The following is a 144,179-nucleotide window of genomic DNA, read 5'->3' as shown; positions in this document are numbered from 1 at the left end:
GGTTCTCCACCAGGAAACATCAAGACTGATTTGATGAGAATGACCAGGAAATTCAGGGATGACAATCACAAGGCTTTACTGAACAGGGAGCACAAACAAAACCCAGAGGAAAGAAAGCAGGCAAATAGAGTCAGAGTCACAGAGATGTACAGCACGGAAACAGACCCTTCAGTCCAACTCGTCCATGCCGACCAGATATCCTCACCTAATCTAGTTCCATTTGTCAGCACCCGGCCCATATCGCTCTAAACCTTTTCTATTCATGTACACATCCAGATGCCTTTTAAATGCTGTAAGTGTACCAACCTCCTCCACTTCCTCTGGCAGCTCATTCCATACATGCACCAACCTCTGAGTGAAAAATATGCCCCTTAGGTCTCTCACCCTAAACCTGTGCCGTCTAGTCTAGTTCTGGACTCCCCCACCCCAGGGAAAAGACCTTGTCTATTTACCCTTTCTATGCCCCTCATGATTTTATAAACCTCTATAAGGTCACCCCTCAGCCTCCGACGCTCCAGGGAAAACAGCCCCAGCTTGTTCAGCCTCTCCCTGTAGCTCAAATCCTCCAACCTTGGCAACATTCTTGTAAATCTTTTCTGAACCCTTTCAAGTTTCACAACATCTTTCCAATAGGAAGGAGACCAGAATTACACGCAAAATTCCAACAGTGGCCTGACCAATGTCCTGTATAGCCGCAACATGACCTCCCAACTCCTGTACTCAATACTCTGACCAATAAAGGAAAGCATACCAAACGCCTTTTTCACTATCCTATCTACCTGCGACTCCACTTTCAAGAAGCCTTGAACAAGGTCTCTTTGTTCAGCAACACTCCCTAGGACCTTACCATTAAGTGTATAAATTCTGCTAAGATTTGCTTTCCCAAAATGCAGCACCTCCCGTTTATCTGAATTAAATTTCATCTGCCACTTCTCAGCCCATTGGCCCATCTAATTAAGATCTCATTGTAATCTGAGGTAACCCTCTTTGCTGTCCACTACACCTCCAATTTTGGTGTCATCTGCAAACTTACTAACTCTATCTCCTATGCTCACATCCAAATCATTTATATAAATGATTTTTTTAGACTCCCTACAGTGTGTAAACAGGCCCTTCGGTCCAACCAGTCCACACCGACCCACCGAAGAGTAACTCACCTGGACCCATTTCCCACAGACTAATGCACATTTTGGACAATGTAGCACGGCCAATTCACCTGACCTGCACATCTTTAGACTGTGGGAGGGAAGTGGACTACCCGGAGGAAACCCACGCAGACATGGGGAGAATGTGTGACACAGACAGTCACCTGAGGCTGGAATTGAACCTGGGACCCTGGTTACCCACTGAGCCACCATGCCACCCCAAAAATAATGGACCCAGCACCTATCCTTGTGGCACTCTGCTGGTCACAGGCCTCCAGTCTGAAAATCAACCCTCCACCACCACCCCCTGTTTTCTACCTTTGAGCTAGTTCTGTATCCAAATGGCTAGTTCTCCCTGTATTCCATGAGATCTAACCTTGCTAACCAGTCTCTCTGGGGAACTTTGTCGAATGCCTTACTGAAGCCCATATAGATCACATCCATGTCCCTGCCCTCATGAATCTTCTTTGTTACTTTTTCAAGAAACTCAATCAAGTTTGTGAGACATGATTTCCCATGCACAAAGCCATGTTGACTATTCCTAATCAGTCCTTGCCTTTCCAAAACATGTACATCCTGTCCCTCAGGATTCCCTCCAACAACTTGCCCACCATTGACGTCAGCCTCACTGGTCTATAGTTCCCTGGCTTATCACTGGATGTAGGTGTGCTCACTGAGCTGCAAGGTTCATTCCCAGAACATTTCGTCACTGTACTAGGTAACATCTTCAGTGGGCCACAGGGCAAGCACTGCAGATAAGTCCTGCTTTCTATTTATATGTTTGAGTTTCTTTGGGTTGGCGATGTCATTTCCTGTGGTGATGTCATTTTCTGTGGTGAAGTCACTTCCTGTTCTTTCTCTCAGGGATGGTTGCTGGGGTCTAACTCAATATGTTTGTTGATAGAGTTCCGGTTGGAAGCCATGCCTCTAGGAATTCTCATGTGCGTCTTAGTTTGGCTTATCTGAGGATGGATGTGTTGTCCTAGTCAAAGTGGTGTCTTTCCGCATCTGAATGTGAGGAGACTAGTGAGAGAGGGTCATGTCTTTTTGTGGCTAGTTGGTGTTTATGTATCCTAGTGGCTAGTTTTCTGCCTGTTTGTCCAATGTAGTGTTTGTTACAGTCCTTGCACAGTATTTTCTAAATGACATTAGTTTTGCTTGTTGTCTGTATAGGATCTTTCAACTTCATTAGGTGCTGTTTAGTGTGTTGGTGGGTTTGTAACCAAGACAGACAAGCAAAACTAATGTCACTTACAAAATACCATGCAAGAATTGTAACAAACACTACATTGGACAAACAGGCAGAAAACGAGTCACCAGGATACATGAGCATTAACTAGTCACAAAAAGACATGACCCTCTCTCACTAGTATCCTCACATGCAGATGAGGAAGGACACGACTTCGACTGGGACAACACATCCATCCTAGGACAAGCCAAACAAAGACACGCACAAGATTCATAGAAGCATGGCATTCCAAACGGAACTCTATCAACAAACATATTGAGTTAGACCCCAATGATCATCCCTGAGAGAAAGAACAGGAAGTGACTTCACCACAGAAAATGACATCACCACAGGAAATGACATCACCAACCCAAAGAAACCTAAATATATAAATAGAAAGCAGGACTTATGTGCAGTGCTTTGCCCGAGGCCCACTGAAGATGTTACCTAGTAGAGTGATGAAACGTCTGGAAATTAACCTTCCAGATCAGCGAGCAAACCTGCATACAGAAGCTCAACCTGAGCTACAAATCTTCTCAAAACTCGTTATGTCCTTACCACCCTTCTAAAAAAATGGCACCACATTAGCCAACCTCCAGTTTTCCGGTACCTCACCTGTGACTATCGATGATACAAATATCTCAGCAATAGGTCCAGCAATCACTTCCCTAGCTTCCCACAGAGTTGTAGGTACACCTGATCAAGTAATGGGGATTTATCCACTTTTATGCATTTCAAGACAGCCAGTACCTCCTCCTCTGTAATATGGACTTTTTTCAAGATGTCACTCTCTATTTCCCTATATTCAGTATTTCCATGTCCTTTCCCACAGTAAATACTGATGCAAAATACTCATTTAGTATCTACCCCACCTCCTGCGGCTCCACACAAAGGCCGTCTTGCTGATCTTTGAGAGGCCCTATTCTCTCCTTAGTTGCCCTTTTGTCCTTAATGAATTTGTGAAAACCCTTTGGATTCTCCTTAATTCTATTTGCCAAAGGTATCTCCGGATTTCCCTCTTAAGTATACTCTTACTGCCTTTATACTCTTCTAAGGATTCGTTCGATCTATCCTGTCTATACCTGACATATGTTTCCTTCTTTTTATTAACCAAACTCTCAATTTCTTTAGTCATCCAGCATGGTTAGCACTGCTGCCTCACAGCGCCTGAAGACCCGGGTTCAATTCCCGACTCAGGCGACTGACTGTGTGGAGTTTGCACGTTCTCCCCGTGTCTGCGTGGGTTTCCTCCGGGTGCTCCGGTTTCCTCCCACAGTCCAAAGATGTGCGGGTCAGGTGAATTGGCCATGCTAAATTGCCCGTAGTGTTAGGTAAGGGGTAATGTAGGGGTATGGGTGGGTTTCGCTTCGGCGGGTCGGTGTGGACTTGTTGGGCCGAAGGGCCTGTTTCCACACTGTAAGTCTAATCTAATCTAAAAAAAATTCCCTATACCTACCAGCCTTCCCTTTCACCCTGATTGCCTCGGCCGACCCATTGTCTCAGCCTGCTCCTGCCCCACTGAACTCATCTCTGCATACCTCGACACTGTCCTGTCCCCCTTAGTCCAAGAACTCCTCACCTACGTTCGGGACACTACCCACACCCTCCATCTCCTCCATGATTTTTGTTTCCCCGGTCTCCAATGCCTTATCTTCACGATGGACATCCAGTCCCTATACACTTCCATCCCCCATCACGAAGGTCTCCAAGCCCTCCGGTTCTTCATCTCCCACCGACCCAAACAGTACCCTTCCACTGACACCCTCCTGGTCAGTCAGTGGACCTCAGGAGGGTGGTCCTCACTCCTAACAACTTCTCCTTCCAATCCTCCCACTTCCTCCAAACTAAAGGAGTAGCCATGGGCACCCGCAAGGGCCCCAGCTATGCCTGCCTCTTCGTCGGATATGTGGAACAGTCCATCTTCCGCAGCTACACTGGCACCACCCCCCACCTTTTCTTCCGCTACATTGATGACTGTATCGGCGCTGCCTCGTGCTCCCATGAGGAGGTTGAACAGTTCATCTACTTTACTAACACCTTCCACCCCGACCTCAAATTTACCTGGACCGTCTCAGACTCCTCCCTCCCCTTCCTAGACCTCTCCATTTCTATCTCAGGCGACTGAATCAACACAGACATTTATTATAAACCGATCGACTCCCGCAGCTACCTGGACTACACCTCCTCCCACCCTGCCCCCTGTAAAAACACCATCCCATATTCCCAATTCCTTCGTCTCCGCCGCATCTGCTCCCAGGAGGACCAGTTCCAAAACCGAACAACCCAGATGGCCTCCTTCTTCAAAGACCGCAAGATCCCCCCAGACATGATCGACGATGCCCTCCACCGCATCTCCTCCACTTCCCGCTCCTCCACCCTTGAGCCCCGCCCCTCCAATCGCCATCAGGACAGAACCCCACTGGTCCTCACCTACCACCCCACCAACCTCCGTATACAGTGTATCATCCGTCGTCATTTCCACCACCTCCAACCGGATCCCACCACCAGAGATATATTTCCCTTCCCTCCCCTATCAGCGTTCCGAAAAGACCACTCCCTCAGTGACTCCCTCATCAGGTCCACACCCCCACCAACCCAACCTCCACTCCCGGCACCTTCCCCTGCAACCGTGAGAAATACAAAACTTGTGCCCACACCTCCCCTCTCACTTCCCTCCAAGGCACCAAGGGATCCTTCCATATCCACCACAAATTCACCTGCACCTCCACACACATCATTTACTGCATCTGCTGCACCCGATGTGGCCTCCTCTGTACTGGGGAGACAGGCCGCCTACTTGCGGAACGTTTCAGAGAACACCTCTAGGACACCCGGACCAACCAACCCAACCGCCCCGTGGCTCAACATTTCAACTCCCCCTCCCACTCCACCAAGGACATGCAGGTCATTGAACTCCTCCATCGCCAGACCATAGCAACACGACGGCTGGAGGAAGAGTGACTCATCTTCCACCTAGGAACCCTCCAACCACAAGGGATGAACTCAGATTTCTCCAGTTTCCTCATTTCCCCTCCCCCCACCTTGTCTCAGTCCCAACCCTCAAACTCAGCACCACCCTCCTAACCTGCAATCTTCTTCCTGACCTCTCCACACCCACCCCACTCCAGCCTATCACCCTCACCTTGACCTCCTTCCATCTATCGTGTTTCCAACACCCTTCCCCCAAGTCCCTCCTCCCTACTTTTTATCTTAGCCTGCTGGACACACTTTCCTCATTCCTGAAGAAGGGCTCATGCCCGAAACGTCGATTCTCCTGTTCCTTGGATGCTGCCTGACCTGCTGCGCTTTTCCAGCAACACATTTTCAGCTCTGATCTCCAGCATCTGTAGTCCTCACTTTTTCCCTTTCACCCTATCAGGAATATACTTTCACTGGATTCTCGTTATCTCATTTCTGAAGGCTTCCCATTTTCCAGCCGTCCTTTTACCTGCGAACAATTGCCCCCGATCAGCTTTTGAAAGTTCTTGCCTAATACCGTTAAACTTGGCTTTCCTCCAATTTAAAACTTCAACTTTTAGCTCTGGTCTATCCTATTCCATTATTATTTTAAATCTAATAGAATTATGGTCGCTGGCCCCAAAGTGCTCCCCCACTGACACCTCAGTCACCTGCCCTGCCTTATTTCCCAAGAATAGGTCAAGTTTTGCACCTTCTCTAGTAGGTACATCCACGTACTGAATCAGAAAATGGTCTTGTACACAGTTAACAAATTGGTTTGGAAAATTAAAATCCTATACCATAACCACCCCATTATTATTACAGATAACTGTAATCTCCTTACAAATTTGTTTCTCAATTTCCCTCTGACTATTGGGGGCGGTCTATAATACAATCCCAAAAAGGTGATCATCCCTTTCTTATTTCTCAGTTCCACACAAAGAACCTTCCTGGATGTATTCCCAGGAATATCCTCCCTCAGTACAACTGTAATGCTATCCCTTATCAAAAATGCCACTCCCCCTCCTCTCTTGCCTCCCTTTCTATCCTTCCTGTAGCATTTCTATCCTGGAACATTAAGCTGCCAGTCCTGCCCATCCCTGAGCCATGTTTCTGTAATTGCTATGATATCCCAGTCCCATGTTCCTAACCATGCCCTGAGTTCATCTGCCTTCCCTGTTAGGCCTCTTGCATTGCAATAAATGCAGTTTAATTTATCAGTCCTACTTTGTTCTCTGCTTTGTCCTGCCTGCCCTGACTGTTTGACTCGCTTCTTTTCCCAGCTGTACCCGTCTCAGATTGATCTCTTTCCTCACTATCTCCCTGGGTCCCCCCTCCCTCCACCAATGATCCAAAAATGTGAATCCTTCTCCCATACCCCAGCTCCTCAGCCATTCATTCATCTGCTCTATCCTCCTATTCCTACCATCACTCGCTCATAGCACTGGGAGTAATCCAGATATTACAACTTTCAAGAATCTCCTTTTTAAATTCCTACCTAACTCTGTAATCTCCCTTCAGAACCTCACCCTTTTCCCTTCCTATGTCGTTGGTTCCAATGTGGACAATCACCTCCTGCTAGTCCCTCTCCCCCGTGAGAACATTCTGCACCCTCTCTGAGACATCCTTGATCCTGGCACCAGGGAAACAACACACCATTCTGCTTTTTCGCTGCTGGCCACAGAAACATCTGTCTGTACCTCGGACTAAAGAGTCCCCTAGCACAATTGATCTCTTGGAACCTGACATACCCCTTATTGAATTAGATCCGGTCTCAATACCAGAAACTTGGCTGTTCGTGGTACATTCCCCTGAGAGTCTATCATGTCCTGCAATTTCCAAGAGAGCATAATTGTTTGAAATGGGCATAGCCACAGAAGACTCCGGCACTACCTGCCTACCTCTCTCACCTTCCTTGGAGTTAACCCATTTATGTGACTGTATCTGTGACTTTTCCCTCTTCCTATAACTGCTATCCATCACATCCCCTTGCTCCTGTAAATTCTTCATTGCCTTTAACTGTCTCTCCAACCGATCCATTCGATCTGATAGGATTTGCAACCAATGGCATTTATTGCAAATATAATCTTCAGTAACACGTAAACTCTCCCTAAACTCCTACATCTGACAAGAGGAGCATATCGCTCTACTAAAGGCCATTTTTGCTTCTTTTAATCTACAGACCCAGAAAATAACATTGTCTTCTTCCTCTACAAAACACTGCTCCAGGCTAACTTAATACCTATGGGTTATATTTTTAAGTGTAATGAAGAGACATATCTTAATAAAACATATAATCAAGAAAGACTCTACTCTACTCACGACTGCAGACTTGGGAAATTTTGGAAAAGCAAATCTTAGCAGGACTTATACACTTAATGGTAAGGTCCTAGGGAGTGTTGCTGAACAAAGAGACCTTGGAGTGCAGGTTCATAGCTCCTTGAAAGTGGAGTCGCAGGTAGATAGGATACTGAAGAGGGCGTTTGGTATGCTTTCCTTTATTGGTCAAAGTATTGAGTACAGGAGTTGGGAGGTCATATATTGGCTGCACAGGACATTGGTTAAACCACTTTTGGAAGATTGTGTGCAATTCTGGTCTCCTTCCTATCGGAAAGATGTTGTGGAACTTGAAAGGGTTCAGAAAAGATTTACAAGGATGTTGCCAGGGTTGGAGGATTTGAGCTATAGGGAGAGGCTGAACAGGCTGGGGCTGTTTTCTCTGGAGCGTCGGAGGCTGAGGGGCGACCTTATAGAGGTTTACAAAATTATGAGGGGCATGGATAGGATAAATAGACAAAGTCTTTTCCCTGGGGTCGGGGAGTCCAGAATTAGAGAGCATAGGTTTAGGGTGAGAGGGGAAAGATATAAAAGAGACCTAAGGGGCAACTTTTTCACACAGAGGGTGGTACGTGTATGGAATGAGCTACCAGAGGAAGTGGAGGAGGCTGGTACAATTGCAACATTTAAAAGGCATCTGGATGGGTATATGAATAGGAAGGGTTTGGAGGGATATGGGCCGAGTGCTGGCAAATGGGACTAGATTAATTTAGGATATCTGGTCAGCATGGAGGAGTTGGGCTGAAGGGTCTGTTTCCTTGCTGTACATCTCTGTGACTCTATGACTTTAAGTGTAAAACTGCTCAACCTGTGACATCTCCAGTGCAGACCCAAGACCACCCTGACCTGTGCCAGCAAGCTGCAGTATGTAGGCAAGGCTGGCTTGTGTGCATACTCAGAGGCTGAACTCCAATCTATGTATGAGAGAATGGGCCTAAGGCTACACATCCAGGAGCTAACGATTCTCTCTGATCCTCCTCCCCCTGCCTAATACTATCCTCCAACATTCACACCCCACTAGACAACATCCATCAATTCCCAGAACTTGGGAGCTTCCCTTGTGTGAGTAAGGATCTCATTAATGACCTTCAACCTCGGCTCCAGTGCAGCTTCAGACTGTCTGAGGAACAGAGTGTTTGATGACAAAAACCTCCAACCTGATGCCAAGCTCATGGTCTACAGGACAGCAGGGAGAGCTGGCCTTCTGTATCACATGGACAATGGACAACAGGCTCCCTGAGAAATCCTTTCCAGATAATCCCTTGAGAAATATCACCAACAATGCCTCCATAAAATCCTGTCCATCCAATGGCAAGATAAGCCCTCCATCAGCAGTGTCCTCCTTCAGGCCAATTCTCGCAGCATTGAGACACTAGTTCCAGTCAATCAGCTATGTTGGGATGGCCACCACATCCATCAGCCGGACACATGACCAGCTCCCTACTCCCAATATCATCGTGGCAAGTGGTTAGCAGGAGAGCAGGGCAAATGCATTCTCAAAGCCTCCCTGAAAATGCACAATATTCTCTCCAAGACCTGAAGTTGAAGCATCCACGCAGCGTCCAAAGTCTCTGACAGGCCCAGGGGGAGGCAGCCAAGCTCAAACCATGGGAATAGTGTGCAGAAAGATCCCACCCACCCACGTCAACAATTACCAGCTGCCCCACCCACAGCAGGCTGTGTGGATCCAGTGTGCGACTACAAAGATACTTCATGACCCACAACTCCAGAGTATGAGAAAGTAATTTCCAATCCCAGGGATTGCCAGAGGGGAGAAAGGATATATGTGTGAATGCTGCTGTTTTGTCATGTCAGTGTCAGTGAGTGTATGTGTGTGTGTGTGTGTGTGTGTGTGATTACACGCATGTATATAACAGTGTCTGAGTGTGTGTCATTGTGTGTCATTATGAGTGAGTGTGTATGAGCATGAGTGTGTGTGTGCCAAAGTGTGTGTGTGTTTGTGAGCAAGTGTGTGTGTCTGTGTGAGTGAATGTGTGTGCGTGAGTGTCAGTGTGTGTGAGCATGAGTGTTTGTGTGCACATGAATGTGTATGCGTGTATGTCTTTGAGTGTGTGTGTGAGTGCAGTTGTGTGTATGACTGTGTGAGTGAATGTGTGTGTCATTGTGAGTGTGTGAGTATGAGTGTATGAGTGTGTGTATGTATGTGTATTTGAGTGTGTGTGTGAGTGCAATTGTGTGTATGACAGTGTGAGTGAATGTGTGTGTCATTGTGAGTGTGGGAGTGTGTGTGGTAGAATTGCATTGAGCGAAAACACTGTATGAGATCACCAGCCGTTAGGGATGAATGTTGCTACAGATGTTGAAAAGTCATGGTTTTCCGAAATTCCTTTCCTTTGCTGCCTATGCTGTTTTCACATTTTCACTGAAGCAATATGTTGGTCTGAGATGTCAAATTACTGCCAACAAAATAAAACAGCCAAACCAGGGAGAGGGAGAACTCACAGGCTCCTGCCAATCCTCTCTGCTGGCTGGGTCTCAGTACTGATCTCAAAAACACATGGTAGCTGCAGCAGACAGGCAGCTCGGGGAACATGTAGTATCAAGCAATGTTTTAATCTTTTGTGGAGATCAGAACGTGCCTGGATTCACTCCAGACTAGGCTATTCAATAAGACTGAATTCCTTCAACCAGTTCACGGCTGTGATGAAAACACTTAATGGTTGCCCACAAAAATACAAAAATTAAACAGAAGTTTGCTAGTCAGAAAAAGAACTCAACACTGTGGTGAGCCTAGAGGGGTATATATAGTACAGGGATCAAGTTAAAAAGAAACAAGGAAATCAAAGAGGGCAGGAAAAAGTATTAGCAAGCAAGACAAAGGAAAACCCAAAGATGGTTTACCATTCTCGTTAAAATGGGACCTATCAGAGATGAAGAAGGGAATTTGTGTGAAGATGCAAAGGATGTGAGGAGAATTTTAAATGGATTTTTTTGTCTCCATATTCACAAACAAAAGGAATGGTATAGATACAGTAATTCAAGAGGAGCAGAGTGAAATATTGAACAAAATAATCAAAATGGAGATAAAGTGCTACAGGATGTAGAATCCCTGAAAGTGGATACGTCGCCGGGATAGGCTGGCTTGTTCTCTGTGATGTTGAAGATGGTCAGGGAGGAACTGACAGATGCTCTGAGGATCATTTGCCAACCTTCACTAGGTACAGGTGAGGTGCAGGAGGACCGGAGGAATGCAAATGTTTTCCGATGATTAAAAAGGTTACAAAGGGAAGGCCAAACAACTATTGGCCAGTTAGTCAGTGAGCAAATGATTATATCCAAGAGATCAGATAAAACTGTCATTTAGAAAGACAAGGACTAGTCAGGGATGGTTAACGTGGCTTTGTTAAAGGAAACTCATGGCTTACAAATTTGATTGAATTCTTTGAGGAAGTGTCAGGGAGGTCAGTGAGGGTGGTGCAGTGGATGATGTCTACATTGATTTTAGTAAGGCATTGGACGAGGACCCACAAGGCAGACTGGCCAGAAAGGGTAAAAGCCTGTGGGGTACAGGGTAGTGTGTTGAATTGAATCCAAAGCTGGTTTAATAACAGAAACAAGGGGTAATGGTTGATGATTGCCCTTGTGAATAGAAGCTGTTTCAAGTGGCAATCTGCAGGGCTTGATTAGATTAGATTACTTACAGTGTGGAAACAGGCCCTTCGGCCCAACAAGACCACACTGACCCGCCGAAGCGCAACCCACCCATACACCTACCTTTACCTCTTCACCAAACACTACGGGCAATTTAGCATGGCCAATTCACCTGACCCACACATTTTTGGATTGTGGGAGGAAACCGGAGCACCCGGAGGAAACCCACGCAGACACGGGGAGAATGTGCAAACTCCACACAGTCAGTCACCTGTGTTGGGACCCCTGCTGATTGTTTTATACATTACTGATATGGACTTGAACATGGGAGGCACAATTGGGAAATCTGCAGACGACACAAACATTGGCTGTTCATGGATTGTGAAGGGGATAGCTGTAAGATCCACAATGATAGAAATGGGTTGGTGAAGTGGGCAGGAAAGTGGCAGATGCAGTTCAACTCTGATAAGTGTGAGGTAATGCATATAGGGTGGTCAGACAGTAAAAGGGGATCAACAATAATGGGAATACACTGAGGGGGTTGGATGTAGGGAGAGATCTTGCTGTGCAAGTCCCTGAAGGTAGCAGTACAGGTGTCGACTCTAATCTCCAACATCTGCAGTCCTCACTTTCGCCAAGGTAGTGAAGAAGGCAGATGGAACGCTCTCATTCATTGACAAAGGGATAGAATGCAAAAGTTCGAATCTAACGATGAAACTGTGTAAGACAGTGGTGAGGCCACCCCTGGAGTACTCTGTGCAGTTCTGGTCACCACATTCCAGGGAGGAGGTAATTGCTCCAGGGAGAGGGGAGAGAAATTTTACAAGGAGCTTGCCAGGGTTGGAGAAGGAGAGATTGGAAAGGTCAGGAATGTTTTCCTTGGAATAGAGAAGGCTGAAGATGTGACAAGATTGAGGCATACAGAATTGTGAGGGGTAGAGACAGAGTGGACAGGAGGAGCCTGTTTCCTTTGGCAGAGAGTTCCAAAACCAGGGATTATAGATTCACGCTAAGGCGCAGGAGGATTAAAGGGAATGTGAGGAAAATTTTTTTTACGCAGAGGGAAATGGGTGTCTGGAATTCATTGCCAAGTTGTGGTGGAGGCAGAGACCCCCTAACTCTTTCAAAAAGTACCAGGGTCTGTACCTTCAGTGTTGTGAAGCTGTAGGTTTATGGGGCACATGTAGGAAAATGGGATTGGAATTAGACTCCCTACAGTGTGGAAACACACCCTTCAGCCCAACAAGTCCACACCGACCCTCCGAAGAGTATCCCACTCAAACCCATTCCCCTACATTTACCCATAACTCATGCACCTAACCCCTGAACACTACAGGCAATTTAGCATGGCCAATTCACCCAACCTGCACATCTTTGGACTGTGTGAGAAATCTGGAGTACCCAGAGGGATCCCATGCAGGAGAACGTGCAAACTCCACACAGACAGTCTCCCAAGACGGGAACTGAACCCAGGTCTGTGACGATGGGAGGCAGCAGTGCTAACCACTGAGCCACTGTGCCATTGAAAGGGAATCTGGGCATGTTTGGGTCAGTATGGACAAGATGGACTGAATGGCTCCTTTCTGTGTTGCATCATTTCTATGGTTCTATGGAATAAAGCTGATGAGGTAAGGGCACAGATTGACGTGTGGCAACATAATATCATTGATATAATGGAAACCTGCCTTAAAGAGAGACAAGAATAACAGCTTAATATCCGTGAAGATAGAGTTTTCAGGCAGGATAGAAAAAGGGTTTATAAAAAAGGCCGGTGTATATCATTATTGGTTAGAAAATCAATCACTGGGAGTAGGAGCACTACACTAAATCAGGCCACATGTGGGTTGAGCTCAGAAACAAACAAGGGGCAGCCACAATGCAGACTATCAACCTCCAAGTAATGGCAGAGAGTGAGAGAAGCGAATGAGGAAGCAAATTTCTGAGTGCGAAACAATAGGACAATTAGTCCTGCCCGAAACGTTGATTCTCTGCTCCTCGGATGCTGCCTGACCTGCTGTGTGTTTTCCAGTGTCATGCTTTATCAACACTGACTCTCCAGCATCTGCAGTCCTCACTTTCCCCGAATTAGCTGGGGACTTAAATTACACAATTGAGGGGTGGGAAGGTGACTCAGTGGTTAGCATTGCTGCCCCACAGTGCCAGGGTCTGATTCTAGCCTCGGGCGACTGTCTGTGTGGAGTTTGCTCACACTTCCCTGGTCTGTGTGGGTTTCCTCCTGGTGTTCTGATTTCTTTCCACAGTCCAAAGATATGCGGGGTAGGTGGATTGGCCACGCTAAACTGCTCCCTAGTGTCCAGAGATGTGCAGGTGAGATGTGTTAGCTGTGGGAAATGCAGGGTTACAGGGATAGGCTAGAATGGGGGGTTGGTCTGGGTGGGATGCTCTTCAGAGGGTCAGTGTGGACTTGATGTGCTGAATGGCCTGTTTCCACACTATAGGGATGCTATTCTATTTGATTCTAACTAATCCCTGGGCTACAAACAGTGTAAATGGCAGCTAGTAGCAATACCGTGAACTGTGTTCGAGAGAGCTCTGAAATCTCCTGGTCATCCACAAGCACACAGGTTAAGAAATCGCAGTAGAATAGAGCTTAGGACAATCTCAGAAAATTAAAACTTTGGGAAGCTTAGAGGAGTTTAGCTAATACAGGGATCATTTGAATAATAAATTAGGAAAGGGATGATTTGAAAACTATTGGCAGTAAAATCAAAGGATAAATCCAAAGATGTTTTATCAGCTCAAGAGGGTGACTAAAGAAAGGGTTGGAATATTATCAGAGGATTACATGGTTAATGATGCCATGATCTGTGTCACAGTCAGTCATGTGATGCTGAGAATGATCTCCTCTCTAGGGTTCAAGTGTCTGCAGTCCTCACTTGCTCCTTCAGGAGTTGCAGGTCTCCTTGATCCTGCTAGCTCTGCTCTGCTCCCTTCTCATCCTTAAAGAGCCTGTCTCACTCTGCGTTGCTGATGTCGCTGCCGCAGTTGGAGAGTTGCCGGTGTGTAGGGTTGCAGTGGAAGGTGGATGCGAGGCTGGTACCACTGGTTGGCAGGCCTAGAGGGCCTTTGTAATTGATAACTGATCACTCGGCCACAGACAAATCAGCTGGTTGTTGCTAATCAAAGCTCCATCTGGACACAACCCTTCAGCCTCAACTTGTCTGCAAACTATAATTCAATTCCTGCTTGGAAAAGAGCTGAGTGACTTGCTTTTAAAAAATGCAGTAATCCGATAGAAATCCTTTGTTTTAAAACAGTTCTTTTCTCATTTCAGTCCACAATTAAAAGCTACAGAAAAATTAAGACATTGCAAGAGGCAGACAGAGTAAATTATCACTTGACTGCATGATTGTGCAAAAACGGATACCATTATGCAAGGTGTCAGTTTGATTACACGTTGAAGTTTTCTCACTCGCTGATGTTGGTAAAAACAAGGACTGCAGCTGCTGGAAGCCAGAGTCTTGATCAAACTGGTGCTGGAAAAGCACAGCAGTTCAGGCAGCATCCGAGGAGCAGGAAAATCACCGATTCGGGCAAAAGCCCTTCATCAGGAATACAGGCAGAGAGTCTGAAGGGTGGAGAGATAAATGGGAGGAGTAAGGCATGATTTAGAGAAGTGTGCTCTTACCCAGGGAAAATGCCTATTTGTTAATGATTGCGTTTTCTGTATTCCTACATGTCCTTTTGGAAGAATCTCACCTGCTTCTTGTGATAATAACAAGGTCAGCCGGGTGGACCACACAGAATATGACTTCCCTGATTGGGACTGCCCAGTCATGGAGCCCTAGCTGACAGATATAAACAGGTGTATCAGAGGTTCTGTTCACTTGAAGAGCTGGCTCTGAGGAGGCTGAACCAGTGTCGAGTCCAACGCATTTAAATAAATGGTGACTTGGTAAAGTGATACCGGCCTCTGTGGGATTATTTCACATAGAGTCATAGAGTCATAGAGATGTACAGCATGAAACCAGATCCTTTGGTCCAACTCGTCCATGCTGACCAGAGATCCTAACCTAATCTAGTCCCACTCGCCAGCACTTGGACCATATCTCTCCAAGCCCTTCCTATTCATATACCCATCCAAATGCCTTTTAAATGTTGCAATTGTACCAGCCTCCACCACTTCGTCTGGCAGCTCATTCCATACACGTACCACCCTCTGCATGAAAAATGTTGCCCCTTAAGTCTCTTTTATATTTTTTCCCTCTCACCCTAAACCTATGCCCAGTTCTGGACTCCCCCAGCCCAGGGAAAAGACCTTGTCTATTTATCCTATCCATGCCCCTCATGATTTTATAAACCTCTATAAGGTCACCCCTCAAGCTCTGACGCTCCAGGGAAAACAGCCCCAGCCTATTCAACCTCTCCCTACAAATCCTCCAACCCTGGCAAAATCCTTGTAAATCCTTTCTGAACCTTTTCAAGTTTCACAACATCTTTCTGATAGGAAAGAGACCAAAATTGCAAGCAATATTCCAACAGTGGCCTAACCAATGTCCTGTACAGCCGCAACATGACCTCCCAACTCCTGTACTCAATACTCTGACCAATAAAGGAAAGCATACCAAACGCCTTCTTCACTATCCTATCTACCTGCGACTCCACTTTCAAGGAGCTATGAACCTGCACTCCAAGGTCTCTTTGTTCAGCAACACTCCCTAGGACCTTACCATTAAGTGTATAAATCCTGCTAAGATTTGCTTTCCCAAAATGCAGCACCTCACGTTTACCTAAATTAAACTCCATCTGCCAGTCCTTCTCGCGTCATCTCCTCAGGATATCTGGGCAGGACTGCTATCTGATGAGCAACTGAAGTTCAGTGAGGATATCTCCACTTCCTGATCAGGATTCCAATCTTAACATAACAACAATCTGCAACTGCCTCAGCTCCAGCTTCAGTGAGAGCTGCCTGTTTTAACACGTTTATCTCTGGATCTGCTTTCTTAGCCTCATTTAAAGAAGATATACCAGACACTGCTTTTGAATTGTCTTCATTCTCAAACTGCGTTTCAGCTACCTTCCTATTCGACCGTTGTATTACTGTGATTTCTGATGATGGATTTTGCTGGCCCTTTTCTCTGCTTGCTACACATGATGGAAAAATACCTGGAAGCTGTTTTTTAACCAATGTTGCATAGCGCTCTTCTCCTTCTCTGTGGAGCTCTGAGATCCATGCACTGTAGCAACTTGTGGAATTGGAAGTCAATGCTGTGACAGTGAGAACATGCTAATGACCATGTCAGTCTTGCAGTTTAGGGGACAATCTACCTGCATCGCTTTAACCTCAGTCAGAACTTCCTGTGAATCACAGGTGAAGCCAAAACTTTCACTCAAGCCAAAATGTGGAAGTACTGGTGTTGGACTGAGGTGGACAAAGTCAGAAGTCACATTACACCAGGTCACAGTCCAATAGATTTATTTAAAATCATAAGCTTTCAGAGCGCTGCTCCTTTGTCAGACCTGAGGAGCAGTGCTCTGAAAGCTTGTGATTTTAAATAAATCTATTGGACTATAACTTGGTGTCATGTGACTTCTGACTCAAGCCAAAGGAAGTGAACTCCATCCATGGTGGTAATTTCTGAACAACTCTTATCTTTTACCAGGGGTGGGGAAGTCCAGAAATGGAGGGGAATAGTTTTAATGAGAGAGGGGGAAGATTTAAAAGGAATCAAAGGGGTAACCACTTCAGTCAGAGGGTGGTGTGTGTATGCAATGAGCTGCCAGAGGGACGGATGGTGGCGATCATAACATTTAAAAGGCATTTGGATGGGTATTTGAATAGGAAGGGGTTAGAGGGATATAGGCCAAGTGCTAGCAAATGGGACTAGATTAATATCGGATATCTGGCCAGCATGGATAAGTTGGACCAAAGGGTCTGTTTCTGTGCTGTACATCTCTGTGATTCTATGACACTGGTCCAAAGATCAAGTCACACTCTCGCTGCACTTTGTACAATGCAATGGGCAATGTCATCTCCTTTTATCCCATGGATGAAAACGTTGACTTTTGATTTGTTCACTGGAGGAAGAGGTAAATCCTTCTCAAAAGAAAGAGCTTACATAGCTCCTATGTCCTTTCATATAATGACGGGGTTAGGTGTATTTTTTCAAGGAAAAGGGGTTATGTTTTCATTTAGCACAGTCAACTGAATGGCTGCTTTGCGATACAGAGTGATGTCAACAAATTGGTTTCAATTCCTACACAGGCTGAAGGACTCTCCTCCTCAACCCTCCCCCCTCACCTACTGTCGCCCTCAAGATAAACCACCACCTCTTCTAATGAGAGAGCAGCCCTATGGTTTGGTATAACTATGGAAACTGTTTTTTTCTTACTTTATCTAATCCATAGAATGTCCTGTCTGTGCTGCATGAATTTCAAGTGCTCTACCTGGCAACTTGCTCTGAATGTGCAATGTCCTATTTTCCTTCAGCCATTTTGTTTGTTTTGACACATTTTCAAATAGCAGAGAGAATAACCCCACATTTGTTTCTTTATATTTTAGTAGGACCATACAGATTTAAACATTTCTTTACTGGGCTTTCGATTATGACTCGGGCTTTTCCTCATCCATGCTGAGTTTCCTTCCTCAGTTTATGCTGGATGGGAGCAGCTCCAACAACACTGAAGCAGTTTAACACCACCCAGGACAAAACAGCCCCCTTGATTTTCTTCACATCCACAAACACCGCCTCCCTCCACCACCAACACTCAGTAACAGTGTTGGGTACCGTCTAAAGGTGCACTGCAGAAATACACTGCAGAAGTCTCCTTAGACAGCATCTTCCAAATCTACGAACACTTCCATTTATAAGGAGAAGGACATGGGGAATATGGGAACATCTGAAAGGTTCCCTCCAAGCTGTTCGCCATCTTGACTTGGAAATATATCACCATTCCTTCACTGTCCCTGGGTCAAAATCCTGGAACTCATTCCGTAATGACACTGTGGATCAACCTACAGCATATGGACTGCAGCAATTCAAGAAGGCAGCTTCTACAGGGCAATAGGAATTACTAACAAGTATCATTATTTAGAGATGCTGGTGTTGGACTGGGCTGTACAAAGTTAAAAATTACACAACACCAGGTTATAGTCCAACAGGTTTAACTGGAAGCATACTAGCTTTTGGAGCGACGATCACCTGATGAAGGAACGTCGCTCCGAAAGCTAGTATGCTTCCAATTAAACCTGTTGGACTATAACCTGGTGTTGTGTGATTTTTAACTTTGTAACAAGTATCAGTCAGTGATGCTCGCATCTAGTGGATGAATAAAAATGCAATGAACATTTGAACTGCAATCTATGAACTTGCAACATATCTTAAAAAATTGAACTTCATCTTTATCCATGTCAATCTATAAAGGATGGAGTTAAATTCAGTCCTGTAAAACATGATTACCAGCAATGGTCCTTATCTGCATTTAATCCCCATAGGAATTTAGTTAGTAAGTTAATTAGTAAGTTAGCAACTTTGCAAATATCTTAAAGCAGCATTTTGTAATAAACAAACCTTTATTGTGTTGAAGATTAACTCTTTGCTGCTGTTTATTTTGAGTTACAAATCAGAAGGGGACTACGCACACAGAGGCATTCACATGCATACATGCTTACAACATACATACACACACACATACACACACACATGCACACAGAGGCATACATGCTTACAACATACATATACACACACACATACATGCTTACACACACGCACAGAGACATACATGCTTACAACATACATACGCACACACGCACAGAGGCATACATGCTTACAACATACATACGCACACACGCACAGAGGCATACATGCTTACACATACACACACACACACAGAGGCATACATGCTTACAACATACATACACACACACAGGCATACATGCTTACAACATACATACATACACACACACACACACGCACAGAGGCATACATGCTTACACATACACACACACACACACACACAGAGGCATACATGCTTACAACATACATACACACACACGCATACATGCTTACACATACACACACACACACACAGAGGCATACATGCTTACAACATACATACACACACACAGAGGCCTACATGCTTACATATACACACACACACACACACACACACACAGAGGCCTACATGCTTACACATACACACACACATATACACACACAGAGGCATACATGCTTACAACATACACACACACGCACACAGAGGCCTACATGCTTACACATACACACACACACACACACACGGTGGCATGCATACATATGAGCACACATACACATCCATACACACCTAAATGCACACATTGACATGCACAGAGTGAAAAATCACACAACACCAAGTTATAGTCCAACAGGTTTAATTGGAAGCACTAGCTTTCGGAGCGCTGCTCCTTCATCAGGTGATTGTGGAGGGCTCAATTGTAAGACACAGAATTTACAGCAAAAGTTTACAGTGTGATGTAACTGAAATTATACATTAAATTAAATTAATTAAATTAAATTAAAATATAAATTAAAAAGTACAATGTAACTCTGCAGGTACAAATTCACCCCACAAACGTATATGTGTATATGTGTATATGTGCATGTGGGTTTTTATTTGTGTCTGTAGGGGTAAGTGCGTGTGTGCGTGTGTGTCTGAGGTGGGGAGTTGTGAGTGTCTGTGAGAGAGAGTGCATATGTGTGTGTGTCAGTGTAAAGGGATCTACGTCTGTGAGAGAGTGCCTGTGTGAGTGCGAGAGTGTGTGTGTCTGTAGGAGTGTGTGTATGTGTTCTGGGGTGAGGGGTTGTGAACGTCTGTGAGAGAGAGTGTATATGTGTGTGTGAGTGTAAAGTCTGTGAGATGGTACATGTGTGAGTTTGGGAGTGTGTGTGTCTGCAGGAGTGTGTATGAGTGTCTGTGTGTGTATAGGAGTGTGTGTGTGTGTGCATAGGAGTATCTGTGTGTGTGAATAGTGCAATGGTGGTCACCTGTAGCGTGACATGAACCCAAGGTCCCAGTTGAGGCCCTCTCTATGGGTATGGAACTTAGCTATCAGCCTCTGCTCAGCCACATGCACATATACACATATACGTTTGTGTGGTGAATTTGTACCTGCAGAGTTACATTGTACTTTGCTCAAAAACTATATGTAAGACTTATGTTTTAGATTAGATTCAGTCTAAATGTTATGAGACAGACAACAGGACACAGAGGGCTAACACCTTCAATATCTTATCTGGCCCGACACCAGTTAGAGTCATAGAGATGTACAGCATGGAAACAGACCCTTTGTTACAGTTAACCTGAGAATGTAACTGTTTAAAAAAGTTTTGTGATTTCCATCGAAAGAAGTGAAACTGTCACGGTCATTCTAACAGATGGAAAACTAAACAGACAATCAAGGTATTTGTCAATGTATAATTTCAGTTACATCACACTGCAAACTTTTGCTATAAATTCTGTGTTTTACAACTGAGCCCTCCACAATCACCTGATGAAGGAGCAGCGCTCCAAAAGCTTGTGCTTCCAATTAAACCTATTGGGGGAGAAACTGTTTTGAAACCGGCTGGTGCGTGTGTCCTGTACCTTCTCCCCGATGGTAGAGGTTGTAGAAAAACATTGCCAGGGTGGGATGGATCTTTGAGAATGCTGGTGGCCTTTCCTTGACAGCGGGCCTGGTAGATGGACTCTATAGATGGGAGGTTGGCCTTTGTGATTGTCCGCGCCGAGTTCCCCACTCTCTGTAACCGTCTCTGATCTGCCTCTGACCCGTCAGAGGTAGGTTCTTTACACAGAGAGTGGTGCATGGGATTCACTACCAGCAGTGGTGGTAGAGTCAGATACATTATGGACATTTAGGTGACTCTTGGATAGGCACCTGGAAGATAGTACAATGAAGGGTATGTAGGTTAGTCTGATCTTAGAGTAGGATAAAAGGCCGGCACAACATCGAGGGCTGAAGGGCCTGTACTGTGCTGTACTGTTTTATGTTCTATACAAATGAACACTCATACTCACGCACACACATACATATGAGCACGCATACAGACATGTATAGACATGCACACCTATGCAAGCACATGCAGGGATACACAAGATCAATTTTTAACTCATCATCGAAATGCGATCCTTCAAGAGCTAGAATGATTCCACAAAAGAAACGTGGATCTAAAATGGTTGATCACTTAAAACAAATCCAGGTAACTATCTGGAGGAAACCAAATCATCTGAACCAACCATTTTATCCAAAGGAGTTGAACCAGGTCAAATGAGTCTGACATCAAGAAACTTTCATTTCCTGATGTAATGGACCTTTGAATTGAAAGTTGCAGATATTGGACATGAAAGGAAAACCAAGATTTACCAGGATGTTGCCAGGACGAGAGGAGAGACTGAATACCTGGGACTTTTTCCACTGGAGTAAGGTGGGAGAGAGGTGACCTTATTGAGATTTATTAAATCCTGAGGAACATAGATAACGTGAACGGCAGGTATCCTTTCTCTAGGGTGGGGGATTTCAAGACTGGGGGCATGTTTTTAAGGTGAGAGGAGAAAGACTTAAACGAGACACGGGAGGCAACTTTTTTAACACAGAGAATGTGGAATGAACTTCTAGAGGAAGTGGTAGATTAGGGTGCAGTTATAACGTTTAAAGAAATACATGAATAAGAAATGTGTGGAGGGATATGGACCAATTACAGGCTGGTGGGACTAGTTTAGTCTGGGATTATGGTCAGCATGGACTGGTTGGGCCGAAGGGTCTGTTTTCATGCTATATGTGTCTGACTCAGGATTACACAGACAAACCGTATTTTAGTAGCTGCTTGTGACTCATGCTGTTTCAATTGGAGTGTGGGTGTGGCTGAGTGATTAAAAAATCTTTACCCCTTGAAACAGGGGCAACACAGTGGCTCAGTGGTGAGCCTTACAGTGTCAGGGACCTGGGTTCGATTCCAGCCTTGGGTGACTGTGTGGAGTTTGCACATTCTCCCCACACCTGTGTGGGTTTCCTCCAGGTGATCCGGTTTCCATCCACAGTCCAAAGATGTGCAGGTCAGGTGAATTGGCCATGCTAAATTGCCCGTACTGTTCCGGGATGCATGGGTTAGGTCCATTAGTCAGGGGTAAATAAAGGGTAGGGGGAGTGAATGGGTCTGGGTGGGTTACTCCTCAGAGGGGTTGGTGTGGACTAGTTGGGCTGAAGGGCCTGTTTCCACACAGTAGGAATTCTACGATTCTTCTATGAGTTGGCCACATCAAAAACAGGAGAGTTGATTTACCCTCCTTCCCTGGTCTTAACAGTTCAGCTGAGGGGTTACCACAGGTGAGAGGCAGAATTAGAATGGAGGCCAATCAATTATTCCTTTGAAAGTGTGTTTTTAAATATAAAAAAACTCCAAAAAAGATCTTCGTGGATCTATAATCACCTAGCTACCTGACGAAGGAGCAGCGCTCTGAAAGCTAGTACTTAAACCTGGTGTTGTGTGATTTTCAACTTCCCCTCTCACTCTGCTGAGCACATGCAGGTCCTGGACCTCCTCCACTGCCGCTCCTTCACCACCAGACGCCTGGAGGAAGAATGCCTCATTCTCCGCCTCAGAACACTTCAACGCCAGGACATTCAATATGGACTTCACCAGTTTCCCCATCTCCCCTCTCCCCACCTTACCTCAGTTCAAACCTTCCAGCTCAGCACTGTGCTCATGACCTGTCCTACCTGTCTATCTCCCTTCCCAATGATCCACCCCACCCTCCCCCACTGACCTATCACCTCCATCCCCACCCCCCATTCACCTATTGTACTCTTTGCTACCTTCTCCCCAGGCCCAGCCCCCTCCCACTAATGTCTACACCCTGGAGGCTTCCTGCCTTTATTCCTGATGAAGGGCTTTTGCCCGAAACATCGATTTTCCTGCTCCTCGGATGCTGCCTGACCTGCTGTGCTTTTCCAGCACCACTCTGATCTAGACTCTGGTTTCCAGCATCTGCTGTCCTCACTTTTGCCTATAGTTGATTTTTGATGAAGGGCTTATGCTCGAAACATCGAATTCTCTATTCCTGAGATGCTGCCTAACCTGCTGTGCTTTAACCAGCAACACATTTTCAGCTGTGATCTCCAGCATCTGCAGACCTCATTTTTTACTCTTTCAACTTTGTCCACCCTAGTCTAACACTGACATCTCCACATCATGGAACGGTAATATGAAAGTGTTAAAAGATCATAAACAAAGACAGAAATTGCTGGAAAAGCTCAGCAGGTCTGGCAGCATCTGTGGAGAGAAAACAGAGTTAACATTCCAGGTTGAGTGGCCTTTTCTCTAACTTCCTGCCTTACAGCACCTGCTGTTCCTTCGGTTTTCATTAAAAGTGTTTCAGGTGAATGCTTTTCTAGAGTGGGAAAAATATAACTGTATAAAAAATTAGAGCCATTGTTCTTGGGATGTTTTAAAAGGAGTGCTCACCATTGGAGCTTTACCTAAAAGCCAGAATAAAAAGAACAGCTGGTGAAATAGCTATCAGTGGGAGCTGAGGAGAATGTCTGCAAACTGAAACAGCTCAGATCAGAACAGGAGGAAAGAGAATTCCAGGAATGGAAGGAGAAGAGTAGGGATAAAAATGGAAAGAAGATAAAGAAAAAATAGGAAAAGGGAAAATGAACGAGAAAAGGAGTTTAAATTTTGACAACTTGAGTTGGATGGGAGAACAGCGCTGGTGAGCAAACCTCCTGATGAAGGGTTTATCCCCGAAATACCGACTCTTCTGCTCCTCAGATGCTGCCTGACCTACAGTGCTTTTCCAGCACCACACTCTCGACTCCACCACATAACTCAGACTTAATGGCTGAAATATTCGATTTGCCCTTTTCATCCCTAAATTTGATAAGGAAGAGTTGGATGCTTTCAATTCCTTTGAAAGGTAAACTCAGCGTTTACAGTGACCAGGAGAAAGTGAGGACTGCAGATGCTGGAGGTCAGAGCTGAAAATGTGTTGCTGGAAAAGCGCAGCAGGTCAGGCAGCATCCAAGGAGCAGGAGAATCAACGTTTCGGGCATGAGCCCTTCTTCAGGAATTAAGGAAGTGTGCCAAGCAGGCTAAGATAAAAGGTAGGGAGGAGGGACGTGGGGGAGGGGCGTTGGATGCGATAGGTGGAAGGAGGTCAAGGTGAGGGTGATAGGCCGGAGTGGGGGTGGGGCCGGAGAGGTCAGGAAGAAGATTGCAGGTTAGGAGGGTGGTGCTGAGTTCGAGGGAATTGACTGAGACAAGGTGGGGGGAGGGGAAATGAGGAAACTGGAGAAATCTAGGTTCATCCCTTGTTGGAAGGTTCCTAGGCAGAAGATGAGGCGCTCTTCCTCCAGCCGTCGTGTTGCTATGGTCTGGCGATGGAGGAGTCCAAGGACCTGCATGTCCTTGGTGGAGTGAGAGGGGGAGTTGAAGTGTTAGCCACGTGGCGGTTGGGTTGGTTGGTCCGGGCGTCCCAGAGGTGTTCTCTGAAACCTTCCGCAAGTAGGCGGCCTGTCTCCCCAATATAGAGGAGGCCACATCGGGTGCAGCGGATGCAGTAAATGATGTGTGTGGAGGTGTAGGTGAATTTGTGGCAGATACAGTGACCAGTCTAACAATGGACAATTCTGTTGCAAAGCTGATGAGTAAGGTTTACTCCCTCTGATCTGAGGAAAGTGAGCCTAACGACACAATAGTAAAAGATACCGTTTTCAGTTCATACAGTTGGTGCCTGAGGCAAAACTTTCCATTCCCTCAAGAAACCTCGCATGGTGGCTCAGTGGTTAGCGCTGCTGCCTCACAGCGCCAGGAACCCAGGTTCAATTCCAGCCTCAGGCAACTGTCTGTGTGGAGTTTGCACATTCTCCCTGTGTCTGTGTGGGTTTCTGTGGGTGCTCCGGTTTCCTCCCACAGTCCAAAGATGTGCAGGCCAGGTGAATTGGCCATGCTAAATTGCCCATAGTGTTAGGTGCATCAGTCAGAGGGAAATGGGTCTGGGTGGGTTACCCTTCGGAGGGTCAGTGTGGACAGGTTGGGCCGAAAGGCCTGTTTCCGCACTGTAGGGAATCTAATCTAATCAAATCTATGTGTAATACGAGTGTCTCAAACAGCTCCTTTTTGATCACACCCTTAACATTGAGGCCATCTTGTAAAACCTTTGAGAGATATTTTTACTGCAGGAGGTGAAAATCTCAGTCCCCTTTTAAATCTAGATGAGGAAGAGGGTATCAAACTGCCTGGTGAGTAGGTGTTAACACACAGAGCTTCAGGGAAGCTGTAATCTGGGAACAATCATAGATCAGAGAAAGAGAGAGGGGGGGAGAGAGATGAGAAGGTAAATTCACTGAGACAAGCCAAGTGGAGCATGTTGAACTGTCTTTGGCTGTTAAAAGGGTCCAGTTGGAAGCTATCCTATGTGCTTTCAAAATGGGAAACAGGACAAGAGAGGGAAAATTGTCAATTCCAACATCTGAGAGAGAATCAGGCTGCAAAAGGGAAAGATTAATAACTAGAGAAAACATTTAAACAGAGAAAGATTAGTATTCTCCAACTCATCGAGCGCTCACAGACCTTGCTGGAGGGGAATAATTTTTCACCCAAAATTATATTTCATCATGCTGATAAAAGGGCTCATGCCACTGTTTCTAATTTATCAGCAAGTAATTTTGTTCTAGGACATCTAAGTGAATGTGGTCCTCACTTTCTCCTAGCCACTGTAACCAACTCTGATCGCCACTGCTTTTTGTCATTTACATAAATGATTGGAAGTGAACATAAGAGGTACAGTTAGTAAGTTTGCAGATGACACCAAAATTGGAGGTGTACTGGACAATGAAGAAGGTTACCTCAGATTACAACAGGATCTGGACCAGATGGACCAATGGGCTGAGGAGTGGCAGATGGAGTTTAATTTAGATAAATGTGAGGTGCTGCATTTTGGGAAAGCAAATCTTAGCAGGGCTTATACACTTAATGGTAAGGTCCTAAGGAGTGTTGCAGAACAAAGAGACCTTGGAGTGCATGTTCATAGCTCCGTGAAAGTGGAGTCGTAGGTAGATAGGATAGTGAAGAAGGCGTTTGGTATGCTTTCCTTTATTGGTCACAGCATTGAGTACAGGAATTGGGAGGTCATGTTGCAGTTGTACAGGACATTGGTTAGGCCACTGTTGGAATATTGCGTGCAATTCTGGTCTCCTTCCTATCGAAAAGATGTTGTGAAACTTGAAAGGGTTAAGAAAAGATTTACAAGGATGTTGCCAGGGTTGGAGGATTTGAGCTACAGGGAGAGGCTGAACAGGCTGGGGCTGTTTTCCCTGGAGTGTCGGAGGCTGAGGGGTGACCTTATAGAGGTTTACAAAATCATGAGGGGCATGGATAGGATAAATAGACAAAGTCTTTTCCTTGGGGTCGGGGAGTCCAGAACTAGAGGGCATAGTCTCTAGGTGAGATGTGAGAGATTTAAAAGAGACCTATAGGGCAACTTTTTCACACAGAAGTTGGCGCGTTATGGAATGAGCTGCCTGAGGAAGTGGTGGAGGCTGGTACAATTACAGCATTTAAAAGGCATCTGGATGGGTATATGAATAGGAAGGATTTAGAGGGATATGGGCCAAGTGCTGTCAAGTGGGCCGAGACTAGGTTGGGATATCTGGACAAGTTGGACTGAAGGGTCTGTTTCTGTGCTGTTGATCTCTATGACTCTCTCTGCTGTTTCTCCCAATCTTCCTCCCATTGACATTTTATTGGGGAACAACTTGGCTGGTAGCAAGGTATCTCTGTCAAACTGGAAAGGACCCCAGATTGGGACAGCATGGTGGCTCAGTGGTTAGCACTGCTGCCTCACAGCACTGGGGACCATGTCGGGTGACTGTCTATATGGTGTTTGCACATTCTCCCCATGTCTGCGTGGGTTTCCTCCGGGTGCTCTGGTTTCCTCCCCCAGTTCACAGATGTGCAGGTGAGGGTAGATTGGCCACACTAAATTGCCCATAATGTCCAGGGATGTGTAGACTAGCTGGAGCAGCCATGAGGGATGGAGTAGGGGGTGAGTTGGGCAGCATGGTGTCTCAGTGGTTAGCACTGCTGCCTCACAGCGCCAGGGACCCAGGTTCAATTCCAGCTTCGGGCAACTGTCTGTGTGGAGTTTGCACATTCTCCCCGTGTCTGTGTGGGTTTCCTCCCACAATCCAAAGATGTGCAGGTTAGGGTGGATTGACCATGCTAAATTGCCCAAAGTGTCCAGGGATGTATAGGTTAGGTGCATTAATCAGAGGTAAGTGTAGGATAATAGGGCAGGGGAATGGACCTGGGTGGGTTACTCTTCGGAGGGTTGGTGTAGACTTGTTGGGCCAAAGGGCCTGTTTCCACACTGTAGGGGTTCTATGGAAGGATGGTCTTTGAAGGGTCAGTGTGGACTCAATGGGCTGACTGGCCTTCTTCCACACTACAGGGATCCTATGACTGGGAAGGCCAGCAGAGAGACTAAGAACCTAAAGAGGACTGGACATCCCACACAGGGAAGTAAAAGATGGGGGGGTGGGGGGTGTGTGTAGTGAGTCAGGGTGACTTGAACTAAACAGGGCAGAAGGCACACCAGTGGTACCAGAAAGGGTCAAGTCAACCCACAGCAATAATCCCTGGAAACAAGATGACGGAACAGAGGAAGGTATCCTCGGAGTTCTCAGAGAAAGAGAAGGTGAGGCCTCACTTGGAGTTGTATAATAGCAGATGAATATTCCCCCAAGAGCAGTAGTGTTCCAGGGAAGGTTGAACAGGTTCGGGGAAGACCCATTCACAACGCAAAAGGAGGAACATACCCACAGCAAACCCCACTAGTGGAGCCTACCAGGAGCAAGCGAATGAGGTGAAGACAGAGTTACCCACTGCCAGTTCAAGGAACAAAACCAAGTCCCATCCAGTTGATGACTCAGAGATTGAGATAAGTCCTGAAGACCAATATTGAATAATTAAAAGCATCTGAACTGGATTTACCATTTTATCAAGAAAGGTTAAAAGCTAGGAGGAAGTGAGGACTGCAGATGCTGGAGATCAGAGTCGAGAGTGTGGTGCTGGAAAAGCACAGCGGTCAGGCAGCATCCGAGGAGCAGGAAAACCGACATTTCAGGCACAAGTCAGAGCTGTGAACTGAATCAGGTATTAAGAAACTCTGATCTCCAGTTTTAATATTTATTTACAGGGAAAGTTGCACACATTGGACGCAAAAGGGCTCCCAATAACTATCCAGCTTGGACAGATAATGGTGACAGTTAGGAAACACAGATGAGCCATGTTTCAGAAACTGCTTGGCAAGGTAGCAGAGAAAAGAAAATGGTTTCAAAGTAACAAGAACCGGAAGACTGCTTTCTTTACAAAAAACACACTTTACTGTAAGTAAGCTGGCAAGAGGTCAATAGTCTACAGTCCAGAGCATAAATCACAATGTCTCTGGATGGACTAATGGGAGATCTCTGATTTTTAGCAAGAAGGCTGCATGTTTTATTGCCCTTATGTACGTAATAATCTTGCACATTCCCTTTCCCATACCGTATAATTTTTCTAATTAGGTTCTCATATTTAGAAATCTGTTGATTAATACATTTTAGTCTTATTCTCATAGATCAAAAATATCTATAGACTTAAACAGGTGCTTAGGAAGTGTGCGACAGGTTTAGACAGTGGACTTGGATCGGCTCAGACTGGGAGGGCCGAAGGGCCTGTCCCTGGGCTGTAAATTTACTTTGTTCTTTATTCGTTGTTTCTCCAGCTGGTACCTTTCCCTTGGATCATAGAAGATAACGTTAAACCATTATCTATCTGTATTTTATTCATCGTATGTTCTGTGAGAAACAACAGCTGCAAGGTAAGACAGCTTTCTATTGGACGCCATGGTTTCACATTCCATTAGACCAACTCAAGTACTCGAGAACTGGATAACCTATATATTCTTTATTTTCCTATTGTACCAGAACCACCTCTTCAGAACTTTATTTGTGTCTTTGCGTATGTGTTTGAAGCTGTGCATTATTATTTAATAAAATTCCTCTTGCATTCAATTAAACCTTACAATTGGCTTAATTTTGACTGGTTCATTTTAATTAAAGTCTGATTCAGCTCTGTGCTAAAAGGAATTAAAATGTTTTGTTGCAGATGATGGAGGAGGTTACAAAGAACATCAATAGTCCCTTCTCACCTGGTTTTCACAAACCTTTTAATTATTTTTAACGAGCTTTTGGATATCTTTGAATACGCTGCAGGTGTACTTGAGCACAAATCTCCTTCCCAGAGGTAGGGACACCACCACAGGACTATGTGAACTCTCTCTCACAACCTTCACATACAGCCATGACAGTTTGTAAATTAGGACGCGGGCAGTTGACCTTTGGATGACCTGAAACTTTATTAGGGAAGAAATCCCCAATTGTTGGAAACATTCGGATTGTTAAAGTAAATCAGTTGCCTTAATCCCAATGTTCAGTGCTCAAAAGTTCACTTCTTTGATCATCCTTCCAGGGAATATTTGTCTTTAATCTCGTCACACATCACCCCTGAGTGCTGAAAGATTGGATGGATTTATAAACAAACCATTTGTTCAGAATCAATTCAACTAACTCTTCAGAAAGATCCAAAGATATACAATGAATTTACATTGAGCTGGGATGCAGTGCAGTCACAGACCTGCTTTGTAAGAGACCCTACAAGAATTCCTTTATAATTCTGTGCGACCACCTGTTGATAGCTACATTTAACGTTTATTTGTGTTTAATTAAAAGACAGTTAAGTGCCTGGTGGTGAGTTGCGTAGAGTTGAAAGTACAGTAGCTATCCTGAGCTCTGTCAACTTGAAAATGCTACAAAGTGTGGGAACACCTGCGGCTTTGAGAAACTGTTAGGAGCATTTTATGGAAATGCGGAGATATTTCTTCAGCCAGAGAGCGGTGGGCCTGTGGAATTCATTGCCACGGAGCGCAGTGGAGGCCGGGACGTTAAATATCTTTAAGGCAGAGATTGATCAATTCTTAATCTCGCAAGGAATTAAGAGCTACGGGGAGAGTGTGGGTAAGTGGTGTTGAAATGCCCATCAGTCAAGATTGAATAGCAGAGTGGACTTGATGGGCCGAATGGCCTTACTTCCACTTCGATGTTTTATGGTCTTAAAATGTTGAGGGGATGGGGAGAAATTCTTTCTACTGATGTAAGAATCTAGTCAGAGGGATTTTAAAATCTTAATTTTTGATTGGAGCGAGGCGAGTTAGGAATGAAATTGGAGAGCACTCATTCACACAATGGTTTGTAGAGGATTCAAACTGGGAAATTCTCTCTCGAAACACGATGTCAATTGAAAGTTTCAAGATGCATCACTATATGCTTGTTGCATGAAGGTTACTGGGAATCTGATGGTGGTACAGATCAGCTATGGTTGAACAATGCTGCAGTCATAGAATTGTTCCAGTGTGGAATCGGGCCATTCAGCCCATCAAAGTCCATACTGACCCTCCAAAGGGCATCCCAACCAGATCCATCCCCTACCCCCATGGGCAACCCAGGAAACCTATACATTCCTGGACATCATGGGCAATTTAGCATGGTCACATCACCTAATCACATCTTGTGGGGGCAGGGGGGGGGGGAAGAGAGGAACCAGGGCACCTGGAGGAAACCCACGTAGACACAGGGAGAACATACAGCACAGTCCACACAGTCACCAGAGGGTGGAGTCAAACTTGGGCCCCAGGCGCTGTGAGGCAGCAGTCTCGAGGACCCTGCTACTACTTTCAGCCACCCTTGCGGCATAGTGGTAGCATCCCTACCTCTGAACCAGGAGGCATTTCAGGTCCCATCTCCTGCACCCAAGTGTGTGCAAATAACATCTACTGAACAGGTCGATTAGAAAACATCCAGCCACCTCAGTGACTGAGGATAGGTACAGCACCACCCATGTGATTTAGAGGGCTTACAACTGTAAGACCAGTAAATGTCCAGAGTCAAATAACTTATAGCTTTAAGATTTCTTCAGCAGTGAGTCATTTTATTTGCTCATCAGTCAACATCGCCAGTGCAAACACAGATCAAGTCGTAATTCCCCAAGGTAACTGATTCAGATGTGCAAAGAAATCAAAGGCACACATTCCCTTTTAATTCAGTTCCTGTGCTATTTTTAATGCAAATAGTGTTTTGCTTTTGTGTTGTGATGCCAGCACTAGAACGTGTGACTCTATAAAATTGTACAAATCGCTAGAAATCATGATTCATGGGCTGGGGGGAGGAGGAGGGGGAAGGAGAGGAGAGAGGAATTAATGGGCATTTCCAAATGGGAAAGCGGTTTCTGATGTTTGTTTTCGGTGAGAGTTGGTCACAAACATTGCTGCTTTTTTGCTACTCCAATCAAACGACACGGTCCACTGAAACGGAATGGAAGCAAAACCAAAACCCAAGGTACATTACAATCAACACTCTGCTGATGGAACAGTCACAATAACCGCAGGGAACAATGTTTAAACTCAGACCCTCTCACCCATTTAAGGAGGCAAAATTCAGCAAACAAAAGGCTAACATTTTTAGACGTACTTGTGCAGTACAGCTCCTGATGTGAAGACTTTGTAAAGCAAGATTTTGGGAAGTTTTTGCAGGTGCCGTTACAACACTCTCGCTCCAGGCTGAAGGAGGCTTTCCTCTTGCTGATGTGAGTGATGTGCACGTTTTAAAGTGATTTCCTTAACAGGGAATGGGTACACAGCTCAGTTCCCATTTTGTGGGAACTGGCAGAGCTGCCTACATACAGCAGAAGAGAATGATTTGGAACCGGCCTGGCTGCTGAGAACTGAACACCCTGACAGTCGAGAGAGTTGTGTTTTTGGCTGGAATTGTTAAGGGACGTAGAACTAGAGAGCTGGCCTACAGCAGCCGCCAGTCCGAATCCACTGGTGTCAGCCCTTTCCTAATGGACATTGCAGAGTACAAGACTCGGCGTGCGACAGTGTTATAAATCATCAAAAAAAGGGCCTTGATCACCCAAATATAAAAATGGTGGATTGAAGACTGTAGAACTGTTTCACTTCTGCCCAATCAAGGGAAGGTCAGAAATGGTGGGGGCAAGAAAAAAATGGATGAAGTGGAAACAAGGGTGTTTTTTCCAATCCAATCAAACAGCTCAGTCCAAATAACTAGAATGGAAACAAGGATCGACCAGGATTAGAAACCAGCCTGATTTCGAAATGCTGAGGAGTTAATGTGGAAGAGACCCCGCCTACTCCAACCTTCAGGAGTACAGCCGTTGCCCTCGTTACAACAGGAACAGAAAAGATCCCAGATCTGCTGATCCATGCAGGAACTACTGAATGACATCACCCACTGAATGAAGGACAAAGCAAGCGATTAGGGTCAGGTTAATAGCACAATGGACAGACAGGAAGAAAGCCCCATAATCAAGACCAATTTCAGAAGGTGCAGGCTTCACCGCAAGACTGGGTTTTTTCTTTTTTTAAAAAAAAATGGGACAGATTGAAACCTGAACCTTCACAGAGCTACCCCTGTCTCACACACCAGGGAAGAGTTTACATAAAGAGAGCCGTGCTTATTCTAACATAGAGAGAGTCTACATAGAGATAGCTGTGCTTATTCTAACAATAGGGAAACACTGCGTGACTGAAGGAAAAGGAGGAACTTTTGCAATAAAAATTCTACAATTACAAAATAAAAACCTTTGGCTGGCATTCAATCGTTAATAATTGGGTGGAATGAGTTGACACTTGCTCAAATGGACAGGATAACGTGGAATGTTCAATCGCAAGCAGTCAGTTGGCAATGGTTGCTGGGAGTTATGTTCCTTAGAGTTCTCTTTATAAATTGTGGAGTTCTTGTAGAGTTTGATCGAGGACCTGGTGCATTCCCATGTTCTCTTCTTTTGCACGAGTAACTTGTTCTGCAAAGCGGGAGAAATACGTCAGTTTCAGGTGAGAACGATGTGAAATTTGCTCATCAATAACCATTGTAATGTTGGGGGGGAAGCAAATGGGAACAGAACACCAGTACATCCACGACCTCCGACCCTCACATCTTACAAACTTATGCCCTTGGCAATCTTACCTCCAGCTGGAAAGGTGATGGGCAAAGATGACCAGCAACTAACCCAAATTAGGATAGACGCTAATCAAAACAATTGAAATCTTAATTTAGAAGCCAGAATGTTTGGCTTATTCAAATCATCCCGGATTTACATAAATATCCTTCATTTGTGACATGGTTTCATCAGACCATAGTCATTAACATAAAGATACACTCAATAGTAAATGTGGCACTAACGGGAAATCCATCTTCAGTGTTATTGTTTAATTGGGTGAAGCTGATGAAGGGATTTAGAGTTCCAACATTATTTGCACATTGTCAGGGAATGCTTGCACTGCATTGCAACAGTTGGGTATCAAACTGATCATTTCTTTTCCAAACAGACAAGATCAAATTCAGAACTGCTCACCACTTACTGCCATCAGCCCAAATGCACACATTCCAAAATAATTTGGAAACTGAATCTCTGCACCGAGTTTTGGAGTAGGGAGGTCATGTTGCGGCTGTACAGGACGTTGGTTAGGCCACCGTTGGAATATTGCCTGCAGTTCAGGTCTCCTCCCTATAGGAAGGATGTTGTGAAACTTGAAAGGGTTCAGAAAGGATATACAAGGATGGTGCCAGGGTTGGAGGATTTGAGCTGTAGGGAGAGGCTGAACAGGCTGGAGCTGTTTTCCCTGAAGCGTCGGAGGCTGAGGGGTGACCTTATAGAGGTTTATAAAATCATAAAGGGTATGGATAGGGTAAACAGGCAAGGTTTTTTTCCCCCGAGGGTGGGGGAGTCCAGGACTAGAGGGCATAGGTTTAGGGTGAGAGGGGAAAGATATAAAACAGACCTAAGGGATAACTTTTTCACGCAGAGGGTGGTACGTGTATGGAATGAGCTGCCAGAGGAAGTGGTGGAGGCTGGTACAATTACAACATTTAAAGGGCATCTGGATATATCAAATATCAAATAAACCTCTTGGACTATAACCTGGTGTCATTTGAATTTTGACCCTGTCCATCTCAGTCCAACACTGACACCTCCACATCAGTGAAGGTCACTAGGGAGTAGAGATCAGGCACCCAATGCCAACTCCCACTCATTCCCAAGACAGGCTATTTCACATGTAAATCCATACCCAGTCCCATCCTTTTAGCACCAGCCATGTGATACCAACCACTACTCAATACCCATCTAAATAAAGCACAAGTCACCAGTGGACAGAATGATACTGCCAAATACAGTCTATTTAAGATAGTTAATGACTATTGGCCAACAGTGCAAGCACTATCAGACTGAAATTAGGTTCACCTACTCTCCACCAACACGGGGAGGGTTTGGCTTGGATTTCAGCTCAGCTCACAACAGATTGATCCCTACCTAACACACCCTCCTGTACAGTCTCCGAAATACACGGTATGATAAGTGACACAATTGAGTTACAAGCTGTAGTTTGTGACCACTGAGAACAAAGTGGAATCAATACCTGTATCATAAAGAGCAACGGCAGCTCACCCTAACCTGTCTCCAGGAGAAACAGGTTGCTTCTGAAAGACTGACCACTTACCAAAAACCAACCTTACGGAGGCTTGATCCAGAAAGAGCTGACCGAGCTCACTCACACCAGCACAGTTGGTTGACCAGGAAGAGAGAGACAGAGGAAGGTTGAAAAGAGAGAGAGGAAGGCGGAGAGTTGAAGGACAGGAGGAGTTCGAGAATGATGGTGCAGCAAGCTTCAGCAGTTCTAGAAAGTGCAGGACGTTACGTATTTATCATCTGATCTGAAAATGCATTCTTTATGAATATCTTCACACAAAGTTTATCTGGGAGCAAAAGGAGAAGGAATGAGAAAACAGACTTCACAGATAACACCGTCTCAGTTCTCCGTGTCAAACTAAAGTCTACAAACTGATTAAAATCTCCTCACATATTCCCCCCCCCCCACCAAGCCTCAAGGTGGATATTCTGCTAATCTGATCTGGGTCAGTACACAGGTCAGTGACATGCTCGGTTAGTAACAAGACATTGGAAGAATGGGTTTCCAACAGATAGCAGCAGCCAAGAATTCTCACCACCTCATTAATGTTAGTGGTTTCACCTATTCCGGAGTCAGTAGGCTGTGTGCTCAAGTTTCAGTCTAGAGAGAGACCTGAGCACACAATACAGACTGTTGCTTCAGTGCAGCTCTGGAAGGGTGCTGCCTGACTGCAGGGTGGGGATTTCAGACGAGATGTTAAATAGAGACTGTGTCCTCAGTTGGGGAAGTGAAACATCCCTTATCACTATTTTCAGGATGATCAGTCCCCTCAATATTTACCCCAAAACCAATATCACTGAAACAGATTTCCCCAGCTAGTACCACATTGCCGTTTGCGGGATCTCCCTGCGTATATATTAGCCAAAATGCTTCCTGAATGGGAGCGGCCACTGATTGGCTGTGAAAGTTTTTGGGGAGGCCCCAAAGTCTTGGAAGGTGTTGAGTTTTCTTAAACCACTGACCATGTGCTGCTGGGTCTCTGGCAGAGTCCAGTCCCAGACAAACCCACTGCTGACAGAAAGGTAGAAACCATTATTCATTGGTCACAACTGGGAGCCCAGCACTCCCAGACCACAGGGATCCCTGTACGGTGACCCACACACACTCAGCCTTAAAGGTCAGTCTCCTGCGCAGGTTACTATCTCAAAATGGATGGATGGCACTGTTGGCTCACGGTTGGTACTGCTGCCTCACAGTGCCAGGGACCCAGGTTTGATTCCAGCCTTGGGTGACTGTTTGTGTAGAGTTTGCACATTCTCCCGGTCTCTGTTTGGGTTTCCCCTGGGTGCTCTGGTTTCCTCCCACAGTCCAAAGGTGTGCAGGTTAGGTGAATTGGCCATGCTGAATTATCACAAAGATGTGTGATTAGGTGCATTAGTTAGAGGAAATGTAGATTAGATTAATTAGATTCCCTACAGTGTGGAAACAGGCTCTTTGGCCCAATAAATCCACACCGACCCTCTGAAGAGTAACTCACCCAGGCCCATTCCCTCACATTTCCCTCTGACTAATGCATCTAACACTATGGGCAATTTAGCATGGCCAATTCACCTGACCTGCACATCTTTGGACTGTGGGAGGAAACTGGAGCACCCGGAGGAAACCCACGCAGACACTGGGAAAATGTGCAAACTCCACACGACAGTTGCCTGAGGTGGGAATTGAACCCGGGTCCCTGGCGCAGTGAGGCAGCAGTGCTAACCACTAAGCCACTGTGCTGCCCATGTAGGGTAATATGTCTGGGTGGGTTACTCTTCGGAGGGTCAGTATGGACTTGTTGGGCCAAATGGCCTGTTTCCACACTGTAGGGATTCTATTCTAGTAAATGAATTTTCCTATGGTAATGACAAAGCATTTTAGCAAGGTTTGGCTACTTTTTTACTGATTAACAGCAGAGTCATGGGATGGGCCTGTCTGGAGGGTTCCTTCAGCAGTTTGCGCTCACAATTCCCCCCATTTGTCAACGAAAGATCAATCACTACCCACTGGTTTCTTTCTCTGGCTCAGCTGAACTCAGGGAGCGTGTAGTACTCCCTGTTTGGTGATGTTTTTAAATGAACAGACTCAGATCCCCCAGGCTGGACTGGCCTCCTTGCTGGATAACGCCAACATCATTCACACTTCTCACTGGGCAGGTCGTCTAAGACCATAACACATGGGAGCAGAAATTAGGCCATTCAGCCCATTGAATGGCAAAGCAGACTCAATCATGGCTAACAAGTTTCTCAACCCCATTCTCCCACCTTCTCCCTATAACCCTCAGGAACCTATCTATCTCAGTCTTAAATATACTCGGTGACCTGGCCTCCACAGCCTTCTGTGGCAATGTATTCCACAGATTCTCTGGGTGAAGACGTTTTCCTTACCTCGGTTCTAAAAGGTGTTCCTTTTACTCTGAATGTCACTGGAATATTATTCTAGAACTCCAGGCTACACTCCAGGCTCAAATGCCATCACAGTATAAAGGGAAAACACTACTATCATAGGGCAAGCCAGACAGAGAACAGCCAGGGAATTCCTAGAGGCATGGCACTCATCCACAAACTCCATCAACAAACACATCGACCTGGATCCAATATACCAACCACTACAGCGGACAGCTGAAACTGACACCCGGAAGCGGCAAGGACAGACCACTATAAATACCGGAAGAAACATCAAAGAAGCGCTTCGCAGGAGGCTCCAGAGCACTGATGATGTCTCCTAGCCAGGGGACGAAACGTTTGCAACAAAAACTTCCAGCTCGGCGAACAGAACCACAACAACGAGCACCCGAGCTACAAATCTTCGCACAAACCTTGAAAGCGAGATTTGAGCTTAATAAAAATCTGCAATGAAAATCTAAAGGCAACCATTGTGTATCATCATTAAAAAAAATCCATCTGATTCACTAAGGTGCTTTTGGGACGGAAATCTGTTATCCGTACCTGGTCAAGGATATTATTAAATTGCAGAGGACGCAGAAAAAAATTTATCAGGATCTTACCGGGACTGGAGAGTTTGAGTTGTAAGGAGAAGTTGGATAAAGCAGGATATCTTTCACTGGAGCATCGGAGGCTGAGGGGTGACCTTGTAGAGGTTCATAAAATCATGAGGGACATAGATAAGCTGAAAAGCAAGGGTCTTTTCCCTCGGGTGGAGGAGTTCAAAACTTAAGGTGAGAGGAGAAAGAGATAAAAAGGGACCTGAGGGTCATCGTTTTCACACAAGGGTGGTTTGTATGTAGAATGAACTACTGGAAGAAGTTGCAGATGCAGGTACTGTTACAACATCTCAAAGACATTTGGACAGGTTCTCGAATAGGAAAGGTTCAGAAGGAGATGGGCAGGCATGGACGAGTTGGGCCGAAAGGTCTGATTCAGTGTCATATGACTACAACTCTCAACTGTCCTCTGGGCAATAAACATTGGCCTAGCCAGTGATGACCTCATCCCGCAAACAAATTAGGAAAGTAACTTTCAGGGGTTAATGGTCTAGAGATGCCACAAGTGGATGCAACTAGCAACACCGAGACAGATACAAAATTAGTTTCTATTAGGTGTCGGCTCAGTGTTATATTCCTGAAACAGTCTTGCTCTCTACTAGGAGAGTATGCCCCGAGGGAGTCTGAGACACAACACAGACTTCCTCCAGGAACCAGGCGGAGCCTCAGACTCACTATTCTCCCCTCAGGGCATCAGATACAGGGACAGGTGGCGAACAGTCAGACTGCAGGCTGCCCTCTCTCAAACACCAACAACGTTTCACAGGAAGACAGTGAGCTATCCCTTTCATGTGACGCTACATTTGTTTTGTAATGAGAGAGATAAATATTATTGCTCTGAAGGTGGGAGCTGCACCCTTCCAGGTACGAGCTTGTGTAAATACTAAAGCACATTCCCCCACGATACATTTCAGTGTAAACAGGAGTGCTGGATAAAAGCTGCAGAACAAAATGACTATGCCTTTAATCTCTTCACCACAGGATAGGGCGCTCTCGGACTTAAAGCCCCATCTTAAAGATGGTGAAACACTCAGCTGAACTGCTTTCTGTAACTTCATCCGCCTCAGAATCTAAACCTCACACAGCCTTGACTTCAAGGCTTCACAATTCCCAAATGTTGTCTGACTGACCCCTCTCGGCTTTGTTCTCAAATGTGTGCCTTTGCCAAAGAAATCCTCATGAGGTGAAGTCAAGGAACTGACAGCCGAGGGAGGGTTACTGAAGGCCACAGGGTCAGGGAGGGAGGTTTTAAATGCTAGAGCGATCTGGAGTGGAGCTGAAGGTAGGGTGTGGGGAGAAGGCAGAATGAGGTCCCAGGTACAGCTCTCAATGGCTGGGAGATGTTGGAAATCAGAGTCGGGGAACAGGAGAGAGACACAGGGGTCTGATAAAAGGGTGATTGATAATTTCAGATATAGTGAGGTTCCGCATTGAGGCCAAACAACAACTACAGATAGCGAGGTATTCAAAACAGACAGCAATTGCAAAAATATAAAGGGAGGAAGTTTCTCTTCAGCCTGTTATTTCATCAAATTGAAGAAACAACAGTTTTGCTAATGCCAGCTGATGCCAGGTGTTGACCCTCACTTTGCCCAAACCACTTGAGGGTGGGGATGGGTAGCAGCTATGGATTAACAGCAAACTTCCCAAAATGATCATTTTCCTCCCCCCCCACCCCAGAACCTGATAAGGGTGATCAAGCGGGTTCAGGGTTTGCACTGTGTTACTTGTTCAGGAATATTCGGGTTAGATTGCAGCTGATCTGTGCCTCAACTCCAGCCCTGAAACCTCCAACTGACTGCTATAGCCCTTTGGGGGAAATGTTCCAGACTGCTCCTGGTCTGTGTGTAAAGCACTTCCTCCTTTCATCCTGAAGGGAGCAGGCTCTAACGGAGTTTCCGATCCCCATTGCGGACTCTCCAGCAGACAAGTCCCCACCTTAAAAAAAATGACAGAAAGGGGCCTCAAAACTAGCTTAACAGGCATGAGTGTTACACCCTGAGAAAATGTTGGAATTGTTGATACCTAAACTAGATCAGTCAGCCCCTTGGATCTAATCCAGCCATCGTGGCCAGGCTGTTTCTTAACAAACAGGCAGAAAACTAACCACCAGGACACAGGGACACCAACTAGCCACAAAAAGACATGACCCACTCTCACTAGTATCCTTACATTCGGACTTCGGACTGGGAAAACCCATCCATCCCAGGTCAAGCCAAATAGAGACATGCACGAGAATTCCTAGAAGCATGGCATTCTAACTGGAACTCTATCAACAAACAAATTGACTTGGATCCCATTTGTTGCCCCCTGAGAAAAAGTACAGGAAACAACATCACCATATGAAATGATGTCACCACAGGAAATGACATCACCAACCCTAGGAAACTCAAACATATAAATAGAAAACAGGCTACACCACCAGTGCTTCATTCGGAGGCTCACTGATGACGTTACCCAGTATGGCAATGAAACGCCTGAAAAATGAACCTTCTAGCTTAGTGAGCAAACCTGCATCCTGTATCCAAACATCATTGCACCACCTCTGCTCAATATTCCTCAGAGACTATTACTTCACAAAAAAAAATCCATCAATCATAAGCTTGTTTTCAACTGAACATCAGCATCTGGAGGAAGTCAGCACTGTAACTGAATCCTGTGGAAGAAGCCTGGGGTGAGGGAAGTCTAAGCGATTCTTCTAATGGTCCTGAGCTTGTACAGAGAGCCATGCCATGGCTGGCTCCCAGCTTTCTGTCCAGACTCAGGTACAGTGAATCCCACATAGGACCAAGAGGGACTCAGTCTCCCCTTCACAGGGGAGGGCAGGATCGTGTTCCCGTCAACTGCTATGGGAAGGTGCTGGGTTGGAGTTCAGGCACAGAGGGTATTCCACCAGGTGAAGTAGGAGCAGAAATAGGCCTTTCAGCCCATCTTGTCTTCCCCACCATTCAATGAGATCATGACTAATCTGATGATCTTCAACTCCACCTTCCTGCCTTTTCTCCATAACTCTTACTGATTCAAAATCTCAGCCTTGAATATACTTAATGACCCAGCCTCAACAGCCCTCTGTGGTAGATAATTCTACAGATTCACTCCCCTCAATGGGAAGAAATTCATCCTCATCTCTGTCTTAACTGGGTGACCCCTAACACTTGAGATTTTGCCCTCTTATCCTAGACTGACAAGGAGAAAGAACCTTTCAACATCTACCCTGTAAAAGACCCTAACAATAGTGTACATTTCAATAAGGTCACCTCTCATTTTCTAAACTCCAGTAACTATAGGCCCAACTGGAGGCTTCAACTCCTCCTCGTAAGACAGCCCCTTTATACCCATTAGCAGCCGAGTGACCCTTCTGTGGACTGCCTTCAATACATTATTCCTTTGATAAGGTGACCAAAACCATTCACGGTATCCCAGCGGTGGACTGACTACTGTCTTGAAAGGTTTTAACGAAAAAAAAACTTTCCTAGCCTTGTATTCCATTCCCTTTAAAATGAAGGAGAAAGTGAGGACTGCAGATGCTGGAGATCAGAGCTGAATATGTGTTGCTAGAAAAGCGCAGCAGGTCAGGCAGCATCCAAGGAGCAGGAGACTCGACGGAAGAATCAGGGAATAAGGGCTCATGCCCGAAACGTCGACTCTCCTGCTCCTTGAATGCTGCCTGACCTGCTGCGCTTTTCCAGCAACACATTTTCAGCTCCTTTAAAATGAAGGTCAGCATTTCATTTGACCTCCTATTTCGCACCAAACTTGGAGGTTTGTGGTTCATGGATGAGGATTCCCAAATTCCTCTATTCTCTAACTTCCTTTCTCCATTTAACTGATATTCAGCTCCTCTATTCTTCTTGTCAAAGTGTACAGCCTCACATCATATTCCACGTTTTGCACACTCACTCAATTCATGTCCCTCTGCAAACTCTTTAGAGTCACCCTCACTACCTGTCCACTTATTTTTGTCTCATCTACAAAATTGGCGATAGTACATTCACTTTCCCCATCCAAATCATGAATATATATTGTAAATTATTGTGACCTCAGCACCGATCCCTGTGGTACACCACTAGTTACAGGCTGACCTCCTGAAAAAGCCTCCTTTATTGAAACAATGCCCTCTTTTTTTCCACCTTTTCTTTGTTTATTTTAAAACCATGTGCAAGATAATTTTAATCAACATTTCCACCACCAGGAAAAATGCCCATGTGGCTCGTGAAGATTACTTCAAGCGCATCCACTATTTCTGTAGATACTTCTTTCAATATCCCAGGATTCAGCCCATCAGATCCAGGAGACTTGCTGGTCTTTAGCCCTTGCGGTCATTATTGTATTTATTTCCTCTCTAAAAATACTCAAAGAACAAAAGGTAGAGAGCTCCATGTGATTGAATAGTTTACCGACATCCATCAGACGCTGGAGGGGAATGAGTGGATGTGAAGATGGTTTTATATAAAACAACAACGAATCATTTCCAGAACTGAATCTCCATGACACCAGCCAATAGACAAGCTGGAACCTTTAATGGCCAACACACACCTCCCTCAAAATGGAGGAGCAAGCTATGCCCAGTACAGGAAAGGAGAGGAAGAGTGGCCTGGAATGGACTGAGTGGTACCAGTAAGAACTGGGTAAGAGGGACGGGTCAGATTGAATCTGGAGTAAAAAGTGAGGTCTGCAGATGCTGGAGATCAGAGCTGAAAACGTGTTGCTGGTTCAAGCACAGCAGGTCAGGCAGCATCCAAGGAACAGGAAATTCGACGTTTCGGGCCATTCCTGATGAAGGGCTCTGGCCCGAAACGTCGAATTTCCTGTTCCTTGGATGCTGCCTGGCCTGCTGTGCTTGAACCAGCAACACATTTTCAGATTGAATCTGGAACCTGGATAGAAATGGAGGATGTCCTATTAACATTTCCAGCCCACTCTCTGTCCCAGAACATACAGAGAAGCTATCAGTGTGAAGGACTCCCAGGCCCCTGGTCTGCTGGGTAAGCACAGGGTGGGAGAATCAACATTTTGTTGGGAGGGAACAGTATTTTTTTTTTTAAAATGAAGGGTGGTGTAGGTTGTTTTGATTGTAACGAGGTTAGCCAACTGGATCTCATAATGTCAGCTCCCAGAATGGGGCTGTTCATCTGATCCATTGTAAAAGGGTGAAAGTTAGGCGGTAGTGTGTGGGGTTTAAAAAAATAGGGGCGCAAGTGATAGGAATATTGACCCTCTGGTACCTGACTCCGAATGAGGCAGTACTGAAGTTCAGGATCGTTCATATGTAAACGAAGGGTGACTTGGTGACAGGATGTGCAGTTATTTCGTGGATCCAACAACTTCATTGCAATTGGCAAAGAGGATGGGGCATAATTATTTATTCACTTGGTTTCTACAAGGATCACTAACCTGGGGATCAGTGATACTGACAGAAAACACCTGTTGAATGAGGATAAGATCAGACTAAGTGCGATGGATCACTGGGTGAGTTATCCTGTTTACATTAGAGAGGAAGCAGACCTTGTGACTGATATTATAATCATTCCTCACCACGGTCAGTAGTCGAGTGAGGACAGACCCAGTGAACCTACTCTCCCTCATCATCCCCGAGATGCAAGGTCCAACCAATTAAACCAAGCCCCAGTAGCCGGCTGGGTTGGTCAGTTATTATCCAGCTCAGCTTTTTCTTCTGACCTGGAGACAGCTCAACCACAAAGGAGGGCGTTCATAAAAAAAGCGGGGTGGGGTTTATGCGTGATGAAATTCCTGGGAAGAGGGTGATCTGGTTTGGTTTGGGTTGGGCCCAGATTTTGCAATCACTCCCAAGCTCTCTCATCACACTTTAGCCCCTGGAGTAGTCTTCCAATCCCTTTGGACTTACCACACACACACACACACACACACACAGTCAGTGAACAGAACCCTTCCACCCCAGGGGAAAATGCCACACTAAGGTTGTAAATAATCAAACTGTATGCTGGGGAGAGGGATAGAGTTAGTGGTGAGGTAGCAGTGATTGTGACAGGGACTGAAACCATCAACCTTGGTCTCCTCAATGTTTACTTAAATAGTTTGAAATGAGAGAGTGTCTGAGAGTGCAGTAACAGTGGGGTTGAGAGAAATGGTGCTGAGGCTGGACTCATTGTTGTCAGCGTACACATGCAGCTTGACGTCTCTCAGGTGTTGTTGCGGAGATGTACCATACCCTGGCCCAAAACTATTTACCGACTGATAAACTACAGGTTATTAGAGGAAAGCTATCTACGATGTATTAAAGGCAAACAGTGTTAAAAGGAAAAGGAATAACTGACACTTGACGGGGCAAATAGAAAATCTGGCATTAAAGATGGCCATTTAGCCTACAGCATCAATGCTAGGTGCAAAAGTCCATTAATCTCACTGGGCCAGCACCTAGCTCTTAGCTCTGCAACATACAGTACCTTCAATTAGATTTTTCTTAATGTGATGAGGCCATTAGCCTAATCCATCCATTCAGGCAGTAAGTTCCAAACACTGACCACTGTCTGGGTGAAAAAATTCTCAACCTCCCTCTCCCTCCCCCAGTCCTTTCCCCAATGACTTTCACTTTATGGTTCCTGGCTCTTGACCTCTCTGTTAAGGGAATTGGATCTTTCCTCCCCATTCACCCCCTCACTTTTACTCAGTGATAGATGCTGTGTATGTGGACTTCATAAAAACATTTGTCAAAAGTTCCACATGTTAAATTTGACCAAACATATACAAGCATGTGCCAATCACTTAATGTTTAACGCGTGGTAAATCCTGCAGAGGGCCTAAGTGGAGCCTTAACAGAGGGAACTGAACAACTTAATTGAAAAACCTGTCAGAGGGTCAGTCAAACACTTCAGGTACCAGAGGCTGTTTATTAAAACAGAAGAGCTTCCAATTTCCTGGGGGAAGTGCAGCTGAATACCAGTGTAATAGATTTAGAGGGGCTAGCACCCAGGGACAGTTCAAAGGTTACAGCTGATCCCAGTGTAAGCTGCAAATGGCAGAGACGATCTGAAACTGGCTTTAAGAAATAGAATCATAGAATCCCTATGGTGTGGAAAGAGGCCATTTGGCCCATTGAGTCTGTACAGACCCTCTCAAGAGCATTCCATTCAGACCCAGCCCCCTCCCCTTTCCAATCCACCCAACCTGCATATCTCTGGGCATAATTCAAATCAAAGCATCTTCTGGGTCACGGTAGGCACTGATCTGGGCTCAATGAGCAGTACCACTGCCTGAGTCAGGAGGTTACTGGTTCAAATCCCACTCCTGAGCTCTGAGCACACATGGGAGGTAGACACTCTCCATTCCATTGGAGTTGAGTGCTGCACTGTCAGAGATGCCCTGTCTTGGGTAAGAGGTTAAAATCAGGCTGTCCGCTCAGGGAGATGGACAGGATTTAATTTGCAGATTCATGAAGTGCAGCAGAACTCACCTGGTGTTTGGTCAATGTTTCTATCTGTCCCTCAATCAACACTGTAAGAAGCCTGGTCAGAGTCTATCTGCCTTTGGTATTGAGCACTGCACCTTAGGGAAGGTATACTGGGTGTGGACAGACTGTAGTGCAGATTCACTCGAACGATGAGCAGATCAAACCAGGAGGATGGTTCTATAAAGCTGGCTGGGGTACTTTAAAAGATGATCTTCCCCAATAAGATCATGACTGGTCTGTTTCAGTTTCAAATTGCACACTCTCATCTACCTCCAATAACCTTTGACCCCATACCTAACAAGGGTCTGCTTAGCTCTGCCTTAACAATATTCCATTACCCACCTCCAGAGGTGTAGAGTTCCAAAGGCATACAGCTCTTGGAGTAGAAAATATTTCCCCTCATCTCGGACTTACCTAAAAGGGAGACCCCAAATCTTAAAACAGTGGCCCATTTTTGGGCTCACCCAGAAGAGAAAATTACAGAGGGATCCTGATCAGATTGGGCAGCGGACTGAGGGTTGGCAAATACAATTCAACACAGATAAGTGTGAGCTGTTGCACTTTGGAAAGTCAAACCAAGGTCGGACTTATACAGTAATTGGTAAGATCCTAAGGAGTGTTGTGGAACAGATGACCGAGAAGCACAAGTAGAGAGGATATTGAAAGCAGCATCACAGGTAGACAGGATGGTGAAGGAGGCATTTAGCATGCTGGCCTTCATTGGTCGAGGTACCGAGTATAGGAGTTGAGCCGTTAGGTCACAGTTGTATAAGTCGTTGGTGAGGCCGCACTTGGAGTATTGTGTATAGTTCTGGTCACTCTGCAGTAGGAAAGGCATAGTTAAATTGGAAACAGTGCAAAGCAGAGGATGTTGCCAGGACACGTGGGCCTGAGTTATAGGGAGAGGTCGGCCAGGGTGGGACTTTATTGCTTGGATTGAAGGGTGACCTTAGTTAGGTGTATAAAATCATGAGGGGCATAGATTGGATGAATACATACATACATACAGTCTTTTTCCCAGGGATGGGGAATTGAAAACTAGAGGGCATAGGTTTAAGGTAAGAGGGGAAAGATTTAAGAAGGACCTGAGGGGCAACTTCACACAGAGAGAGGTGTGTATATGGGATGGGCTGCCAGAGAAAGAGGTTGAGGCAGGTACAATAGCAACATTTAAAAAATAAAATTCGGTAGGTACATGGATGGGAAGGGTTTCGAGGGATATGGACCAAATGTGGGCAATTGGAATGAGCTGAGTGGGCACCATAGTCAACATGGACCGTGTGGGCTGAAAGGCCTGTTTCCATGCTGTATTACTGTATGACTCTATCATTTCCACATTAACCTCATCGAGGTCATTTAGGATCCTGTACCTTTCAATCAAGTCATTGCTAAAGCTCCTAAACACCAGTGGGGAATGAGTCCAGGCCATCCAGCTTATCCCCTTGGAAAACAACCCAGGAGTTCCAGGTATCAACCGAACAAACTGCCTCAAAACATATTCACATCCTTCCTGAAATCAGGAGACAAAAACTGTGCACAGTATTCGAGATGCAGTCTCACCAATACATTGGAAGGTAAACAGTAAAGTTGCCATAATCCTAGAGGTCCATGGGGCCCATTAGAGAGAGAGGTGGTTTAACGTGAAGGGCCTGATAACCTGGGGCAAGTGTGGGAATGGAATCCATGCTACTGGCATCACTCTGCATGACAAACTGCTGTCCAGCCAACTTACCCCTCAATCTGCTATATAACTGAACACTCTATCCAAACTCTTCTGTACAATTCCAGTCATAAGAAAGGATAGCATTCCTATGTTTTGTGAATCGTGTGCCAGAAAACCAAGATCCTTCTGGACTCCAGAATTCTGTGGAAATAATCCTCTGCTTTTTCATTCCTCCTGCCAAAGTGAAAAACTTCACATTTCTTCCCTCACACTACCTTCACTCGACCTATCAAAGTCTGTCGACAATTTCCTGGCCTTCTTCACAGCGTATTTTCTCTTAGTATCAAAAGCAAACTTAGATACCATACGCCTCAGCTAAATCACTGATGTCAAATCCTGAGATCTCAGCACAGATTCCTGCAGAACCCCACTTGTCACATCCTTACCAATTCAATAAAGACCCATTTATGCAGAATCTGTTTTCTGATAGGCAGTCTATCTTCAATCCACGGTAACAGATTACCTTCTACCCATCAACCCCTGCCTTGTGCTGTGGGACTCGGTGTCAAGTTCATTCTGGATATCCAAGTACAGTACATCTAAGGGCTCTCCTTTATCCACAACACAAGCTCCTCCTTCCAACACCTCTATTAAATTGGTTAACCATGATTTCTCCTTGACAACAAAACAGCTGGAATCCTGTCCCTAAAATCCTGGAGATGCTGTGGTTGAACTGTAGCTTTCAGACAGAGATAGATAGAACTTTGGTAGGTTAAAGGTTGTTAGAGAAGGTTATCGAGGGATGCGAGTAAGATGACAAAAAGTGAGGTAGAAGCCGTCACGAACTAGCAGCAGGCTGAAGAAAGTGTTCCTAACGTTTCCCAACACACAGATCGATTTAAAACAGAATGGTGTAACTGTATGAAAATTAACTTTCATTTCTCCCTTTGTTACCAAACTTGATACAATTCACATAAAAGCATTAGAAAAATGAAAATTCCTTAAATTTAACCTAAGAGCCAATTTTCACTCAAAGATTACAATATGTAGAACGGTGTGTATTCAAGACTCCAGCCTCTCTACAATGATGATGCTTGGTGATACAGGTATGCACACTGAATGGAAGGCAGCTTCAGTCAGGCAGCAGTCCACTCCCAGGGTCACAAAGGTCATGGGTTTAAGGCCCTTCCTCAAGCCCCAACATAACCCAGTCTGACACGTCATCATAACGCAGAGGGAGTACAGTAACATGCAGGTCCTTAAGTTGAATGGTTAAACTGAAAATTCCTCTCCTCACAGACTCTGATCACCTCGGAGCATTTCTAACACGATTTGTTATTACGGAGGGGACATGGTAGTGTAGGACGTGTAATCCCTTGTTCCTGAATACGCATTTGTTGAATTTAATGTATAATGAGGATTCTTTGCCATCATTTCAAAAGCTGAAGAGAATTCTATGCAAAGAACTTTGTTAAAAAACACCAAACAGCTTGTGATCTTTCCAATTGCTGTTTGTGGTATTTTGCTGAGCATAGGAGCATGGCCCACACTCCCATGAAAGGTCAAAGTCATTCAACATCTACAGAGCACACGTGGGGAGGATGTGGCCCAAGGAGGTGGAGGAGTTCTAGAACTAGGGAATACAGTTTAGAAATAAGACATTCAGGTCTTGATGAGGAGAGACCACTTCCCTCAGAGTGGTTAGTCTTAGGAATTCTCTTCTTCAGAGAACAGTGGAAGCAATGATGCAGTATATTCAAGCCTGAGTCAGACAGATTTGGATTGACAAAAGAACTAAAGTTTGTTTGGTGTGGGGAAATGTGTTGGTGTTAAGGGCACAGCCTGATCTCACAGGCTGACAGAGCAGTTACCGCACACTGATGGACCCCTCCTATTTCTTATGTAGTGTGGGGAGATTTGAAAGATATGATTAGGCTGATTTAAATGGAAAATAAACAGAGGAAATGCTGGAAATGCTCACCCGATCAGGCAACATCTGTCAAAAGACCAACTTTAGGTCTATATTCTTTTCTGATTCTGTGATATTCTGCTTTTAATATAAATGGAAAGTTCTTTATAGCTCAGTGGCACACTTGAGCTCGCAGACTGGGAGTCTAAGAGACTTTAACAGACTCTGATGCAGTGCTGAGGGAGCACTGCACAGACAGACAGACACTGGATGGAACATTAAATAAATGCACTCTTTTCTGAGGCAAAGCATCCCAGACCATTATTCTGGGATTGACTCAAAACCCTTCCCCATGCCATCCCGGTCAGCATTTACCTCTCATCCCACGGTTTAAACTGATTAGTCATTGGTTACTGTCACAGTTTAAACTGATTGGTCACTGTCACATGCCTATTGGACAAATTTGCTATGAGGAAATTGAAGAGAACTTCATCGGATGAAAAGAAAGAATCTTGAAATATTCTGTGAACGTGAATATAATATGGTTTAACTGCTCCCATATATTTAAAACCATTACATAGACTTTTGCAGGTAGGTGGGTTTATATAAATGGAAGGTGTTCTCTTCAATCAAGAGACCAAATTAGCTTTCTGTTTTTATTCACAAATTCACAGTACAATGGAGATTAATAAAAAATTTAGACTCTTATCATTAATAACTTGTGAACCCACCTTCAGAGGTTAATTAGCATTTCAGTTACTTAGTGCAACGTTATTAAAAGAAACAAAATAAACTAGTAAGAGAAATATAAACAGACGACAGAGGAACCAGACAGCAAGAGAGACTCCCAGTTTTATTTTCACACAAGGAAGTTGATCGAAAGTAACATGGAAGAAGGTCAGATGCAATTAGCCGATTAATTACAATTTAACAGGCACTCGTCAAAGAGAGTTAGGTGTAAAAGGAGCACCAAGGAAACACTGACAGGAGGAGGGTAGAGCAGAAGATCAAAGGTCATTTACAAAGAAGTCATATCATTGAGGGCGTGGTCTAACTCCTCGCTGATGGCTTTGTACTTCAGCTTCTGGGCATAGAGTTCATCTGGAGGTTGAGGGGCAGAGGGTAACCAGGTTTCAAAAGGAGTGACCAAGTGATTATGATGGAAAAGAAATCATGTGATGATGGAATGACCATGTGGTTCAGTGGGGGGAAAAAATCAATGGAAAAGGGTGAGGTGAGAAGAAATGATGGAAAACAAAAAAAAAAGGAGAGAGAGAAAATTATTGGAGTAAAATCAAAGCAAAAAACAAGACATCTCAAGACGACATCGGAATAATTGTTGACATTAGTTAAAAGAATTAGAAATTAAATTCAAATATGATGCAGTAATCATGGAGATTTGTTGCTGAGTGTATCTTAAATTGAAGCTGGGCCTATGGCAAAAGCACACACTGCTTCTAGAAATGTTTTGTTTCCCAGCCCAACTGCTTGTTCTGTGGTGCTGTGGAGTCCGTGGACCATGTGTATATTGGGTGCGGGCGTTTGCACTCCCTCTTTGATTTCCTCAAAAACCTCCTCCTCTGCTTTTGGTTGCACTTCAGTCCCACGCTCCTGATCTTCGTGCACCCGGTACGGAGGAGGGAGGGCAGGTCTGAAGACCTCCTTGTGGGTCTGCTCCTGGGTCTGGCCAAACTGGCCATAAACAGGTCCAGGCAGCGGGCCGTGGAGGGGGTCGTTAGGGCCGACTGCCTGCCCCTCTTCCGCGGTTACGTTAGAGCCCGGGTGTCCTTGGAGAAGGAGCACGCGGTGTCCACCAACACCCTGGAGTTGTTCAGGGAGAGGTGGGTGCCGCAGGGAGTGGAGTGCATCATTTCCCCCTCCAACTCTATTTTGATTTAATCCCTGCCCTCCCCTTCACTGTTTGATCACACAGCATTGCCCTTCGATGTGAAGGGCACTGCTTGTCACTGGCCACTCGGGTGTTTTCCTATTTTTCTGGTGGTGGAAATTAAATAAAGATTTGTGCACCTTGTGTCTCTCACTGTGTCCCACACCTGCACACACACACCATGGGTACTGAGGAAAAAATAAGCACTACTGCAGTTAGGCGGTAGTGTGGGGGTTATATATAAAAAAAAAAGAAGAAAAAAAGAAAAAAAAATGTTTTGTTACACCAAATGCCTTAATACAGAGCTTCCCAAAGTGGGGGGGGGGAGGGGGTCAACGACTCAGGAAATGAAACCGGAAATCGCGAGCATCAAGACAGCAATGGTTACCACGGAGATCCTCTCCCACTGCCACCAGCTTCCCCTCTCCCATCCCCTGCTTTCATTGACCGCCCTCCTCTCTCCCTCTGTCTGACTGTTGTCACTGAGGGGTGCCGGCAATGGGCAAGGCTTGAAATGGGGACTCAGAGGGAAATCATTTGGGAAGGACCCACTGTGACCTGGACTCTCGGCATAGAGTGACAAAGTGTGTATGTTGTCCTCACAACAGGGCAGCCCCTGCATCACCTGGGAGATTTGGACCCCAGCATCTGATTGTGGTAAAGAACCAAACCATCACACCATGCAAATCAGAAGTCCATTGGTCTCTTTAATAGTATCATCACTGCAGAGGAGATGGCCCTTCAGCCCTTTAAGTTCATGGTGGGAGGGCTTGACCAGCAATCCAATCCCATTTCGCTGCTTCCGAGATTCTCCCATGCCAAAGTTACCCTCACGTTTGTTTGTTTGGGGTGGGAGGAGTCACACAGACATATTTGGGTCTCACTCTTGTTAAGGTGCCACCTCACTGAGTCAGCTCACTGCTCCTCCTCCACCTCCTGCTGTTCCTATTCACCTTTCCCCTCATTATAATGCACTGCTTGAAAGGTGCTGGAATCCAATTCAAACAAACAGCCATTTAAAATCATTTTAAAACCAACAGTGTGCAGGGCCGTGGGAAATCAGTGAGGGGGTGCAGCTAAGTGGACAGCTCTTCCAAAAAGGACCAACACAGACAGAGGGCAGAATGGCCAGGAACGAGCAGCAGGGTGGAGGGAGGAGAATGTGGGTGAAAAATTGCAGATACACAGAGCCTCACTCACCATCACTCTGTTGAAGGAGATACACACCACAGATTAGAACGTGTGAAATGCAAAAAAAGTGTGTTCAACCACTCCACAGCAGACTCAGTTAATGACCGGATCCGAAACGGGTCTAGATCCCTTGCAGAGAACACTACAACACTTACAATATGGGAGGAAGCAACTCAGTAATAACTTCCTTGGAGGGAAGCAAACATTTTTCTTATAATCTTTGCGATAGTTAAACATTTTTCTGTAGGCCAGAGGGAATAAGCTTCCCGGTTTTCTTATAACACATGGTCAGAAAGTTACCCTTGAGGAAAAAAAGTTTCCAGAAGTCAGTGTGGGAAAACTCGGACGGGCGACTTGAGTCATCAAGGGACAGGCTGAACATTGCATCAAGGTCAGTAACTCACAGCCAATTCCTTCAACTCCCAGGCAACAAGGGAGGAAGGGTCACAATGGTTCAAATAAGGACTAAAACATACACAGTTGGGTTTTTAAATGATTGAATACAAGAACAAGACTTCTTCCAACACCTCTTAAATGGAGTACTCATCGGAAAAATAAAATCACTTCTTCCAGCTCCTGTTCTCTACCTGGCATTCCACACTGATGGGCTTAATCTCGGCACATAATCCTCTGGCTTCCTGCTTAACTGAAGCACTTAACCCCCTGTTCGAGGTTTATATAAAACAAGGTCCAAGTTACAGACCAAAGAGAGAAAGAATGACAGATGGAGGAGACAGAGAGTTAGCCAGATATAGAAACCAAGAGACACAGACAAACCAAACAATTGGCTGGTGGAATCAACATGCAATCTCCTACCTTCCAGGTCATCGATGGTCTTTTCCAGTTTGGCAACAGTCCTTTCAGCAAACTCTGCACGAGTTTCTGCCTGGGAATCAGAAACCAGATCAACAGGACCATTAAAAAAAAAATCAAATGGCAAAGAGGGAAAGTAAATTAGCAAGAAGCAACTGCGACTAAAATCGATCTAATCTACTTTGGAGATAAGTCAGAAAGAGAAGATGTTTAATTAAGTCAGGCCAAACTCAAAAGCAGACACTAGACATGTACCCAGGAAGTTGGATTAATTAGTTTGGGACAGTCAGGGTTAATCTTTCACAGGCTGACATCTTTGTGGGTCTGTCATATAGGAGAAAGTGAGGTCTGCAGACGCTGGGGATCAGACATGAAAGTGTGTTGCTGGAAAAGTGCAGCAGGTCAGGCAGCATCCAAGGAGCAGGAGAGTCGATGTTTCGGGCATGAGCCCTTCCTCAGGGTCTGTAATATACCCTAGATTCCTAACTACACCGCGAACCAGACTCAATATCGCAGCCAAAGTAATGACCTCAACACGGAGAGATGCTAATTCTAACAGCCCAGCGAGAAAGGTATTCTACCAGTTCGTAAAATACTTTAGACAAATTCTGCAGATCACTGAAAACTCCTGCCCCACATTCCCATCTAAACCTTTCACTTACAGTCTAATTGCACACTCTGAAAGCTGGGCAGGGGGATGGGAAGGAAAAGAAACAGAATAAACATTGTGCAGACAGGAACTGTAAACATTTGGAAACGTTTGTAACTCTGACAGATAACAGCACCACCCAAGGCCTTACTAATTACCCAGGATTGGCTGAAAGGAAAGGAATGAAAGATTGAGACAGTGTTCCTGTGGGGAGAATTCACTCATTGTTTTACGAACCCAAAACAGGTGTTGCATTAGGTTCAAGCAGCTCATTGTGAATAATTCAGCACTTACCTCTTTCAGCTTGTCAGTCAGAATCTTGATTTCATCTTCATACTTGTCCTCCTTCTCAGAGTACTGTCAACGGAGAGTGCAGTTAGTAACACAGTCTGGGCACAGGCAATTCCAATTGAGCCTTCAACCCCATTCCCAACAGGAATCAAGGAACAGGAGATGGCCACTCAGTCTCTTCAATCATTCAACTAAGTCGAGACCAATCTGTCCCTCCAATCCTTTTACCATCCCCCCCCCCCCACCCCCCACCTTCAATCCTTGTCCATAGCAGACAACACTCCACAACACGTCCAGTGTACACCCAACAGCTCCATCATGGTCTTGGCAGAGGGAGGCTGGGAGGAGAGTGGAGGTAGGAGGGGGAGGGAAAGGGAAAGGGAGGTGGGGGGGGGGGGGTGGGAAGGGAAGCAGGGAGGGGGAGGGAAAGGGAAAGGGCAAAGGAGGCCAGGAGGAGGGTGAGGGGGAGGGAGAGAAGGGAAGCACGTTGGGAGGGCAAGGGTAAAGGAGGCGGAGAGGAGGGGGACGGGAGGCGAAGGGAAAAGGGAGGAGAGGGAAAAGGTAATGGGAGGCAGGGAGGGAAACGGAAAAGGAAAGTATAGAAGGTGGGGAGAGGAGAGAAAGGGAAAGGGAAAGCAGGTGATGGGTAGAGTCAGACAGAGATAGAGATATAGTGGGAGAGGGAGGGAGAGAGAGTGTGGGAGAGGGAGGGAGAGAGAGAGAGGGAGAGAGAGGGTGGGAGAGGGAAGGAGAGAGAGAGTGTGGGAGAGGGAAGGAGAGAGAGAGAGAGAGAGAGAGAGAGAGAGAGAGAGAGAGAGAGAGAGAGAGAGAGAGAGAGAGAGAGAGAGATCTAGATTTCCACTTGCTTTGTATACAAAGTGGTTGTTTTCACTCCCACTCTATATGGCTGTTACAGGATAGACCAAATCACTAGGATATCTATTTGCTGGGGACTAACACTAGTCCATTCATCACTTGCCATTGGCGATGAGGTGGTAGGATGTAATAAGGCTGTGGGTTCAAGGTTACTAAATCCCTAAAACTCGGTACTGCTGGACATCTTGTGGGTGGATAGGTAATGGGTGGATGAGTCACATCACGGCTGACTTCTGATTCTGGCTCAATCTCGGGCCGTTACCGATCTCAGTAAAATTCACACCTTGCAGCAGTTGATCTAGCATAAGAAAAATAGCTTCAAAGGGGATTCCATAAGATCAGACCTGGTCCCAGATACAGCACACTTTCCTCAGAAGTGAAAGAGTAAACAGCACAGAATCACAAATGAAGAACTTTCCCGAGTAGAATTTGACCAAAGCCAATTCCGAGGAGTATCAGCCTCTCCTTTATCTGTTCACACGATGTGACCGCTGGGCTCTGGAGGAGACAGTCAGGAAGGGCCTTCTGAAACTGTAACAGCTGTTTGACGTACCAGGTTAGGATGGTGACTGGCTTGGAGGGGAACTTGCATGTAGCTGTGTTCCCCTTGTTCTTTGAGATGGAAGCAGTTGAGAGTTTGGAAAGTGCTTCTAAGGATCTTTAGTGAATGTCTACAATGTGTCTTGTAGATTGCAGCAGTCATGTGTACTGAGTGTTGGTAGTGGAGCGAGTGGATGTTGTGGATTGGGTGTCACTCCAACCCCAATGAATCCTGGGAGGGGCCCAGGTTTGTTTCCCAGGAGCAGTGAAATCCAGGCTGGTGTCCCAGGGCAGTACTGAGGGAGCTGCTCTTCATTCACCACAGGGTGAGGGCATCTGACTAGGCCAGCAATTACTGCCGATCCCTAATTGCCCAGAGGGCAGTTAGATTGAACCACATTGCTATGGGTCTGTACCGTATTATTTTTCATATGAGAGGTTAAACCCAGGCCCCATGTGCACTCAGGAGTTTACTGCTCAACCAACATCACAAAAAAAACCCCCGAATTATCAGACCACTTTGCTGTTTATGGGATTTTACTGCATGCAGCTCGGCTGCTATATCTGCTACAGTAGACTTCAACAGACCTTCACTAACTGTTGTGTACTTTGGGACATTCAGCGACAGTGAACTGTTAACACGAGAGGGTCATAATTTTAAGCTGTTTGGCGGAAAGTATAGAGGGGATGTCAGAGGCGGGTCCTTTACACAGAGTGGAGAGCATGGAATGCGTTGCCAGCAGCAGTTGTGGAAGTGAGGTCATTGGGGATATTTAAGAGACTGCTGGACATGCATATGGTCACAGAAATTGCAGGGTTTGTAGATTAGATTTACCTCACATGAGGATCAATGGTCGGCACAACATTGTGGGCTGAAGGGCCTGTTCTGTGCTGTACTGTTCTATGAAAGGCTCTACAAATTTATAAATCTTCATTTAGTGCTCTGCTCCAAAACTCTTGCTCAGTCTGTATGAAGCAGTAGAAGTTCAAAACATGGCAAAGTGCTGGGAGATGTGGGAGGGAGTGCAGGTGAAGGGGAGTGAGGGAGAGCAGGGGATGGGGGGAGTGAGCAAGCAAGGGGGCAGCGAGCGAGCATGAAGGGGAGGGAGGGAGCAGGAATGAAAGCGTGAGAGGACGATAATCCAAATGTATCTTATTCAAATCTTACTCAAACCAGCTTTTCCAGTGTGAGTGTGAGAGAGGGGTAGGAAGGCACGCTTTACCTTATCTGATTGAGCCTCCAGTGACTTGAGATTGTTGGTAACATTTTTCAGTTCCTCCTCCAGGTCACAACACTTCCTGCATGAACAAGATATGGTGGCAGTGAGAATTAATCGATCTTGCACACAAACTCAACACTAAATCTCACACAGTAAACCGAACACAAGAGGAATGCAGATGAAGAGGAATACTGAAGTGTTTAACAATGAGTTGGGGACTGACCAAGTGAATGGAAGCGATGGGGGCATCTGTTAGATATATTCAAACAACTCCCATGATCCAGGCTGGTCATGTGACAGTGACCTGACTGTGTGAGCCTGGAGAGGCGTTCTTATTAGTATAAAACCCACTTCGAGCATTTAAAGTTTCAATAAAAGTGAGAAAGTCCCAAAACTAAAACATCCGCAAATGACGTTACTGGTTCACACAGCAGGGATTGAACTTAAACTGCATCAACCAAAAGTCAGAATTGTAATGAAGTGGGCTTCAGTCTACCACAAGGTTTTAACCCATCCACAGGGGACTTACATCTCGGAGACTTCAGCTCTTTCCTCAGCTCGCTCCAGCTCCCCTTCAAGGATGACAAGTTTACGAGCGACCTATACAGAGTGAATAAGTTTTAGCAAAATGAAGGATCTGTAGGCAACACTTATTTGAAACCACACAGTTCATAAACTAGCTTTCTTACCATCGGTGGGGGACAGCTTCCATCTTAAACTCACACCAGAATCACACTGTGGTACAACACATCCCTACCCATCAACAGCCACGTTAGCTCAGATCTAACACATAAGTGAGGCTCCATCACTACACGCGACACTGGACAATCCCCTCCCCACCACCAGATGGAAGAGGAGGGCCCAGCAATTACTGATAAACAATTGGAAGTGTTTGGAGTTAGGGAAACAGAGCACAACCCTATTGATTTGGAGATTTAGCTTCAGACTTCTCTTCATGTTCATGATCCATTCCCTCTCCCGTCCCTAAAGGATCTATAGCTGGCCCATTCTATTTCTCACCTCCCTCAGAGACATCACCCAAAAGCTCAGTGTTGGTTTTCACATGTACCCAGACAGCCATGAGCTCTACCACACTACCTTCACTCACTCAACTCCTCCATTTGCTGAATTAGCATTCCGCTTATCTAACTTGCAGTACACAATGAGCAGAAATTTCCTCCCATCAACCATTGGGAAGACTGAAGTAATTGTATGCCTTTCCTGCTACAAATTATATTCCCTGCCAACCAACTCCGACCCTATCCCTGGCACCAGTCTGTTTATTAAAACATGGCTGTAATCTTTGACAAAGAGATAAGTTTCTAACCACACTTCCATGGAATTGCTCATTGTCAAGGTCCATGGCATCATTAGACATTGTCTGCATTCAATTCTATCTACTGCTGAAATGGTCACCCATTCCTTTGTTGCTTCTGAACCTGCCTACATAACAGCTTCCAGCCAGTATCCCAGATCCTGCCTTCTATAAACTTAAGGTCATCCCAAAGCCTCCTGCACACGTCCCATTCACCAACTCTCCCGCTGGTTAAGCAAGACCATGACAGGATTTGAACGCGGTCCCCAGAACGTTATTGGAGTTTCTGCCTGCTGATGGTAGCACAAGGCCACTGCCTCTCCATATGGAGTGCAGGGTATCATGTGCTTCACGAAGCGCTGTCCTATCGGTGCTCACCTCTTCGTATTTGCGATCAGCCTCTTCTGCAATGTGTTTTGCCTCCTTCAGCTGCAGCTCCTGGAGCTCCATCCTCTCCTCATCCTTCATTGCACGGTTCTCAATCACTTTCATACCTCTGAATAAACACAGCCAGGATGACACAGGTTAAACCAGCAACCAGAGCACATCTAACATATTTTAAAACATGGAAATTCGAGCTGGTCAAATTTAGGCTTTGGAAATAGTCAAGTGGAATTAGAATAGTGGAATACCGATCTAGTCTGTGAAAGGAAGGTGGTAACATTGATGTAGCATTAATCACGGCACATTCTGAGGGCCTGACAGTCATTGTTTTTACCTACCTGACTAACCATGTCTTACCCTAAAACAATCATGCTGAAAACCAATTCCCAATCCAATTCAACTCCATCCCAACAGATATCGACGTGAAGAATGAGAGACAGATACACTCTTGAAACAGATAAACACTTTTTATTTGATGAAAATTAAAAGTTAACTTCAACTGCACATCTTCCTGAGAAATTCTCACAGAATGATATCGGACATAATGCCACTAGACCATTTGACCCAGCTCGTCTCTGCCAGCCCACTAATCCCAGTCCTCTCTCTAACCCTAAACCTTCTATTTCTTTCTCGCTCATGTCTTTATCCAGTTTCCCTTTAAATGCATCACTGAATCCTTTCCCAACTAGGATCGGGTCCACAGTGACAGAAAGAAAAGGTTACTTTGCCCACAATCTTGACTTAGGTGTTGTGTTAAGTGCCCAGTTCAGTATAGCACATGGACAAAACAGCAATATAATATCATATGTCCCCTTGTACCTAGTCAGGATTGAATAAGTTGGGTTGTAACAACATGCTGATATCTTCATTGGGAGTCCTTATGCTATCATGAAGGGGCATTTCACAAAATCGGCTCCCTTTAGAGAAAGGGAACACAGCCGAGTTCCCTTACAACAGCCTTTCAAAATTCTCACTGTGCAGCCTATGGCCCGCCAATCATCATGACAAGAACTTGAAGCCTTCTCTAGTCTCTCTCTTTTTCATCTATGCTCCAGCTCTTTGAGCTCAACTTCTTAAGAGCTCACTCAACCCACCCATCTCCTCTTCCCACCCTTCACATTAAGCCAATATTGTAAATTGCTCCCTCTCTTCAGATGTTTCCTCTCTCCTTTAAATCTGCCATTGACACCCTTCCAACGAAAAAAGCAACCTTTTACTTCACTGTCCCAGCTTCTAAACTCCCTCTCCTTTCCAACATCCTAGAGCTCATTGTCATCTTCCAATTACTTCCCAGCTCTCCAGAAACTGCCAAGTTTAAATCCCTCAAATCAAGTCCTCGTCTTGTTGCCATATTAAATCTGCTCTTACTAAACTTATCAGTGGTGTCCTGTGTGACTGGAAACATACCCTTTCTGTTCTTCTCAAACTGCCTGCAGCCTTTGACATGGTGACCACATCATCCTCCTCCAACCACCCTCTCTACTCTCCTCCAGTGGGTTAGGACTGCTCTCACCTGGTTCCGTTCATCTCAAACTCATCAGAGCAAGAGAATCCTCTGGATTTTGCCCCACAACATTATCCAGCAATCTGTCCTTTACCCCCTTCCATTTCTCATGCAGTCCTGCCTACAGCAACCCTCAAAATCAGCGGGATATTCTCACATGTAAACTGACAACATGCAACACCGTCTCTCTTAACTCCTCACTCTCACTAAACTATTACACTTCTTGCTGACATCAGGCCTGAATCACTAGAAATCTCCTCCAATTAAATACTGAAGCCACTGTCCTCACTCACTGAACAAGTTCCATTCTCTACCTAAACCATTTCCCAGCCAATAAGTGTCCCAACGCTTGACCTCAGCAGGAGCTTCTGACCACCTATGATTACAGATGGCCTGTAATGTTCCACCTGTTTAATATCTGCAGATACTGACCCCGTCTCAGCTCAATTGTGACTGAGGCTCTCACTCGTGCCATTGTTAACTTCGGTCTCAACTATTCCAAAGCACGCCAGGCTTGTCCTCCATCCCTGAATCCCTATTGTCCTTCCTTCCCCAAATCAGATCCCATCAGCCCACCAGGTTCGTGCTCACTTGTTTGGTCTTCTGTTTAATCAATGCCTTAACTTGAAAGTTCTCATCTTTGTTCCAAATCCCTCCGTGGCTCTACCCCCCTCCAGCTCTCTCCTTCTGCACTCACTGGTCTGATCTCCTCGGATTTTAATTGCTCCATTACTGATTGCTATGTCCTCAACTACCAATATCCCAGGCTCCAAAATCCCTTCCCCCTAAACCTTTGTACTCCCGCTTGCCTGCTGCACGACATCGCTACTTCATTCAAAGCAGTTTTTATCTCTTTGCTTAATCTTATCATTTTAGATTTTGTGTCAAGTTTCAATGATTATGTGACATTGAATTATGCTCAACTGAAGTAACTGCTCATGTTCTTCAGAGATTATCTTGTGGTGACTGACCTCACTCAGATTAAGGGTGTTCTCCAGAATTGATCATCACTCACCTCTCGCTCTCATCCGCTGCCTTCTCTGCCTCCTCCAACTTCTGCAGGGCAGTGGCCAGACGTTCCTGTGCCCGGTCCAGCTCTTCCTCAACCAGTTGGATCCTTCGGTTGAGGGCAGCGACCTCTCCTTCAGCCTGAAGGAAGATGGCAAAGGGACACCGATTGGGTCTAGTTCATTTCCTGATGTGGTCTTCACACAATCCCATTACAGTGCAAAGTACAGAGCAAGAGTGATTGGCTGCGGGTTCTCTGCTGGGCCCTGAAATGTGGTTAAACTTTTGAAAGATTGGATAGAATCCAACAATTTCAACTGTAACTAGTCTTTTCTACTCTGACCCAACATGATACCAAATCTCTCAGAGGAACTGTCTAGTGAGTTAGGAAGTTAATTCAACAGAGCAGTCCAAAGGCTTGGAGCTTGGAAATACCTCAACAAGTGGAATACCTGTTATACAGTCCGGGTTAAATCTTTCCTGAAGAAGGGCTTATGCCTGAAACGTCGAATCTCCTGCTCCTTGGATGCTGCCTGACCTGCTGCACTTCTCCAGCAACACATTTTCAGCTCTGATCTCCAGCATCTGCAGACCTCACTTTCTCCTCGGATTAAATCTTTCACCCATTAAGAGTTAGCTTGTCTTGCAATTTTGTTTGCTCAAGGGTGTTGGAAGTGGGATTAACAGAGGGTTAAGATCAGAGGCAGTGGAATGAAATCCCAGCATTTCTCAGTTGTGTTTGGTTGGGCAGTGACCCTCAGCCGGCACTCTCAGGAGGAGATGACAATGAGTAAAAATAACATCACCACAAACACAAATTCTTAACCAAAAAGAGATGCCTGGATGGACGGACGGACAAATACCTCTCTTAAATATTGACAACATGGTGTCAGTAATTATCAGTTCAGCATGAAGGCATCCACTTTTTTCAAAGAAACAACTGTCTTTTCACTTACATGGTGCGCATTTCCCTCTGAAGCTAATTGCAGGGAGCACATTACAATCTTCCACCATTACAAGGACACATTAGGATTTCTCACCATCCTGAGTCCCATCTCGATCGCCAACATTTAGAAATGTGTAGCACACCCAGGAATAACTGGGTTCAATTTGCCTCTAGGATCACACCTAGCCTCCCTCATGCCAGAGACTGAAATGCTGGGTAACGAAGGACCAATATTCATCTGCTATCACATGGCCCGGCGCTACACTGATTAACGAGAGCAGTCAGTCATTAACGGAGGCAGACCCGACCAGAAGGAAGCCCCTGTTGACAGACTGCTTCAAGAACCATGGGTCAAAAGTCAATTATCATTCCTAAACAGCCCACACCCACTACACTCCATGCCTCAAACAAATCATATTCTACATTCCAAAACGTTATTTCCTGAACAAAATCCATCCAAGATGAATCAATTAACATCATCTGCTTCCACTGGTCATGTTGGAAATTTGTGAAGAACATTGGGAGGGGGGTTTGATGAAGGAAGGGAAATAGAGAGAGAGAGGAGGGGGGGCAGAGGAAGAGGTCAGGGTGGGAATTCTAGAAGTTCCGATGAATGCAGCTGTAACCCTGGACACTATTAGTGGAGTAATTAAAACTTAAAATTCCTCATTGATGTTGTCTTTCAACAAAGACTCCCGTACCATTGGCCCCCTGAGCTTGTTATAGCTGGATGTTAACTCTTGTTCATGTAAAAAGGAATACAAATCCCTTGGAAGTGCTGTCACAGAAACTTTAAAAAGAAAGCTGCTTTTTTTTTGTACTAAATTGATTATCACGCTGCAGCCTTCTCCCAATAATCTGGACTAATCTGTGTCTCTCTGCAGCCTCAGAGTAGGCCTCATCACTGTGTTTCACTCAGAGTTCCATACAGTCAACAGTTGGGGCTGCTCAGTAGATTGCAGTCCCACACCGTACTCCAGTTACAATCCATCATCCTGAAAATGACTTCTGTCAGCCAATCCATATCTCCATGGGTCACGACTCTCTTCATTCTGCTAAGCACAAGACTTCATGAACAAACTCTCTGCTGAGATGGAGGCTGGGAACAAAGCCAAACAGAGAAGTGATAACTAGCATCATTTGGCAAAGTGAATTTTCCCTCCCGTTATTGTTGGCCCATCTGCAGCCTTTAACATGGTAACCACACCATCCCCTTCCAGCCCCTCTCCACTCTCCTCCTGTTGATGGGTCTACCCTCACCATTCCACTTTCATCTCATTACAGCAAAAGGATTCTCCAGCAATGGCCCCCCCTTCCTTCATGGTTCCCTCTGGCCCATGATCTCTGTCTTACTTCGCAGCCACACACAGTCAGTGTCCACTTGTATACAGAAGGAACCCAGCTCCACCTCGTCACCACCACCTCTGAAACCACAAAGTTTGTCCCACAATCAGTTCTGAATGAGGCAAATTCCATCAAATGAAATTCTGGGACAATCTAACCATGGGCTACAGCCTCTCCCATGAACTCCTTTTGCTAGCTACCAACCCATTCACACTTGCTGACCACCCTCCCAGACTTTGCAACCTCAGTGTTATATCTGACTGCAAGGACACATGTACATCATCAGAAAGAGCTCTGCTTTCTGCCTCAGGTCTGCCCCTACCTCAGTCTGCTGCTGCTGAGACCAATCCTACACTCATTATCACTTTGATTCAACTATTCTAACGGTTGCTCTCCCACATTTGACCCTCTGTAAACTTGGGGTCATTCAAATCTATCTGCCCATGTTAATTTGCACCAAGTTCCTGTTCCCATCACTCCCCTGTTCACTGGCCCTTGACTATGCAATGCTCCAATTTTAAAAGTTCTCATCCTTGTTTTCAAATTTCTCCATTGGCTTGCCTGTCCTCTGGTCTGTGACCTCCTCCAATCCCACAAGCTGTTCTGATATCTGCACTTCTCCAACCTCTGATTTTAAATTAAATTCCGACTTTAACGGCTGTATCCCCAGCTGTTCCAGAGCCACAGCTCTGCAATTCAGCAAGGACACCATTCCGTTATCCTCGAAAAAAAACTCTCACTTAGGTCCTACTGGTCAAATGGTTGGCTTAACATAGTCTTATGTCACTTGGTGAGAGAGAGAGAGAGAGAGGGGTGGTGGGTGAGGGCCGGCTGAGGGGGGGGGGGGGGGGGCAGCGCGAGAGGCGGGGGGGAGCAGGGCGGGAATGTAAGAGAGACAAGACAGCAGCAATGACAGAGAGAAAAAGAGAGAGAGAGAAATGATAAAAAGAAATTAAAAAAAGAAACCAAGGAAGGAAGGAAAAAAGAGAGAGAGAGAGAAAGAGAACCCAGTTTGAGTAATTTCAATTCCAGTTCCTGGTTTTTAATGCTTTGCAAATATCTTTTACAAAAGCAGCCCCTCACCATCTCTGGGCTACACACGCTCACCAACAGTGAGGGTCTTTTATATGGTCTTCATCATGAATATGACAGGAAAACATAAGACACACGCACATGTTGACCATGTGTTAGATGGTGCATTGGATTGGAGAGAGCTGTTTTGTGTTTGCTGGTCCCCACAGGAATGGAAAGGCAAGTGATTGATGTTATACAAAAAACTGTGGGAGAGAATCTCATCCACACCCCTCAGTGCCAGCTCATTGACTTGAATGTAAGTACTGAGGGCATTTCAACTTGGCACTGCTTCAACAATCATCAGCTCGTCACAGGGTACAACAGTGTTTACCCTTTAGGAGTGTCTAAACTCCTAACACCTTAAATCAACAGTTAAGAGCAGGACAGCCAGCTGGAGAACGATAGGTCAACATGTTCTTTGCAACACAGGGGTCAAGTCTCAATAAAATACACAGAAAATCAACACCATCCCACCTACATACCACACCCCACACATGCTCACCACCCACCCAAAATACCTCCACACACACCCCCAACCCCCTCACCCACCCAAATACCACACCCACCCACACACACCAAATATTCCCTCCCCACACACACAACCCTACTGACCCAAATACCCCAACACACAACCCCACCTACTCAAATACCATACCCCACATATACACCCAAATACCCCCAACCCACCCAAACGCATCCCCACAAACCCCAGTATCTCCCACATTCACCCCTACCTACCCATCCAAATATCTCAATACACACCCCCCCAAAATATCACCTCCCCATCACTATACACAGCCCACTTCCAAATCCCACCTCACACAAATATCCCACCCGAATACCGCTCCCTCCTCATTGTTTTGTGGTGGTCGCGTGTAAACTAATGCTTACTCTGTCTATATACATGGTCTCCTGAAGAGGAGGACCCTCCCCTACAACACCATCACTGTCAGCACCTTAGAGGGCCTGTCCCTTACCCCTGGCCACAGTCCACACAAACCCTGACCTTATAGCAGAATTCATTGTTACAATGGGTCAGGATGGGACAGCAGTATGATCACACAACAATAACAAATAAGCCACGACTATTTGATTGATAATAATTAATCCCAGACAAACCCTGCACTCCTCCCATAGCTATTCCACATGCTCAAATGATTTATTCCTTTCTGCTTTCCCTAATCCACACTGGGGTCGTTCTGAACATTGATTGTCCTCTGTGTACAAATTAATAGTTTATGTACTAGTAAAGCCAATGTCATTTTGTCAATAAAATTTAAGAGAGTTTTCCAGCTGTACCTTCCCAATTCTCTTACCGTGTTGTATCAACTAATTTCCTGTTCCAGACCAAAATGCTCAAACCTCTCCTCGATCTCATGGTTCTTGTCTGCTGTACCTCTCCAAGGCTCAGTCACCACAGCTGGATATACTTCTCAAGGTGTGATCTGACCAGAACTACTGCAGGAGTAGAATACCTTTTTATTTGTCATTTCTACCGTATACAACGGATACAGTAAAAACGAGACAGCGTTCCTCCAGGACCGAGGGTGCTACATGGACAGCACAGACTACACACTCATACACGGCATACTGGTACTTGTACATTCATATAGTTTGACCATATAGTTTAAGATCCTGTTGTTGATGCTTCTTTGATCATTCAGTCAAGTTAAATAGTAGGCAAAGACTCCCAGATGCCCTTTGTTATTGAAACACTCTATAACCCTCACTGGGACCAACATTACCCCCGTCTACTGTCACAAAAAAAATCTGGATGGGAAACACGCCGAATCAACTGGAATTAGAATTGAGCTAGTAACAATAGAAACAGGTTTGCCAAAAGTTTCAGCTGGATTTATTGGCATCTGAAGATTTTCCTGGAAAGGGAAGAACACGGAGAAGTGCTACCAAGAATTGTAGCTGAAACAATGACACATCTACAAGATGCATTATTACAACTCTCTCTGGCTGTTTCAACAACAAGGACTCAACCTGTGTCCCCTATCACACAGAACGACAAGGGCAATAGATACATGGGAACACCACCACCTACAAATTTCCCCTCCAAACTGTTCACCATCCTGACTTAGAAATAGATCACTGTCAGTTTAAAATCTGGAACTCTCTCCTAACTGTACTATGAGTACAGTTAGTTCTCCCAGAATGCCACAGTTGCGTTCCAGCAAAACCTCACTTAATAGAAAATCGCTTAATAAAAATAATGGGGGAGGGGGAGACCAGCAAAAAAAAAGAAAATCACTCATGATCACTCAAAAAAAGGTCTAACGCAAAGTATAGCACAGTCTGAATGAAGGGATGAATTATATTTATTAAGAAAACAGAAGTAAAGTTAACACACAGTACATTTAAAAAATATTGTGAATGCAGGGACAGAGGGTCATCATGGTGCGTTAGGGTGTGTGAGAGAGTGTGAGAGAGAGAGAGAGAGAGAGAGTGTGAAAGAGATAGAGATAGAGATAGAGATAGAGATAGAGATAGAGATAGAGATAGAGAGATAGAGAGAGAGAGAGAGAGAGCGCGCTGGAGGTGGTTTAACCGTAGAGTCACCAAATGAACTGCAGTGATTTCAGAAGGCAGGTCGTCACCACCTTCACTAAAGTCTAGTCCACATCACCTATGTGCCATGAATAAAGAAAGAAAACCACAATGCATACTTCTAATATCTTACAAGTTAATCTCTATTCCCTGAACTTTATACTGCAGGGAGCTATGATTCAATGTTTGTGCTGACCCTATTCAGTATTCATACATCATAACAATATGAAATACTCGCTGGGAGTTGGTAAACTGGGTCCCCATCTGTTCCCCTCAGACATAATATCACTCAAGCTGCATGAATCCAATCCCACCCCCACCGCCACTTCACACATAGTCTGGGTCCAGATCTCCCCGACACAATGTCACTCCTTCACAACTGGAAGCCCAGGATGATCATCAGTTGATCGGATGGTTTACAGTTCCATTTGCAATTGCTTGGGTACTGAAGCAGCCTGTGAGAAGTGCAGCAGGACCTCACCAATATCCAGGCTTGGGCTGGTAAGTAGGAAGTAATATTTGCCGCACACAAGTACCAGACAATGACCATCTGACACCATCACCTTTTGATGTTTAATGTTATTATCATAAGAAACAGGAACAGCAGTGGGCTGTTTGGCTTCTTCAACCTGTTCCACCATTCAACGGGATCATGACTGATCCAACATTCCTCATGTCTATTTTTTTTAATCCATTCCCCATAATCCTTGATTTTCCAGATGCTCAATAACCTATTTCACCCTTATATATACACAAGGACTCTGGCCCCATCAGCTCTCTGTGAAAATGAATTTCAAAAGCTTATAACCTTCGGAGATTAGAAATTCCTGCTCATCTCAGCCTTACATTGGTGCCCCTTTGTGTTGAGGCTATGCCCACTGGCCCTAGATTCTCCCACAAGGGGAAACACCCTCTCCGTGTTATACCCTGTCCAGACCCTGAAGGATCCTGTATGATTCAATGAGATCACCTCTCATTCTTCTAAACTCCAGAGAGCAGAGCCCAACATGTTTAATGTTTGCTCCTTAGACAATCCCTCCATACTAGGGATTATCCTTGTGAACCTTCTCTGAAGTGCCTGCAATGAAATGATCTCTTCAACAACATGACCAAAACTGCTCTGAGTATTCCAGATGTAGTCTCATCAGCACCTTACACAGTTGCCTAAGACTTCCCTACTCTTATACTCCAATGGCCCTGAATAAGGGCCAATGTTCCATGAGCCTTCCTGGTTCCCTGTTGCACCTATGTGCTAGCTTTCTGTGCACAAGTCCCCCAAGTCCCTTTGCGTTGCAGCTTTCTGCAGTTTTTCTCCATTTAAAGTTATACTCTGTTCTAATGTTCTCCCCTCCAAAGTGAACAACTTCACATTTTTCCACATTATACTCCATTTGCCAACTTTTTGCTCACTTACTTAATCTATCAAATTCTCTCGGTAAACTGATCATGTTATGATCACTACTCCCCGGCAGATCTTTTACTCGGAGGTCATTTATTAAATCTGCCTCATTACACATTCGCTGGTTGGCTCCCTGAAATATTGCTATAGGAAAACTATGCCTAGTGTACTCTAGGAATTTCCAATTTAATTAACCCAAATCGACATGAAGATTAAAGTCACCCATAACTATTACTCTGTTCTTTTTATATGCTGCTTTTATTTGTTGATTTATAGCCTTTCCCACAGTTTGGTTACTCCCTCCTTTGCTGTTTTTTTTCAAACTTTGCCTCAATGGGTTTTACAATATCTGAGCCGAGATCATCTCTCACAACAGTCCTCATTTCACATAAACACCTTTTGCATCCCTTCGGTCTCTCCAAAAGGTCAAATATCCCCGTATTTTAAGCTTCAAGTTCTGATCTCCTTGTAACCATGTTCCCGTCATGGCTATTAATTTACCACAATTTGCACTGTCAGCTCATCTACTTTGTATCTGAAAGCACAAAGCATTCAGAATAAAGCTTTAAGTTTGTTCTGTTACCATTGTCAAGTATCCTGTCATCACTATTATTTAACTGAAACAACAACATATATCCTACGGCTACAAAAGTTGTTCAGAGGGAAGGAATTCTGTGGTGAGCAAGTCATCTCCTGACTCCCCAAAGCCCGTCCACCGTCTACAAGGCTCAAGTCAGGAGTGTGATGGAATACTCCCCACTTGCCTGGATGGGTGCGGCTTTAACAACACTAAGTACTGGCCACACAGGAAGGAGACAAAAACATTAACCAACACGGAATTCAACGCCGACATTCCAATGCAGTATAGAGATGTCATCTATCAGATGAGACGTGAAAAGATAGGGGCCCTGTCTGTCTCTTATGTGGATTATACTTATGATTATGACCGCATTTCAAAAGGTATTTGGCTGTGAAATCCTTGGGTCAGCAAGAGGTCATACCAATGCAAATATTTCTCTTTCTTTCTTTCTATAACTGACCATAATCACATAGCCAGGCTGGTAATAATCAACGGGGTTGTCTTAGCTCCTGGGTTCAGGTGCTGAGGAGAGGGGCGTACTGGAGACCCTGCCCACAATGGCCAGAAACTTCAACAATTCACTCCAAATCACTGCAACACAACCAAATCAGATATTAGACAGCACCCTGAGAAGGGGTCAAACAAAAAGACAAGATTTAACCTTTGGAAAAGAATTGAACTCCCTACCTAATCCCAGAGTTGTAAATGTACAAAATGGAATGGAGTACACTGCTAATGAGAACACTCAAACATCCCTGCTAAAGTAAAGTGCATTTTATAACTTCATTTCCACATCTGTTGGGCCGAAGGGCCTGTTGCCACACTAAGTAATCTAATCTAATCTGATCTCATCTGAAAGGTGGCATCTCTGACAGTGCAGCACTCTCCCAGTGCAGAATGGCAAGCTAGGTGATACACTCACGTCTCTAGTGTGGGACTCGAACCAACAACCTTCTGCCTCAGAGGAGACAAGTGGTCCTGCATACAAAGGGTTATGGGAATTTGTAACTCCACGTAAAGCTATTGTGGTCAGGGGCCAATTGATTTGCTCAATTAACATATACAGAGGAACCTCGGTTATCCGAAGGACACAGGCCGGGAGTATTTCATTTATACAATCAAATGCCGGGTAACAGTTAGCCGAGCATCACACCTTGTGATCTTGTTTGGATAACCTGAAATTCGGATAATCGAATGCTGGATAATTGAGGTTCCTCTGTAGAGGGCTTTTGGAATCAAAGTGGATACAGGGAGAGGGAGGACAGGTTGAAATGAATGGGATAACAGGTTTAAGGGCCTGACTGGTCTTTTCCTGCTCAGACATAGAATTGTAGAATTCTAGAGTATGGAAGCAGGCCATTCAGCCCATCAAGTCCACACTGACCCTCCAAAAAGCATTCCACCCAGATCCATCCTACTCTAGTAACTCTGCATTTCCCAATGTCTATACCCTTGAACATTATGGATAATTTAGCATGGTCAATCCACCTGACCTGCACATCTGACCTGACTGTGGGAGGAAACCAGAGGAAACCCACACAGAAACGGGGAGAATGTGCAAACTTCCACACAGTCACCCGAAGGTGGAATTGAACCCGGGTCCCTGGCACGGTGAGGCAGTACTGCTATCCACTGAGCCACCATGCCACCCTGGACATTTATAGGGTGGCACTAAGAGTAGGGAGGTACTGGAAAGTGTTACCACGCTGGAAGAAACATCAGCTCGGAAACTAAAAATATAACCACAGATAGACTGGGGATTTGTTGTGTGTGGTCAAAGGCCTTTAGGTTCTCGTTGCTGCCCTGAGGGGAGTAATTCCTAAGATTCTCCCCACTCCCTAGCCCCCATCCTATCCAGATACATGGGGAACGGGACTGTGCTTCACAAAGAGAGTCACATTGTTCTCAAATGCCAGCCTGCAGCTTCAAGAAGGCAGGAAGCCTGTTCCTGTGAGAACAACTGCCTGTTACACAAAAGTACAGTGGAGTGGAGAGAGTCAAATTCACTCCAAAAACATTAATTACATTAAAGTGACATTCCCTTCAAAACAACCACTGCCAAATTAGCCGCTGTGCTGCAGTGAAAGGAGATTAACTTCTTGCTATTTAGTTTAATCAACCTTCAAAAGTTTAAAAGCAAACAGCAGGATTTCCGAGCGATCAGGGTCAGTTCTTGGCACCAGAAACCCGCCCACTCTTCCCAATGATGGGACTCAACCTATTCCTTATATGGTAAAACTCAGCTCAAACAGGGAGCGACTGCTTGGTGCGGAGTGTAACAGTGAGACAGACTCACACTCATCCAGCACCCACAGAACAGGGAGCCCCCACATTCCTCAGATACCAAGGCTCTTGCAAACTTCCTCAATTTCAGTTCCTTTGAGATCTGTCAAGTATTTCCACCCAGCGAACAAAACACAAATCAAAAATGTGACATTCCCCTCCTCCCTCAGACAATCCTATAAATAGCACCGTGTGGAGTTATGGGGTCTCTCCTCCCTGGGAAAGGCCTCTTTTGTTGCCAAGGTAACAGAGAGAGTTCAGTTTTCATTCTGCTTTTTCAAAAAAAAACTTAAAAAGGTGGAGCTTGATGGAGAATAGAACATTTAACCACCCTGAGAAAAGCTGAATTGCATAACTGTTATGTCAACTTTCTGTTTTACATCATATGGTCTTCATAGTGAGTATGTATTTCCCACATGCAACAGGCCAGGAATTTAACACTCTGTGGACTGCAACACACAATTTTGCTGTCAGTGGCATTTTCACAGTAAAACTTCAGAGGTATTCCAGAAATCATCAGCAAAGTTCCTAAGACAACACAAGATCAACAGCTCCATATCGTCTGCGTTTGTAATTAACCTCTGGTTCTAAGGCATGGTTAACATTAGTGGGTCTTTGCTTTCTACTGGGAGGACAGGGACAAAGAGAGGAAGGAGTAAGGAACCATTCTTATTCTGGGAGGCCTGACAACTGCATCATGAGGCCAAATCCCAGCTACTAGGGCCTGGAATCAGCATGATGATTCCTGATAAGAAACATTCCTGTCAGGGGAGTCAGGAGGCCCAGATTTTCCAAGTAAGAGAACTTGGAGAGACAGTTTGAGTTTGAACAATTCAAACTGGCTTTTACCATTGATAGTGTATCGCTGTTACAAGAGGAAATTTCAACATCCAACTGATGAGTCAGTGTCTGGTACAAGGATCAAATATTACTTAAAATACATTTTGGCTGGATTGCCTAATGAGCAACTCACTGGCTTGATGTGAACTTGATAAAGCCAAAATGATTAACCTCTTACATTTCTTTGATAAGAACTGGATGGATCTCAGAAGATGCAATTTTGGCCAGATCAGGTGTGTGAGGCGGTGATGTTTCTGACTTCCACTGGGTGAAGGCACAACTTAGTGTCACTGGGGGCACTGACCGGGTTTTCAGTTAGACCTTTAGCAAATTGGTGGCTGTAGCAAACGCTTTCCCCAATAAAAGGGAAGTTTCCACTGTCCCAGAGGATAATGGGTTAGCCATGATAAATGCAGGGTTAGAGAGGGTAGATCTGGATCTTTGGAGAGTTGGTGCAGACTTTATGGGCCCAAAGGCTTGTTTGCACACTGTAGGGATTCAATGACAATAGGGCTGTTCTCTCATTAGAGAGAGAGATAACTGATGGTGGTTTAACCTGAGAGTCACCATACCTCAGTCAAGGAACAAGGTTGAGAAAGCAGTATGTTCATGGTAACTTCAGTGAATGCAGGAATTAACCCCACGCTGTTAGTATCACTCTGCATCTCAAACCAGCCTTCCAAACAACTGACCAAACCAGCTTCAAGATACTGTTCAAAGGCTACACTGATAGGGTGGGAGAAGGTTGGTTTACAGCATCATCATTGGCAGACTGACTGCTCTAACAACTGTCTGCTCTTACTGTAAATCTGTTCAGAGAATTCAAGACTAAAAGCTCTTCCCACTCTGAACCTCATTACCAGCTCATTTCAAACTTGGCTTCCAGGACCTAACCACTGACATGAAATAATCTAAAAGTTTTCCGTGCACTTTCTGAATCAACATAATTTTATTAAAAATGATTATGGGCCTTGCCGAAATTTTAAAAATTTCTTCACAGAACTTGGGACAGAGCAGTGAGCTCAAATTACAGATGCCTTTTGACCTTTCCGCACAGAAGAATCTGCGGAACAAAATCAACCTGCTCCCCTCCCAATCTGGGTGGCTTTCAAAATAAGTAAACCATCACCCCGCCAACCACCCTGGGTGGTGCTGCAAAGTCCACTCATCCTCCACCTGCAAAAACTATCAATCCCACAGACTGGGGCACAGTTTAATCTCATCTCAAGGAAGCTGTTTCAGTGAGAAGATAACAAAGGCCATCAAGTTGACTTCGATCATTTGTGTACTCTCAACATCAGGTTATTTACTCAGCGAAGCAACTAGTCTTCCTCATTAACAGAGGCAGTTGTGACATGGAGTCACACAGAGATGTACAGCATGGAAACAGACCCTTCAGTCCAACCCGTCCATGTCGACCAGATATCCCAACCCAATCTAGTCCCACCTGCCAGCACCCAGCCCATATCCCTCCAAACCCTTCCTATTCATATACCCATCCAAATGCCTTTTAAAAGTTGCAATTGCACCAGCCTCCACCACATCCTCTGGCAGCTCATTCCATACATGTACCACCCTCTGGGGGTAAAAAAACCATGGAGGGGAAGAAATTGGGAGGGGGGGGTGGGGGCACAAGTGCAAAGGTCACCTGCTACTTCCAAACTTACTGCTCAGCTCATGTCTCCGTTGCTGTATGTATCCCCCTAAAACCTTACACTAAAATCAGCATTTTGGCAGAAAGTAGTGTATTGATTGCTTCTACCATCTCCTCAGTTCCACAGACTGACCACTGGAATACTGTATCTCGAATTCAGTTTTCAATTCCCCACTGTCCAGATCCTCTTGTTTCACTGTTCTGGACAAGTCTATCCATTGTGAAATACTTACTACCCACTCATGCACTTCAGTGGCGATGCCAGTATTTATTGCCTGACCCTAGTTGCTCGAGAAGGTGGTGGTGAGCTGCCCTCTGGAACTGTAGCAGTCCATGTGCTGTATGTAGGTCCACAATGCTGCTAGGGAGGGAGCTTCAGGACTGTCCAGCCACAATAAAGTAATATTGACATATTTCCAAGTGAGGTGAGTGGCTTGGAGGCCAACCTGCAGGGGCTGGTGTTCCCCTGTATTTGCTGCTGCTGTCCTCCTAGATGGAAGTGGTCATGGAAGGGTTTAGAAGGTGCAGGCTACAGAGCCTTGGTGAATTTCTGCAGTGGATCTTGCTGCTACTGAGTGTCAGTGGTGAAGGGATTGAATGTATGTTGCTGTGGGGCCAATGCCGAAACGTTGATTTTCATGCTCCTTGGATGCTACCTGACCTGCTGTGCTTTTCCAGCACAACACTTTTCAACTCCGATCTCCAGCATCTGCAGTCCTCACTTTCTCCGAATTAAGCAGGCTGCTTAGTCCTGGACAGTGTCAAGCTAAGTGACTGTTCAGGCAGGGGTAGGGAATATCCCATCACACAGCTGACCTGTGCCTCATACAGGCTTTGAGAGTCAGGAAGTAAATTACTCTCTGTCCTTGTAAATCCTAAAATAAAAACCCAATGCTCAACCATCTCTACACCAATGAGAACACATCCAGAAACAAGTATCCTGTGGTTTCCCACGGTAAACCTTTTGTGGAAAAGGAAACTGAAGCACTTGGAAAGTTGTCACATTTTCTCAAGTGCGGTTCTGTTCACAGATATTTAACGATGAAACATTGTGGAAGAGGCCATCAGCTCTGTTCACAGTCATCGCAAACACAATGCGCGATAGTCCCTTCCAGCCTTGGATCAAGGACATCTCTCTGTCGAAGCTGACAGTTGCAATCTCTCACAACAACGTGAAGCATCCCAGTTGGATGGAGAGGTTTTCATGATCACGAATCTCAAGTGACATATTTGCGGTGAGGCAGGTAGGTGAGGGTGGATTTAAAATATAAACAGGCTAAGGGGATTAAATTTCAGGGAGAGGTTGTAAAAGAATTGCTTATATTAGATTAGATTAGATTACTTACAGTGTGGAAACAGGCCCTTCGGCCCAACAAGTCCACACCGACCCGCCAAAGCGCAACCCACCCATACCCCTACATTTACCCCTTATCTAACACTACGGGCAATTTAGCATGGCCAATTCACCTGACCCGCACATCTTTGGACTGTGGGAGGAAACCGGAGCACCCGGAGGAAACCCACGCAGACACAGGGAGACCGTGCAAACTCCACACAGTCAGTCGCCTGAGTCGGGAATTGAACCCAGGTCTCAGGCGCTGTGAGGCAACAGTGCTAACCACTGTGCCACCGTGCCGCCCACAAAATTCCCTTGGGTTTGAGATACGGAGAGGTGAGCTACCATTTTAAAACAGCTGGATTAGATTAATATGGTCAAAAGGGAAAGTAATTCCTCTCACAGAGAGGAAAAACAGTGAAACTAAATCATGGAAGACATAGAGATGAAAGTCTTTTTATCGCGTTAGAGCTGGGCCATTCAGAAGTAGAATCAGGAAACATTTCCTCTCACAAAACTAGAAGTGAGAGTGGCGGGAAGTTTGTGCAAAATGTTTTGTTTTTAAGCAAATAAAAGTGGAGTATTGTGCGCGGCTTTGGTCTTCCTGCCTAAGGCCACATAAAGAGTGCAGCAGAGGTTCACTAGGCTGATGCTGGAAATGATGAATCATGGAATTTTACAGTACAGAAGAAGGCCACACAGCCCATCATGTATATACTGGCTCTCAGAAGAGCTACCCAGTAAGCACCATTCTCCAAGACTCTCTCATCAGGAGGGATTGGTTTAGCGAAGCCTGTATTCACTAGGGTTTAGAAGGATAAGCAGGGATCTGATTGAAAAGTATAAAATTCTAACAGGGCTGGAAGACTAGATGCCAGAGAAGAGGTTCTCTCTGGGTGGGGAGTCTAGAGATAGTCTCAGGATACGAAACAGATCATTTAGGACTGAGATGAGGAAACATTCCTTCACTGAAAGGGTACTGAACCCGTGGAATTCTCTACCACAGAAAACTGTGTTGGCCATGTTACTGAATAGCAGTATATTCAAGCGAGAGATAGTGACAGGTTCATGGGGAGAAAGCAGGAATATGGCTGTGAGGTAAAGGGTCAATCATGATTCCATTGGAAAGGGAAGTAGGTTGAAGGGCCGAATGGCCTATTCCTGCTCTGGGTTTCTACGTTTCAATACTGGGGCCTTACTTTAAAAGGTATCTGACCAGAGCATGTCCTTTGCTTCTTTCTTCAGAACTGCCCTGAAAGATTAGTTCAATGGTGTTTTTCTCCACAGATGCTTCCACCACCTCCTTCCAGAGTTTTCTGGAGATATCCTTTCTGAATGAGGGAATGGAATTTATCAAGTTAGAGCTGGGCCATTCAGGAATAGAATCAGGAAATGTTTCTTCTCACAAACTAGAAGCACGAGTAGCGAGAGGTTTGTGTCAAAACATCTTTTTTAAGTAAAGATCTGGAATCATCCGTCTCAAAAGGTAGGATGTTGATAGAGAGTTGAAGTTTTCAAGATGAAGATTGTGAAGTTTGCTGATGGTGAAGGGTACGGAGGGACCTGGAGATAAGGCAGCTGCAGGTCAGCAATGATCTCACAGAATGTCAGACCAGAGAGCATCATAGAGTCCTACAGCACAGGGACAGGTCCTTCGGCCCAAACTGGTCCATGCTGACCCTTTTTTATTCCTGATGAAGGGCTTTTGCTCGAAACGTCAATTTTACTGCTCCTCGGATGCTGCCTGAACTGCTGTGCTCTTCCAGCACCACTGATCCAGAATCTGGTTTCCAGCATCTGCAGTCAGTGTTTTTACCGTGCCGACCAAAATGTCCATCCACACTAACCCCATATCCCTGCACTTGGACAACATCCTTCCAAACCTTTCCTATCCATGTATTTGTCCAAATGCCTTTTAAATGTTGTTAATGTACCCGTCTCAACCACTTCCACTGGCAGCTCATTCCATATGCGTACCACCCTATGGGTAAAAAAAAAGTTGTCCCTCAGGTCCCCTTTTATCCTTTCCCCTCTAAAAATTAAACTGATGCCCTCTAGACCTCGATTCCCCAACCCTGGGAAAAAGACTGAGTGCATTCACCCTATACCATGCCTCTCATGATCTTGTACATTTCTATAAGATCGTCCCTCAGTCTCCTATGCACTTAAGAAAAATGTCATTACTTGTCCAGCCTCTCCCTATAGTTCAGACCCTTGAGTCCTGGCAACATCCTTGTAAATTTCTTCTGCACTCTTTCCAACAATGTTTAAGAACATCCCTCCTATAGCAAAGGTGGCCAAAACTGAACACAATACTCAAGTCAAATAGTGGTGCCGGAAGTGCACAGCAGGTCAGGCAACATCCGAGGAGCAGGAGAGTTGATGTTCAATCATAAGCTCTTCATCCTGATGAAGAGCTTATGATTGAACATCAACTCTCCTGCTCCTCGGATGCTGCCTGACCTGCTGTGCTTTTCCAGCACCACACTCTTTGATCTCTAGCATCTTGCAGTCCTCACTTTTTCCAAGTGCGGCCTCACCAATGTCCTGTACAACTGCAACGTAACTTCCCAACTTCTATACTCCCTGCCCTGATTGATGAAGGCCAGAGTGCCAAAAGCTACTTTCACTGCCCTGTCTACCTGTGACTCCACCTTCAGAGAACAGTGCACCTGAACTCCAGGGTCCCTCTGTTCTACTGTACTCCTTAAGGCCCTACCATTCACCATGGAACTCCTACCTTGATTTGACTTTTCAAAATGCAAGACCTCACACTTATCCATATTAAACTCCATTTGCCATTTCTCGGCCCACTTCCCCAGCTCAAAGTCCTGCTGCAATTTCTGATAACCTTCCTCACTGACCACGATACCTCCTATTTTAGTGTCATCTGCAAAGTTACTGATCACGCCTTGTGCATTCTCATTGATATAGATAAGAAACAGTAATGGGCCCAGCACCGACCCTCCACGAGTCACAGATAAAGGGCTTCATTGTCTCTCTCAGTTACTGCAGCAGATAATTAGAAGTGAAATATTATGGGTTAAAAACAGCCAGTTCTGTCCACAGCTGATTTAATCACATGACAGGGCAATTCCTTTAGACGGGCCACAGACCCAAAATGATGGACATCTCCCAGTGACAGAAAGGCCAAAACAGGATATCCTCAATTGGCAGAATTCCCTGCGAGGTGGATGGCTGAGTCACCAGTGTGGGCTGCTGCTCCAATATACAGAACAGTCTATGCTGATCAGCTGGAATTTGGGTGAAGATATTGCATGGACTTTTGGGGGATTGGGGGCAATCATCCAGATGAGATATATTAAACCGGGAAACTGAGACCCCAAATCTGAGCTCTCAGATCCCGCACAGTTTGAGGAGGTCAATATTTTTGCCACTGCTCTCCAAATTCCGTGGCACCGTGACCCCCATTTACCTCCTCAGCGAGGGTCTGTCGGAATTCAATCCAAACTCCGCAGCACCCATTACTGCCGCATATTTTGAGAGAGCCCGAAATACTTGGAAAGGCCAGTCTCTAGAGACGACGTTGAAATACATTGTCTGATCTCCACATTGCTGTCTGTGGGCATTGGCTAAGAGTAAAGGGTTACCATTTGTGTCTTATCTTACAACAGCGTATACTCTGCTTCACAAGTATTTCTTCGGCTGTTAAGCATAAAGACACTAAGGAAATAAAAAACTTTGATAAAGAACCCGAAAAAGAACTGGAGGGAGGAGGAGGAAGCTCGCTCGGTCATCTCAGTGCTCTACACAATCATCTTGGCTCCTCAGCAGCTGGAATATTCACAAACCACTGAACATTTGTACAGGAAGTGGGCTGGACTGCTGGAATCTTTGTACGGCGGTGATAAAAAGGCAGCTTGTTTTTCCAAACTCCAGCTCATTATGAAGATGGCCTCTCGCAGGCAGCTGCTGACTCTGTCCCATCAGTCTGAGGTTTTTAGCCACAGAAAAGACACACTGGGCCCCTTGAGGTGAACCATCTCCTGGACACCAGGTAGATAACGTCAACCGGTCAGAGCTCAATCAAGCATTTAGATCCTTCCACTGAATTCAAACTCCATTATTTAATGTTATTTAAATACACTGGGGGAACACATGAACAGGAAGCAACTGTCAATGTGACCAAAAAGAGACTTTAAGTGACTTAAAAAGGCAGGACTTCTACTGTTAATGGTAGGACCCCAAAGAGTGGTGCAGGTGATTAGTTCATAGAAAGTGGAGTCCAAGGTAGACAGGCTGATGAAGAAATCATTTGTAAAGCTTGCCTTCATTGGTCAGAACACTGCGTATAGGAGTTAGAATGTCACGCTGCTGTACAGGACATTGGTGAGAATACAACTTTTAGAATACTGCACCCAAGTCAGGCCGCCCTTCTACAGGAAGGATGTTGTTCCACTTGAGAGAGTGCAGACAAGGTTCACAAGGATGTAGCCATGGTTGAAGGGCTTGAGCTTTAGGGAGAGGCTAAATAGACTGGGCCTTTATGTCCCTGGATTGTCAAACACTGAGGGGTGACCTTATAGAGGTGTATAAAATCATGATGGGCATGGAGAGGGTAAATAGACATGGTCTTCTTCCCAGGGTAGAGAAGTCCAAAACTAGATGGCATTGGTTTAAGGGGAGGGGGAAAATTTTTTTTTTAAAAAAAAAGGACCCAAGGGGCAACATTTTCATGTAGAGGGTGGGGTATGGATGGAACAAATTGCCAGAGGAAGTGGTGGAGGCTGGTACAATTATATTTAAAAGGCATCTGGATGGGTATATAAATAGGAAGGGTTTAAAGGAATATGGGCCAAGTGCTGGCTAGATTAATTAAGGTATCTGGTCGGTGTGGATGAGTTGGACTGAAGGGTCTGTTTCCATACTGTATAACTATAATTCTAGGAGATCTAATTTCTCTGGATCCGGTCCAGAGGAGCTTGACTTCCCAAACTCCAATAATCTATGCTGTGCCATCATTCCAAATGGACATCTAAGCAGGGCCTAAAACAACAGGCTTTCACTGTCATCTGAATATTAATAGGTCAGCTCACATCCCCTCAGCACATGTACAGACCCAAAAGGGAACGTGGTCATGAGCACCTGGTATCTCTGAAGTGCCGGGTTCGTGAGGGCTAGAGAGGGTCGGGGTAGTGCAGAGCGGGAGGAGGAGAGTGAGGGCTACCCTATGGTGTCATCAAACATGGCAGCACACATATCACTACCACCGGGGCAAAGATTTTTCACCAATCACTGGCCACTTACTGTGCACAGCAGTTAAAAGGATAAGGAAAAACACGGTAAAACTTGTGAATGAGACACTCTGGTACGCTGTTCTTGGATATTTCAAAATGGAACAGTAGCGTGGTCATTCCAAGTGTTACTGCTTCTTCCCATGTGGACTTTCTACTGAGGCTCACGCTGAGTGAATCATTTTCTATGTAAAATGTAAATGTAGGTAGAAGGAGCTGAATGCCGAGAGATGAGCTCATCTGTAAATTCTTTCCTCATTCCCATTAACAGTTCAGAGAGTTTCCACTCCAGACCTGGAAAACATTTCATAGCTGGAAATATTCATGTAAATACACCAAATGACACAGATCCCCCTATTAAAAACTCTGCAAACGGTTTCATTTTCATTACCTTCACCTTATCCAGGAGTTTGGTGGTGGGCAGGAAGGCTGGAAATCAATGGAGAAGTGGAGACTTGCTCATTCAAATTTCTGTACCTCCCCATGTGGAGACTCCAATGTTTCAGCGCCGTTAGCTCTCTCGCTGCTCAGGAAGGAAATCCTATTGTTCAACACAGGAAAGGCCTGACCGGGTGTGTACGGTTCACAAGGCCAGTCAGGCATCAATTCAACCAGAAATGTACAAAATGGTAACGACAGACTGCATGGCAAAACTCCCTTCAGTCATTTGCACTTGCTATGCTGCAGCAGGGTGCTTAACCTTGGTCCGTTAGAGTCTGGGATTGAGGAGCAGCAGGACTAGGAGCCAACTTCCCTCCACCAGTTGGAATAACAGAGCATTGCAAAGTGACCTCCACTGCGTTGAATAGCCACTTCCATCTTTAGTTGGCATGCAGTTCATCATCAAAAGCCTGTGGGTACAGGAGCTCATTCCAAAGGCTTGAGCATATTATCCAGTACCGAGTGAGTGCGGCACTGTCAGAGGTGCTGTCTAACAAATCAGGCATGAAACGGAGGCCTCATGCCCTCAGGTAGATGTATATGAGATTGTACAAAGAGCAGAAGGACAGTTCTCCCAGACATCCCAGCAAATATAAATCCCTGAAGGAGATCATCTTGTCGTTATCTCATTGCTGTTTGTGGAGTTTGCCATGCCCAAATCGGTTGCTTCGTTCACTACGTTAGAGCAGTGTCCACTTTGACCAGTATGATACGGCTGTACAGAACTTCGGGCAGAACCATCAGGTACAAACCCCAGCCAAACTGGGCTGCACCAATAAAGCAGGAGGCACCACCAGTCTGTGCCAATCTGTCCAGTGAAGCCAGTGCAAAGGCAACCACAGTGATCAGCCTCACTCTAGTGTAAGCTGCCAATGCGTTTTGAGTGCAAGGGTCACTTAAAACACTGCGGAAAATTTAAGCTGAGAAACATTTATAAAACAGACCAAAAACACATTGGAGAAATAATCTGGGGGGCTCCAAGGTTACGGAATATGGAAGTGCGCCATGTTTGCTTCATGCTATTTGCCTGACTGGAACTCAAGCCCAGATCTTGAGGTAAAAAATGTCTAAACACCACCTCCCACACACTACAGTTAAAGCAAAAGATTTCCCAATGGGTTTGGAATCCAGACTTGAAAAGATGAACTGTAATCTCACAAAGATGACAGAGCCTTTCAGAAGGCTTTATGTGAACTCAGGAGGTGCCACTGAAATATTTTCAAGTTGTCACCACTATTCCAAAAAGAGAAAACTACCTGACTAATCTGTTCAGCAGTCCCACTTACAGCAATGTGACAATGATCAGACTTGTGTCTGTTACCCCAAAGGATAATTATTTATCAGGGAAAATACTCACGTTCTTAGAATCAAAGAATGGTTACAGTACAGGAGGAAGCCATTTGGCCCAAAATGTTCATGCTAACTCTCTGCCAGAACAATTCACATAGCTGCACTCTCCTGCCTCTTCCCTGCAGCCCTACAGCTGCTCTTCAGATAAGGATCCAAATCGCTTTGAAAAGCCACAGTTGTAAATGCCTCCCCCACACTCTCAGGCAGGACGGTCCAGATCTAAACCACATGCTGCGGATTCAAATTTCCTCCTGGTTCACTTGAAAATTAATATTTTCTGGTTCTTGACTTTCTGCCAATGGGAAAAATGTCTCCTTATTTACTCGATCTAGCCTCCTCTAGAATATTCAAAACGTGCCATCAATTATCTTCCGCCCAATGAAGAGAAAGCAAACTGGGTCTTCTCACTCAAGTGACCGCATCTCTGACACTGCAGCACTCCCACCCTCCATGGACGATCCCCAGCTAGCTTCACCTGCCCAACCCACAATTCTCAATCCTTCCACTGATGGGAACAACTTCATTATCTATTCATGAAATTATCGACTGATATTTGAACTGCCCACTATCTTATTTCCAAGGGAGACAATCCCAACTTCTCCAGTCTCTTTGTAACTGAAGCTCCTCACCCTGGGACCGATCTTTACAGCTCCTTCTCCACATCCTTCCCACGGTGCAGCCTACAGGATGTGTGCGCGCGCGTGTGCGTGTGAACACAAAACACCAGTTGAGGCCAAACCAGTGTCTTGTACAAGTTTGATATAAATTTTCAAATAAAAACATGAAGTACTGCAGATGTCGGAAACCTGAATTATAACCAAGTTCTGGAGAAACACAGCAGGTCAGATAGCATCCGTGGGACTTCAAAGGAAGTATCATATTGGACTCAAAACATTAGCTTTGTTTCTCTATCTATCCCCACCACAGACACTGCCAGACCAGCTGATTTATATAGAGACACACTCACATACACCTCCAGCACATTAAATAAAAACAATGTAAATTTTTTGCTCCCCTTTTAATAAAAACCAAGATGCTGCATACTTTAACTGGTTTCTCAATTGGTCCTGCCATTACAGTCAATGATGTAAGCGCATATACACCCTCTGCTTCTGCATTTCCTTGAGAATTGTGTCCTCTATTGTCTGTTCCGAGTCACAGAGTAATAGAATTACTGGGCGACCCCCATATCCGCGGGTCCGGTTTCCGTGGTTTCAGTCACCCGTGGTTTACTGCTGCTGGAATATATTATAGGGAACATACCGGAATCAGGATCAGGAGGCTGCCAGGAAGGTACGTTTCCCAATTAAATGAATGGTTCTGCTCTTATCCGCAGTAAGATTCCATGATAAGTCCTGGAACGTATCCCCCCCCAAGGGTGCGGGGACTACCATATATAGCATGGCAACAGATCCTTGGCCCAACTCATCTGTGCCAACCAGACATTCCAATCTAAACAGTCCCATTTTGCCCATATCCCTCTAAACCCTCTGTTCTCTCTCCTGGTTCTTCCTTCACCTCAAACCATTCTGCATTAAATGTAATCTCTTACTTGTCCACTCATTCCACTTCTGGCTATGACCTTTTGAAATTTTAAACTAATCTCCCTGACACTTTATAATACTTCCAAATTTTACATTTTCTGCAAATTTTGAAAATGTACCCTGTTCATCATGGTCTACACTTTGAATCTATATCAGAAAAAAAACAGATGATCTTAACACTGACACCCAATAGGACTCCACTTATAAACCCAGCTCCAGTCCAAAACACAACCATGTGCATGACATCAACCTTCTCTGTTACCTTATCAAATAAACTCCAGCAACTTAGTTACGGACAATTTCCCCTTCACAAATCCATACTGACTTTCATCACTTCATCACATTAGCTCGAGTGGCTACTAATTTTGTTCCAAGGTAGCTTTTCCCCCACTACTGAAGGTTAAACTGATTGGCCTGCAGCTTTTCACAAACATTTTGAGCATGTGTGTAACAAATTGCAATTCTTCAGTCCACTGGCACCACCAGGGCGGCACGGTGGCACAGTGGTTAGCACTGCTGCCTCACAGCGCCAGAGACCCGGGTTCAATTCCCACCTCAGGCGACTCTCTGTGTGGAGTTTGCACATTCTCCCCATGTCTACGTGGCTTTCCTCTAGGTACTCCGGTTTCCTCCCACAATCCAAAAATGTGCAAGTTAGGTGAATTGGCCATGCTAAATTGCCCGTAGTGTTAGGTGAAGGGGTAAATGGGTCTGGGTGGGTTACGTTTCAGTGGGTCGGTGTGGACTTGTTGGGCCGAAGGGCCTGTTTCCACGCTGTAAGTAATCTAATCTAACCAGTGAGGAAGACTGGAAAATTATGATCTGCAGTTCCACAATTTTCACTCTGGGAAACCTTAGTATTTTTGGATGCATTTTACCAGTCCTGATGTCCTGTCAACTTTAAAATACAGCAAAATACCACCCCCAATCAACTTTAAAAACATCTTGCGATTGAATTTCCTCCTCCATGGTCTGAATAGCATTTTTGGCGAAGATGGGACAAGGTTTTTATATGGTACAAAAACAGTAATTTCTGAGAAGAGAAATCAGAGTTAACGTTTCCAGTGACCCTTGCTCAGAACTGGATCTGAAACGTTAATTCTGATTTCTCTCCACAGATTCTGCCAGACCTGCTGAGCTTTTCCAGCAACTTCAGTTTTTGTTCCTGATTTGCAGCATCTGCAATTCTTTTGGTTTTTATTTATTTAGTACTGTGATTATGCTCTCTGCCTCCTTGTGTAAATCACATTGGGTCACTGTCTGGTTTCACTCTTCCTTTTCCCAGCCTTTAGTTAGGAACCCCTTGAAATTCTGAATTGAAATTGCCTTTCCATTTTACTTAAGCTTACTTTAGTTGCTCTTTGTCCTTCTCCATAACCAATCAAAACTTTATGACACCCTGTCCCCTAAACATTCTCCCCTAAGGAGGACTCTGCTCCCTGTGGCAAGAGGTTCCAACAATTCTTAACCCTCTGAAAGAGTAAATTTCTCCTCATCTCAGTGTTAAATTGATACCCCTTTATTCTGAGATTATGCCCTCTGGTTTGAGACCATGGGGAGAAACATCCTCTCAGTATTTACCCTGTCAAGCCCTTAAGAATCCTGGATCATTTAATGAGATCACCTCTCATTCTTCTAAATTCAGTGAGTAAACACTGAAACACAGAAAATTCCTGTTTAGCTTTTGTTCATTCGCCAATCCCTCCATATCAGGGACCATTTCAATGAACCTTCTTTGAACTGTCTCCAATCAAATAAAGTAGGGCACCGAACTAAATCACTGCTCTCCAGATGTGCTCTCACCAGCAACACTTCCTTACTGTTATACACCAACCCCTTGAAGCAAGGACCAACGTTCCAGTAGCCTTCCTGAAGATCTGCTGTACCTGTTGCTAGCTTTCTCTGCTTCGTGTACAAGTACCCCCCCCCCATTCCCTTTGTGTTGCAACACTTTAAACATTACCATATTCATTTGTTCTCCCTTCCAAAATGAACAAATTTCACATTCTCCCTTTCTGCTTTCAACTTTCTGCCCACTCAACCTAAAGATATCACTCTACAAACTGTTTGTATCCCTCTTGCAACTGGCCTTTCCACCTATCTTAGCGTCATCTGCAAATGTAGCTATAGTACATTCACTTATTAATGTGTATTGTCAAGTTTTGGTCCCAGCACTGATCCCTGTGGAACTCACTGGTCACAGGTCACCAACCTGAAAAAGAACCTCTTATCTCCACTTGCTGTTTCCTGCTCATTAGTCAATTCTCTATGCATGCCAATAATATACTACCTCCAAAACTATGCTCTTGTCTTATGACAATCTTTTGGGAGGTACCTTGTTTGAACGAATCCTGGAAGTCCAAATACAACACATCTACTGGTTCCCCTTTGGTCGAGACTTCCTCAAAAATCTTCCTAATAAATTAATCAGATGATTTCCCTTTCATGAAGCCGTCAGACTCTGCTTGATTTTCCAAATGAGCTGCTATTACTTCCTTAAAATTGATTCCAATATTTTTCCAACATTAGATGCCCGGATAGTCAGTCTATAGTTATGCGCTTTTCACCTCCCTCCCTTTTTGAATAGGGCTGTCACATTGGCAGTTTCCCAATTCTCTGGTAATTCTTTAGAATCTGAGGATTTTTGGAAAATTACAACAAATGCATTCACCATCTCTATCTGGCTGCTTCTTTTCAGACCCTGGGATAGAAGCCATCTGGGCCAGGGGAGGTGGCAGCTTTTAGCCTCACTCATTTGTCTAATAATACTTCTCTAGTGATAATATACCAACTCCTCCATAACCTCTTTAGAATTAATGGGATGTTTAAAGTAAAGACTATTGCGAAATATCCGTTTTATCTCCTCTGTTATTTCTTTGCACCCCATACATATCTCCCCAGAATCATTTTCTAAGGGGCCTGTGTTTGTTTTAACTCCTCTCTTCCTTTTTATACCTCCTTTTAAAGACTTCCTTCATTGGATTTTGAATTTATCCCAGTCTTGAGAGCTATCACTGACTTCTGCCTCCATCCACCTTTCCTGAGTACCTTGCACAGAGGAATAAACCCTGACCCCTGATGAAGGGCTCACACTTGAAATGGCGATTCTCCTGCTCCTCGAATGCTGTGCGACCTGCTGCACTATTCCAGCACCACACTGGCTCAGTGGGGAGCACCCTTAGCAGGTTCAAAACAAACTAGAGACTGCAGCAGGTTTTTAAAGAAATATTTAGTCCTTCATTATATGGGCTTGGCATGCTAAGCCAACCTTTAAAGCCCTTGAGAAGGTGGAAGTGAGCTGCCCTCTTGAACCGCTGCAGCCCATGAGCTGTCTGTAGACCCATAATGCCATTAGGGAGGGAATTCCACATTACTGACCCAGCAACAGTGAAGGAACGGTGATATATTTCCAAATCAGGATGCTGTGTTGGCTTTAAGGGAAACTTGAAGATGGTGGTGTTCCCATTGTCCTTCTAGATGGAAGGATTCATGGGTTTGGAAGGTGCTGTCTAAGGATCTTTGGTGTATTCTGCAGTGCATCTTGTAGATAGTACACACTGCTGTTACTGAGAATCCGTGGTGGAGGGAGTCGATGCTTATAGATATGATGCCAATCAAGGGAGCTGCTTTGTCCTGGACAGTGTCAAGGTTCCTGAGTGTTATTGGAGCTGCACTCATCCAGATAAGTGTGGAGTGGACAGGCTTTGAGAAATTAGGTGAGTTTCTCACTGTGGTACTCTAAGTCTCTAACCTGTCCTTTTAGCCCCTGTGTTTAGATGGTTTATAACCAGAACAGTTCGAGGCGTTCTGATCAATGTTGATAGTGGGGGGTTCAATGATACTGATACTACTGAACATCAAGGGATGATGGTTCGACTCACTCTTGCTAGAGAAGATCATTACCTGCACTGAAGTGACAAGTAACATTGATGGCATACATCAGCCCAAGCCCAGATATTGTCCAGGTGTCACTGAATTTGGCCATAGACAGGTTCAGTACCTAAGGAGTTGCTAAACGCTGTATAATAATTGGTGAACATCCCCATTTCTGACCTTATGATGGAGGGAAGGTCTTTGATGAAGCAGCTGAAGATGGTCGAGTCTAGGACAGTACCCAGAGAAACCTCACCAGGGATGTCCTGGAGTTGAGATGACTGACCTCCAACAACCACAACCATCTTCCTATATGCCAGGTCTGACTCCAAACAGTTCAACTCTTTCGTCCACATTTGAACTAAGTCTGTCGTGAGACCAGGAACTGAGTGGCCTTGGCTGAACTCAAAGTGATGCCAAGTTACATCCTTGCTACAGTCTCTTGATAGCATTTTTACTTTTCTGACGATCCAGTAGAGTGATGGGGTGGTAATTGGCTGGGTTGGTTTGTCCTGCTTTTTGTGTACAGGGAAATTGTCCCCATTGTCGAGTAGATGCCAGTGGTACTGGAACAGCTTGTCTAGGAAAGAGGAAGTTTCTGGAGCATGAGTTCTCAGTACTATTGCCAGAATGTTGTCAGGGGAGGAGATGGATTAGTGTATTATCATTAGACTAATAATCCAGAAAACCAGATAAATGTTCTGGGGACCTGGTTTAGGGAAAAAAGAATCTGGAATAAAGAGTCTAATAATGATCAAAAAACTATTATTGATTGTAAGGAAAAACTCATCTGGTTCACTAATGAATGTCCTTCAGGGAAGGAAATCTGCCATTCTTACCTGGTCTGGCCCACATGTAACTCCAGACCCACAGCAATTTGGTTGACTGTGATCTGCCCTCTGGGGAAATTAGGAATAGGCAATGCCAGCTCATCTAGCAGGACCCACATCCCACGTACAAATCTTTTTTTAAAAAAATGGGTTCATAGCTTTTGAAGTAAATAAAGTCTCCAACTGGGTCTTGGTAACACAGAGCAAACTGAATTGGTTGAAGCCTGACGTGCGAGAACTGGAGGAGGCTAAAATGGATCATCCACTCGGTGCTTCCGGCTGAAGACTGTTGCAAAATGCTCAGGCCTTACCTTCCGCACCGATGTGCAGGAGCCCCCGCCCCGTCACTGAGGCTGGCAAATGTCTGAGGTTCTTCCTCCTATCTAATTATTTAACTGTCCCCCTCTGGTCATGATTGGATGTCACAGATCTGACTTTTTGTTTCTGGGATGACGTAGTCCCATCTATCAGATGCTGCTTCCACTGTTGTACACGCAAGTAGTCCTGTTCTGTAGCTTCACCAAGTTGACATCTCCTTTTTAAGTCTGACTGGAGCTGCTCCTGACATGCTCTTCTGCACCAGGGAGGATTCCCTGGCTCGATGGTAACAGTAGAGTGGGGGATATGCCAGGTCACGAGGTGAGAGATTGCGTTGGGTTTACAAATGTCAGGGAAGGAAATCTGCTATTCTTACCTGGTCTGGACTACTTGTGACTCCAGACCCACAGGAACGTGGCTGACAATAACTGCTCTCTGAAGTACATTAAGAGTTTAGTTCTGGGGCAAGTGGGGGTTGATCACAAATGCTAACCTTGACAGCACATATCCACATAAGAATATAGTTAATTACATCCATTAACACAGGACAGGCATATGGAAAACTGCAAATACACTGCACGCACACTTATCAGTAACTACAACAAAAGCATCCTGAATTTTCCCCACTTTAGTCGTTTCTTCATATACTCATTGTTATATTTTACTCCAAGAGAAATGTCTGGCTGTATATCCATCCCACCACAACGACTAGGAGGAGAAAGTGAGGTCTGCAGATACTGGAGATCAGAGCTGAAAATGTGTTGCTGGAAAAGTGCAGCAGGTCAGGCAACATCCAAGGAGCAGGAGAGTTGACGTTTCGGGCATAAGCCCTTCTTCAGGAATCATTCCTGAAGAAGGGCTTATGCCCGAAACGTCGAATCATCACAACGACGCCCCTATTTCACTTCTGGCACATCCATGTCCCAGGTCATCAGCTGCTAAAATTCATGTCTTTGTCACTCCAAAGCACTCCTGGCTGATCTCTTTGATAAAAATTTCTGGATCTCAAACACTTGGCAATTGTCAACATTCACAGCAATGCTCTTCACCGACTGCACGTGCCCTCAACTACCTACTCCGACTCATGGGTTAAGCAACAGCTCAATTTTAAAATTCACATCTTTGTTTTCAAATTCCTCGATAGGCTTGCCCCTCCCCATGTCAGTATTTGGTGCAATGTCACACCCTTCCGAGATCACTGTTCCAACATCTCTGACTTTAATTACTCCACTGGTCACTACGCCTTCAGCTGGCTGAACTCTAGAAGACCCTCCCTAACCCTCTCCATCTTGGCCACCTCTTGCCAGATGTTCTTTCATGAGAATTTTTCATCTGTTCTACAACTTCCTCGAGATCAAGTTTACTTTATGATCCCCTGAAACATTTTGGGACATTCATGTTAAAGTGTTACATTAATCAAGTTGTTACACAATATATGAATTGTTCATGTGGGATTTGACACCAGCAGTGAGATACGTTAAATTGTCATGTGACTGTGATCCTTTGGCACAGTGATTCAGTCAGGTGTTTACATCATGGCTCCAGGTAAAGTAGTCCATGTTAGTGCTCCTCCTTCCCTTGAAGCCCTCTCCTCAGCCAGCACAGGTGGTGAATCTTAAACATATTCTAATAGTCCATCAATTCCTTTTAAAATGTTAACCAAAAGACCTTGGGGTGCAGGTTCATAGTTCCTTGAAAATGGAGCTGTCGGTAGAAAGGATAGTGAAGGCAGCATCAGGTATGCCTGCCTTTATTAGTCAGCAGGAGAAAGTGAGGGCTGCAGATGCTGGAGATCAGAGCTGAAAAATGTGTTGCTGGAAAAGCGCAGCAGGTCAGGCAGCATCCAAGGAGCAGGCGATTCGACGTTTCGGGCCTAAGTCCTTCTTCAGGAAAACTTTATTAGTCAGTACACTGTGTATAGGAATTGCGATGTCATATTGTGTCTACATAGGATATTGGTTAGGCCACTTTTGGAACACTGCATTCAATTCTAGTCTCCCGATATTGGAAAGGAGACCAGAATTGTTGTTAAATTTGAAAAGGGTTCTCAAAGATGCTGCCAGAGATGAGCATAGGGAGAGGCAGAATAGGCTGGGGATGTTTTCCCTGGAGTATCGGGGGCTGAGGGGTGACCTTCTAGAAGTTCATAAAATCATGAGGGGCATGGATAGGTTGAATAGCCAAGGCCTTTTACCCAAGGTAGGGTAGTCCAAAACTAGGGGGCATAGGTTTAAGGTGAGAGGGCAAAGATTTAAAGGGGATCAAAGGGGCAACTTTTCCATGCAGAGGGTAGTGCGTCTACACAATGAACTGCCAGAGGAAGAGGTGGAGGCTGGTGTAATAACACCATTTAAAAGGCATCTGGATGGGTATTTGAATAGGAAGGTTTAAGAGGGATGTGGGCCAAATGCTGGCAAATGGAACTACATTAATTTAGGATATCTGGTCGGCAATGAGTTGAACCAAAGAGTCTGTTTTTGTGCAGTACATCTCTGACTCTAAGAATCTCTACCGGGCCCATCCTCAAGTCTTTTCATTTTGAGAGAAAACAGCCCTGAACTGATTTAGTGTTTCCCAAACAGGATATCCAGTCAGTCCTGGTGTCACACTGGTGTCCCAATCAGGATACCCAGTCAGTCCTGGTGTCGTCCTGGTGTCATACGGAGCAGTTCCGTTTTGGCATTTATCTAGTGTATCCATATCGTTTTATACTTTAAAGACTAGGACAGACACTGGACTAGCTTGGTCGAACTTTCTACTCCAACTTAACATCATGCTTCTTCTCCTCAATAATCCCAGACATGACCCCCAGCTACTTAAAGAGTTTTTAAAATGGTTTTATTTACCTATGATCTTGCTTTTAATGATTTGCTTATCTATATCCTGAGAGACCGTTACTTTTCAGTACTAGAGATTTTGGCCCTTGGCAATACTGAAATTAAATTTGCTCATTACATGCATATTTGCAAATTCATTAATGTTACTGTTACATTCTGTTAGTTACATCCCCAACTTTAACACACCCATAAGTTTGGAAACTCAACTAGTGATTCCTGATTGTTCATGGAGATGGTGGACAAAAGAAAACAATTCTGAAGGTGATGTTGGACTTATACATGACACATGTTAGGCCTCAGCTGGGAGTATTCTGTACAGATCAGGGCACTACGGTATAGGAGAGATTTGAGTGCACTGCAGAGAGAGAGTGCAGAAGCGATTTACAAGAATGGTCATAGGAATGAGAAACTTCAGTGACGAGAATAGCTTGAAGAATTTGGGAATTGTTGTCCTTGGAGGAGATTTGACAGAGGTTTTCAAAATCATGAATGAATTTGACAGTGTGGATAGGGAGAAGCTGTTCCCATCAAGAGAATCATAGAATCTCCATGGTGTAGAAGCAAGCCATTCGGACCGTTGAGTCCACACTGATCCTCCGAACAGCATCCCACCTCCCTCCCACACCCCGATCCCTGTAACCCTGCACTTCCTATGGCTAATCCACCTAGCCTGAACATCCCTGAACACTATAGGGAATTTAGCATGGCCAATCCACCCTAACCTGCACATCTTTGGATTGTGGAAAAAAACTGGATTTCCCGGAGAAAACCCACGCAGATATGGGGAGAATGTGCAAACTCCCCACTCGCTTGAGGGTGGAATCGAACCCAGGTCCCTGGTGCTGTGAGACAGTAGTACTAACTGAGCCACTGTCCACCCCATCACTCATAAAAGTAAAAAGAGAAAGTGAAGACATAGATTTAAAATGATGTACTGATGAAGAAAGGACCAACTGAGAAAAACCTTTTTTCACACAGTAGTCAGGGTCTGGAAATGTGAAGCTCTAGGCACACTCAGTTGAGGCCTTCAAGATGGGCATTGGATGGTTATTTAGATAGAAATGGCATATGGGGATAAGAGCTTGACAGTAGAGAATGGTGAAAGTTCGATGGAGCAGACATCCTCCACCTCTGCCATAACAATTCTGTGATTCTGTGAACAGTAGCACCAATCGTTGTATAATACCACTTCCCACCATTTACAAATCTGAGTATCCACTAAACCTGTCCATTATGTGAGTGCTCTGCAATCCCATGAGATCACAGCTTCTTCTGTTTTTGCTTATTTTACAGACACTTTGCTATCTGTTCTTGTCTCCTGATTCTGCACATTCTGGCATTAAGAACTGAATTTTACATTGCCCTGTGTAGGGGGAAGAAACTGGTAATATTTATCTGGTGGTCTTTCCATGCTGTCTCATACACCCCCCTCCCCCTGCCTCAAGTCTGCAATCTTATTATGGGACGACCAAGGTCTATACTGTTCCACTGGGCCCCAATTGAGGTCTTTAAGTGAGCAGCTATTGCCTATTTAAGGGGCGCTTCTCACTTACCCTCAAATGTTGACATTAGCAAGAATTATTAAGGAGAAGGGCAGCCCAATAAATCACCATACTCAGGCCTTGGGACACCAAGGAAGGGTCACTGCTTCACTTAACTAGGGCAGCACGGTGGTTAGCACTACTGCCTCACAGCGCCAGAGACCCAGGTTCAATTCCCACCTCTGTGTGGAGTTTGCACATTCTCCCCGTATCTGCGTGGGTTTCCTCCGGGTGCTCCGGTTTCCTCCCACAGTCCAAAGATATGCAGGTCAAGTGAATTGGCCATGCTAAATTGCCCGTAGTGTTAGGTAATAAGGGGTAAGTGTAGGGGTATGGTGGGTTGCGCTTCGGAGGGTCGGTGAGGACTTGTTGGGCCGAAGGGCCTGTTTCCACACTGTAAGTAATCTAATTACAATTACAGGATAGCCACCCCGTCACCCAGAAAAGTCCACAATCCCATCATTGCTCCCAACCCAGAGCCTGTCCATCAAGACTCCACTACACATGGGCCTTCCATCCGTTATACCACACTCACCTAACCTCCACTCTACTCATGTCAGGCCTGGACTAAAGCTGGCAGTCTATCAGACTGGCTCAGTGACTCCTGGGGTGCGAGTGAAATCCTCTGTGAAGCAGTTCTGTATTGATTGTGGATGCATTCCCCCCCACCACCAGCCTGCACTCAGAAATACTCCCCAAGTCAAAAACAAAACCATTCCAAGTCAACCCATTAAAAGTTTTTTGAACATTACAAACGTATCCACATTCCCTTTATCACTCCCAGAAGACCAGTCAGGCATGACCAATCCCTTTTGCACAATGTGTGCTCCAGTTAAATTCTTGATATATACTTTTTTAAAATCTCAAAGCCAAATGAACTTATTTACACAACAATCATTAAACATAAATCATAAACAGTACCCATTTGTTCTCTCTTCACAAGAGATTGTTCCTAAGTCTTCCAACAGTTTTTTTTTCTACTTTTCCCAAATATTGCCACTTCTAGCCCAACGTTTCACGGACTCAAGTCATCACTTTTTTTAAAACCAAAAATGTATTGAGTCATGTTCGAGAACTTTCTAAGTTCTGACACAGGAAATCCTATTAAACTAGACATTTTCTGACTACAAAGGAACTCATTAAAGCCATGGTTTAAATCTCTACGAATTAGATTGTCTCATTTTTTCCCCCAAATTAACTCCCTCTCCCCCCCGGCCCAAGTTAAAAACTTTTATCCAGCTCCCCTGGAAGTTGTGCTGCTGGTCTGTTCCCCCGGGAGGGGCACTAGGACCCGCGGCCACCCCGCCGCTGGCTGGGTGACCACCGCCCTGCTTTGTGAGAGCCGGAGTCCTGGGCGCCCTCCTCCCCCGGGTCCCGCCGCCCGCCCGGCGCCTCCAGCCCAGCGCCGCGCCGCGGTGCTCACTAACTTTCTCCCGGAGTTCGTGCTCCTTGTCCAGCTCCCGCTGCAGCTGTTCGGCCCGTTCCTCCGCTTCGTCCGCCTGTTGCTGCAGGCTCTGGATCTTCCGTCGCACTGATTCCAAAGAAGTGGCTCCAGCCATAACTGTGAGTTAGGGGATAATCTCTCTTTTTTTTCCTCTCTGTCTCTCTCACACAATCTCTTTTTCTCTCTCTCTCTCACTCACTCTCTCTCTCACTCACTCACTCACTCTCTTACACTTTCTTTCTCTCTCCCTGGCTCTTCCACTCTTTCTCTGTATCTTCCTCTCTCTCACACTCCCTCTTTCTGGTGATCGAATGAAGGGGGGGATTTGCCAGTCACTGACTCACTCACTCACACCAATGGGAGCAGCCCCTATGACACCACAGGGAGGGCACTTCCACGCTAAAATATGGAACTTTTGTCCTTATTTGGGAATGAGTGGGAAAAAAAAGGTGGGAAGTGTCAGAAAAGCTGGAAAGAGCGAGCTCAGCCCAGAGGAAAGGTTCAGCTTTTTGTTATTTTTCAAAAAAAAACCCTAAGCATTAAACGCCCTGTGTTTGCTTTCACCAGCATCTGCAGGAAATGTAGGTTAATTCTTTCTGTTTGCAGTCCTCTCTCTCTCTCAAACTGCACTCAGGTCTCAAAACTTTCATTTGGGAACTGCTCTCAGCTCACTCACTTTACCCATCGCCCCCCGAATTCTCTCCCCTCAGATCCATTCCTCATATTGTGTGTGTGTGTGTATGTATTATATATATATATTTTTAAAAGTGGTCTTGTGTTTGAACTGACCAATACTTCAAGCACACGCAGAAGACTACTATCTCGGACTCCCCACTAGGAATGTGACCGCGCCCTCCAACCTAACATCAAGTATTTTCCAAGACTATTCAAAGACCTCATTGTCTCCTCTGGAACTCTTTCCCACCACAATACCTAGGGTCACCAAACTGAAAACTATCATCACGTCTAGTCATGGACTCATACAGCATGGAAACAGACCCTTCGGCCCAACTCCTCCATGCCAACCAGATTTCCCAAAGTAAATTAGTCTGCATTTGACCCATATCCCTCTAAACCTTTAATTAAGAACAAAAGAATCATGGATGCTGGAAATTAGAAACAGAAACAGAAACAGAACTTGCTGGAAAATTTCAGCTGGTCTGGCAGCAACTGTGGGGAGAAATGAGTTAACATTTCCGGTCCAGCGTTCCCATGCTGACCAACTGCCATCAGTTCTGGGGAAGGCACCATAAGACATAGGAGTGGAAGTAAGGCCATTCAGCCCATCGAGTCCACTCTGCCATCAATCATGGCTGATGGGCATTTCAACTCCACTTACCAGCATTCTCCCCGTAGCCCTTAATTCCTCGAGACAACAAGAATCTATCAATCATTGGAGCCGAATTGTTAATTCTGTTTCCCTCCCCATGGATGCTGCCAGATTTGCTGAGCTTTTCCAGCAATTTTTGACTTTGTTCCCTCTAAACCTTTCCCATCCGAGCAAATCAGGGCAGGATTTACACACTTAATGGTAAGGTCCTGGGGAGTGTTGCTGAACAAAGAGACCTTGGAGTGTAGGTTCATAGCTCCTTGAAAGTGGAGTCGCAGGTAGATAGGATAGTGAAGAAGGCATTTGGTATGCTTTCCTTCATTGGTCAGAGTATTGAGTAGAGGGCTTGACAGGTCATGTTGCAGCTGTACATTGGTTAGACTACCTTTGGAGTATTGTGTGCAGGTCTGGTCTCCCTCCTATGGGAAGGATGTTGTGAAACTTGAAAGGGTTCAGAAAAGATTTACAAGGATGTTGCCAGGGTTGGAGGATTTGAGCTATAGGGAGAGGCTGAACAGGCTGGGGCTGTTTTCCTTGGAGTGTCAGAGGCTGAGTGGTGACCTTATAGAGGTTTATAAAATCATGAGGGGCGTGGTTAAGGTAAATAGACAAGATATTTTACCTGGGGTGAGAGGACATAGGTTTAGGGTGAGGGGGAAAATTTAAAAGGGACCTAAGGGGCAACATTTTCACACAGAGGGTGATGTGTGTGTGTGTGTGGAATGAGCTGTCAGAGGAAGTGGTGGAGGCTGATACAATTACAACCATTTAAAGGGCATCTGGATGTGGACATGATTAGGAAGGGTTTAGCGGGATATGGGCCAAATGCTCCAACCCCAACCTCACCATCAAACCGGCAGACAAGGGAGATGCAGTGGTAGTTTGGCTCACTGATCTTTACATTACTGAGGCTAAACGCCAGCTCGCGGAATCCTCCTCCTACTGTTCCCTTGATCATGACCCCCACCTCCCATCACCAAACTATCATCTCCCAGACCATCCATAACCTCATCACCTCAGGGGGATCTCCCATCCACCGCCTCCAACCTCAAAGTCCCACAACCCCGCACCGCCCGTTTCTACCTCCTGCCCAAAATCCACAAACCTGACTGCCCCGGCTGACCCATCGTCTCAGCCTGCTCCTGCCCCACCGAACTAATTTCTGCATACCTCGACACGGTCCTGTCCCCCTTAGTCCAAGAACTCCCCACCTACGTTCGGGACACCACCCACGCCCTCCACCTCCTCCATGATTTTCGCTTCCCCGGCCCCCAATGCCTTATCTTCACCATGGACATCCAGTCCCTGTACACCTCCATCCCCCATCACAAAGGCCTCAAAGCCGTCCACTTCTTCCTCTCCCGCTGACCCTAGCAGTACCCTTCCACTGACACCCTCCTTTCACTGACTGAACTGGTCCTCACTCCTAACAACTTCTCCTTCCAATCCTCCCACTTCCTCCAAACCAAAGGAGTAGCCATGGGCACCCACATGAGCCCCAGCTATGCCTGCCTCTTCGTCAGATATGTGGAACAGTCCATCTTCCGCAACTACACTGGCACCACCCCCCACCTTTTCCTCCGCTACATTGATGACTGTATCGGCGCTACCTCATGCTCCCACGAGGAGGTTAAACAGTTCATCCACTTTACTAACACCTTCCACCCCGACCTCAAATTTACCTGGACCGTCTCAGACTCCTCCCTCCTCTTCCTAGACCTCTCCATTTCTATCTCGGACGACCGACTCAACACGGACGTTTACTACAAACCGACCAACTCCCGCAGCTACCTGGACTACACTTCCTCCCACCCTGCCCCCTGTAAAAACGCCATCCCATATTCCCAATTCCTTTGTCTCCGCCGCATCTGCTTCCAGGAGGACCAGTTTCAATACCGAACAACCCAGATGGCCTCCTTCTTCAAAGACCGCAATTTCCCCTCAGACGCGATTGACGTTGCCCTCCACCGCATCTCCTCCACTTCCCGCTCCTCCGCCCTTGAACCCCGCCCCTCCAGTCGCCATCAGGGCAGAACCCCACTGGTCCTCACCTACCACTCCACCAACCTCCAGATACATCATACCATCCTTCGTCATTTCCGCCACCTCCAAACAGACCCCACCACCATTTCCCTCCCTTCCCCTATCAGCGCTCCAGAAAGACCACTCCTTCTGCGACTCCCTCGTTAGGTCCACACCCCTCACCAACCCAACCTCCACTCCCGGCACCTTCCCCTGCAACCGCAGGAAATGCAAAACTTGTACCTACACCTACCCCCTTACTTCTGTCCAAGGCCCCAAGGGATCCTTCCATATCTATCACAAATTCACCTGCATCTCCACACACATCATCTATTGCACCCGATGTGGCCTCCTCTATATTGGAGAGACAGGCTGCCTACTTGCAGAACGTTTCAGAGAGCACCCCTGGGACACCCGGACTGACCAACCCAACCACATCGTGTTTGAACACTTTAACTCCTCCTTCCACTCCGCCAAGAACATGCAGGTCCTTGGCCTCCTCCATCACCAGACCATGGCAATACGACGGCTGGAGGAAGAGCGCCTCAACTTCTGTCTAAGAACCCTCCAACCACACGGGATGAATGCAGATTTCTCCAACGTCCTCATTTCCCCCCCCCCCCCCCCCCCCCCCCCCCCCCCCCCCCCCTTCTCAGTCCCAACCCTCGGACTCAACACCGCCTTCTTGACCTGCAATCTTCTTCCTGACCTCTCCTCCCCCAACCCCTCTCCGGCCTATCACCCTCACCTTAAACTCTTCCCAACACCCCTCCCCTATCGCATTCCCAACACCCCTCCCCCAAGTCCCTCCTCTCTACCTTTTATCTTAGCCTGCTTGGCACACCCTCCTCATTCCTGAAGAAGGGCTCATGCCCAGAAACATCGATTCTCCTGCTCCTTGGATGCTGCCTGACCTGCTGCGCTTTTCCAGCAACACATTTTTCAGCTCTGATCTCCAGCATTTGCAGTCCTCACTTTCTCCTAGATTAGATTAGCATGGATGAGTTGGACTGAAGGGTCTGATTCCCTGCTGTACATCTCTGACTTGTGTGACCTGCCCAGGTGCCTTTTAAATATTGTAACTGTACAGTCTCGATCACTTCCTCTGGCAGCTTGTTCCACATATGCGCCACCCTCCGGTCCCTTTAAATCTTTTCTCCCTCACGTTAAACCTGTACCTTCTAGATTTGGACTCCCCTACCCTGGGGAAAAGACCTTAACTTATCTATGCCCCTCATGATTTTATAAACCTCCATAAGGTCATCCCTCAGCCTCTGATGCTCCAGGACAAACAGCCCCAGCCTATTATCATCATTGGCGGTCACTCACAGAGGGTGATGGTTGTCTCTATCTCAGGGGGAATTTGTAGGTGGCTGTGTAAACCCAGCCTGTCCAGGCCCTCCTTTCCGCCTGCAGTCCCGGTAACATCCTTGCAAATCTTTCTTTGTCATCTACATAATTGCAAAGGGTGTGAAAATGGACTATCTAGTACAGACTGGCCATCTTAGTCTTGACTAGAAAAGGACACTTCCATGCAAAAATATGGAACTTTTCTCCTTTGGGAATGAGTGGGGAAGAAAAGTATAAGAGAACTGTTGCTGGGTTAAAATCCTCTAACAACACTTATTACCCCTCATTACCCCAGCAATGGCAGCATGGCGGCTGGTGGTTAGCACTGCAGCCTCCCAGCGCCAGGGATCCCGGTTCGATTCCAGCCTTGAGTGACTGTCTGTGTGGAGTTTGTACATTCTCCCCGTGTCTGCGTGGGTTTCCTCCGGGTGCTCCGCTTTCCTCCCATGATCCAAAGATGTGTGGTTAGGTGGATTGGCCATGCTAAATTGGCCATATTGTTAGGTGCATCTGTCAGGGCAATGTGGGTGATATAAGGCAATTGGTCTGGGTGGGTTACTCTTTAGAGGGCCGGTGAGGACTTGCTGGGCCGAAGGGCCTGTTCACACACTGTAGGGATTCTAAGTTCAATGGTGATTCAAGAAGGTAACTCACCACCAACCTCTCAGGGCCAGTTAGAGATGGCAATAAAGACTGGCCCAGCCAGTAATACCCACATCCTGTCAAAGAGTAAAATATATCCCATGTCTATCTCCTCCTTAGAATTGGCAAACTTCAGCCTGTCTTTCGAATCACAGAATGACAAGTATTGTAGTAAGAAGAAGGACATTTGACCCATCAGTTTCATGCTGTATTATTTGACCCATTCCCTACATCCATGCATTTCCTGTTCTTCAGATTTTTAGAAGGATTAGATTAGATTCCCTACAGTGTGGAACCAGGCCCTTTGGCCCAATAAGTTGACACTGACCCTCCGAAGAGTAATCCACCCAGGCCCATTCCCCTCTGACAATGCACCTAATACTACGGGCAATTTAGCATGGCCAACTCGCCTAACCTGCACATCTTTGGCTTGTGGGAGGAAACCGGAGCACCCGGAGGAAACCCACACAGACACAGGGAGAATGTGCAAACTCCACACAGACAGTTGCCTGAGACTGGAATCGAATCTGGGTCCCTGGTGCTGTGAGGCAGCAGCGCTAATCACTGAGCCACTGTGCCGCCCCTTTTAGAGAAAAAAATGCAAAAGGAGGCCACTCTGCCCATTGTGATTACACTGATTGGAAGATGAGCTGTGTAGCCTGATCCCGCTTTCCAGCATTTGCTCCATATCCCTGGAGATAATGGGATGCCAGATGCACATATCCAGACATCTTTGAAATGAGTAGAGGATTTCTGCCCAACCTCCCCTTCAGGCAGTGGGTTCTGTCCTCATCTTCCCTCTAATCCTTCACTTGCCTCCTCATTACTGACAATCTGTTAAGGGGAGTAGGTCCTTCCCATCCACTTAATCCCCTCACAGCCGTGTACACCTCAATCAAATTGCTCCACTGTGAGGGGAAAGGGATAAGTTACAGACAACACAACCCCAGCCTAGCCAGTGTTTCCTCATGGGTGCAGTTTTTCAGTCTGGCAATATCCTTGTAAATCCTCTCTGTCCTCTCTCTAGATTAATGATGCTCTTTCTGTAATGAGATGATCAGAACTACCCACTAGACTTGAGGTGAGGAGAATATACAGTTCTAGCGTTACCTCTCTACTCTTATCCCAGTCTGACAAAGGGAAGGATTCCATATGCCAATCTATTGTTCCACTTTCAGTGATCGTGGACGTTCACTCCAAAGCACCTCAATTCTCATAGAATCCCTACAGTGTGAAAGCAGGCTATTCGGCCCATTGAGTCCCCATGACTCTTTGGAGAGGATCCCACCCAGACTCACCCCCTACCCTGTAACCCTGCATTTCCCACGGTTACTCTGCCTAGCCTGAACATCACTGCAGCCTCTGGGCAAGATGTGGAGGTGCCGGTGTTGGAGAAATTTAAAAGTCGTACAACACCTTGGTTATAGTCCAACGGGTTTATTTGAAAGTACAAGCTTTCGGAGTACTGATACCTGATGAAGGAGCAGTGCTTCATAAGCTTGTACTTCCAAATATACTTGTTGGACTATAATCTGGTGTTGTGTAACATTTAACTTGGTTCATTATGGGCAATTTAGCGTGGTCAATCCACCTAAACTGCACAGTTTTGGACTGTGGGAGGAAACCCACCTTACATCACTTGACTGACGATCGAATGTAGACTGATGGGTCAGCAATTGGCTAGTTTAAATTTGTTGTGCTTTTTGTATTTAGGACATAGCTGGACAATTAACAACATTTCTGGGCAAGTGTGTCTAACTGGACTGGAATACCTTGGTTATGGGTCCTACAGTTCAGAAGCACAAATCTTTAATTTTGAAAAAAGCTCCCTCTATCTGGAATGGTGTTTGTTGTTGTCTCTGGTGCCTGGTTAATGCTGAGCGGTCTGTCTGGTTCCATCCCTTTTGGAGAGTTTTGGGTTGTTTCTCTGAGTGACTTGCCTACAGGAGTTTACAGTCGAGAGTGTGGTGCTGGAAAAGCACGGCCAGTCAGGCAGCATCCGAGGAGCAGGAGAGTCAACGTTTCCAGCATAAACCCTTCATCAGGATCTCCAGCCTCTGCACTTTCTCCCAGGGCAACCATGTTACTGTGGCTCTGGACTCACATGTAGACCAGACCAGGTAATTTCCTTTTTTAAAGGGCATTAGTGAACCAGATTTGTTTTTTACAATTGACAACGTTTTTGTGGTCATCATTAGACTTCCAGCTTTTTATTGAACTCAAATTCCATGATCTGCATGAGGTGGGATTCGAACCGGGTCCCTCCCCCTAGTATGTTGCCTGGTTGTCTGGATTACAACAACAATGCCACTAGGCCATGGCCTCCTGCAAACAAGCTCCCACTGACCTCGCTATCCTCAACCTGCTGCGCTGTTTGATGAAACTCAAACTAGCTCAAGGAACATCACCTCATCTTAGAAAAGTCCTCCAGATTCAGCACAGAGTATAAATCTAATCTCTGCTCTGTTTGTTTCCAGACTGATGCTATCAGCATCACCTTTTGTTTCACCTTCTCCAGCCTGTGCTCCACGATCCTTTTCTCCCTTTTTTCCTTGCCTCTGGACTTCTGTGAGACATGTTACACACAAAATGGGGGCATAGAAGTAAAATGCTGCATATACCTGTTTTCCCCCCCCCCCAATCTATGGGGAGAGAGAAAAGTTGGATAATTTTGCAGCCCCCTCCCAGAAGGCAGAGTAGGGTGAGAGCTGGGGAGCTACCAAAGTCAGGGGACTGTGTGCCAGAATGGCTCCATGAACACCTCCAAACGAGGAGGAGTTTATCAATGGCAGGATTGGCTTCCTCCTCTTTTGGAAGCAATTAATTCCTGGAAATTAAGCCCCAATTAGGGGTCACTAATTAATGTTTTGAGGAGGTAGTGAGTTAAATGGAGACCAGTCTTGTTTCTTACTGTACAGATGCTGAGGATTTGCTGTATTTTCAGTGTTCTTACTTCTGCGGTATTTTAGTTTGGCATTAATTATTTCTGTGCCTCTTCCCCTTTTAAAAATCTTTCAATTCAGCCTTTTACCCCCCAACAAATTTAAAATCATTATTTCTTTCTTGAATTCACCTCTTTTCTGTTTTCAGTGTGTTCTTGTGTATAAGAATATAGTTTTCTCTGCATTCAGCTGATTTTCATTTTGAAGATCTAAGTTCCTCCCAATAAGGAAGAGGCTTGTATTTATATAACATCTTTCAAAATCTCAGTACATCTCCAAGCAGTTTTAATTTACACAGGAGGTAGTCACTCTTGTAGCAAAGTGAATCACAACGGCCACTTTGAGCTTAGCAAGTAAAAACTGAGAGAAGTGCCGAGGCTGTATTCTGAGGAACGGTCACCGAGCCCAGCCCACTTGATATCTCTTCGTACATGCTGCCAGATATACTGAGCTTTTCCAGTAACCTCTGTTTTTGTTTGAGAATAGCAAGGCTTGGTGTGACCACTTTACAGATGACCCCCCCCCCCCCACCCCGTTCAGTCCAGAAACTTGACCTTGAGATTCCAGGCACTGGTCATTTTAATTCTCTAAGCTGCCTTCACTGCTTCCCATCCACAGCCTCTGATGGTGCTGCAGGGATTCTTACAGCAAGCTGGAGGAACAGTACCTCATCTCTCAATTAGGCATTTTCCAGCCTTACAGACTCAGCACGGAGTTCAACAATTTCTGATCGCAACCTCTCTGCTTCCTTTCTCTTTTTATTCTTCTCTGCTTCCTCTTTGGTGTTTTTACTTTAGGATGACAGCTGGTCATCGTTCTGCCATTCACCCCTCCACTAGTCACATCCTTTTGTTTTTGAACAGTTAAGACATCTGGATGGGCATAGGAATAAGAAGGGTTTCGAGGGATATGGGCCACATGCTGGCAAATGGGACTACATTAAGTTAAGCTATCTGCTCAGTAGGGATGAGTTGGTCAGAAGGGTCTGTTTCCGTGCTGTACGTCTCTGTGACTCTACTAGTCCCATTCTCCCTCTCATTGGCCTTGTGCCGTCAACCATTTTGTCATTTAATCTCCTGCCTTTTCTTCCATTTTGCTTTTTTTTTTCTCCCCACCCTGTCCTCCTTTTCACTTGCTTAAAATCTTTTACATTTCTAGTGAAAGGCCTTTGACCTATGCAGTTAACTCTGTTTTGGTCTTCAGAGATGCTGCCAGACCTGCTGAGTTTCCCCATTGTTTGCTGTTCTCATTGTGTTGAACTCTCTCTGTTATACTCTTCCATCTACTCCTCCCTCACTGCTCTGAGAAGTGTTCTGTTCCTCTGCTTCGGGCCTCGCAGATCTCTCGGTCCCTTTGCTCTAGCATAGGTTTCCATGCCTTCTGCTGATCAGGAATTAAACTCTGAAATTCTCTCTCTGCCTCTCCAGTGTGTCTTCTTTAAGATTCTCCTTAAAACCTCCTCAACTTTAGTTTCAGTTTTGTCTTATCATCACATGCACCTGGAACTTCATTCTATATCAAAGCGCTATATAAATACAAGTAGTTTGTTGTTGTTGTTGTTGTTGTTGTTAAGCATTCCACTTCAGTTTTAAGATTTTCAAAGCTCTCTTTCTGCTGAATACTTTGTCTTCGTTCCCCTCTGCTACTTGCTGTAACTAGCCAAAACGGCAGGTAGGTCTGTCTGAAGTTGGGTGAAATGTGCACTGGAAGAAATACACAACTGGGCACGGAAAGAGCCATCATAGTTTGAGAAAGGGAAATCACATTTAAGTAATTGATTAGGGTTCTTTGAGGAAGTAACAAGCAAGTTCAGAAAAGATTTACAAGGATGTTGCCGGGGTTGGAGGATTTGTGCTATAGGACTGGGGCGTAAGAGGCTGAGGGGTGACCTTTTATAGAGGTTTATAAATCATGAGGGGCATGCGTAGGATAAATCGACACGGTCTTTTTCCTGGCGTGGGGGAGTCCAGAACTCGAGGGCGGCACAATGGCTCAGTGGTTAGTACTGCTGCCTCACAGCGCAGGTTCAATTCCCGCCTCAGGCAACTGTCTGTGTAGAGTTTGCACATTCTCTCCGTGTCTGCGTGGGTTTCCTCCGGGTGCTCCGGTTTCCTCCCGCAATCCAAAGATGTGCTGGTTAGGTGAACTGGCCATGCTAAATTGCCCATTGTGTTAGGTGCATTCGTCAGAGGGAAATGGGTCTGGGTGGGTTACTCTTCATGTGTGGACTTGATGGGCCAAAGGGCCTGTTTCCACACTGTAGGGAATCTAATCAAATCTACGGGGTATAGGATTTAGGGTGAGTCAAAAAGTGTGGTGCTGGAAAAGCTCGGCTGGTCAGGCAGCATCCGAGGAGCAGGAGAGTCGGCGTTTCGGGCATAATCTCTTGCTTGCAATGTCGACTCTCCTGCTCCTCGGATGTTGCCTGACCAGCCGAGCTTTTCCAGCTCCACACTTTCTGCCTGTGATCTCCAGCAGCTGCAGTCCTCTCCTTTCTCTCGTTGGTTTAGGCTGAGGAGGGAACGATTTAAAAGGGACCTAAGGGGTAACCTTTTCACACAGAGGGTGGTACGTGTATGGAATGAGCTGCCAGAGGAAGTGGTGGAGGCTGGTACAATTGTAACATTTAAAAGGCATCTGGATGGTATATGAATAGGAAGGGTTTGGAGGGATATGGGCCAAGTGCTGGCAGGTGGGGTTAATTAACTTCGGCTATCTCGTCAGAACGGATGAATTGGGCCGAAGGTCTGTTTCTGCGCTGTACATCTCTATGACTCTAAGTTTAAAAGGGAGCCTGTAAATGTGATGTGTTTGGATTTCATAGAGTCCCTACAGTGTGGAAGCAGGCCATTCAGCCCATTGAAGCCACACCGACCCTCCGAAGAGCATCCCACTCAGACCCACGCCGCCTACCCATCCCTGTAGCCCTGCATTTCCCATGGCTATCCCACTTAGCCTGCACGTAATGGGGCAATTTAGCACGGCCAGTTCAACTAACCTGCATATCTTTGGTCTGTGGAGGAAACCGGAGCACCGGGAAGAAACCCACACAGACACAGGGAGAACGTGCAAGCTCCACTCAGTCATCCGAGGGCGGATTCATATCCGGGTCCCTGGTGCTGTGAGGCAGGAGAGCTAAACGCTGAACCACGGCGCTGCTCCAGATTCCAAGGGTTACTCCACAAACTCCGAGCTCATGGCGTAGTGGCATTTTACAGATAGAGGATTGGTCAGCTAACAGGAAGCAGAACATCGGGATAAATAGGTATTTACCAGGTTGTTAAATTGCAACCAGAGGAGTACCATCGGGATCAGTACTGCATCCAAGATTATTTACATTCTCCAACAATGACTTGGGTGAAAAGACTGGAGGTTTGCTGATGTGGTACCACTGTTTAAGAAGGGTGGTGAGGAAAAGCCAGGGAACTAAAGACAAGTGAGCCTGGGGGGAAAGTTGTTGGAGGGAATCCCGTGGGATGGAATTTACATGTATTTGGAAAGATAAGGACTGATTAGAGATTGTCAGCATAGCTTTGTGTGAGAAATCATGCCTCACGAACTTGATTGAGCTTTTTGAAGAAATAACAAAGGTGATTGATGAGGGCAATGGACATGGTCTACATGGACTTCAGTAAGGTGTTCGACAAGGTTCCCCATGGGAGGTTGGTGAGCAAGGTTAGATCTCATGGAATACAGAGAGAACTAGCCATTTGGATACAGAACTGGTTCAAATGTTCTGGTGGACAGAGGGTGGTGGTGGAGGGTTGTTTTTCAGACTGGAGGCCTGAGACCAGTGTAGTGCCACAAGATCGGTGCTGGGTCCACTACTTTTGTTATTAATAAATGATTTGCATGTGAAACATTGGAGACATAGTAAGTTTGCAGTTGATACCAAAATTGGAGGTGTATTGGACGGCGAAGATCGGATGGGCCAATGGGCTGAGAAGTGGCAGATGGAGTTTAATTCAGATAAATGCAAGGTGCTGCATTTTGGGAAAGTGGATCTTAGCAGGACTTATACACTTAATGGTAAGGTCCTAGGGAGTGTTGCTGAACAAAGAGACTTTGGAGTGCAGGTTCATAGCTCCTTGAAAGTGGAGTCGCAGGTAGATAGGATAGTGAAGAAGGCGTTTGGTATGCTTTCCTTTATTGGTCAGAGTATTGAGTACAGGAGTTGGGAAGTCATGTTACAGCTGTACAGGACATTGGTTAGGCCACTGTTGGAATATTGAGTGCAGTTCTGGTCTCCTTCCTATCGGAAAGATGTTGTGAAACTTGAAAGGGTTCAGAAAAGATTTACAAGGATGTTGCCAGGGTTGGAGGATTTGAGCTACCGGGAGAGGCTGAACAGGCTGGGGCTGTTTTCTCTGGAGCATCGGAGGCTGAGGGGTGATTTTATAGAGGTTTATAAAATCATGAGGGGCATGGGTAAATAGACAAAGTCTTTTCCCTGGGGTCGGGGAGTCCAGAACTAGGGGGCATAGTTCTCAAAAATTGAGAGGGGAAAGATATAAATGAGACCTAAGGGACAGCATTTTCACAAAGAGGGTTGTGCATGAATGGAATGAGCTGCCAGAGGAAGTGGTGGAGGCTGGTACAATTACAATATTTAAAAGGATGTGTATATGAATAAGAATAATTTGGAGGAATATGGGCCGGGTGTTGGTCAGTGGGACTCGATTGGGTTGGGATATCTGGTCGGCATGGACGGGTTGGACCGAAGGGTCTGTTTCCGTGCTGTCCATCTCTCTCCCTATGATCAAATGGATGGCAGCTATTAATACCAATGATGCCGAGAGGTGGGGGAAGTACATTTTTAAGAGGAGTAGAGACTCCTTGAAGGAATACAGATAGTTTGAGAGAGTGGATGAAATTTGGCAGATGGAGTGTAAGGTGTCTACCATGGCAGGGAGAATAGAAAAGCAGCATTTTATTTAAATGACAAGAGATTGCAGAACTCTGAGGGACAGGGAGATTTGAGTATCCAGGTGTATGAATCACATAAAGCTAATGTGCTGATAAAACAAATGATTCAAAAAGCTAATTCAGTAATGATATTTAAAGCAAGGGGAAAGAAACATGAAAACAGGGAAGTTTTGCTGCAGCTGCATTGTGAGCCCACGTTTGGAATACCGTTTCAGTCTCCTTATTGGATAAAGAGAATTACACTTCTCTGGAGTGAGGGATCACTCAACTCCATTCCTGTGGTGAAAGACTTCTCTTGTAAAGAAAAGTTGAACAGCTTGGAACTGGGCACACTGGACTTCAGAAAAAAAGTGAGGTGATCTTATGCAACCCGAGGGATTATGAGAGGACCTGCCAGGGAGGATTATGATAGGTTATTTCTCTTTGCAGCAGAGACTGTAGAAAGTACATAATTTATAAAGAGGTTTCGCTCTTAAGATGAGTACTTCTCAAAAAGTTTAAAAATCACACAACACCAGGTTATAGTCCAACAGGTTTAATTGGAAGCACACTAGCTTTCGGAGCGACGCTCCTTCATCAGGTGGTAGGATTGAGCCCTCCACTACCACCTGATGAAGGAATGTCACTCCGAAAGCTAGTGTGCTTCCAATTAAACCTGTTGGACTATAACCTGATGTTGTGTGATTTTTAACTTTTTGTACACCCCAGTCCAACTCCGGCATCTCCAAATCTCAAAAGGTTGTTACTCTGTGGAATTCTGTTCTGTCGAAAACAGTGGAAGCTGGTTTGCTGAATTCAGGCCTGAGTTAGATAGATAGGAAGTCAGCTATGAGAACACTCCAGCACTCCACCCTCCCCCAAAGTTTAAATGTCCCCTAATGAATGACCCAACAGTGCCTCATCCTGTTCCAATCATCATTCAGAGCATCCCTCCTAAATCTCCCTTTGAATTGCTATAATCTAAGAGAATACCCCCAGGTTCTTTAAGGTAGCTGACGTCCCTTATGCTTCCTTGCATTCTAATGCTCTCTATCTCTATCTCATCAGGACTGGAAACTATCCTTCAGCTGAGCTGACCCAGTAGTTTGTAACAGTTTTTGGTGTAGCTTCTATCCCATCAGGGTCATTTTAAACCCACCTAGTCATCAGAACAATTCTTTCCAAGTACTTATCCTGGGAGATAGGGAGTGTGTTAGTCTGATGCGCAATACCAATTTCATCCATAAAACCATCCTTTGTGAATGGTTATGGAGTGGCTCAGAGACATTACCAATGACTCACGTCTGAAGCTGTCTTCTCTGAAGCTTGCAGCTTCTCCTGAGCATTTTTGAGTCCCTCGGATAACTTGTCCAGCTCATCCTCCGTGCCCTTCATTCTCTTCTGTTGGCCCATCAGCTCCTCTTCAACCTGGGGGAAAGGACAAGAAGCAGACAGAGTCATATCTCCCTCAGAAAATACCATCTCAGCCACATTCCAAGTCTATTCTCCCAGCATATCATTTAAATCTCTGTCCATTGATTAAGCTGGATAGGAACAAAAGCAAATTACTGTGGATGCTGGAAAATCTCAGCAGGTCCAGCAGCATCTGTAAGGAGAGAAAACAGCTGACATTTCGAGTCTAACTGACCCTTTGTCAAAGGATCAGTTAGACTTGAAACGTCAGCTGTTTTCTCTCCTGACAGATGTTGCTAGACCTGCTGAGATTTTCCAGCGTTTTTCTCTCCTCAAGCTGGATAGGAAGCCTGGTGGTGGGGGGAGTAGGCTGGAGTTCAGAGGGAAATGAAAAAGCAAAGGGCAACAAAACGGGTGATTGAGAAGAGACTGGCAGCTAACATGGATAGGAATTCAAAGTCAAAATGAGAAAGAGTTGATCGTGGTGAAAAGAGCATTGGGGGCCACTTATACAGGTATCCCCCACGTTCAAAACGGTCACTTTGTACCACTTTGCTTTTACGAAAGACCTACATTAGTACATGTTTTTGTGAATCCAAAGAGGATTTTCGCTTTTAAGAGAAAAGGTGAAGTTTTTCCTATATAAATGATTGCTTTGTGCCATTTCAGCTTACAAAAACTTTCATAGGAACGGTCTACTTTTGGATAGTGGGGGATACCTGTCGAGACCGAAAGGATTTTACGCCTGGAGGTAGGAGGCATGGTTGAGGTGTTAAATAAATACTTTGCATCTGACTTGAACAAGGAGGAAACATTGCCAAAGTGCTAGTGAGAGAGGAGTTATTTTGAGGCAATGGATGAACAGAAAGTGAGCTAGAGGCTAGGAATGCAGAGAACAGACTGACTGGATCAGTGAACAACATCAGGAACTGGATAAGGGATATTAAAAGAAATGGAATAACTGGAGAGGGAGAATAGGACCCCTCAAGGACCAAAGTGAACACGCATGTGTAGAACCACAGGAGATGGGCGAGGTCCTGAATGACTATTTCTCCTGTGTTTACCGTGGAGAAAGACACGAGGACTTGGGAAGTTAGTGGTAATATCTTGGGGACAGTCCATATCACAGTAGAGGGGGTGTTGGATGTATTTGAATATATGAAGGTAAATAAATCTCCTAGCCCTGACCAGATATATCCAAGAGTCCTGCAAGAGGCTAGAGAAGAAATTGCAGGGTCCCTGGATGATATTTTTGCATCATTGCAAGCGACTGGTGGGGTCCCAGAAGACTGGAGGGTAGCAAATGTTTGGCCCTTACAAAGTTTTTTGAAGAAGTAACAAAGAGGATTGATGAGGACAGAGCAGTAGATGTGATCATATGGACTTCAGTAAGGCGTTTGACAAGGTTCCCCATGGGAGACTGATGAGTAAGGTTAGATCTCATGGAATACTGGAGAACTAGCCATTTGGATACAGAACTGGCTCAAAGGTAGAAGGCAGAGGGTGGTGATGAAGGGTTGTTTTTCAAACTGGAGGCCTGTGACCAGTGGAGTGCCACAAGGATCAGTGCTGGATCCTATACGTTTCATCATTTATATAAGTGATTTGGATGTGAGCGTAAGAAGTACAGTTGGTAAGTTTGCAGATGACAGCAAAATTGGAGGTGTAGTGGACAGTGAAGAAGTTACCACAGATTACAACAGGATCTTGATCAGATGAGCCAATGGGCTGAGAAGTGGCAGATGGAGTTTAATTCAGATAAATGCGAGGTGCTGCATTTTGGGAAAGCAAATCTTAGCAGGGCTTATACACTTAATGGTAAGGTCCTAGGGAGTGTTGCTGTACAAAGAGACCTTGGAGTGCAGGTTCATAGCTCCTTTGAAAGTGGAGTCGCAGGTAGATAGGACAGTGAAGAAGGCGTTTGGTATGCTTTCCTTTATTGGTCAGAGTATTGAGTACAGGAGTTGGGAGGTCATGTTGTGGCTGTACGGGACGTTGGTTGGGCCTCTATTGGAATATTGCGTGCAGTTCTGGTCTCCTTCCTATCGGAAGGATGTTGTGAAACTTGAAAGGGTTCAGAAAAGATCTACAAGGATGACCTGCTGCGATAGTTCCCAGCACCCTGCCACTCCAGATTAAACCCTCCCAAGAATCACTTCACATTTCTGTGTTGAATGTTACCTGTCACATATCCACCAACCCACCCATGTTCTCTGAAAGTCCTGCACTGTTTCCACAGTTCATAATGGAGGCATTGAAGGGGAGGTGCATGTTAGGATCAGTGATTCAGAAAAGAAGGACAGTCAGAAACCGGTAAATCAACACAATGGTACTAATGGTATTATAGGTAAAGCAGATGAGCTTAGAGCCTGAATCAATTTGTGGAACTATGACATTGTAGCCATTATAGAGACCTTGTTGAGAGAGGGACAGGACTGGCTTTCCAACGTTTTGTTGTTTTAGACGAGATAGAGGTGGAGGAGTTGCCTTACTAATCAGGGAGAATGTCACAGCTGCATTCAGAGAGGACATAGTGGAGAGTCCATTCCCTGAGACAATATGGGTAGAGCTCAAAAATAAGGTGGGATGTAATAACTCTGATAGGATGATACTGTTGGCCTCCCAACAGAGGAATAAATACATAGGCAGATTATGGAAAGATGTACAGGATTGTCATAGAGGGTCACTTTAACTTTCCCAATATTGACTTGGACTTCCTTAGATCAAGAAGCTTAGATGGGGCAGAATTTGTTAGGTGCATCCAAGAGTGTTTCTTGAAACAGTATATGGATAGCTCAACTAGAGGAAGGGCCATACAGGACATTGTATTGGCTAATGAGCTGGCCAGGTGACTGACCTTACAGTCGGAAAGCATTTTGGAATCAGTGATCACAACTCCTTAAATTTTAAGACAGCAATGCATAAGGTTAAGTGAGGGCCTTGTGGGAAGATACTAAATTGGGGGACGGCAATATACATCAGTATTAAGTAGGAATTAGGGAGTGTTAATTTGGAGGAGTTGTCGGTTAAATCCACATTTGACGTGTGGGAATTGTTTATAGACCTGCTGATGAGAGTTCAGGCCCAGCATGTTCCAGTAAGGAGGCAGGACAAGGATGACAAGGTAAGGGATCCTTGGATAATAAGGAAGGTTGTGAATTTAGTCAAAAAGGGAAAAAGAAGCATGTGTAAGGTTTTGGAAGCTAAAATCAGACCGGGCCCATGAGGAATATAAAGAGGAAAGTACTCAAGCAGGGAATTAGGAGAGCAGGAGGGACCATAAAATGACCTTCGCAAGTAGAGTTAAAGAGAATCCCAAGGCATTTTAAACTTACAATAAAAATAAAGTGATAACTAAGAAGAAGGAGGACTGCTCCAGGGTAAAGGAGGGAACACGTGCTTGGAGGAAGAGAATGTGGACAAGATCCGAAATGAGTACTTTTTGTCAGTATTCACCCAGGAGAAGGATGCGGGGGATAGTGAGATTAGTGTGGAACATTTCAAAATCAAGAAGGAAGTGATATTGGATCTCTGGAAGAGCTTTGAGGTGGATATGTCCTCAGAGCCCAATGGTATCTACCCCAGGTTATTGAGAGAGGTAAGAAAGGAGATTGCTGGGGAATTGACCAAGATCTTTGTACCCTCACTAGCCACTGGAAAGGTCCCGGGGACTGGCGAGTAGATAATGTTGTTCCTCTGTTCAAGAAGGGAAATCTGGATAATCCAGAAAACTATGGACTGTTGGGTCTCACATTGGTGAGAATTCTTAGGGATAGGACTTGCGCACATTTGGAAAAGCATGGTCCAATTAGGGACGGTGAGCATGGCTTTATGCAGGGCAGGTCATGCCTTACTAATGTGATTGACCACCTTTAGCATCTCCTTGAAAAATTCAATGAGGGTGGACCAGCGGATGTTGTTTCCATGGATTTTAGTCAGCTTTTTAACAAGGTCGCTCTCGGTAGGTTCAAGAAGATTACGATCCACGGTGACTTGGTTGTGTGAATTCAGAATTGACTTGCCCATAGAAGACAATGGGGGAAGAGTGTTTTTCAGGCTGGAGGTCCGAGACTAGTGGTGTTCTGCAGGGATCCGTACTGGGATCTCTGCTGTTTGTGATAAATAAATGACTTGGTTGAAAATGTAGATGGGTGGGTTAGTAAGTTTTCAGATAAGACCAAGATCAGTGGAGTTGTAGATCGTGGAGGAGGTTGTCAAATGATACAGCGGGATATCGGTCAGTTGCAGATATGGGCAGAGAAATGGCAGATAGAGTTTCAACCGGGTGAGTGTGAGGTGCTGCACTTTGGGAGATCACATGTTAAGGAGAAGTATACAGTTAATGGCAGGACCCTGAACAGCATTGATGTACAGAGGGATCTTGGGATGCAAATCCATAGCTCCCTCAAAGTGGCCACGCAAGTAGCTAAGGCGATAAAGAAGGCGTATGGCATGTTTGCCTTTATTGGTTGGGGAATGGAGTACAAGAGTCAGGATGTCACATTGCAACTTTACAAGACTTTGGTTAGGCTGCAGTTTGAGTACGGCTTTCAATTCTGGTCGCCACGTTACACGAAGGATGTGGAGGCTTTGGGAAGGGTACAGAACAGGTTTACCAGGATGCTGCCTGGATTAGAGGAGAGGCTAGAAAAACTCAGGTTGTTTTCTTGGGAGTGGTGGAGGCTGAGGGGAGATTTGATGGAAGTCTCTAAAATTATGAGATGCATTGATAGGGTTGACAGAATCCTTTTCTCAGAGTTGAAGTGTCTAAAATTAGGGGGCATGCATTTAAAGTGAGGGGGGAGTGTTCAAAGGAGATGAGGGAGACTTTTTACAGAGTGGTAGGAGTCTGGAATGTGCTGCCAAGGGTGATGATGAAGACAGATACAGTAGAGGTGTTTAATGGACTCTTAGATAAACATATGGATATGCAAGGAATGGAGGGAGAGGGACCAAGGGCAAGCAGAAGGGATTAGTTTTATTTTGGTGTCATATTCAGCACAACATCGAGGGCCGAAGGGCCTGTCCCTGTGCTGTACTGTTCAATGTTCAATGATCCATTGGGAATGAAAATGCAGAACAAAATAAAGGCAGAATTCTAAAAGCATACAGGAGAGGAGCAGCTTGAAGATAGGATTTTAAATAAAATAGGGGGATAGGGAGGTCCAGTTGTGTGGAAACCTATGGCAAAAGTTAGAGGAGGGGAGGGCACGGAGAGGTTATTGATGTTTTCCGGACAAGTAACAGGACAGAGTTTGGAAAGCATCGGGAATCTACCATTCAGGCACAGGGGGTCAGGGAGACAACTCAGAAGAAGGGCAGTCAGTGTGGGACTGGCGGTGTTATACTTAAACGAATGCAGTATACAAAACAAGGGAAATGAGCTTATAGGACAGACAAAAACAGAAATTGCTGCACAACGTCCGTGTGGGTTTAGCAGCATCAGTGAGGTGAGCTAGTGGGAATCTTCTTTCAGTTACTGGAGGTTAGGTACTGATGGGGACTGGATTGGAAAGACTGTTATTCCAAACTTTTATCTATTTTTTTTTCTAATTTATTCCTACGATCTGTAATGCTGGGCATTTTATTTCCTTCCTACTAATTGTTTTTCCTAAGAATGTGTTGGTAAGAATCGTACCTGGAAATCTTTGTAACTGAGATGGGATCATAATGTGCAACTTGTAAACTTTTCACTGTACTCATTTGAGTACATGTGACAGTAAAGCTAATTCTAATTCGAATCGCTGGGTCTGCAGCATCTACGGGAAGAAAGCAGATTTAACATTTCACGTCCAGTGACTCTGCTCTCTGCCTACAGATCCTGCCAGACCTACTAAGTTTCTCCAGCAATTTCTGTTTTTGTTTCAGATTTCCAGCGTCTGTAGTTCTGTGTTTTACTGTAACACAGATTGAAACCAGCAGCTCCGATGTTCTGGGTACCACAGGGATGTGGCTGCAAGGGGATCAAGGCTAGGAACTCAATATCCATGGATACGTATCCAACTAAAAGGGCAGGTGAGGCCGGGAAAAGGGGGGGCAAAATTTCATTGTTAGTAAGAAATGAAATCAAACCAGTAGCAAGAAACGATATTGAGTCAGTAAGTGTAGAGTCTGTGTGGGTTTAGATTAGATTACTTACAGTGTAGAAACAGGCCCTTCAGCCCAACAAGTCCACACTGACCCGCCGAAGCGTATACCACCCAGACCCATTCCCCTACATTTACCCCTTCACCTAACACTACGGGCAATTTAGCATGGCCAATTCACCTAACCTGCACATCTTTGGACTGTGGGAGGAAACCGGAGCACCCAGAGGAAACCCACGCAGACACGGGGAGAACGTGCAAACTCCACACAGTCAGTCGCCTGAGGCGGGTTGAGATGAGGAAACGCAAAGGAGAAAAAAACCCTGACCGTTATTATATACAACTTTCCCAGCAGTGGTCAGGATGTAGGGCAGAAAATAAATCAGGAGTTAGAAAAGAAACATACTGCTATAATAATCAATATGTAGGTGGACTGAGAACATCTGGTTGGCAGTGGATCTCAAGGAAAGGAATTTGTGGAATGTCTGTGAGATTATATCTGGAGCACGTGATGGTCGATCCCAAAGGGATGAGGCAATTCTGGATTTGCTGATGTGCAACGCCGCAGACTTGACTAGAGAGCTGAAGGTGGAGGAACTGCTAAAGGGCAGTGACCATAATATGACGGCATTCACCCTGTACTTTGAGAGGTGGGAGCTGGAATCAGATGTAACAGTTTTACAGTGAAGTAAAGGTAACGACAAAGGTATGAGGGAGGAGCTGGCCAGAGCTGATTGATTGGACCAGGACCCCAGAAGGGAAGACAGTGGAGCAGCAAGGACAGGAGCTCTGGGTTCGCGGGGGGTCACTCGAGAGGCACAGCAGAAATTCATCCTGAGAAAGGAGAAACGGACGAAAGGAAGGGTGAAGCAACCATGGTGAAGGTTAGTGGAAAGCCAGAGGATTGTGACACCTTTAAAAACCAGCAGAGGCCCCCAGTGAAAAAACAACAAGGAGGGACAAGATAAAATATGGTGGTAAGCTAGTAATATAAAAGAAGATTGCAAGTGTTTATGTTCAGATATCTAAAGGGTAACAGAGAGGCAGGGTACACTGAGGGATGCGGCTGGGGGAGTAGTCATGGGTAACAAAGAAATGGTGGAGGAACCGGACAGATACTTTGGGTCAATCTTCACAGTGGAAGACACCAGCAGCATACTAGAACTTCGAGAGAGTCAGGGCAGAGATGAGTGTGGTGGCCATCACTAAGGAGAAGGTGCTGGGGAAGCTGAAAGGTCTGAAGGTGGATAAATCACCCTGACCAGATGGACTACACCCCCGAGTTCTGAAGGAGATAGCTGAGCAGATTGTGAAGGGATTGATGATGATCTTTCAGGAATTACTAGAGTCAGGAAGGGTCTGAGGGTTGGAAAATGGCTAATGTAACCTACTTGTTTAAGAAGGGAGGAAGGCAGAAGATAGGAAATTATAGGTTGGTTAGCCTAACCTCAGACTTTAAGATTTTAGAGTCCATTATTAAGGATGAGAGTTCTTGGGAGTCCGTGGTAAAATAAGGCTGAGTCAGTGTAGCTCTGTCAAGGGGTGGTCATACCTGACAAACCTGTTTTAATTCTTTAAGGAGGTAATGAACAAGTTAGACAAAGGAGAGTCAGTAAATGTGATCTATTTGGATTTCCAGAAAGCCTTTGACAAGATGCCACCCAAGAGGTTGCTAAATAAGATAGTTAGGGTGAGGTACTGGCATGGATCCAAGCCACCCGCCAACACTTCATCTTCACCTTGGGACCCTTCAACCACACGGAGTCAACATCTGCTTCACGAGTTTCCAAATCTCCCCTCCCCAATCTCATCCCAGATCCAACCCTCCAGCTCAGCACCACCCTCTTGGCCTGTCCTACCTGCCCATCATCCTTCCCAGCTATCCACACCACCCTCGCCACTGACTTATCACTATTACCCCCACCATATGCATCTGCCTATCACCTTCCCAGCTACCTTCCCCCACAGCCCCAACCCACCCTCCTATTAATCTCTCAGTCCCTTGTCCCTTCCACATTCCTGATGAAGGGCTTAGGCCTGAATCATCGACTTTCCTGCTCCTCGGATGCTGCTGTGTTTTTCCAGCACCACACTCTTTCGGCATGGATAGAAAATTGGCTGAGTGGCGGAGTCTTTTTTAGGATCGTAGCCAGTGACTAGTGGTGGTCTGCGGGGAGGGGTCTGTGTTGGGGCCACAAAGATTCATTTTATACATTAATGATCTGGCTGGAGGAACTGGGGGCATTGTTGCAATGTCTGTAAATGGAGATAGATGGAGTAGCAGGTAAGTGCTGTGGAGGTGGGGGAATCCTGCATAAGGACTTGGACAGGCTAGGAGGCTGGGCAGAGATGTGCCAGCTGGAACACAATGTGGGAAAGTGGGAGGGGATGCACTTTGGTGGGAAGAACAGTAGTCTGGATTGTTTTTTTAAATGGAGAAAGGCTTTGGAAATATAAAGCACAAAGGAACTTAAGAATGCTTGTGCAGCTAATCTGTAGCTTCAGTTGGCAATTAGGAAGGCTCTCACTTCATGAGGGCTGGAATACATGGGCAGGGATATACTGCTGAGGCTCTGAGGCTTTGGTCAGACTACATTTGGAACATTGTGGGCAATTTTGGGCCCTGTGTCTAAGGAAAGATGTGCCAGTGTTGGAGGGAATCCAGAGGAGCTTTATAAGAACAATGAAGGGCTGGTCGTATGAAAGGAGTGGTTGATCACTCCAGGTCTATACTCGATGAACTTTGGAAGGATGAGGATGGGATCTGATTGGATAGAGTGGATGTGGAGAAGATAGTTCCAGAAATAGGAGAGCCAGAACTCAAGGGCACAGCTTCAGAGTGAAGGGATGACCCTCAGGAATTCAGACAGAGTGGTAAATCTGTGGAACCCATTTCTTCAGAGGGCCGTGGAGGCCAAGTCACTGAGTGTCTTTACGACAGAAATACATAGGTTCTTGATAAGTAAAGGGATTAAGGGTTATGGAGGTGAAGGCAGAAGAATGTGGCTGAGAAACATATCAGCCACGATCGAATAACAGAGTAGACTTGATGGGCCAAATGGCCTAATTCTGTTCGTATATCTTTTGGTGTATCTGCACAAATCATCAATGGTGGCAAGACAGTTTGAAAGAACAGTTCATAAAGTCTCCAGGATCCTGGACTTTAATTAAAGTCTTAGAGTGCAAACACAAGAGTATTATGGTGAACCTTTTATAAAACACTGTTTCACCTTGGAGTGTTGACAAGCAGGAAACAGAGCGTGGAAGTAGACAGGCCTTTTTCCAAGTGACCCTCAAATTCTAGTCTCTCCTATTTCTGGAACTATCTTCTCCACATCCACTCTATCCAATCAGATCCCATCCTCATCCTTCCAAAGTTCATCGAGTATAGACCTGGAGTGATCAACCACTCCTTTCATACGACCAGCCCTTCATTGTTCTTTTAAAGCTCCTCTGGATTCCCTCCAACACCGGCACATCCTTCCTTAGACACAGGGCCCAAAATTGCCCACAATGTTCCAAATGTAGTCTGACCAAAGCCTCACAGCCTCAGTAGTATATCCCTGCCCATGTATTCCAGCCCTCATGAAGTGAGAGCCTTCCTACTTGCCAACTGAAGCTACAGATTAGCTGCACAAGCATTCTTAAATTCCTTTGTGCTTTATATTTCCAAAGCCTTTCTCCATTTAAAAAATAATCCAGACTACTGTTCTTCCCACCAAAGTGCATCCCCTCCCACTTTCCCACATTGTGTTCCAGCTGGCACATCTCTGCCCAGCCTCCTAGCCTGTCCAAGTCCTTATGCAGTGACTAGCTCGGGTACCATAAGGATCAGTGCTTGGGCCCCAGCTATTCACCAAGTATACAAATGAGGAAACCAGACACATTTCCAAATTTGCTGATGACACAAAACTGGGTGGGATTGTGAGTTGTGAGGAGGATGCAAGGAGGCTTCAAGTTGATTGCGTTGGTAAACACGTGCCAGAGACAGTACAGTGGGGCTACATGTGAAGTTACACACTTTGCTGTGAAAAACAGAAAGGAAGAGTATTAATTTAATGATGCTATATTGGAAAGTGTGGATGTACAAAGAGACCTGGATGCTCTTGTACACCAATCGATGAAAGTCGACAGGTACGTGCAGCAATTAGGAAGATATAGTGGCTTTCATTGCAAGAGAATGTGAGTTTACGTTGGGATGTCTTACTGCAGTAATACCGGGCCTTGGTGCGATCACACCTGGAGTATTGCGTGTGGTTTTAGTCTCCCTACCTAAGAAAGGACATAGTTGCCATAGAGGGAGTGCAGTGGAGGTTCATCAGGCTGATACCAGGACTATCCTCTGAGGAGAGAATGGTTTGACTGGGCCTGTATTCACTAGAGTTTAGAAAAATGAGGGGATCTGATTGAAACACAAAAGCCTAACAGGGCTGGGCCCACTAGACAAAGGGAGGATGCTTTCCCTGGCTGGGGAGTCTAGAACCAGGGCACACAGTCTTAGGATATGGAGTAGGCTTTTTAGGGCTGAGATGAGGAAACATTTCTGTCCTCAAAAGTTGTGAACCTGTGTAATTCTCTATCACAAAAGGTTGTGGAGGCTAAGTCTCTGAATATATTCAAGGAAGAGTCTTAGATTTTAAATGCACCACGAGGAATGGGGAGAAAGTGAGATAGAGGGATACATGGAGAGAGAGGGTCAGCCATGATCATGTTGAGTGGTGGAGCTGGCTCAAAGGGCTGAATGGCCTGCTCCTAGGTTTTATGTTTCTATGTTCTACACCACACTTTCGCAAGGATGTGAAGTAATCAGAGAGAGAGAGAGAGAGAGAGAGAAGACCCCAGTTCTGGGGATGAGGAGCCTCAGTGATTCAGATTAAAATTGGGGTCCTCTGGTTCTCAGACTCCTCATGATTTTGATGATCTCTCAATTTCCTCTCCTTCCAGGAAAACTATCCCAATCTGCCGTATTAAAGGATTGCCAAAAGAAGCAAAAGTGATGTAAGGAAGAACTGGTGGCATTCAGAAGGGAACGAATTCTTATCTGAAGAGGAGCAATCTGCAGGGTGACATGAAGATTGATGGGTGCAATTAGCTGAGTTGGCCTCAGAGTGTTGGTGACACACAATGCGCTCTGCTCCTTCTCTGCTGAAACCTTTCTACAATTCTATCCCTGCTTTCTCAGGCTAGATGTTATGGGGAAGGCATATTGCGTGCCGTCTGTTCAACAACACCCCTTCCCCCACCCACCGTAATAAAAGTCTACCACCAGATTGTAGAAAAAGCCCCCCAGGTACCTGGTGACACCTGGTGAGTGATCCAATCAAACAAAGCATGGGCTGATTGGCCCCAGTGCATCAGTCCCAGTAGTACCCAGAGCTCAGTGTTGGACATTACTGAGATTGTAAGCCCATGAAGGAGAGTGTGATGGCTCTCAGATCCTGGAATCCCTGGGCCTTTTGACCAGGTGGTGGATTGGTTTCCTGAGGGAAGGGGTGTGGGTGGTGGGATTGGGTTTTGCAGAGCCAGACAGGGGATGGAAGGTGGGAGGGACTAACCCCCCCCCCCGCACAATGGGCATCCCTTGGCCAGTAGGATTTTCAGGTCCATTTTGGTATTTTGGTAACAGGGCAGCACCTGTTAAAGCTGGCCTGGTGAGGACCCAGGGAAACTTGAATCCAAGCATGGGACTGCGGTAGGCCGAGTTTGTAAATGTGACAGTGTGGATAGAGGCCATTCGACCCAAAGAGCACGCACCATCCAAAGAGTGTCCCACGCAGGCCATTCAGTCCATCAAGCCCACACCACACTCTGAAGAGTAACTCGCCCTATCCCTGCAACCCTGCATTTTCCCTTGGCTAACCCACCTAGTCTACACATCTTTGGACGGTGGATTGGAAGCCGGAGCATCCGGAGGGTTCCACACAGACACAAGGAGAATTGCAAACTCCACACAGTCACCTGAAGGTGGAATCGAACCTGGGTCCCTGGCACTGTGAGGTGGCAGTCCTAATCACTGAGCCATCATGCCACCCTAATGCCTGAGTGCACTACCTGAGAGGTTACCTTACAACCTTTAAAAAAGAACGTGAATTTGGATCAGAAATGTCTGAACAGTCAATGCTAGGGGCCAAGTGCTGAAAACTGGGCTGAGTTGAGATGAGTTGGCACAGACTTGATTGAAGGTCCTCTTCTGTGCTGTATAATAATGTGGAATGTTGTGTATCAGAATGAGATATTGTGCTGTAAATGTGAAGCAGTGAATGTGGGAATTGGCTTGTAAGTTATGTTCTCTTAAAGGATAAGAGAATTTACAAGAGAGATTTTAAAGAGAGTTTACGAGAATGCAGTTTAAAAATGAAAACGTGGTTCAGTGGTTAGCACTACTGCCTCACAGCACCAGGGACCTGGGTTCGATTCCAGCCTCAGGCGACTGACTGTGTGGAGTTTGTACGTTCTCCCTGTGTCTGCGTGGGTTTCCTCCGGGTGCTCTGGTTTCCTCTCAGACCAAAGATGTGCGGGTCAGGTGGGTTGGCCATGCTAAATTGCCCATGGTGTCCAGGGATGTGTAGGTCAGGTGGATTAGCCTTGGGAAATGCAGGGATACAAGGATGGGGTAGGGGGGTGGGTCTGGTTGGGATGTTTTTCAGAGGGTCTGGGAAGACTCGATGGGCTGAATGATGCGCTTCCACACTGTAGAGATTCTATGATTTCAGGCACCCATCACTCTCTGCGTAAAAAATGTTTCCCTTAAATCCCCTCTGGATCCCAAGTGTGCTTTTACCTCCTCGACACCCCATGTGGGACTTTGCAAATCTATTTCAACTACAACCCAAAATATTACACACTGATTGTATGACCCCACTATATCATACACTGTGAGCCACAATATCCCAGTATTATGTAAATTCTATTGGACTGCACCTTTATAATATTAACTGCATCATTATAGCATTGTCGCTGTATATAAGTCATACTATTAAAATCAGCAAATGACCCTCCTACTAAGTAGCTACCTTACTCCGTCTTCACAGCACAAGATATCAGAGATAAAAAGGCAAATTAAAATATGTTAAGGGAAGGAACCAACTATTATTGATGCACAGAGAAATTAATGAGATTAAAGATCATCAAATCTCTAGGACACATGCCTTAGAGTGAATGAGGAATTATTGATGACATAAAGAACTCTTTCTTGATTCACGATTTGTGCCCTTGGATGGGAAAGTTATTCCATTATTGCTAACTTTTTTAACAATCCTATTTTTATTCATTTTCACTCTGTCCATTATCCCTGCAAACACCTATCTTACAGCAACATTGATAACCTTCTCTCTACAGAAGGCAGGTGCAGCTACTGAGTTAGCATCTTGGTCCTTGTCCTGAGTCAGCTCTGCCCTTCCTTTAACCACCCCTTGAGTGCCCATGTCTTTATAAAAAGTCTTTCAGCTTCCCTTTTGTGCTGACTGCTAATCTAGCCTCACGTTCTGTTTGTCGCGTGACATCTTCACACTTTCGATATGCAGCTGGCTTCGCTACAACTTGTGAATCGAACAAATCTGCAGCTGATCCTGAGCTGAGTAAAGAGTCTCGGTGAGTGGCTGCAGTGAATAACACAACACTGCTGCTAGATTCTCCCTAGTTTGAGATGATCAGTGTTTAATCCTTGTGTAGAACAAATGTTACTTGCCACTTATCAGCTCAACCCGAAAATTTGACTTCTCCACCTCCTGACACTGCCTGGCTTGCTGTGTTCTTTCAGCCTCCATACGGTCTACCTTGGATTCCAGTATCTGCAGGGTTTTTTTGTCTGTAATTGATCAGCCCAAGCCCAGATTTTGCTGTATACGGACCTGGACTGTTACAGTAGTGAGGAGTTACAGATGGTGCTGAACATTGTGCAAACATCAAAACAACATTCCCACACTAGTGTTCGTGGTATTGATGGTTTGTAAGTTTGCTATTTGTCCTTCAGTCACATGTATGATACTGAATATCTAATTTTCACGAAACTAAAGAAAATCTTCAATTGGGTAGATGGAGAGAAACTATGTCCTTTGGGGGGGGGTTCCAGAACCGGATTTGGGAAACAGCTTTCAAAATACAGGGGGGGTGGATACATTAACAGCAGAAACACCACAAAATACCCAGGAAATTCGATCATGAGACGATCAATATGATCACAGGGGGACCGATCTAATCATGGGACGATCAATATGATCACAGGGGGACCGATCTAATCATGGGACGATCAATATGATCACAGGGGGACTGATCTGATCACAGGGGGACTGATCTTAAATACGGGGCAATCTTGGGATGACCAATCTGATTACGGGGGGATCAGTCTGACCACAGGACAATCAATCTGTTCGTGAGGTGACCAATCTAAGGAGGGAGCAGTCAAATTACCTGAAGAGCTGTTCCTTCAATCACAGACAGGTTCGCTCCCATGCTTGTTGCTGATAGGCTATAGTGAGCCTATCAGTTACAAACAGGAGAGAAGCAGTTGGATTCCTGAAGAAGGTTTAGACTGGAAACATTGACTTCTCCAACTCTTGCTGCTGCCTGGCCTGCTGTGTTCCTCCAGCCTCCTGCGTGTTTCCTTGTGATTGGAGGAGTAAGTGAGGCTGTAAGGTCTGGGTGGTGGTTGTGGGATAGGGACAGAGGCTGCAAGTTGGAGAGCAGAGCTTCAGAGGGAGTGAGGGATGACAATGTGTGGAGGGACCTGTAAAGGTTAGTGAGAGACTGCGCAGGGGAGTGAGGCAGCTGTTAGAGACAAACATGGAAACTGTCTACCTTCAATCTCACTGGTCTGGGGCATGGTGTGTTTAAGGCAATGGCTTTTTGTGTTCAGAAATGCGTGTTGATTATTTATTTTTGAAATAAGACCTTTCTTGCTAACATATATGCTTTGCATCGATTATCTCATGTATGGTGGCTTTAATTTTAACAGAGTAGTAATGGTTATTGAGAGGGATTCATCAGGACCCTCAATCTGCTGATGTCTGTGTCTATGTATTCCAAATGTTAGCATAAACTTAGAAGGTTTACTGTACAACTACATCACCTGACAAATGAGGTAATGAGGATTAAAGAAGAGCCCTGAAAACAAAACGCAGCCCTGAACATAACTTCAAAAGGGACCCTCGACAGAAAAAGATCAATCAGCCTTCAGAGAACGTTTCCTTGAAGTTAGAGCTGGGCTGTTCAGGGTGATGTCAGGAGGCACAGAGGAAGTGGGAATCTGGAACCTTTCCTCCTGAAAATACTGTTGAAGCCGGGGATTGATGGAAAGTTTTGACCCTGAGATTGTGTAATAAAAACATATCCAAAGTTCTCCAATTTCAGTGCTACGTTTAGATAGAGATCACAAGAATTAAAATAGCATTAGGCCTCTTGGTCCCTCAATTCTGCTCTGTGCTTGGTAAAAGGAGGAACACGGCACCTACAGGCAGAGTCAAAACAATGTGAAACTTGAAAGGGTTCAGAAAAGGTTTACAAGAATGTTGCCAGGATTGGAGGGTTTGAGCTACAGGGAGAGGCTGAACAGGCTGGGGCTGTTTTCCCTGGAGCGTCGGAGGCTGAGGGGTGACCTTATAGAGGTTTACAAAATTATGAGGGGCATGGATAGGATAAATAGGCAAGGTCTTTTCCCTGGGGTGGGGGAGTCCAGAGCTAGAGGGCATAGGTTTAGGGTGAGAGGGTAAAGATATAAAAGAGACCTAAGGGGCAACATTTTCGCACAGAGGGTGGTATGTGTATGGAATGAGCTGCCAGAGGAAGTGGTGGAGGCTGGTACAATTACAACATATAAGAGGCATCTGGATGGATATATGAATAGGAAGGGTTTGGAGGGGTATGCGCCATGTTGAAGGACTTCCTCATAAGAACAGCAGACAGCGCTCAACTCATCAATTCCTAGTTCTGACCTGCCACAGCGAAAATCCACAATAACCTCCCCACAAAACAGACCCTAAGACATAGGAGTGGAAGTAAGGCCATTCGGCCCATCGAGTCCACTCAATCACGGCTGATGGGCATTTCAACGCTACTTACCTGCACTCTCCCCATATCCCTTAATTCCTTGCGAGATTAAGAATTTATCAATCTGTGCCTTAAAGACATTTAACGTCCCGGCCTCCACTGCACTCCATGGCAATGAATTCCACAGGCCCACCACTCTCTGGCTGAAGAAATGTCTCCTCATTTCCATTCTAAATTGACCTCCTCTAATTCTAAAGCTGTGCCCATGGGTCCTAGTCTCATCGTCAAACAGAAATATCTTCCCAGTGTCCATCCTTTCTAAGTCATGCATTATCTTGTAAGTTTCTATTAGATCTCCCCTCAACCTCTAAACTCTAATGGAATACAATCCCAGGATCCTCAGCCGTTCATCATATGCTAGGCCTACTTTTCCAGGGATCATCCGTGTGAATCTCCGCTGGACACGCTCCAGTGCCAGTATGTCCCTCCTGAGGCGTGGGACCCAAAACTGGAGACACTATTTTAAATGAGGCCTAACCAGAGCTTTATAAAGTCAGCAACACATCGCTGCTTTTACCTTCCAACCCTCTTGAGATAAATTACAGCATTACATTTGCTTTCTTAATCACAGACTCAATCACAGACATTGGACATGACCAATTGGGTATCCTTCATCATCCAGTCCCTCCCCAGTGTGGAGAAACTACACCATGTTCTTCGCACCCTCACCTTGATAGCTTGTTATGACCTCTCTACCTTAATTGGTTTGTAGAGTTTTGGATGACTTGCTACTTTGGTTAGACCCTCGCCATGAGATTCCTATACCTATCGCATTATTCTGGCCATTTGGTTTGTTTCCAGTTCCACCTTATTTTTAATGTTTTGTAAATATCTCTCTGCCTCAGTTAATGAGATTATAGGTCGTCCTTTCACTTGTTATTCTGCTGTTGACACTTGACTCACACTGTCCGACTCCCCTGATCACCTGCAGAGTCTTCTATTCAGCCTGGTGACACTCCACTCACACCATCTGTACAACCTTTTGTTCCCTGCGCCGGTACAATATGTGCCTGTGTGCTCATTATACTCCAAAAGCTTGTGATTTCAAATAAACCTGTTGGACTATAACCTGGTGTCGTGTGACTTCTGACCAAGTTGGTAAATGAACACAGAAAAGATTCACAAGGACATTGCCAGATTTCATTACTTACAGTGTGGAAACAGGCCCTTCAGCCCAACAAGTCCACACCGACCTGCCGAAGCACAACCCACCCATACCCCTACATTTACCCCTTACCTAACACTACGGGCAATTTAGCATGGCCAATTCACCTGACCCACACATCTTTGGACTGTGGGAGGAAACCCACACAGACACGGGGAGAATGTGCAAACTCCACACAGTCAGTCACCTGAGTCGGGAATTGAACCCGGATCTCAGGTGCTGTGAGGCAGCAGTGCTAACCACTGTGCCACCGTGCCGCCCACTCGGCATTTGGAGGGTTTGAGCTACAGGGAGAGGCTGAACAGGCTGGGGCTGTGTTCCCTGGAGCGTCGGAGGCTGAGGGGTGACCTTATAGAGGTTTATAAAATCATGAGGGGCATGGATAGGATAAATAGACAAGGTCTCTTCCCTGGAATGGGAGAGTCCAAAACTAGAGGGCATAGGTTTAAAGTTAGAGGGGAAAGATATAAAAGGGACCTGAGGGGCAACTTTTTCACACAGAGGGTGGTACGTGTATGGAATGGCTGGGAAGAATGTATGGAATGTGCTGCCAGAGGAAGTGTTGGGTGCTGGCACCACTACATTTGAAAGGCCTCAGGATGGGTATGTGATTAGGAAGGTTTTAGAAGGATATGGGTCAAATGCTGGCAAATGGGACTAGATTAATTTGGGATATTTGGTCGGCATGGATGATTTGAACCATTGGGGGATAGGATCAAGGAAAGCTCTCAGGCTTTCTATAGCGATATCAGGAATAAAAGAATGACTAGAGTAAGATTATGGCCAATCGAGCATAGTAGTGGGAAGTTGTACATGGAATCAGAGGGGATAGGGGAAGCGCTAAATGAATGCTTTTTGTCAGTATTCACACGAAAAACAAATGAGGTTGAGGAGAATACTGAGATACAGGCTACTAAACTCAATGGGATTGAGATTCATGAGGAGGAGGTGTTAGCAATTCTGGAAAGTATGAAAATAGATAAGTCCCGTGGGCTGGCTGGGATTTATTGGAAGGCAGGGAGGAGATTGCTGAACCTTTGGCTTTGATCTTTATGTCGTCATTGTCTACAGGAATAACGCCAGAACACTGTAGGAGAGCAAATGTTGTTCCCTTGCTCAAGAAGAGGAGTAGAGACAACCCTGGAAATTATAGACCAGTGAGCCTTACTTCGGTTGTGGATGAAGTGTTGGAAAGGATTATAAGAGTAGGATTTATAATCATCTAATGATGAATAAGTTGATTGGGGTAGTCAATATGGTTTTGTGAAGGGTAGGCTATGTTTCACAAACCTTACTGAGTACTTTGAGAAGGTGACCAAATAGATAGATAAGGGTATAGTGGTTGATGTGGTGCATATGGATTTCAGTAAGGCATTTGATAAAGTTCCCCATGGTAAGCTATTGCAAAAAATATGGAGGCATGGGATTGAGGGTGATTTAGCAGTTTGGATCAGAAATTGGCTAGCTGTAAGAAGACAGAGACTGGTGGTTGATTGGAAATGTTCATCCTGGAGTTCAGTTCCTAAAGGGGTATCACAAAGATCTGTTTTGGGGCCACTGTTTTTTGTCATCTTTATAAATGACCTGGATGAGGGTGTAGAAGGGTGGGTTAGTAAATTTCCGGATGACAATAAGGGCGGTAGAGTTGTGGATAGCGCCAAAGAATGTTGTAGGTTATAGAAAGATATAAATAAGCTGCAGAATTGGGCTGAGAGGTGGCAAATGAAGTTTAATGAGGAAAAATGTGAGGCGATTCACTTTGGAAGGAGTAACAGGAATACAGAGCACTGGGCCAATAGCACCATTCTTGGTAATATAGATGAGCAGAGAGATTTTTGTGTCCATGTACATAGATCCTTAAAAATTGCCACCCAAGTTGCTAGGGTTGTTAAGAAGACAAACGGTGTGTTAGTTTTTATTGGTAGAGGGATTGAGTTTCAGAGCCAAGAGGTCATGCTGCAGCTGTACAAAACTCTGGTGTGGCCACATTTGGAGTATTGTGTACAGTTCTGGTCACCGCATTATAGGAAGAATGTGGAAATTTTGTAAAGGGTTCAGAAGAGATTTGATAGGGTGTTGCCTGGTATGGAGGGAAGGTCTTACGAGGAAAGGCTGAGGGACTTGAGGCTGTTTTCGTTAGAGAGAAGAAGGTTGAGAGGTGACTTAATTGAGACACAAGATAATTAGAGGCTGAGATAAGGTGGACAGTGAGAGCCTTTTTCCTCTGATGGCGATGGCTAGTATGAGGGGACATAGCTTTAAATTGAGGGTGATAAATGTCAGAGGTAGTTTCTTTACTCAGAGAGTAGTAGGGGCGTGGAATGCACTGTCTGCAACAGTAGTAGACTCGCCAACTTTAAGGGCATTTAAGTGGTCATTGGATAAACGTATGGATGAGAATGGAATGGTGTAGGTTAGAAAGGCTTCAGATTGGTTCCACAGGTTGGCTCAACATCGAGGGCTGAAGGGCTGTAATGCTCTATGTTTTTTGTTTCCAGTACCATTAAGCTTAATGCTGATATAACTCCCACACTGGTATGGTGCCCCTGGGTAGAGATCAGCTGGGAAAATAGCAGACACTAAGGTCAAATTAAAACCTTGCTGAGGTCAGGGAGCCTATCATATCCCATGGATTAAACTCCGTCTTTACTGACCTATATAAGGTGAACTGCATTCGGTGAGGCCTGATGAAGACCAACTGAGTGGAAAATTAACTTTTAATGATTTTTAAGCAATTGTTTCTAAGTTCTGCAGAAAACTGCAAATCCTGACTGCAATGGCAAATGCATAAGTCTCAATTTTTCACTAATGTAAGTAACAGTTCAGAGCTCCTGGAATAAGCTCTTTCATATTTATCTCTGTCATTTATAATTTTGATTCATCACTGATTTGATCCTCTGTCAAGCTCATTATGATTTGAGATTCTCCGTGAATTTTGAGACCTTTTAATAATTTCCAAAGCTCTCATTTGCACTCAGACAGTTGGTATCATCAAGTGTGTTCTGCCCGACCCCAGGGAAAAGTATCCAGGGCAGTCTGACACAGTGGTTGTGAGGAGTCACAGAGATGTGCAGCACAGAAACAGACTCTATGGTCCAACTCATCCATGTTGGCCAGAGATCCTAAACTAATCTACTCCCATTTGCCAGCACTTGGCCCATATTCCTCTAAACCCTTCCTATTCAAATACTTTGATGGCTGAAACGAACAAATTGCTTGTTATTTAAAATAATATCAATTTTGGTTCATTAAAAATGAACCATGACAATATACTGTGCCAAAAACAATTAAAATTATTGCACTTGGCATTAAGACAATTTATAAAGCTGATGTTGTGCACCCATTCTGTTTCATTTTGATCTTCAATCAACCACTACACACTTGCTCCACTATTTCCCCTTATTATTTTAACACCATTTCTGTAAATTGTCAAAAAGCTTTTTGCTGTAAAACTCAACCATTCATAGAAACTACTTTTTTGTGTTGTCTTCAAACCATTCTTTAGAAAAAAACTTGCTCAATGATATTGAAGAAATTTGCAAGTTCTAAATTTAAATCATGTAAAAATCTTGATCAAATTCCAGCATGTAATCATTATTCGCAGAAAACCATTTTCCTATTTATAGCTGAAGCAGTTTTAATACCGAATACTTGCTCTATTACTATTTGTACTGTAGATATCCCTTTGAAATCCCCAGCTAATTCTTTGGATCTTCACTGAATGCCATTTTTAATTGAGAAGACCAGTGAGATTGCTGACCAGCGCGTTGTTAACGGGTTGGGATATCTCTTGGGTCGTTCCAATGGCATTAGATGGTGTTAGTGCCATCTTTCAGTTGCAAGGCAGCAGCTGCCAGTCTGAGATTAGCTGCAGGGGGCTGTGGATTGCAACCAGGAGAAACAACTAATGCAATTGGTATTCAGACTTTCCCTGGGCATTATATGAAATTACATGAGAGTTGCAGCACAGAAACAGGTCTGTGCTAAATGCCCCCTACCATCCTTCACCTAACCTCAACAACTAACCTTTCTATTCCTATCTCTCTCAGGATTTTATCTCGATTTGGAGATGCTGATGTTGGACTGGGGTGTACAAAGTTAAAAATCACACAACACCAGGTTATAGTCCAACAGGTTTAATTGGAAGCACACTAGCTTTCGGAGCGTCGCGTTGTGATTTTTAACTATGATTTTATCTGGCTTTCTTAAATCCATTGATTTGCATCCGTTCCTCCTTGTTGGGACAGAAGTCATATTCCCAGCACCCTCTGGATAAAACCTTTTCCCCTGAATTCTCTTAATGACAGTCTCATATTTATGGTCCCTAGTTTGAGTCCCCCTTTACAAGTACGGTGATATTCTCTGTATCTGACTTATCCAGATTTTCTAAAGGCACAACACAATGTGGTGACAGAAAGAGATGAAGTGAAAAACTAGCAAATAGATTTCAATTGGGCAAATGTGTGATTATTCTTAAGAAGAATTGAGTGGGGCACTTTCTAAATGGTAACATTTTGAAAGGATTGTCTAGAAAGGAATGTAATTTTGGGATTTACATATTAAAGAACCTAAGCCACCGTATCCCATTCTAAAAGATGAAAGACTTAATCTAAATTTGTTTAAGAACTGTAACCTGGTGTTGTGTGATTTTTAATGAAAGTTGTTTAATATATCATTCCAACTCCATGACCCTGTAACTGTTTTGCTATAAATTCTGTGTTGTGTGGTCCTGTTCCACAACCACCTGATGTACAGGCAGTGCCTCGAAAGCTAGTGCTTCCAAATAAACCTGTTGGACTATAACCTGGTGTTGTGTGATTTTTAACTCTATTTAGAAAGAGTAGAAGTCTCAGGATACCTGGGGAGTTCCCAGATACACACGTCATTAAAATGTCATGGACAGGTACAAATAAAAGTCAGAAAGGCTTATGGAGTGCTATGCTTTATATCCAGCGAGCACACAAGGGCTTAGAAGTCAGGTTTAGCTGGACCAGGTCCTGACTGGACCCAGGTGGAATTCTGTGAGCAGTTTGGGGCAGTACCCCATCGATACATTACATTGAGCTGGACGAGATCAGAGTCCTGATTTACCAGAATGGTATGTAAACTTAAGTAGTGATTTCCCAAATCCGAATTACATTTCCTGGAAATTAGGGAGGCTAAGGGTGATTTTATCAAAGTTTTCAAGATATTAAGGCAGGGCTGACAGAAATAAATGGTTTCTGACAGGACATCTCGAACCAGGAGGCAGAGTCTAAATGTTGAAACTAGATTTCCCTGGAGTGAAATTAGAAAACATTTCTGTATTTCAAAGTTAATAGAAATTTTAAAGAGATCTTGACTGGAAGATCTAGAAGCAAAAGCTTGGGGAAGTAGCTACTTGCGACTTGTTCAGGACAAATAATGCACTACAAGAATGAAGCTGAAAATGTGTTGCTGGAAAAGCGCAGCAGGTCAGGCAGCATCCAAGGAGCAGGAGAATCGACGTTTCGGGCATGAGCCCTTCATCAGGAATGAAGAGAGTGTGTCCAGCAGGCTAAGATAAAAGATATCTTAGCCTGCTTGGCACACTTTCCTCATTCCTGAAGAAGGACTCATGCCCGAAACGTCGACTCTTCTGCTCCTTGGAAAGAAGATTTTAACCTACTGCGAATCCTCTTGCAAGGATGCCTTCCTTGAAGCCCACCTCCCTACCTTTTATCTTAGCTGCTGGACACACTTTCCTCATTCCTGAAGAAGGGCTCATGCCCGAAACGTCGATTCTCCTGCTCCTTGGATGCTGCCTGACCTGCTGCGCTTTTCCAGCAACACATTTTCAGCTCTGATCTCCAGCATCTGCCTCACGTTCTCACGTTCTCCTTACATTGGAGATCAGCCAGTCACTAAATGTGGAGTTAGGTGCCTTCCCCCCGGTCCCTGTGCTGTGCTCCATCTCCCCCATCAATCCCTTTTCTCAGCTTAAAGATTGGTGTCATGTCACTCCTCAGCCTTCTCCTTCCCAGGCAAATGACCAGCTTCAGAAGGATGTGCAGAGCTGCGGTTGGGCAGCTGTTTCACAGAGCCAGCATATGCAGTGTGGGCTGAATGGTCTCCCTATCTGCTGTAAGAATCTATGATTGTCTCTTCAGTATTCTGCACTGGAATGTAAAAATCCTCTTTAAATGCAGTTTGGACAAGCAGCCAGGATTGCAGATGTAAAGCCACATGGAATATGCTGACAGCTCAAAAGGCATTCCCAAAATTCCCAAGGTAGTTCTCCAAGAGCTGAAAACTGATGTGTTTTGGTCTTCGGTCTGGAAAAATCACCTGGGATTGCATGCTGGAGCACCAGGAATGGTATTACTTTCTGAATCTATTAATGCTGGCAGGTATAAGTAGCTCCTTGAGACACTGCTGTTCACCTGTCAGTCACTGTGTGGGAACAATCCCACCGGAGGGAACCAGGTCTAATTTAATCAGGCAGTTTGTACCAAAAAAGGCCTCATTAGATCAGCTATTTATTACTGGTAACTGACAGGGAATATCTCAAGGGAACGTTAAGTAAAAGCTAAATGAGTTAATGGATTCATCCTTAGCTCAGCAGATGGCATTCGCAGCCCAGAGTTAGAAGGTTATGGGTTGGGGTCACAGTCCCAGTGAGCTGATATTACAGGATGCTGTGTTGATGTGGATGGAAACACAGGGCTGTGGAGGGAGTGCACTGATTCCCATCTTATGTCAACCGCAAAGACAGGCTGACGTCAATGCAGCTGAGAAACTAGAGAAGGGTATAATGCACAGCTGATCAATGAATCCGATTTTATACTGCATGTCAAAATCAAATTTAGCCCCACTATTGAATCCAGCTCCCTCACACTGTCACTCAGTAATCCCTCCATCCCCAATCCAGCTCCCTCACACTGTCACTCAGTAACCCCTTCAACCCCCAATCCAGCTCCCTCACACTGTCACTCAGTAACCCCTTCAACCCCCAATCCAGCTCCCTCACACTGTCACTCAGTAATCCCTCCATCCCCAATCCAGCTCCCTCACACTGTCACTCAGTAACCCCTCCATCCCCAATCCAGCTCCCTCACACTGTCACTCAGTAACCCCTCCATCCCCAATCCAGCTCCCTCACACTGTCACTCAGTAATCCCTCCATCCCCAATCCAGCTCCCTCACACTGTCACTCAGTAATCCCTCCATCCCCAATCCAGCTCCCTCACACTGTCACTCAGTAATCCCTCCATCCCCAATCCAGCTCCCTCACACTGTCACTCAGTAACCCCTCCATCCCCAATTCAGCTCCCTCACACTGTCACTCAGTAATCCCTCAATCCCCAATCCAGCTCCCTCACACTGTCACTCAGTAATCCCTCAATCCCCAATCCAGCTCCCTCACACTGTCACTCAGTAATCCCTCCATCCCCAATCCAGCTCCCTCACACTGTCACTCAGTAACCCCTCCATCCCCAATCCAGCTCCCTCACACTGTCACTCAGTAACCCCTCCATCCCCAATCCAGCTCCCTCACACTGTCACTCAGTAATCCCTCCATCCCCAATCCAGCTCCCTCACACTGTCACTCAGTAATCCCTCCATCCCCAATCCAGCTCCCTCACACTGTCACTCAGTAATCCCTCCATCCCCAATCCAGCTCCCTCACACTGTCACTCAGTAATCCCTCCATCCCCAATCCAGCTCCCTCACACTGTCACTCAGTAATCCCTCCATCCCCAATCCAGCTCCCTCACACTGTCACTCAGTAACCCCTCCATCCCCAATCCAGCTCCCTCACACTGTCACTCAGTAATCCCTCCATCCCCAATCCAGCTCCCTCACACTGTCACTCAGTAATCCCTTCAACCCCCAATCCAGCTCCCTCACACTGTCACTCAGTAATCCCTTCTACACTCCAATCCAGCTCCCTCACACTGTCACTCAGTAACCCCTTCAACCCCCAATCCAGCTCCCTCACACTGTCACTCAGTAACCCCTTCAACCCCCAATCCAGCTCCCTCACACTGTCACTCAGTAACCCCTTCAACCCCCAATCCAGCTCCCTCACACTGTCACTCAGTAACCCCTCCATCCCCAATCCAGCTCCCTCACACTGTCACTCAGTAACCCCTTCAACCCCCAATCCAGCTCCCTCACACTGTCACTCAGTAATCCCTCCATCCCCAATCCAGCTCCCTCACACTGTCACTCAGTAACCCCTTCAACCCCCAATCCAGCTCCCTCACACTGTCACTCAGTAACCCCTTCAACCCCCAATCCAGCTCCCTCACACTGTCCTTAGTAACCCCTTCAACCCCCAGTGCCCTGTGTTACTGACTGTATCTCTACTGATGTTAATCCAGCTCCCTCACACTCGTTCAGTAACCTCCTCCCTGAGCTCACACTCAATCTGTTCCCGCTCTCGGTCAGTCTGCTCACACTCAGTCTTTCATACTCTCAGTCAGTGTGCTCACACTGGGTCTTTTCATGCTCTCGCTCAGTGTGCTCACACTCGGTCAGTTCCTGCTCTCGCTCAGTGTGCTCACACTCAGTGTGTTCACGCTCTTGGTTAGTGTGCTCAAACTCGGTCTGTTCTCACTCTCGCTCAGTGTGCTCACACTTGGTCTGTTCCAACTCCCGCTCAGTGTGCTCACACTTAGTCTTTTCCCACTCTTGGTCAGAGTGCTCACACTCAGTGTGTTCTCACTCTCGGTCAGTGTGCTCACACTCAGTCTGTTCACACTCTCGGTCAGTGTGCTCACACTCAGTCTGTTCTCACTCTCCCCCAGTGTGCTCACACTCAGTCTTTCACGCTCTCGCCCAGTGTGCTCACACTCAGAGTGTTCATGCTCTCGGTCAGTGTGCTCACACTCAGTCTTTCACGCTCTCGCTCAGTGTGCTCACACTCGGTCTGTTCCCGCTCTTGTCAGTGTGCTCACACTCAGTCTGTTCCCGCTCTCGCTCAGTGTGCTCACACTCAGTCGGTTCCCGCTCTCCCTCGGTGTGCTCACACTCAGCCTGTTCCTGCTCTCGCTCAGTGTGCTCACACTCAGTCTTTCATACTCTCGCTCAGTGTGCTCACACTCAGTCTGTTCCCACTCTCGCTCAGTGTGCTCACACTCAGTCTGTTCCTGCTCTCGGTCAGTGTGCTCACACTCAGTCTGTTCCCGCTCTCGCTCAGTGTGCTCACATTCAGTCTGTTCCTGCTCTCGCTCAGTGTGCTCACACTCAGTCGGTTCCCGCTCTCCCTCGGTGTGCTCACACTCGGTCTGTTCCCGCTCTTGTCAGTGTGCTCACACTCAGTCTGTTCCCGCTCTCGCTCAGTGTGCTCACATTCAGTCTGTTCCTGCTCTCGCTCAGTGTGCTCACACTCAGTCGGTTCCCGCTCTCCCTCGGTGTGCTCACACTCAGCCTGTTCCTGCTCTCGCTCAGTGTGCTCACACTCAGGCTATTCCTGGTCTCGCTCAGTGTGCTCACACTCAGTCTATTCCCGGTCTCACTCAGTGTGCTCACACTCGGTCTGTTCCCACTCTCAGTCAGTGTGCTCACACTCGGTCTTTTCATGTTCTTGCTCAGTGTGCTCACACTCGGTCAGTTCCTGCTCTCACTCAGTGTGCTCACACTCAGTGTGTTCACGCTCTTGGTTAGTGTGCTCACACTCGGTCTGTTCTCACTCTTGCTCAGTGTGCTCACACTTGGTCCGTTCCAACTCTCGCTCAGTGTGCTCACACTCAGTCTTTTCCCACTCTCGGTCAGAGTGCTCACACTCAGTGTGTTCTCACTCTCGGTCAGTGTGCTCACACTCAGTTTTTCACGCTCTCGCTCAGTGTGCTCACACTCAGTCTTTCATACTCTCGCTCAGTGTGCTCACACTCAGTCTGTTCCCACTCTCGCTCAGTGTGCTCACACTCAGTCTGTTCCTGCTCTCGGTCAGTGTGCTCACACTCAGTCTGTTCCCGCTCTCGCTCAGTGTGCTCACATTCAGTCTGTTCCTGCTCTCGCTCAGTGTGCTCACACTCAGTCGGTTCCCGCTCTCCCTCGGTGTGCTCACACTCGGTCTGTTCCCGCTCTTGTCAGTGTGCTCACACTCAGTCTGTTCCCGCTCTCGCTCAGTGTGCTCACATTCAGTCTGTTCCTGCTCTCGCTCAGTGTGCTCACACTCAGTCGGTTCCCGCTCTCCCTCGGTGTGCTCACACTCAGCCTGTTCCTGCTCTCGCTCAGTGTGCTCACACTCAGGCTATTCCTGGTCTCGCTCAGTGTGCTCACACTCAGTCTATTCCCGGTCTCACTCAGTGTGCTCACACTCGGTCTGTTCCCACTCTCAGTCAGTGTGCTCACACTCGGTCTTTTCATGTTCTTGCTCAGTGTGCTCACACTCGGTCAGTTCCTGCTCTCACTCAGTGTGCTCACACTCAGTGTGTTCACGCTCTTGGTTAGTGTGCTCACACTCGGTCTGTTCTCACTCTTGCTCAGTGTGCTCACACTTGGTCCGTTCCAACTCTCGCTCAGTGTGCTCACACTCAGTCTTTTCCCACTCTCGGTCAGAGTGCTCACACTCAGTGTGTTCTCACTCTCGGTCAGTGTGCTCACACTCAGTTTTTCACGCTCTCGCTCAGTGTGCTCACACTCAGTCTTTCATACTCTCGCTCAGTGTGCTCACACTCAGTCTGTTCCCACTCTCGCTCAGTGTGCTCACACTCAGTCTGTTCCTGCTCTCGGTCAGTGTGCTCACACTCAGTCTGTTCACACTCTCGGTCAGTGTGCTCACGCTCAGTCTGTTCTCACTCTCCCCCAGTGTGCTCACACTCAGTCTTTCACGCTCTCGCCCAGTGTGCTCACACTCAGAGTGTTCATGCTCTCGGTCAGTGTGCTCACACTCAGTCTTTCACGCTCTCACTCAGTGTGCTCACACTCGGTCTGTTCCCACTCTCGCTCAGAGTGCTCACACTCAGTCTGTTCACACTCTCACTCAGTGTGCTCACACTCAGTCTATTCACACTCTCGCTCAGTGTGCTCACACTCAGTCTGTTCTCACTTTCGCTCAGTGTGCTCACACTCAGTCTATTCCCGGTCTTGCTCAGTGTGCTCACACTCGGTCTGTTCCCACTCTCAGTCAGTGTGCTCATACTCGGTCTTTTCATGTTCTTGCTCAGTGTGCTCACACTTGGTCAGTTCCTGCTCTCACTCAGTGTGCTCACACTTAGTGTGTTCATGCTCTCGCTCACTGTGCTCACACTCAATCTGTTCCCGCTCTCACTCACTGTGCTCACATTCGGTCTGATCCCATTCTTTGGCAGTGTGCTCACACTCAGTCTGTTCCCACTCTCGCTCAGTGTGCTCACACTCAGTTTGTTCCCACTCTCGCTCAGTGTGCTCACACTCAGTCTGTTCCTGCTCTCGGTCAGTGTGCTCACACTCGGTCTGTTCACACTCTCAGTCAGTGTGCTCACACTCGGTCTGTTCCCACTCTCGCTCAGTGTGCTCACACTCAGTCTGTTCCCGGTCTCGCTCAGTGTGCTCACACTCGGTCTGTTCCCACTCTTCCCACACTCAGTGTTTCACGCTCTCGCTCAGTGTGCTCACACTCGGTCTGTTCTCACTCTCGCTCAGTGTGCTCACACTCAGTCTACTCCCAGTCTCTCTCAGTGTGCTCACACTCAGTCTTTGATGCTCTCGCCCAGTGTGCTCACACTCAGTTTGTTCCCACTCTCGGTCAGTGTGCTCACACTCTGTCTGGTCCCGCTCTCACCCAGTGTGCTCACACTTAGTGTGTTCACGCTCCCGGTTTGTGTGCTCACACTCGGTCTGTTCCCGCTCTCACCCAGTGTGCTCACACTCAGTCTTTCATACTCTCGGTCAGTGTGCTCACACTCGGTCTGTTCACGCTCTCGCTCTGTGTGCTCACACTCAGTCTTTCATACTCTCGGTCAGTGTGCTCACACTCGGTCTGTTCCTGTTCTTGGTCAGAGTGCTCACACTTGGTCTGTTCCCACTCTTCCTCACTGTGCTCACACTCAGTGTTTCACGCTCTTGCTCAGTGTGCTCACACTCAGTCTGTCATGCTCTAGTTCAGTGTGCTCACACTCAGTCTGTTCCCGCTCTCGGTCAGTGTGCTCACACTCAGTCTTTCCCACTCTTGCTCTCTGTGCTCACACTCAGTCTTTCATACTCTCGGTCAGTGTGCTCACTCTCTGTGTGTTCCCACTCTCGGTCAGTGTGCTCACACTCAGTTTGTTCCCACTCTCGGTCTGCGAGCTCACACTCTCCTGTCATGAATTCACACTCACTAATACTGGCAGTTAATGAGGTTGCAATAAACAAGTGAAGTGATGAATCATTTGGAACTGGCTGGAATAACTGAAGCATTTTGGGTAAGAATTCCTCTTCTGTCCTATTGGATTACCATAAGAGGAAGAGTGTGTGTTGCTTGGAGTTGTCCTTCCTCCGTTCCTGCCCAGTTTGACTGTCGTTAACGGTGATTAGTGCCACTCTGTCTTCAGGCAGCTGCCTCTCCCAATTCCCCTGGGGCTTCTGCAATCATTTCTAACCCTTCAGATATTGTGGGATCTGCCTGAATTTACACCGCAGGCAAGGACTCAGCCTTTATCGCTTCATGACTTCCATTCTCTCTCACAGTCTCTGATTTTCTTTCTATCTCTCTCTCTCTCACTCTTTTTCGCTTGCTCTCTTCTTGTTGTCTAACCTTTCCTGCTCACTCTCTTTAATTTTCTGTTTCCCTTTATGCCTTCTTTACATTCCCTCTGTTCATAAAAATACTAAGTCTGAAGCCCCACGACACCAGGTTATAGTTGAACAGGTTTATTTAAAATCACCAGCTTTCAGGGCTGACCTTAACTTCACCTGATGATGGAGCAGCGCTCTGAAAGCCTGTGATTTTAAATAAACCTGTTCAATTATAATCTGGTGTTGTGTGACTTCTGACTCTGCCCATCCCCGTCCAACACCAGTTCGTCATATTTCTAACCTTTTGTTTATTCATTGAGCAGGTATTTGACTTTCTTTTCAGAACAGGTGAAAGTGAAAATATGGCTTTACCCAGATAAGGATCAGGATAGACATGCTGCTTGGATTGTTTCCGTCAGTCTGTCTTGTTGTTTTTATTTTTTCTTTCTTTATATCTTTCAAATCCTTGTATCATTCCCTTCATGACAAATCCAAAGTGATTCCCAGATGACCCATTGTACGATCTATCTTTATCCTCCTGTCCCCTTTGCTCTCCCTTCAGAGGAACATGTTCTCCCTTAGTCTTCACCTGAAGACTTTAACTGCCTCATTTACCTCTCTACCAACCCCAAGTTTTACACTCCACCATGCAACATTGTCCTTCTGAAATTAAGCCCGGATCTTTATGCCCCCAGCCTGGACAATTTCCACCAGTTTCCTCCGCCCAAAAGTGAATGCAATATTTGAAGTGCATTTATGTAGCCTCACACTTGATTCATGTTACTCTGCAACCACCCTCCCCCCCCCCCCCGTTACTTTTTCCCAGTTGGGAATACTGAACCCTCACCGTCTTCCCCACCATCCGGCTGCTCCAGTCCTTTACGGGCACCAACCTGCTTGTACTTCTCTTCTGCCGCTTTCTTGTCTGCCTCAGCCTGCTCTGCCCGGTCGATGGCATTCTCCTTATCCAGCTTCAGCATCTGCATCTTCTTCTTGATGGCTTCCATGGCTGTTGGAGGGGTCTACGGGCCAACTGTGCGAGGTTCGGAGACACCGAGGGTCTCTCTGAGAGAGCTTGTACTGGAGGGAGAGCTGCTGCAGCAGAGTGAGACAGTGAGAGTCACTGAGCTTAGCTAGGCTCCACTCACCCTGCTTTAAATTCCTCAAAGCAAAGGCATGACATTTTTGGAAAGGCTCCCCTTTCTCCCCGATGGCTTGTGCTCCTTGGATTTGCAGGCTGTCTTTGGAATGAGCTGGTGTAATCAGCTGCACTTGCTCATTGCCCGTATATGGGGCTGTGTTTATTCGGAAGAAGATCAAGTTGCTGTATTTAAAACCCAAAGACAGGTTCTGAGAAGGGGAGAAGGTGTTGACATCAACACGACCTCCCTTTTTGACAAATTCATCAACGCCTCGCAAGTCTGTTGAAGTGAACACCTCCAACTTCTTAAGCAGCAATGACAATGTTTTGCCAGGGAGATTAGGTGGGCTGGGTTTTAAATGCTTTCCTCTCTCACTCATGTTTCATTAACCCTTTCAGGATAAGGTTGCATCCGAATGAAGCTGATTATGGGTTTGAAACGCCTCTTGGAAATAAAAACGCTGGTGACAACCATGAGGGTGAAAAGCTGCTGCCGTTGCCCACGCTGGATTTCTGTGACTCCAGTCCCACCTCAATCCTAGCAGACACTGAAGGCTCTTTAAAATATCTGAGCAAGCCAGTTAGTTTTGATTAAGTCCTTATAAAGAACTGGAGTACTGTTTTATACACTCACTGCCATAATTGGCTGGACAAATCGATGCAATGTCACGTCCTTTTCTCATTTGTCAAAACACACTAATCCAGGTCTACTCTGGAAGCAAAGATCAGCTTTTTTTTACTGTAATGAAAATAATCTGATTTCAACCCCTCTCCCTCCTTCACTCTTGGTGACAGAGTGCTTATGATTCTGCAATGGTTGTCCAGAGATCAGAACTAATCGTCTATCAGCAAGGGTTCAAATTGCATCTTTGTCAATTCCAATTCGGCGCACTTAATAAGCCTGGAACTTTAAGGCACGGTGGCTCAGTGGTTAGCACTGCTGCCTCACAGCACCAGGGACACAGGTTCGATTCCAGCCTCGGGCGACTGTCTGTGTGGAGTTTGCATATTCTCACCGTGTCTGCATGAGTTTCCTCTGGGTGCTCTGGTTTCCTCCCACAGTCCAAAGATGTGCAGGTCAGGGCGGATTGGCCATGCTAAATTGCCTAAAATATCCAGGGATGTGCAGGCTACATGGGTTAGCTATGGGAAATGTGGGATTACGGGGATAGGGTGGGAGTTTGGCTGGTCTGCTATTCGGTGGGTCACTGTGGACTTGATGGGCCAAATGGTCTCTTTCCACCCTGTCGGACCTCTATTCTATCATCTGGTGGTTTGGCTGAGATTTTCATGGACTAAAATGGTATTAAAACAGGGAAAAATATGGACATAAACTGACTCTCGTGGGTCACAGATGAGGCACTGTTCATGAACTCAATGGGGGGCTATCAAAGCCACCCAGTGGGACATAATATTTCCGAGAGGTGGTGGAATTGAGATCTCCATCTTTGCCTTCCGTTTACAGCAGTATGATCATTTCTCACGTTGGAGATAAAAGACTTGCCTTCCAGTTGGCCAATGTACAAAGATAATGGAGTCATTCTGGGAAATATAGAAACAGAATTTCAAGCAGCAGGGCAGAAAGAAAGAAAAAAAAATCCACAATGATAACAGCTGGAAGCCCCCCCGCCTCACTCACTCCCCCTCTCCCTTTCAGCTTCTCTGATGACAATGTCCAGGGACAAAGCCGGTTAGGGGAACACCAATTCACTGGCAGCTGCCAGGAATCTATCGATTCTGCTCCTGCTGAGTCCCCCACTAAACGGTTGTGTGTTCGGGTGAAATATTCAACACCTCAAGAAGAACTTTTAAACTGCACAGTCTTTCTGTAACAGACAGATTTTTAAACCTTATGCCTATGTTTGTGTGTGTCTGTGTTCTGTGTGTGTCTGCATGTCTGTGTGTGTCTGAGTGTGTCTGTGTTCTGTGTGTGTCTGCGTGTGTCTGTCTGCGTGTCTGTGTGTGTCTGTGTGTCTGTGTGTGTCTGTGTGTGTCTGCGTGTCTGTGTGTGTCTGTGTGTGTCTGTGTTCTGTGTGTGTCTGCGTGTCTGTGTGTGTCTGCGTGTCTGTGTGTGTCCGTGTGTGTCTGTGTGTCTGTGTGTGTCTGTGTGTGTCTGTGTGTGTCTGCGTGTCTGTGTGTCTGTGTGTGTCTGTGTGTGTCTGCGTGTCTGTGTGTGTCTGTGTGTGTCTGTATGTCTGTGTATAGTGCAGTGGGGTTACCTGCCTCATGGGTACCGGACCTGGCTATCAGCCTCTGCTCAGCTACTGTGTGTTGCTGCGTATCCTGAAGTTTGCCTTGGAGGACGGTTACCCGAAGAGTCTGAGGCTGAATGTCCCTGACCGTACACGTGTTCCCCGACTGGGAGGGAACACCCCAGTGTTGTGCGGTGCCCATTCATCCATTGCCGTAGTGTCTGCTCGGTCTCACCAATGTACCATGCCTTGGGGCATCGTTGCCTGCAGCGTATGAGACAGACAACATTGACTGAGTTATATGAATACCTGCCGTGTGCATGGTGGGTGGTCTCCCCAGTATAATGGCGGTATCCATGTTAATACTTTGGCACGTCTTGCAGTGTTTGCCATGACAGGGGTGTGGTCGATGTTGTCCTGAAGGCTGGGCAGTTTGCTGTGAACGATGGTCTGTTAAGGGCTTGGTGCATATTTAAAGGCAGGCAGCGGAGGTGTGGGGAAGGTCATGGTGAGGTGCTCATCCTCATCGATAATGTGTTGTAGGTCACGAAGAACATGGCGTAATTTTTCAGCCCCTGGGAAGTACCGAACACCAAAGGGTACCCTGTCAGTTGCAGCACGTGTCTGTCTCCTGAGGAGGTCATTACGGTTCCTTGCTGTGGCACATCAGAACTGGCGGTCGATGAGTTAAGCATCGTACCCCGTTCTTGTGAGGGCGTCCTTGAGTACTTCTAGGTGTCCGTCACGTTCCTCCTCATCTGAGCAGATCAGGTGTATGCGTAGGGCTTGTCCATAGAGGATGGCTGTTTTAATATGTTTTGGGTGGAAGCTGGAGAAGTGTAGCATTGTGCGGTTGTCTGTGGGTTTGTGGTAGAGTGTGGTGCTGAGGTGTCCGTCCTTGATGGAGATGCACGTGTCCAAGAATGAGACAGACAGTCGAGGGTAGTCCATGGTGAGTTTGATGGTGGGCTGAAACTTGTTGATGTCACTGTGTAGTTTTATCAGTGACTCCTCCCCATGGGTCCAGAGGAAGAAAATGGTGTCAATGTACCTGGTGTGTAATGTTGGATGGAGATCCTGCGTAAAGAAGAAATCTTGTTCGAACTTGTGCATGAAAACGTTGGCATATTGGGGTGCAAATTTGGTCCCCGTGGCTGTTCCCTGTGTCTGGATGAAGAACTGGTTGTCAAAGGTGAAGGCGTTGTGATCGAGGATAAAGTGGATGAGTTGTAGGATGGTATTTGGAGATTGGCAGTTGTTGGCGTTGAGTGCTGAGGCTGTTGCCGCGATGCCATCATTGTGGGGGGCGCTGGTGTAGAGTGCGGGAACATCCATTGTGACGAGGAATGTTCCCGGCTCGACTGGTCCGTGGGTGCTGAGTTTCTGTGAGAAATCTGTAGTGTCACAACAGTGGGCGGCACGGTGGCACAGTGGTTAGCACTGCTGCCTCACAGCGCCTGTAGACCCGGGTTCAATTCCCGACTCAGGCGACTGACTGTGTGGAGTTTGCACGTTCTCCCCGTGTCTGCGTGGGTTTCCTCCGGGTGCTCCGGTTTCCTCCCACAGTCCAAAGATGTGCGGGTCAGGTGAATTGGCCATGCTAAATTGCCCGTAGTGTTAGGTAAGGGGTAAATGTAGGGGTATGGGTGGGTTGCGCTTCGGCGGGTCGGTGTGGACTTGTTGGGCCGAAGGGCCTGTTTCCACACTGTAAGTCTAATCAAAAAGACGCTGGAGGTCCCCTGTACAATAGGTTTCAAGATGCCCTTGACCTAGCCAGTGGGTGTGAAACCCATTGTACAGGGGATCCTCAGCTTCTGTGTGACACCTATTGTCTCAGCTGAGATGTCACCTTTTGTCATAAAACCTGAAGTCATCTGGAGAAGTTGACTTAGAAGAAGTTCTGGGATTTACATATGAATGAATCAAAACTTGCAACCCATTCTGAAAGATGAAAGATTTAACAATCCAGGTTTGTTCACTATATCATTTCAGTTTCATGACACTGTAATCTTTTGCTAAATAAACCTGTTGAGCAATAGCCTGGTGTTGTGTGATTTTTAACGTTTTTCTTTCGAAGGCAGGAGACTGAGGAGGGATCTTAGAGAAGTGTATAAGATCATGAGAGGCATGGTATAGGATGAATACACTCAGACTTTTTTCCCAGGTTTGGGGAATCAAGGACTAGAGGGCATCAGTTTAAGGTTAGAGGGGAAAGGATAAAAGGGAACCTGAGGGGCTGGATTTTTACCCAGAGGGTGGTACGCATATGGAATGAGCTGCCAGCGGAACTGTTGAGGCGGATACATTAACAAC

General features: G+C 45.7%; 1 protein-coding gene and 1 long non-coding RNA gene across 5 annotated transcripts; one reads left to right on the top strand and one right to left on the bottom strand.

The window, feature by feature from the left end:
- Positions 1-31,280: 31,280 nt before the first annotated feature.
- LOC132829072 (tropomyosin alpha-1 chain) lies at positions 31,281-139,708 on the bottom strand. 4 transcript variants are annotated; one of them, XM_060846373.1, is made up of 9 exons: positions 139,427-139,708; positions 108,462-108,587; positions 60,531-60,664; positions 58,006-58,123; positions 56,842-56,912; positions 56,316-56,391; positions 53,680-53,742; positions 52,740-52,809; positions 31,281-33,194 (listed from the first exon to the last, which is right to left on the bottom strand). In XM_060846373.1, exons 1-9 carry the CDS (start codon positions 139,538-139,540, stop codon positions 33,112-33,114), a joined length of 855 nt encoding a protein of 284 aa, XP_060702356.1. In that variant the 5' UTR covers positions 139,541-139,708; the 3' UTR covers positions 31,281-33,111. The 4 variants fall into 4 exon arrangements, with proteins under 4 accessions (XP_060702356.1, XP_060702358.1, XP_060702355.1 ...); XM_060846372.1 differs by lacking the exon at positions 31,281-33,194 and adding an exon at positions 49,679-49,945 and having other exon boundaries at positions 139,427-139,705; XM_060846375.1 differs by lacking the exons at positions 108,462-108,587; positions 139,427-139,708 and adding an exon at positions 93,952-94,284.
- LOC132829074 (uncharacterized) lies at positions 109,242-125,770 on the top strand. The gene is made up of 3 exons (XR_009646197.1): positions 109,242-109,323; positions 114,441-114,587; positions 119,603-125,770. It is a non-coding gene; the product is annotated as an uncharacterized LOC132829074 (long non-coding RNA).
- Positions 139,709-144,179: the final 4,471 nt, after the last annotated feature.

This window comes from Hemiscyllium ocellatum, chromosome 28 (assembly GCF_020745735.1).
Source record: "Hemiscyllium ocellatum isolate sHemOce1 chromosome 28, sHemOce1.pat.X.cur, whole genome shotgun sequence".
Classification (NCBI taxonomy): domain Eukaryota; kingdom Metazoa; phylum Chordata; class Chondrichthyes; order Orectolobiformes; family Hemiscylliidae; genus Hemiscyllium; species Hemiscyllium ocellatum.
Note: the sequence above shows the minus strand (reverse complement) of the source record. Positions and strands in the feature narration are given on the sequence as shown.

Coding starts and splice junctions, on each gene's coding strand:
- LOC132829072 (XM_060846373.1), bottom strand. CDS start 139,540: ATGGAAGCCATCAAGAAGAAGATGCAGATGCTGAAGCTGGATAAGGAG. Junction 108,588..139,426: donor CAGAAGAGAAGTACAAGCAG/GTTGGTGCCCGT, acceptor CCTTTCCCCCAG/GTTGAAGAGGAGCTGATGGG. Junction 33,195..52,739: donor GACCATCGATGACCTGGAAG/GTAGGAGATTGC, acceptor CCCGCTTTGCAG/AACAAGTTACTCGTGCAAAA.